Source organism: Lithobates pipiens, unplaced genomic scaffold, assembly GCF_037356315.1.
Source record: "Lithobates pipiens isolate NorthernLeopardFrog02 unplaced genomic scaffold, aLitPip1_a1.2 Scaffold_11, whole genome shotgun sequence".
Taxonomy (NCBI): Eukaryota; Metazoa; Chordata; class Amphibia; order Anura; family Ranidae; genus Lithobates; species Lithobates pipiens.
The window spans coordinates 27,116,217-27,260,395 of record NW_027507696.1 but is presented as its reverse complement, the minus strand read 5'-3'; the positions used below and the strand labels follow the sequence as shown (position 1 = coordinate 27,260,395).

General features: G+C 42.5%; 1 protein-coding gene across 1 annotated transcript; it reads right to left on the bottom strand.

Moving 5' to 3' along the window:
* Positions 1 to 33,140: 33,140 nt before the first annotated feature.
* On the bottom strand, positions 33,141 to 139,726 carry LOC143961017 (hippocampus abundant transcript 1 protein-like). Its single transcript, XM_077470131.1, has 12 exons — positions 139,211 to 139,726; positions 98,055 to 98,150; positions 91,261 to 91,323; positions 69,123 to 69,250; positions 66,661 to 66,775; positions 64,371 to 64,589; positions 62,151 to 62,264; positions 58,279 to 58,350; positions 55,865 to 55,977; positions 52,663 to 52,760; positions 47,362 to 47,522; positions 33,141 to 39,740 (listed from the first exon to the last, which is right to left on the bottom strand). Exons 1-12 carry the CDS (start codon positions 139,286 to 139,288, stop codon positions 39,528 to 39,530), a joined length of 1,470 nt encoding a protein of 489 aa, XP_077326257.1. The 5' UTR covers positions 139,289 to 139,726; the 3' UTR covers positions 33,141 to 39,527.
* Positions 139,727 to 144,179: the final 4,453 nt, after the last annotated feature.

The following is a 144,179-nucleotide window of genomic DNA, read 5'->3' as shown; positions in this document are numbered from 1 at the left end:
GTGGGAAAGGTGACGTCGATGATGACGTGTCTAGTGATGTCACGTGGGTGCCCACAAGAGAGGAAGAGGAGGGGAGTTCAGAGGGAGATATGGACCAGCAGATAGGGAGGAGAAGCAGGAAGAACTTACATTGTACAGGATGGACAAAGCACACTGCTAATGTATCAGTAGCGAGGCATCAACCATGTACGGTCACATCTGGCGCTCCCAGGACGCCGGCACATGGCCCTGCAGTGTGGGCTTTTTTTAGCGTGTCCGCTGCTAACAATAGTGTTGCCATCTGCAATGTTTGCAGTCAATGCATAAGTCGCAGTAAGCTCAACACTCACCTAGGGATGACCGCCTTAAGAAGGCACATGAGCTGCCATCACCGAGCCCAGTGGGAGCAACGGAACACACAAAGCCACACTCCAAGCTCTCACCATCCAGCCTCATCTTCTACTTCTCCTTCTCCTCTCAATTGTCCTCCACTCCACCTTCCATCACGCCATCCTCGCCTTTTTCTGCAAAAAGGCAGGCTTCCGTGGGCCAAACGTTTGAGCGTAAAAAAATTATGACGCCGGATAACTCTCTTGCCCAACGGTTGACGGCTGGCTTGTCAGAACTGATAGCCCGCCAACTACTGCCATATAAACTGGTGGACTCGGAGGCCTTTCGAAAATTTGTGCCCATTGGAACACTACAATGAAAGGTCCCAGGAAGGAAGTATTTCTCACAGAAGGGCATCCCAGAGCTATATGGCCATGTTCAGCGGCAAGTGAATGTATATCTGACACACAGTGTCAGTGCCAAGATACATCTGACCACAGACACGTGGTCTAGAAAACACAGGCAGGGAAGGTATATCACCTTTACTGCCCACTGGGTGAACCTTCTGACGGCCGTCAAGCATGTAACCCATGGCACCTGTGTAGATTTGGTTTTACCGCCACGGATTGCATGCAGGCCTGGCTCTTCTCCTCCTCCTACTCCATCCTCCTCCCTCTCCTCCTCGACTGACTCCTCCTTTTCTGCTGCTAGCGTCTCTTCCACTGCGCCGCCCAAGCTCCCCAGAACCTATTCGACATGCCAGGTGAGATGTTGCCATGCTGTGCTGCGTCTGTTGTGCCTGGAAGCCAAGAGCCACACTGGCCCTGCACTCCTTTCAGCTTTGCATTCACAGGCAGATCAGTGGCTAACACCGCTCAATTTGACAGTTGGTAAAGTGGTGTGTGACAACGGTGCCAATCTGCTTAGCGCATTGAAATAGGGCAAAATTACGCACGTGCCATGCATGGCGCACGTCTTAAACTTGGTCGTGCAGCGATTCGTTGCCAAATACCCTGGGGTCCAGGACATCTTGCGGCTGGCAAGGAAAATCTCGGCCCATTTCAGAAGATCTTACACGGCCATGACTCGCCTTGCTGACATTCAGCGGCGACACAATCTGCCGGTCAGACATCATATTTGCAATTGCCCGCGATGGAACTCAACCTTCTATATGCTTGATAGGCTGCTCCAGCAGAAACGTGCAGTTAACGTCTACCCGTACAAACTCTGCGGCAGAACAGGTTCTGGGGAGCTTGTTTTTTTTTCACCGTGCAAGTGGCTGCTCATGCGCGTCACATGCAGACTTCTGCGGCCATTTGATGAGATCACCAAACTGGTCAGTCGCAGCCATGGCGCCATCAGTGACATGGTACCTTATGCCTTCTTTATGGAGCGTGCATTGAGTCATGTCATTGATCAAGCCATGGAGGAGCAGGAGCAGGAAGATGCGGAAGTCGCAATGCTGGATGAATTCCCAGGGGGGGCTACTCTATCTGAGACAAGTCAACCACAGGAATCTGAAGAGGATTCAGAGGATAATAGTGACGGGGCGGATGAGGAGGAGCAAGACGAGTATGCTTTAAACCTTTCTGGAATCCCTGTTGTGCGTGGATGGGTAGAGGAGAACGAGGACGACGACATTATCCTGGATGATGAGCAGGAGCCAGGCCACCACACCGCTTCCAGTTTAGTGCAAATGGGGGTCTTCATGTTCCAGTGTTTTAATAGGGACCCCCGTATAAAAAGCATAAGGGTCAAGGACCAGTACTGGGTGGCAACGTACTTAGACCCCCGGTACAAACACAAAATGGCGGAAATGTTACCACTGTCACAGGGGGCTGTCAGAATGGAGCACTTCCAGGCCTTGCTTCCAGAAATGCTGCATTCTGCTTTTGCGTGCGCTGGCAGAGGAGGAATTCCCATTCCCAGAGAAAGAGTTGCGGGTACCAATCCAACAGCGCCTGCAAGAAGAGGCCGGTTTGAAGATGTGTTGGTGACTTCTGATATGAGGTCATTCTTTCAGCCGACCCATCGACAGGTCTCATCCGGATCCAGCATCAGGCTCACTTCCTTGTACAAAAAAAGTACACCGTACTACTATATGCCCGTACCCTCCTGTTTGAAGAGCGGTGTCATATTTTTGGTGCCCAGCAGCGAGTTGCTGGTATCAGTGCTGCTGTCAGTGCTCTCTATCTCGGTGCTGGTGTGGTCTCAGTGCTCTCTATCTCAGTGCTGGTGTCAGTGCTCTATATCACAGTGCTGGTGTCAGTGCACTCTATCTCGGTACTGGTGTCAGTGCTCTATATTACGGTGCTGGTGTCAGTGCTCTCTATCACGGTGCTGGTGTCAGTGCTCTCTATCTCGGTGCTGGTGTCAGTGCTCTCTATCTCGGTGCTGGTGTCAGTGCTCTCTATCTCGGTGCTGGTGTCAGTGCTCTATATCATGGTGCTGGTGTCAGTGCTATATATCTCGGTGCTGGTGTCAGTGCTCTATATCTCGGTGCTGGTGTCAGTGCTCTATATCACGGTGCTGGTGTCAGTGCTCTATATCTCGGTGCTGGTGTCAGTGCTCTATATCACAGTGCTAGTGTCAGTGCTCTATATCACGGTGCTGGTGTCAGTGCTCTATATCACGTTGCTGGTGTCAGTGCACTCTATCACAGTGTTGGTGATCATCTCCTGCACCCTCTTCATAGCCTACCCTGACCTTTCCTCTCCTCCATTGCCTTCATGCGCTCCTGAGTCCTGAATTGTCAAAATTTCACAGATAAAAAAAAGAATGCTTGTAGTTGTCAATCCCAGATTCACTTCATACATGTGTTATGTCAGTGGCCATGTGGTGGGACTGTGTGTGCACAGCTAGTAAGTATTTTGTGGCTGAAAATATGACCTGTAGGTTTTTAATGTTCGCCAGCCATTGAAGTCAATGGGGCCCGCCACGAACTTTGCGGTTCGCAAACTTTTGGCTGCGTTTGCAGGTCACGTTCACGAAACGTCCCGTCAGAAGTTCGGCCATCTCTATCTGTCACCACGGTATTCCACAGCGTCCAGTCCTTGAGTTGGATCTTGTATTTCACAGTTCATAAAAAACAAGCAGCTCCTACAGCTACAGATGCACAGCACCTCTCCTGGGGCAGAGCAGATGATCCTTACAACACTACTTGCTGGTTTTTATCTTCCTCTTGTGAGTGTAATGCCACGTACACACGATCAGACTTTCCGACAAACAAAAACATGATCGAAGGTTGTTGGCTCAAACTTGTCTTGCATACACATGGTCACACAAATGTTGGCCAACAATTACAAACGTGGGAAGACGTATGACGAGCCGAGAAAAGGAAGTTCAATAGCCAGTGCGGCTCCTTCGGCTTACTTCCAAGCATGCGTGAACTTTTGTGTGTCTGACTTGTGTACACACGATCAGAAATTCCGACAACAAAGTTTTGTTGGCGGAAAATTTGAGAGCCTGCTAGCCAACTTTGTTGGTGGAAAGTTCGACAACAAATGTTCTGTTAACAATCACTTGTTAATATTGACTATTTTACACATAACCACTGGATTGATATTAAAAAAAAAAAAAACAAAAAAAAAAATGTTTTCACTTATTTTCACTCTATATAATTTTGTATTTTTATGCATTTGGATTATTTATGCAGATTCATTTTTTGCACTATACATGCTGTATTTATACTTAGTGGGATAGTATCTCATTTGCACTTTATTTATTTTGGCTATTACTATTTATTTTATATGTATATGCACTTTTAGGTAGCGCCGCATTTATTTATATTATTTTATACACATATTTTTGGTGTTGAGATCACCGTTTTGTGCTGGCTGCTTCCTATGTATGAAATTTCTACTCATTTAGTCTTCCTATAAACCATTAGGTGGAGCGCATTAGTATCCCTTTATATAAATGTTCTATGGAGCATACACACGGTCGGACTTTCCAACAGCAACCTCACATCCAACATTTGTTGTCGGAAAATCCGATCGTGTGTACGGGGCATAACTCCTATGTTTTATTGATTAAAATGCCTTATTGCTACACTTAAATGGTGCTTTAAAATGTAATTTCCTGGTGTATAGACTTACAAAGCGATTATAGGAAAGCAGCACTTTTTCCCAGCCAACAATCTACAACCAAAGGTCTAAATTACTAGTTCCCTTGACACCAGTATCTATTAAAAACAACTTAATGTGTAAACTGATACTTAAACCACATAACCAAGGAAATCTCTCTGCTCAAACAGGAGCAACATCTCCCCACAGTCACATGATCCGCTAATTCCCTCTTCCATATAGTGTCTTGATTGGGTTCATAGAAAACTGCGAAGTAGCAAGAGCACAAAAGTGCAGATACTCCAAACAATTTAAATAAATAATTATTGCAGTCACAAAGGATAAGATATAAATTCTGCCCCTCACACCATTCAAACACACTTCAATCCATTATATACTACACACCACCCAAGTCTGTACACTTGCTGTATGCTATATTATCCAAAAAGTGCAGTGCTAAAAATGAACCATATTGAATGTGCAAAATAAGTAAAAAATTCAGTGTTCCCCTGACTGCTTTAACCTGGCTATATTAACCCCTGAAGCATCAGAAGATTGTGGCCATGGGGTATGGAGAGGGAGAGCAGTCAGCAGAACAAGGGACACATCTCACAAATTAAAGTGTTATCCCTTGTGCTGATTTTTTTTAAATACTAACTAAAGTTAGGCTTTAATTGTTCAGGTTGATTTAAAATGTTGCATATTTTAATAATATCTATAATCCACTTGATTGAAGTAGTCAATATTACATTTGGATCAATTTACAATAAGTTTTAGGGGCATCTTTGAGTTCAATATGAACTACTAATCTTGAGGTGGTAATTTACTGATGTCATTATGTAGCATGTTCTGCAGTTAATATAGTGGATCGCATTTTGTGTTCATTTTATTTATAATTGTTAATCTGTCATGATGATGTACACTTTTTGCAGCCATGCATGCCCGCTTTATGTTTGCGATTTATGTATATAATATCATCAGAAATAAAGATGTTATGATTATGGGGGCATGGATTTTATGAGGGGTAGTATGATTTAATGACATGAAACCACTCAGGCTGCAGCAGAAAAGATCAAGTGTTATGATATGCTTTAATACATTTTATCATTGCAAATATAATAAAATACGATGAAACATTGTATACTACACTACTGGAGATGTGACTCTTTTTCAGACTTGTTGCTAGTGCTTCTTCAAATGTGATACTGAGACTAGTGTGCAAACGGTCTTGTGAATGGCTCTGGTCTTTAACCACTTGCCTACTGGGCATATATAGCCCCTTCCTGGCCAGGCCGATTTTCAGCTTTCAGCGCTGTCGCACTTTCAATGTCAATTGCGCGGTCATGTAACACTGTACTAAAACAACATTTTAGCTTTCTTTTGGTGGTGCTGGGTTTTTTATTTTTGATAAAAAAAAAAAAAAAAAGATCAAACATTTTGAAAAAAAATAAATAAATAATTTTCGTAGTTTGTTATAAAATTTTGCAAATTTTTCTCCTTCACTGATGAAGCTACACTGATAGGTGGCACTGATAGGCAGCAGTCACAGGTGACACTGATGGTGAAGCACTGATGGACACTGATAGTTGGAACTGGTGGGCACTGATAAGCAGCACTGGTGGGCACCAAGGCAGGGACTGAAGCTGGTTACTGGCTTTCTGCTTCTCTTCTCACGCTGATCGTGAGAAGAAAAAAATCAGTTTGTTTACTTCTGTGATCAGCTGCCATTGTCTGACAGCTGATCACGTGGTAAAGGGCCCACTGTCATTGGCACTTTACCCTGTTCTGTGATCAGCCGAGTCAGAAGGACTCAGCGATCACAGAGCATGATTGTGGGAGGACATCTATTGACACCCTCCCGGCACTAGAGGCCCACGCTGTAGCCGTCATTTAGCTATAGCGCGAGCGGAAAGTGGTTAACCACTTACAGACCACCGCATGCTGATATATGTCCTAAATTTGAAGAGGAATATCATTGTTATGGCAGCAGCTAGCTGCTCCACTTTTTGATAATGGTGGTCTCTGTGATGGATTCGCCTTAAGATCACTTTTATCGGCGGTGGGACAGGGGGCCCCCCTCCCGCCACGCTCCAGTGCCTTATGCGGCTTACTGGAGCCGTCGGCAGCAGTGGAGGCAATTGGATGTTGTCACTTGCCGGGTATGGAGACGAGTGAGGGGAAGATGGCTTCACCCATCTCCATACCATTACAGGGCGGAAGCAATGTCACTTCCACCCATAGCTGTTAAAGGGCCTTTTTTTTTTTAAATGACAAAATTTGTTTTTGTTTTTTATTGCCTTTTAGTGTAAATATGAGATCTGAGGTCTTTTTGACGCCAGATCTCATATTTAACCACTTCCCGACCAGCGCACGACGATGTACGTCGACAGAATGGCACGGGCAGGCATATTGGCGTACATGTACGTCCAATATTCGTTGCCGCCGTGCCATCGGGAGCGCGCCGCCGGCGGCGCGCTCCCGCGTTGGTCGGGACCCCCGTGAGTCCGGTCGCGGGACCCGCGGACTCGATCGCCGCGGGCATCCCCGCGATCGTCTCACGGAGCGGCCGAATGGAGGAAATGCTGTATAAACAACATTTTTCCATTCTGCCTAGCAACTAGTGACGCTGATCTCTGCTCCATGTGATTGGAGCAGAGATCAGTGTACACTAAATGAAAGCCCAACCCCCCTACAGTTAGTAACACACCCCTATGAACACTTAACCCCTACACTGCCACCCACTGGTTAACCCTTTCACTGCCAGTGTCATTTACACAGGAATCACTGCATTTATATAGCAGTGATTACTGTATAAATGACAATGGTCCCAAAAATGTGTCAAAAATGTCCGATGGGTCCCCCACAATGTCGCAGTCACAATAAAAATCGCAGATTGCCGCCATTACTAGTAAAAAAAAAAATAATAAAAAATTATTAATAAAAATGCTATAAAACTATCCCTATTTTGTAAACGCTATCACTTTTGCGCAAACCAATCAATAATCGCTTATTGCGATTTTTTTTACCAAAAATATGTAGAAGAATACGTATCGGCCTAAACTGAGGGAAAAAAATGTTTTTTTATATATTTTTGGGGGATATTTATTATTACAAAAGTAAAAAATTATGCGTTTTTTTCAAAATTATCGCTCTATTTTTGTTTATAGCGCAAAAAATAAAAACCGCAGGGGTGATCAAATACCACCAAAAGAAAGCTCTATTTGTGGGAAAAAAAGGACGTTAATTTTGTTTGGGAGCCACGTCGCACGACCGCGCAATTGTCAGTTAAAGCGACGCAGTGCCGAATCGCAAAAAGTGGTCTGGTCTTTGACCAGCAAATTGGTCCGGTCTGAAAGTGGTTAAGAGGTCCTGTCATGCTTTTTTTCTATTACAAGGGATGTTTACATTCCTCATAATAGGAATAAAAATAACACATTTTTTTTAATTTTTAAATTTTTTAAACGCGCCCCATCCAGCCGAGCTTGCGTGCAGAAGCAAACGCATACGTGAGTAGAGCCCGCATATGAAAAGACCTCCTCTAACTCAAAACATGTAACCTGTAGAATTTTTTAAACATCGCCTATGGAGACTAAGGGTAAAAAGTTTGTTGCCATTCCACGAGCAGGCGCAATTTTGAAGCGTGACATGTTGGGTATCAATTTACTCCGCATAACATTATCTTTCATAATATACAAAAAAGTTGGGCTAACTTAATTGGTGTCTTATTTTTTTATTAAAAAAGTGTATTTTTTTTCCCCAAAAAATTGCGCTTGTAAGACTGCTGCGCAAATATGGTGTGACAGAAAGTATTGTAATGACCGTCATTTTATTCTCTAGGGTGTTACAAAAAACATAGCAAAAAAAAAAATGTTTTTAAGTGGTTAAAGAAAGCAATTCTAGGTAACAGATGGAGTTCTAGGCCGTTTTCTCCCTAAATCTCCTCAAGTCCCAGAGAGTTTTTTTTTTTTTGCAATGTCTCAGTTTCACACATTAGAACACATTACACATCATTTTTTTGGGACAGATGGAGCTTTCATTTGGAAGTAAAGTTAGACATTTATTTTTATGACTGTTTATTTTTCCATTTTTACACTTTTTAATCCACCTCAGCTCCAAAAAGGTTCACCCCATTCATGACCAGGCAATTTTTTTGCTATTCAGCACTGTGCGCCTTTAACTGGCCACTGCATTGTCATGAAACACTGTAAGCAAAATTAATTGTTATAATTTTCTTTGCACAAATACAGCTTTTTTTGTAGTATTTGATCACTACTGTTTAGTTTTTTTAAATAAATTTAGGCCAAAATGTATTCTGCTACATTTCTTTGGTGAAAATAACCCAAATATTTCGTTTTCTAGGAAAGTTATGGAGTCCACAATCTGTTGTATATATCTAAAAATCAATTAATCTTGATGTACTGACCTCATCTCAGGACAGGCCGTCAGTACAGGACAGTACAAATTCCCTACAAATTCCCCCTTTTTGGCAAGTAGACAGTCTAAGGTATTTAGTAAGAGGCATTTGATGTTTTTTTTAACATTCTATTTTCTATTATTTTTTTAATATTTATTTTTTTACATACTCTTATCAGAGTAGTTCAGTGTCACCATAGTAACACTGTACTACTCTGGCATAGCTCCCAACTGTCCCTGATTTGGAGCAATGTCCCTCTGTCCCTCTTTCTTCCTTATTTGTCCCTCATTTTGGTCTGATCTATATAGAGGTATATAAAATGAAGTTTTTATCAAAAAGTGTTTTCCAGCACTAAACCTTTCATCTGATTTCTAAATTGCTGCATCTGTAAATTCCAAAAGCCAATATAAAGGAATAGTAGTAGTAAAAAAAAGACCTTGTGGGTTTTTATAATTCTCCTACGCCTGCATACTTTTTTTGACAGGTGTCCCTCATTCCCATCTCAAAAAGTTGGGAGGTATGCTCTGGGAAGGGGGGGGGGGTGTGATCATGGATTTTTTTTAATTCATTCATAAGAGCTTTGTTGTACGTGATCTAGCCTGCCTCGTGCAAGTGGTTACATTTTTTTTTGCACTTTTGCATTTCTCATGGGGGATTTGAATCTTGTCAGTTTACACCAACCTGTTACTTAATTATACTTTGCATAGGATACACATAGAAAACTGTATAGGAAGGACTTCTAAATCTGACTCGTTCTGATTTGATATATGCTTGTTTCAGGTCTGTGACTCAGAATTACCGAACCTAGATACAAACAGGTAGCTAGCATTTTCAGACAGAGATTGACAAGGACAGTCATATATTTGTCATAGCAAGTGCACTTTGACCTTATACTTTCTAGAGCCCATATCACAATAGCAATCCTATTGTGACATGTCAGCAGAACACCTTAAGTCCTAAAAATTTGCATTAAAAAAAAAGTATAGCAAATTTGCACCATAGTGCACGTTTTGAAATCTGGCAGGACCCCTTATGGCATAAATGCCAACTAATCAGCATCAGGAACTCTAGGTGAGATAAGTAACTACTCACCTGCTTTTATGGGTAACCTCACTTGTTAGCGGGACCAGCAATGCCGTAGCTGTGAGTGTTCTAATAGTGATCCCATTGCTGGTCAGTTGCATCCAGTCACAAGACTAAGTCTGACATGGGACTGTTACAAATTTTAGCACTTATTCACACCTATCATTTCTTTTCTAGTGCGATGCGTTAAGTTGCATGTCATGCATTAACCACTACCCCCAGGGATATGTCATTTACTTGGATTGAAGATATTTGGATGATGCCTGCAGCTACAGGCATCATCCAGATATATTTTTTTTTTTTACAGCTGGCGATTCCCTACATTGTAAAAGCCATCATAGTTGCTGTTTAGCCACTTGATTGCTTTTACAGGGGCCTCTTCCACCTCACTCCAATTCTTCTCCGGGCCCTCCTGTTCGATCGGGAGTAGAAGAATTAATCTGCTACCGGCGGCGCTTTACCACATAGCTGGCTGGGGACCAGATGGTCTGTGGCCATCTCTATTGCCCTCGGAGGGCGAAGGCGATGTCCCTTCCAGCTTTGGCAGATGTAAACACTGCCATTTTTTTTTCTTTGCTGGAAAGCCTGAGATCATTTTTTTTTTTTTTTGATCTCAGGCTTTCCACCATAGAGGAGAGATGTGACCCCAGATCTCTCAATAAAGAGGACCTGTCATGCCCTATTCCTAATATAAGGGATGTTTACATTTCGTGAATTGGAATAAAAGTGATAAAAAAAAAAAAAGAAGAATTAAAAGGGAAAGTGTTAAAAAATAGAATAAACTCTACAAAAAAATAAAAAATTAAGCGCCCCATTCCCTCGTGCTTGCACTGGTAACCTGTAAAAAAAAAAAAAATGTAAAGCTTCGCCTATGGAGATTTTTAAGTACTGTAGTTTGGCACCATTCCACGAGTGTGCAAAATTTTTAAGCGTAACATGTTTGGCATCTACTTACTTAGCGTAACATCATCTTTCACATTATACAAAAACATGGGTGTAAATATTGTGTTTTTTTTTGTTTTTCTTCATTTGTCAAAAAAATCATGTTTGAAAAATTGCTGCACAAATACCGTGTGACAAAAAATTGCAACGATCCTTATTTTGTTCCCTAGGGTCTGCTAAAAAATATATATATATTTCTATACTTCTATTCTATACTCCCACAGTAGTAAAGCACTGATCAGGCACACATTTAACCCTTTGATCGTCCCCATTAACCCCTTCCTTGCTAGTCTCATTAGAACAGTGACAGTACATATTTTTTAGCAATGTGATTATCACTATGTCAGTTAGTGTCCCGACTGTCCGATGCAATATCACAAGCCCCTTAGAAGTTGCTGATCGCCGCCATTCATAGTGAAAAAAAAAAAAAAAAAAAGTTTAAAATAAAAATATCCCATAGTTTATAGGTGCTATAACTTTTGCGCAAAACCAATAAATATACCGTCATTAGGATTTATTTTTTACCAAAAATATGTAGCAGAATACATATTGGCCTAAATTTATTATTTAGAAATTTGACTTTTTAAATTTTTTTTATCGGATAGGTTTTATAGCAAAGTAAAAATATTTTTTTTTTTTCTTTTCAAAATTGTCGTTTTTTTATTTTGTTTATAGTGCAAAAACTAAAAACTGCAGAGGTGATCAAATACCACCAAAAAAAATAAAAAATAAATAAAGGACATACATTTTGTTTAGGTACAGCATTGCACAACAGCGCAATTGTCAGTTAACGTAATGCCGTATCCCAAAAAATAGCCTGGTCAGAGCTTGAGTGGTTAAGCAAGCGTGTGGTGCAACAAGGGGTGAGAATGAAATCAGATCATGTATATGTGGCGATGAAATAACCTTTAAGCCCAAGAGATTTGCAGCTTCAACGTGCTGCTTTTCATTCAGTGTTATTGGTATTTTTACTGTCCAATGAGTAATGTCTTTAGAGATAAATTAAAATAATTTTACATATTCAAGGTTTTAACTGCTTGGTTTTGCAACCAGGATTCTAAGTTATGGATAATAAATGTTACATAGTTTTAATAATAATAAGAGGACACTAGATGGCAGACATGAACCAAGAAGATATCTAAAAATGATAACCAAGTAAACCCCTATCCTTTACTTTTCATTGATCTCATTTTATTTTAGCCTCGTTTTCGCACTTTTAGTAATACTCTGCATTTATTTCTGGCTGCAAACGAAAAAGAAAATAGGAGCCTGTAGTCCTCATCAGCCAGTCACATGCTTTATTTGAGAAAACAAATGTTATTCAAGCCATACCTTCCAGTTCTCAATCTTTCAACATCAATACTACCATTTCAGATTTTAGACATGCCAATCAGCAACCTACTTTTCCAGAGTCACCACTTGCAGATGTGTGCAGAAAGAGGAATTTGATCTATTTTTTTTCAGCTAATCACGTGTAATCTTTTGATTTGTTTTTGTTTTTTCTTTATTTTGTATTTTCCATGAACAAAAGATGTAAGCTCTGGGGAACAGTCCTTCAAAAAAAAAAGACTGCTTCCGGAAAACTAGAGGAGGGGGTAGAGACAAGACCAGTCACCCTGCACAAAGAGAGGAGGCAGCATTGACTGGTCTTTATTACAGGAAGCTCCTACACAGACCCAAAGTCTCACACTGGATTACTGCACCGACCTAGAAGAAATACACAAAGCACACCATTCACGTACGCATTCGCATAACTCTTGTATTTACTTATCCTGGAGTTCAGCTTTAAACAGTAAAACAAAACCCATAATTTAATTTGTGACTTCCACAGTTGGGAGGGTCAGAAGTTCTCTACATTACGGTTACAAAATTGAAGCACTGGATACTGGGAGACTTTTCCATTGGTATTGGTTAATAAGACTATAGATTCATTTAAAAACACTAACAACTGTTAATTTTTAGAAGTTTCTCTCAAGATGAAAATCATCTGAAATCAAATGCCGTACTGCCATTTGATTATTCATTCTGGATTTAGATCCATCCAAGGATGCTTTATCACTGACTGAACCCAATACTGAGTTCTAGAGATTAACCACTTAAAGCGGTCCACCCTAAAAAAAAATGTTTTTTTACTTACCAGAAATGCCTGTTGCTAGGCAATCGTCCTAATCTGCCACGATACGAGGGATGGAACGGCCTCGGGGGACTGACATCGTGGGTGCCCTAGACAGGTAAGTGTCCTTATTAAAAGTCAGCAGCTACAGTGTTTGTAAAAAAATGATGGCTGGAACACCGCTTTAACCACTTGCCGACCGGCGCACACCGATATACGTTGGCAGAATGGCATGGACAGGCAGTTGTACAGGTATGTCCCTTTAAATTTTCCGCCATGTCATCGCATGTGCGCCGTGGACTCGATCGCCGCGGGGATACCCGCGATCATCTCATGGGGAGAAAGAACGGGAAGATGCTAATGTAAACAAGCATCTCCACGTTCTGACTAGTGACATTGTCGTGTGACATGTCATACACAGCCATGCCCCCCCACAGTTAGAAACACTCCCCAGGGCTCACTTAACCCCTACATTGCCACCTAGTGGTTAACCCCTTCACTGCCAGTATCATTTACACAGGAATAAGCGCATTTGTATAGCACTGATTGCTGTATAAATGTCAATGGTCCCAAAAATGTCTCAAAAATGTCCGATGTGTCCACCATAATGTCGCAGTCACAATAAAAAATCGCTGATCGCCGCCATTACTAGTAAAAAATTTTTATAAAAATGCCATAAAACTATCCCCTATTTTGTAGACGCTATAACTTTTGCGCAAACCAATCACTTATTGCGATTTTTTTTACCAAAAATATGTAGAAGAATACGTATTATAGCAAAATGTAAAAAGTAATGCTTTTTTTCAAAATTGTCGCTCTTTTTTTTGTTTATAAAAACCACAGGGGTGATCAAATACCACCAAAAAAAAGCTCTATTTGTGGGGGAAAAAGGACGTCAGTTTTGTTTGGGAGCCACGTTGCATGACCGTGCAATTGTCAGTTAAAGTGACGCAGTGCCGAATCGCAAAAAGTGCTCTGGTCTTTGGCCTCGGTGTTTACAAGTTAAAATCATTTATGTGTTTCACTAGAAAATTACTTAGAACCCCCAAACATTATACTTATTTTTTTTCTCGAACACCCTAAAGAATAAAATGTCTGCCGTTGCAATACTTTGTCACACCGTATTTGCGCAGCGGTCTTACAATGGCACTTTTTATGGAAAAAAAATTTTTTTTAATTAAAAACATAAGAGAACAGTAAAGTTAGCCCAATATTTTTTATATTGTGAAAGATAATGTTACTCAGAGTAAATTGATAGCCAACCTGTCACACTTCAAAATTGTGGTAGCTCGTTGAATGACGACAAACTTTTACTCTTTTACGGAGACCACCGGAGTGCAGCAGGAGGGGCTCTCTCCCGCCCCTGATAAAAGTGATCTTTCGGCGAATCTGCCGCAGAGACCACTTTTATCTGTAAAATCTCCATAGGCGACGTTTAAAAATACAGGTTACCAGTTTTGAGTTAGAGGAGGTCTAGGGATAGAATTATTGCTCTCATTCTAACGATCGTGGCGATACCTTACATGTGTGGTTTGAACACTGTTTTCCTATGCGGATGCTTTTTACGTCTGTGCACAAGCTCGTCGGGACAGAGTGCTCTAATTTTTATTTTTATTATTTATTTTACTTTTATTTTGACACTGTCCTTTTAAAAAAAAAAAATGTTTGGGTCACTTTTATTCTTTTTCTTTTATTGCTATTATAAGGAATGTAATCATCACTTGAAATAGTAAAAAAAAAAAAAAAAAAAAAAAAAAAAAAGCATGACAGGACCTCTTAAATATAAGATCTGGGGTCAAAAACATTGCAGATCTCATATTTAAACTGCAATTGAATAAAAAAATAAATAAGATAATAAAAAGGAAAAGAAAAAAAGTCATTTAAAAAAAAAAAAAAAAAAAAATTCTCCTTTAACCACTTTCAGACCAGACCACTTTTTGGGATTCGGCACAGCGTCGCTTTAGCTGACAATTGTGCGGTCGTGCGATGTGGCTCCCAAACACAATTGACGTTCTTTTTTCCCACAAATAGAGCTTTTTTTTGGTGGCATTTGATCACCCCTGCGGTTTTTATTTTTTGCGCTATAAACAAAAAAAAGAGCGACAATTTTGAAAACAACGGATTATTTTTTACTTTTTGCTATAATAAATATCCCCCAAAAATATATAAAAAAACGTTTTTTTTCTCTCAGTTTAGGCCAATACATATTCTTCTACATATTTTTGGTAAAAAATAAAAAATCGCAATAAGCGATTGGTTTGTGCAAAATTTATAGCGTTTACAAAATAGGGGATAGTTTTATGGCATTTTTATTAATTATTTATTTTTTTACTAGTAATGGCGGCGATCAGTGATTTTTATTGTGACTGTGACATTATGGCGGACACATCGGACGTTTTTGACACATTTTTGGGACCATTGTCATTTATACAGCAATCAGTGCTATACAAATGCACTGATTCCTGTGTAAATGATACTGGCAGTGAAGGGGTTAACCACTAGGTGGCAATGTAGGGGTTAAGTGAGCCCTGGGGAGTGTTTCTAACTGTGGGGGGGCATGGCTGTGTATGACATGTCACACGACAATGTCACTAGTCAGAACGTGGAGATGCTTGTTTACATTAGCATCTTCCCGTTCTTTCTCCCCATGAGATGATCGCGGGTATACTGGCAGTGAAGAGGTTAACCAGGGGGTGGCAGTATAGGGGTTAAGTGTGTCCTAGGGGCGTGTTACTAACTGTGGGGGGCTGGGCTGTGTGTTAGTGAACACTGATCTCTGCTCCAATCACATGGAGCAGAGATCAGTGTCACTTGTTGCTAGGCAGAACGGGGAGATGCTGTGTACATCTGCATCTCCCCGTTCAGCCTCCCCATGAGACAATCGCCGGTATCCCCATGGCGATCGAGTTCGGGGGACCCGCGACTGGACTCACGGGGGTCCCGACCGGCATGTGATGGCAGGGCGGCAAATACAAATAGACGTACCTGTATGCCAATTTGCCTGCCCATGCCATTCTGTCTATGTACATCGTCGTGTGCTGGTCGAGAAGTGATTAAAAGCATTGGCTGGACATGACGATTGACTTTGCTTCCGCCAGTCAATGGTATGGGGCCAAGTAAGGGCCACCTTCCCCCTCACTTGGCAGCCAGCCTGTGAAGGGAGAGGACGCAATTGTCTCTGCCGCCACCAGTGGCTCCGGTAAGCGGTAACCGATAAAAGTGATCTTGCGGTGAATCCACCGCAGAGACCACTTTTATCTGAAAGCGCCCGCTAAAGAAGAGGATACCAGGGTTATGACAGCTATCTGCTGCCATAACAATATTCCTCTACAAAGTGCCAACGTATAACGATGGTGGCGGTCCGCTTGTGGTCAGTCTGTATATGCAGTAAAGCATGCTCATTATACTCACTGTGGAAGTTAATCCTGTGCATTGATTAAACAGACTATTTGGTCCGGTCTTCATTGATCCTCCCCTTCTTCCACTATAACCAATCAATCTCCTGATAGTACAAAATCTTGGGGCCACTAGGCACATGCTCGATTTGGTGTGTATTACTAGAGGTTTTTTTTTTTCTTGGGAGGGTGCATGTGACCAGCACAGAGCCAATCAGCACGGTCCAGACAGATGGTCAGGGTTCATGAAGCCCCATAGAACAAGAAGGGGAGTATGAAAACTCCTCCTACAAGCTTTAACTAGTGCTCTGCTGGAAACTGATAGAAGTTACAAGAATGCTATATACTGCTAAGATTAGGTATTTAGCAATTTATATTTACTAAAATAATTACATGCCATGTCCTGTGTGAGACCAGATATAGTGAATGCAGGATCATGGATTTAGTAACACTTTAAGGTGTATGCTAGAGGTACTAAAGCTAAACTCCAGGAATCAACTTTAATTGCATACATGGTCCAGCTTGGCACAATGTAAGTTTACGTATCTCGTACCTGGGGCGCCCCTGGGGAAAGACAGAAATGACACTAGTGGTTGGCACAAGTACAATGATTGCCATGATCTTCTGGGTCCTATAAAGATTTTGTGCAATCGACTTGCTTAGTACACTAGCCAAAAGGGGTCACTCACTTAGGAACACTGGCATTTGTAGAACACATTCTATCTTTTTTTTTAAAGTGAATACAGGGCATTCTTTGATTGGATGAGGTGGACAGGAGGGGCGGTGATGTCAAGATCTCCACCTCGGCTAGAGAACTCCTTGTATCCTTTTTAGAAAAATAATACAAGGTGTTCTATGAAATGCAGCAGTGCGGAGCAAGCTGTAGCTTGTGGTTAAGTATGCAGAGGGAAAGCTGCTTGCACTAAACCCCAGCAGGACCCTGGAGCCTGTAGTAGCACAAACCACTACAATGATTTCTAGCTTTCTGATTTACATTGTTCCAAGCTGGACTAAGGCCTGGTTCACACCTATGTAATTTTTTTTTTTTTTTTTTTAGTGCGTTTTCAGTTTTGCAGAAACACACTACAGTCCATTTAACATGGTTTCTTATGGGTCATGTTCACATCTGTGCACGTTATTGGAAGGGCCAGAGACCAGCAGGTTGTGTTTTCGTGCCATATACTTCAATGAATCAAAAACGTGTATTGAAAAATGCAAAAGGCACCTGGAATTTGCATCAGTCTTTTTTTTTTTTTTTTTTTTTTCAGCCAATGTAACAATTTGTTTTATTTTCCGCATTTTGTCCCAACAGCAGGCAACATACAGTATGTCACAAAAGTGAGTACACCCCTCACATTTTTGTTAATATTGTATTATAGCTTTTCATGTGACAATACTGAAGAAATTACACTTTGCTACAATGTAAAGTAGTGAGTGTACAACTTGTATAAACAGTGTAAATTTGCTGTCCCCTCAAAATAACTCAACATACAACCATTAATGCCTAAACCGCTGGTAACAAAACGTGAGTACACCCCTAAGTGAAAATGTCCAAATTGGGCCCAATTAGCCATTTTCCCTCCCCAATGTCATGTGACTCAGTGTTACAAGGTCTTAGGTGTGAATGGGGAGCAGGTGTGAAATTTGGTGTTATCGCTCTCTCCTGCTGGTCACTGGAAGTTCAACATGGCACCTCATGACAAAGAACTCGGAAGATCTGAAAAAAAGAATTGTTGCTCTACATAAAGATGGCCTAGGCACTAGGCTATAACAAGATTGCCAAAACCCTGAAACTGAGCTTCAGCACAGTGGCCAAGACCATACAGCGGTTTAACAGGACAGGTTTCACTCAGAATAGGCCTCGCCATGGTCAACCAAAGAAGTTGAGCGCATATGCTCAACGTCATATCCAGAGATTGTCTTTGGGAAATAGACATACGAGAGTGCTTCCAGCACTGCTGCAGAGGTTGGGGGGAATCAGCCTGTCAGTGCTCAGACCATACGCCGCACACACTGCATCAAATTGGTCTGCATGGCTGTCATCCCAGAAGGAAGCCTCTTCTAAAGAAGACGTACAAGAAAGCCCACAGTTTGCTGAAGACAACAGACCAAGTACATGGATTACTGGAACCATGTCCTGTGGTCTGATGAGACCAAGATAAACTTATTTGGCTCAGATGGTGTCATGCATGTGTGGCGGCAACCAGGTGAAGAGTACAAAGACAAATGTGTCTTGCCTACAGTGAAGCATGGTGATGGGAGTGTCATGGTCTGGGGCTGCATGAGTCTGCTGGAACTGGGGAGCTACAGTTCATTGAAAGAACCATGAATGTCAACACGTACTGTCACATGCTGAAACAGAGCATGATCCTCTCCCTTCTGAGACTGGGCCACGTGGAAGTATTCCAACATGATAACGATCCCAAACACACATCCAAGATGACCACCGCCTTGCTAAAGAAACTGACGGTAAAAAGGTGATGGACTGACCAAGCATGTTTCCCGACCTAAACCCTATTTGGCATCCTCAAATGGAAGGTGGAAGAGTGCAAGGTCTCTAAGATCCACCAGCTCCGTGATGTCATCGTGGAGGAGTGGAAGAGGACTCCAGTGACAACCTGTGAAGCTCTGGAGAACTCCAAGCCCAAGAGGGTTAAGGAATTGCTGGAAAAGAACGGTGGCCACACAAAGTATTGACAGTTTGGGCCCAATTTGGACATTTTCACTTAGGGGTGTACTCACTTTTGTTGCCAGCGGTTTAGATATTAATGGCTGTGTGTTGAGTTATTTTGAGGGGACAGCAAATTTACACTGTTATACAAGCTGTACACTAACTACTTTACATTGTAGCAAAGTGCAATTTCTTCAGTGTTGTCACATGAAAAGATATAATACAATATTAACATAAATGTGAGGGGTGTACTCACTTTTGAGAGATACTGTAACCGTTTGGAAAACCTAAGTAAAGGGGTGGTGAGTGCGTTGGCGGTAAAACAGTGCTATTTTTAGCAACGCTTTACCGTCAATTTCGTGGTGCTTTTACCCCCGCCAATAACCGAGAAAGGGTTAAAACCACCAAAGCACTACTGCAGTTTTGCTATGCCAGCGGTATAGCCACACTGCCCCATTGATTTCAATGGGCAGGAGTGGTTTAGGAGTGGTGTATACACCGCTCCAAAGATGCTACTTGCAGGAGTTTTTTTTTTTTTTTTTTTTACGTCCTGCAAGCGCACTGCTCCAGTGTGAAAGCACTCGGGCTTTACAGTTGCTATTTTTAGCACTGTAGCACCTGTAAAGCACCTCAGCGTGAAAGGGATGAAAGTGCTGTACAGTAATCCACATATGCGAGTTCCTCTGTATCAGTGAACTGCTGCAAGGGAGTGGAGGGAGCTCTGATGGCAACTGAGCTATAGAAGCCAATGGGTGATGTCACAGCTCCAGGAAATTCACAGCCATTGTTGAGTGCTTTTTAATTTTTTTAAATAATAAAGATTATAGAATTAAAAAAAATATATTTAATAAATTGGTAACACTTAATTTCTACCTTTCTCCCTTAGGTAATAACCCCTCAGCATGCTACTGCAGCCTCAGTACGCCAACAAGCGGTATAACGTAAAGAAAAATATGAGGGGCAGGTGCTGTGTCAGTCGGTGTACAAAAAAATCCTATTTTCTCATATTCACCGACTGACACAGCTTCTTTTAGACCATTGGGACGTCCCCAAGCACTGCCAAAACAAGGGGTGGGAAAACAGCATAAAACTTCATCCACCATGGCATGTGGGAGATAGTACAAACTTTACCCACAAAAAAAAACTACAGTGTGTGGGAAAAACCACCACAAAAAAAAAAAAAAAAACAGAGAGAAGCACTACCCTCAAACTGCACCAAAAACTGCGGTAACAAATGCAACAGTGCATTAACTTAAAAAAGGTACTGCGTTTTTACCCCATAAAAACATGAAAAAGGGAAGGGGAAAAATTGCATATGCAATTGCAACTATATAGCCGCCTGCAAAACTTTGCGGACAAAAATAGGCATCATCCAATGCACTGACATCTACCTTGTAGAACTTTGTAAACGTGCGGACAGATGACCAGGTTGCCGCTTTACACACTTGAGCGACAGACGCTTGATGTTGGAAGGTCCAAGATGTTCCGATTGCCCTAGTGGAGTGGGCCGTGACCAGAAAGGGGGGGGGGGGGGGGTACTTGCCCGTTCAAGGCGTAGGCTTGTACTACAATCTGTCTGATCCACCTGGAAATGGTGGCCGACGAGACCGCCATGCCTTTCTTGGACCAGCCACAGAAACAAACAGTGAGTCTGTCTTCCGGAAGGGAACCGTGCCAGACAAATACACCTTCAGAGCCCGAACCACATCCAGAGCATGAAGGGCCACCTCCTTAGGATGTGCCGGCTTAGGACACAGAGATGGCAACACAATGTCCTCATTGATGTGAAACACCGAGACTACCTTGGGCAGAAAGGACGGTTGCAGACGCAACAACACCTTATCCTTGTTGGATAACCAAATAAGGCGACTTGCAGGACAAGGTTGCCAGTTCCGAAACCCTCCTGGCCCATGTGATGGCCATTAGAAAGACCACTTTCTGGGAAATTTTCAAATGGCGGTTACTGAAGCGCCGATAATACCAGGTTCAGATCCCACGGGGGTAACGGTGGATGCACCGGAGGGACTACATGTCGCACCCCTTGAGAAAAAGTACTCACTAGAGAGTGAGACGCCAGGGGTCGCTGAAAAAGGACAGCCAAAGTTGATATTTGTCCTTCAATGATGCTTAACGCCAATTTCTGGTCCATCCCTTGCTGAAGAAACAGCAGGATCCTGAATGTAGAATAGGAGCGCGGATGCCATCCTTTCTCCTCACACATGGAGATGTAGGCCTTCCGGGTACGAAGATACATCTTCCACGAAGATGATTTCTGTGCTCTCAACATAGTTGGGATCACCGAGTCCGACAGACCCCGGTTCCTCGACACCTGGCTCTCAATAGCCATGCCGTTAAAGCCAGCGAAGGTAAAGCAGAATGGAGAATCAGACCTTGAGACAGAAGATCGTCTCTCAATGGCAGTCGACAGGGAGCGCTAAGGCCAATCTGGGGCAACCAGTATTAATGGGATCCCCTTGGCTTCCACTCTGCAAAGGCATAGATCAGCTGGTACTGATCCCACGGAGCCACCAGAGCGTCTGACGTGTCTGCCCACGGATCTCTTGTCCTGGACACAAATCTCAGCACCTTCCGATTGAGACAGGAGGCCAGAAGATCCACGTCTGGTGTGCCCCACCACAGGCACAGTACCCTGAACACCTCCGGATGCAACGCCCATTCTCCTGGGTCCAGCATCCGATGACTTAGATAGTCCGCCTGCCAGTTCTCTACACCCGGGATGTAAATGGCCGACAGGGCCGGTACATGTCGCTCTGCCCACCGAAGTATGCGAGCGACCTCCCGAGCAGCGGCCAAGCTTCTTGTTCCTCCTTGGTGATTGACTTACGTCACAGCATTGGCGTTGTCTGACTGGATCCTGATCAGACGCCCATGCAGTCTCATTGACAATGTGGAGAGGCACAGCCTGATCGCTCAGTTCGAGCGGATTGATTGGCAACTTTGATTCCTCCGTCGACCAGAGGCCCCGAGTCGACTGAACTCCCATCACTCCACCCCAGCCGAATAGGCTGGTGTCCCTTGCTATCACCGTCCATTTCAGAGGTAGGAACGACTTCCCAGACTGAAGCACCAGGGACCTCAGCCACCAGATCAGGGAACCCCTGACTGACTGGCTCACCTGGATCTATCGATCCAGGGACAACGGAGATCTGTCCTGCTTTGTCAAGATCTCCTTCTGCAGTACTCTGGTGTGGAACTGGGCATATGGTACTGCCTTGAAGGAGTCCACCATGAGTCCCAGGACTCGCATGCAGAAGCGAAGTGACGGCCACTTGCGGTTCATCAGCAGTTTAACCATGACTCAGTCTGCAGCTTGTCTGACGGGAGAAACACTTGCTCTTCCCTTGAGTCCAGCAGCAAGCCTAGGTACTCCAAATGCTGAGTCGGTACTATCACCGACTTTTTTAGGTTCAACAGCCCCCTAAATTCTTGCAGGGTCTGCATGGTGATGGCCACATCCTCTGCTAACTCTGAGGTGTAAGAAGCTCTCAGGAGATCGTCTAGGTAACCCATGATCACAATCCCACGTTGCTGTAGCAACGCCAACACAGGGGTCAATACCTTGGTAAAGACTTGGGAGGCTGATACCAAACAAAAAGGGAGACCCACAAACTGGTAGTAGGCTTCCCCGACCGCAATCGCAGAAACTTTTGATGCCGGAGGCATATGGGTATGTGCAGGTACGCATCCTGGATGTCTAAGGACACCAGGGAGTCCCTTTGATGAGGGCGGCGACTACTGAGCGAACTGATTCCATTCTGAACCTCTGCCTTTTCACAAAGTGAGGAGAACGGGTATGCTGGAGGGGACAAATCTGTTTTGCGACCAAGAGAGGAAATCTATCTTGCAGCTGTAGGAAATCAGATTGCAGATCCATTGGTCAGACAGTCGAGAGGACCACCAGGCTGCAAACTCCCGAAGGCAACCCCCCACCCGAGTCATGGGTGAGGGCAAACCTTCATGCAGTAGCACTTTTGTTCGTAGGCTTGCGATTCCAGGGACGTTTCTTCCCTTCCGTGGTCGTCCTGCCGGGCTGGGGGTGTTTAGCCGAAGCTCAGAGCGGACAAAAAAACGCAGTTTGTGAGAGGAAAAAGAGGGCCCTTGCCTACGGTGTGGCTCCTTAGCCTTCCTGGCCTGTGGGAGTAGAGTACTCTTACCACCTGTGGCATTGTTAATGTCATACAAAGAGGCTCCAAAGAGCCAGATGCCAAAGAAGGGAAAATCCAGATAACAGGGGGCCTAGTCACAAAACGTACTTAAGGCCATGCACTAGTTGGTCTGCTAGTTCCACGCAGACAGGAGAAGCCTGCTGTTCTCACAAATTGGCGGTGCAACAGTTTTGTCCACTCGGTGTCTGCGACACAAGTGCGGATGCCAGTACTGGTCGCATGGTTGACCCCACAACCGTAAACAAGGAACGAGCCACTGCCTTGACCTTCCTGTCCGTGGGATCCTTAAATGCAGGAGTCCCCTCTACCGGGATCGTGGTTACTTTGTTTAACCTGGATACTGGGGGGTCCACGACCGGAGGAGCCACTTTTTGAGAAGGCTCTCCTCAAAGGGGCAACGCAGCGCCATGTATTTGGGGACCGGAAAGGTCCGTTGCGGTCGACCCCATTCCTTGTAAATTAACTTGTCAAAATAAGTCAGATACAGAAACACCTTAGGTGAATGGCTGGCTTACGGGACCCAAAAGGGATAGCTACATCAGCAGAGGGATCTGCTGGCTCCTGAATCTTCAGGGTATCACGCACAGCTGTGATAAGTGCTCCAACAAGCACTTTGTCACGCACGGTCCTGGACAGGGACTCATCCTCACTGTCCGAACCGTCCTGGTCAGCGTCATCCGAAACGACAGAGCAGGGGTCGTCAGCCTCAGCAGGGCCAGAGTCTGTGTCAGAGCTCTCCCCAGAGGACCGGGGGGGCGCTTTTTAGCACCTTGAGCCCACGCACCGCTTCCATCTTGGCAACGAATGAATTGAGGATCAACCGACATGGCGTCCAAGTGCACTGCGCATTCTGCAGGTGGACCGGTTGCAATTGCCTGGACTTTGGGGGAAGAAACACCAGTTTCTGACCCTACCATGTCTGCCACCCGAAGGGGACTTAGGAAAGTGACAGTCCCACCCTCCTTACTGCTGCTGGCTAAAGGGGCTCTTTCCCGCAGGACTCACCACCCTGAAGGGTTCTGCGCTATCCAGCAAGTAGTGCCTGTGGTCTCTGTTGGCTCCCAGGTGCAGAGGAATCCGCTCTGTGTCAGTGGAAGCTGCTGCTAATGGTGCTGAAACCGCTCTGCAATGTGCTCAGGCTCAAAAGGAAAGGGCCGCCCAGCGTCCAGTACAAGGACATAAAACAATGAGAAAATGGCCGCCAGAGAAAGGTGAAAAACGTGTTCAGGCTTATAGAAAATGGCCCGCCGGCGTCCAGTATAAGGACAAATCACAGGGAAAATGGCAGCCGAAGCACAGGAGAGCTTGCTTTCCCTTGCCCAAACCCAAGATGGCTGCTGATGCTGAAACCATGAGGGACAGAGCTGAACAAATGGCGGTGATCAGCGCTGCAAGGGACATAGGCACAGCCTCACAGGCACCTCCAGGGACATGAGAAACAGAACTCAGGACACAGCCAGCCAGCGCAGCCCCCCCACAGGTGAGAGCTCCCCCCCCGGAGAGCCCCTGTATAGGTACACACACACCCCTCAGCACCCACATGCAGCATCCCCCACCGGGAGGGGGGAGGAAAGATAGGGACAGGGAGAGAAGAGAGGGAGATGAAGGACCCCTGAATCGACCTCCCAGGGAATGCCCAGCTGCTCAGCCCCACCGAGGCAGGGAGAGCTGTACTTACCAGTTTTGAAGAGCTGGGAGACATTCCATTACAGACCCACTCTGATCAGTACAGGGTGGCTGCTGGCCTCGGCACACTGTGATGCAGACATCATTAGCCCGGTCATATATGTGCCCGGAGCATAAAAGCTCACCGACCACCTCTGGAGCTGAGGTTTTGTCGTGGCTAACCCAGCGTGGAGCTCTGGTCTGCACACGCTCGATGGCCAGGCTGGGGAGACTACAAGGATAAGGGTATCCAGCCTGTCACCCAGCCAGCTGTTGATGGTAGATCACAGGATCTACCATCTTGCGCAAAAAGCCAAGCTTTCGCAGAAAAAAAAAAAAAAGACGGACCGATAGGCCCGTCAGGGTTCCTAGGTCCTTCTCCTTCACTAGGCAACATAAAACTGAGGCTGCAGTAGCATGCTGAGGGGCTGTTACCTAAGGGAGCACCCCTTGGGCGGAACTAGAAAGTTGTAGTTTTATTATCACAGGTTAACATATAATGCCTAGTCCTCTCCTGAAGGTGGCATAACAACCCAATGGTCTAAAGAGAAGCTGCGTCAGTCGGTGAATATAAGAGAAAATTATTTGAGATATTAAACTGTCTCCACACCCAGATGTGGGTTCTGACACTTTCTTCTTAGGTATTGACCTATTAATGCAAATTTATTTTTATTTTTTTGGTATTCAGTCTTCTCTTGTACCTCAAAGAAGCAATTTTCTCTGTATACTGAGAAAAAATGCAGGCTGCTTTATGTAAAATCAGTAAATTTGCCATTCATTATGTATCTGTCAGAAACCATGAATCAGACCAAGACCGAATTACAGTTAAATCACACTTGTTTAATAATAAATGCAAATAGAACAAATGTAGTCAAAACAGCCAAAGTTTGGTAACCGGAACGGATAGTCAGACAAGCCAGAAAGTCAGGAAGCCAGGGAACAGCGTTGCAGAACAGCAAGCAGGATCTTGAGCCAGAAGGAATGTCAGCCAAGCAAGTCTTTAAGAGGAACGCAGGAGATGGTCAACATCACAGAGACTAAGGCGAAGGCAGAGATCATCTGCGCTGGAAAGCTTAAGTAGATGGGACTGACGAGCAGGATATCAACAAGCGAGTCACTGTGGAGAGATGGGAATTAGCCAACAGCTGAGCAGCCAGTTCAGAGAAGGAAGGGCTGAGCCCAGCCCTGACAGTATCGAGATTTGTTAACATAAAAACCAAACCACCATCAATACCATGTTACTGCTGCATTATAATGCAGGGTCTGGTGAGCGGGGTCATTACACTTAGAGATGGCCTTGCGTTTCGCCCGGCGGTCGGTTCGTGGCGAAGTTTGCTCATTCACGATTTGCCAAACCGGCGGACTTCTGTCGCTGTTCACGGCGGCCATATTTGTTAACATTGTGAAGAACTTTGACCCATGACACATCCATCATGGGGTACAGGACAGCCAATTGAGACATTTCAGCACATGGACAATTGGACATACCCCTACCTTATAAATAGACCTGATCTGGCTGCCATTTTACATTCTGTCTTTTGCCAGTGTAGGGTCAGGACGCTGTGTGGAGCAGGGACAGTTAGTTTAATCACTAGCTATTACTATTAGGTCCACAAAGGTCCTTTTAAGGCCTGGTATAGGTGTACAGTATATAGGGTTGTACACGTATAATATACTTTCTTTAAAATATAGAAAGCATATTATACTTCACTGCTGTGCTGCTGAGCTGATTGCTGACCGATTCTGCAGCTGTCTTATCAGCGTAGGGACTGAGGGACAGTTTGGTGTTTGGAGCAGGGACAGTCTGCAAGTCACTAGCTACTAGGTCCACAAAGGTCCTTTTATAGGTGTACAGTATATAGGGTTGTACACGTATAATATACTTTCTTTCAAATATAGAAAGCATATTATAGTGCACTGCTGCTGACCGATTCTGCAGCTGTCGTTTCTCAGTGTAGGGAGGGACAGTTTGGTTTTTGGAGCAGGAACAGTATGCAATTCACAAGCTACTAGCTAGCTATTAGGTCCACAAAGGTCTTTTTAAGGACTGGTATAGGTGTACTATTTGGTGTGCAGTATATAAGGGTGTAATACATGTATAAAATACTTGCACATATAGAAAGCATAATATAGTGCATTTCCACTGTGCAGCATTGTGACTGCTGAGTGTTTCTGCAGCAATAATACAAAGAGTGACAAACGCAATTTAAAAAAAAAGTATCATAACTGGTATGATAGACCAGTGGCCCCCAAAAACGACAGATTGAAGCAGGGTGTTATATACCTTCTTCCACATACATACTGCACTTCTCTAGAGACTTTTGTCACAGGGTCATTTAAAAAAAATGACAGGCAGAGGAAGAGGCAGGCCCCTCCGCAGGGGTGGTAGGGGTAGGGCAGGAGCAACAGACTTGAGCCAAAGTGGCAAATTGCAGAAGGTGCGTGCGATTACGTCAAAGGACGCACCAGACTTGGTTGAGTGGCTCACTCAGCCTCTCTGCTGTGTGCACCCCCAAAGACACTACCACCAACACCACCACCATATACCCTCCTCTTGAGTCACAGGAATTATTTTCTGATCCAGGACAGGACATTGCCGATGCGCAGCCACTCTTGGCATTGGATAAGGAAGAGGAGGTAGCAACAACCGCCACTCAGCAGTCTGACGACAGTACCCAGATCAGCCCAAGGAGGAGGTTGGTCCCCGGTGTTGCCGCCTACTCCGAGATCTCCAATTATAGCGGTGGGGAAGGTGACGATAATGACGTGTCTAGTGATGTCACGTGGGTGCCCACAAGAGAGGAAGAGGAGGGGAGTTCAGAGGGAGATATGGGCCAGCCGATAGGGAGGAGAAGCAGGCGGAACTTAGATTGCACAGGAGGGACAAAGCAGACTGCTAATGTATCAGAAGTGAGGCATCAACCATGTGCGGTCACATCTGTGCTTTTTTTAATGTGTCCGCTGCTGACAATAGTGTTGCCATCTGCAGCCTTTGCAGTCAACGCATAAGTCGCAGTAAGCCCAACACTCACCTAGGGACGACCGCCTTAAAGCGGGACTGTACTGGGGAAAAAAATATTAAAAGCCAGCAGCTATAAATACTACAGCTGCTGACTTTTAATAAATGGACACTCACCTGTAACGGGGTCCAGCGATGCCGGCAGCCGAGGCCGATCGATCGATCGCTCGGCTCTCGGCTGCTGCCGCCACCATTCTAGGTGAGGGAATCAGGAAGTGAAGCGAATCGGCTTCACTTCCCAGTTCCCTACTGCGCATGCGCGAGTCGTGCAGCGCAATAGGAATTGTCTGCGCTGTCTCTGGGACCCGTGTGTGTCCCAGCAGACAGCGCGGCAGGACAGGAAGAGGCATAGACTCCCACGTGAGTCTATGCCCGGAAGTGGGTGTAAATACCTGTCTTTGACAGGTATCACCATCCCCCTCCCCCCTGAAAGGTGCCAACTGTGACACCGCGGGGGGAGGGTTCCGATCAGCGGAAGTTCCACTTTAGGGTGGAACCCCACTTTAAGAAGGCACATGAGCTGCCATCACCGAGCCCAGTGGGAGCAACGGAACCCACAAAGCCATACTCCAGGCTCTCACTGTCCAGCCTCGTCTTCTACTTCTCTCTCCTCACAATTATCCTCCACTCCACCTTCCATCATGCCATCCTCACGTTTTTCTGGAAAAAGGCAGGCTTCCGTGGGCCAAATGTTCGAGCGTAAAAAAATGATGACGCCGGATAACCCTCTTGCCCAACGGTTGATGGCTGGCTTGTCAGAACTGATAGCCCGCCAACTACTGCCATATAAACTGGTGGACTCAGGCCTTTCGAAAATTTGTGGCCATTGGAAAACCACAATGGAAGGTCCCAGGAAGGAAGTATTTCTCACAGAAGGGCATCCCAGAGCTATATGGCCATGTTCAGCGGCAAGTGAATGTATCTCTGGCACACAGTGTCGGTGCCAAGATACATCTGACCACAGACACGTGGTCTAGCAAACAACGGGCAGGGAAGGTATACAAAACTTTTACTGCCCACTGGTTGAATCTTTTGATGGCCGTCAAGCATGTAACCCGTGGCACCCATGTAGATTTGGTTTTACCGCCATGGATTTCATGCAGGCCTGCCTCTTCTCCTCCTCCTACGCCATCCTCCTCGGCTGACTGCAGACGTTGCCATGCTGTGCTGCGTCTGTTGTGCCTGTAAGCCAAGAACCACACTGGCCCTGCACTCCTTTCAGCTTTGCGTTCACAGGCAGATGAGTTGGTAAAGTGGTGTGTGACAACGGTGCCAATCTGCTTAGCACATTGAAACAGGGCAAAATTACACACGTGCCATGCATGGCACACGTCTTAAACTTGGTCGTAAACTTGCTGTAGTGATTCCTTGTCAAATACCCTGGGGTCCAGGACATCTTGCGGCAGGCAAGGAAAATCTCGGCCCATTTCAGAAGATCTTACACGGCCATGGCTCGCCTTGCTGACATTCAGCGACGACACAATCTGCCGGTCAGACGTCTTATTTGCAATTGCCTGATGCAATGGAACTCAACCTTCTATATGCTTGATAACTGCACATTTCTGCTGGAGCAGCCCAACGACTACCTGTACGAACTCTGGGGCAGAACAGGTTCTGACGCAACGCATGCAGACTTCTGCAGCCATTTGATGAGATCACCAAACTGGTCAGTCGCAGCCATGGCGCCACCAGTGACATCGTACCTTATGCCTTCTTTATGGAGCGTGCATTGAGTCATGTCATTGATCAAGCTGTGGAGGAGCAGGAAGATGAGGAAGTCGCAACGCTGGATGAATTCCCAGGGGGGGCTACTCTGAGACAAGTCAACAACAGGAGTCTGAAGAGGAGTCAGAGGAGGATGGTGCTGGGGCGGATGAGGAGGAGCAAGAAGAGCATGCTTTAAACTTTTCTGGGATCCCAGTTGTTGTGCGTGGATGGGGAGAGGAGAACAAGGACGACGACATTATCCTGGAAGATGAGCAGGAGCCAGGCCACCACATCGCTTCCAGTTTAGTGCAAATGGGGGCCTTCATGCTCTAGTGTTTTAACAGGGACCCCCGTATAAAAAGCATAAAGGTCAAGGACCAGTATAGGGTGGAATCGTACTTAGACCCCCGATACAAACACAATATGGCAGAAATGTTAAAACCGTCACAGAGGGCTGTCAGAATGGAGCACTTCCAGGCCTTGCTTTGAGAAATGCTGCATTCTGCTTTTGCGTGCGCTGGCAGAGGAGGAATTCCCACTCCCAGAGAAAGAGTTGCAGGTACCAATTCAACAGCGCCTGCAAGAAGAGGGCGGTTTGAAGATGTGTTGGTGACTTCTGATATGAGGTCATTCTTTCAGCCAACCCATCGACAGATCTCATCCAAATCCAGCATCAGGCAACGCCTAGACCGACAGGTGTCCGACTACATCGGGTTAACGGGCGATGTGGACGCTCTGAGGAGTGATGAACCCCTGGACTACTGCGTGGGCAGGCTTGACCTCTGGCCAGAACTTGCCCAATTTGCAATGGAACTGTTGGCTTGCCACTCGTCCAGTGTCCTGTCCTGTCCGAAATGACGTTCAGCGCAAAAATGAATGAGGCATGGATCTCGGAGGAATTCAACACATGTGACCAGTAGACCATGTATATGCATATCTCTATAAACTATTTAATCGAGCACACAGACCTTTTTTCTACCTTTGGCTCACTTCCTTGTACAAAAAAAAAGCACACCGTACTATATGCCCGTACCCTCCTGTTTGAAGAGGTTGAGCGGTGTCATATTTTTGGGTCCCACAGCGAGTTGCTGGTATCAGTGCTGCTGTCAGTGCTATAGCTCGGTGCTGGTGTGGTGTCAGTGCTCTCTATCTCGGTGCTGGCGTCGGTGCTCAGTCTCTATCATAGTGCTGGTTTCAGACAGTGAGGGAGATAGCAGCGGAGAAGCCAATCAGCAGGCAGTGCCTGCACCATGGCTGAGGATAAGCACTGGACTGGCACCTCCACCGCAGTGGAGCCCTGCATAGGTGGGGGCTCAAGCACAGGTTGGCACACAGGCATAGGACTGCGCTGCCCTGACTGTGGCACTGATCATCTCCTGCACTCCCTTCATAGCCTGCTCTTACCTTGCCTCTCCTCCATGTGCTCCTGAATTGTCAAAATTTCACAGATTTAAAAAAAAAAAAAAAAAAAAAAAAAAAGAGTGCTTGTCGTTGTCGATCCCAGATTCACTTAATACTTTTGTTATGTCAGTGTCCATGTTGTGGGACTGTGTGTGCACAGCTAGTAAGCATTTTGTGGCTGAAAATATGACCTGGAGGTTTTTAAGGTTCGCCTGCCATTAAAGTCAATGGGGTCCGCCGCAAACTTTGCGGTTCGCAAACTTTTGGGGCCGCGTTCGTGGTTCCTGAAACGTCCCGTCGGAAGTTCGTCCATCACCAATTACACTCTGTTCTTTTTTTTCTTTATTTGAATCTCATTGAACTGTCATGCAGACATTTCATAAAGTTCAATTGGCTGCAATGCATTGCAAGGCAGTGTCTCGCTCCGCACCGAAAAAAAAAAGTAGTGTATGCACTACTTTTTTTCAGCACATTGTGCCCACACACAACTGTGAACCGGGCACATAGGAGACCAGGCATTTTGTCTGTTCATGCAGTGGGACTGCGCTGGAATAACCACCCAGCGCAGCCCCACCACATCTGGTGCGAATGGACCCTAAACCTGCATATATATATTTTTTTTTCATTAGCCTAGAGCTGCCCTTTAAGTGTTGTAGAATAAGGCTGGGTTCACACATACACAGCTATGGTTTTAGTGTGGTAGTTCAGAGCAATTACGTTCACCGGTTCAGGTGCAATTTACTGAAATCGCACCTTTACTGGACCCAAAATCACTGACAAGTCTTTTTAAAACCGACCTAGCCATTTGAGAAGGCTGCCGGTTCATGTTATGCAAATTGAACATTGTTCAAAATGCATCCAATTTGCATCTATAGGAACCAAGCCTTAAGAATGTAATGACGGGAACTTAAGAGAAACTGAAAGACTAAAAGCTTGCTCAAAGTGGAAGGAAAGCCTAACACTACTGTTAAAAATGTTTCCTTGTCCTCTAACCTATCTTACATACCATGTGTAAAATAGATCTCTGTATTTACCTATTTTTAATCTGGCAGTTTCAGATCCCCTCGGTGAGCAACTACAGCAGGGGTAAGGAGAGAGTGACAATGACTGAGCCATAGGAGCCCGTTGGCGAAGTCATGGCTCCAGGAATTCACACCCGCTTCGAAGAGCTCCCTTGCACAGGGTGGCCAGAGCTGCAGGATCATATGACTATCAATACAGTATATATATATATATATATATATATATATATATATATATATATATATATATATATATATATATATATATATATATATATATACACACACACACACGTCACTTTATTAGGTACATCTTGCCAGTACTGGTTGGACCCCTTTTGCCTTCAGAACTGCCCTAATTTGAGCATTATCCTGCTGGAAGTAGCCATCAGAAGATAGGTACACTGTAGTCAAAGGGATGGACATAGTCAGCAACAATACTCAGGTGGACCATGGCATCTAAACAATGCTTAATTGGTACTAAGGGGCCAAAAGTGTGCCAAGAAAATATCCCCCACAGCATTACACCACCAGCCTGAAGTGTTGATCCAAGGCAGGATGGATCCATGCTTTGTTAATGCCAAAGTCTTACATTTTTACAAAAGCAATATACCTTTGCCCATTGGTACCGACTAGTATTCTAACATTTTTGTTCTCCCCCAGTTCCTCTCCTTCACTCAACTAACGTAACCCCAGTGCTTAAAGAGGAGCAGGGAAGGGGCAAACAAGGACAATTTTCAAGCCAGCAGCTGGCTCACACGGTGCCCACGCTTGTAATATGCTACAGAATGAAACCCTGTGGCTTTGTGTAGTAAAAAAAAAAAAAAAAAAAAAAAAAAAAAAAAAAACGGGCAGGTGTGATCCATGCATCAGCTTGTTGTAAATTTTTGGGCATTTTGTAAAAGGCACCGCAAGGAATCCAGAAGGCATGGTAGGCTGGTTGAGAAAGGCTGCACTAGAGTACTGCAGTTAGAATTCACCTTCGTTAGTATACAGTTATAAGACAAAATTACAGACCGGCTACATTCACTTCACTCTGAGTTACTATGTTATAAAAAAAGAAAAGAAAACCTGAGCGTATGCGTGACCCACCAACACAATGTTACATAAATACAGGACTTAAAAAGTCTCCACACTTCAAATGCAAGTAAAATCAGTAAATACGCCCATTTATTATGCATCATGATCTTTGTTAACATAAAAACCAAACGCATATTACAAAAAAAAGGTACTGTATGTTACCGCTTTTGAAGAACATCTCAAAATATATATATATAAAGAAGAAAGAAAAACAAAACAAAAAAACAAACCTATTTCATTCATAGATAATCCTTTATATAAAAGCAGTATATTTTTTTTTCTGTCAAGAATCTTGTTACAGTTATAAATACAAGATATACACAGCCTCTCAGTAGGGAAAAGGTTTCTTACAAATATCTACATATAAAACATTAAAAGCAGTGCTCCGTTGATGTTCTTTTATTTTCATGGTTTATGTCTGTTTCAGAAAAATACATGTAGACTTTTATTCATTTAAACAGATGTGACAAAGTGCCCTAAGATTGACTTATAAAAAAAGAAAATAGTAATCTGCATATTCCTTTCAGCAAAGCAGTGTAGGAAGAGATTCAGTAATGACAGCTATGATTTGTGCCTGACACACACTACATAGCAGTTAAGGCTGGGGTGTAATAAATGAGGTGACCTTAATATTTGGACAGAGAACTAGAAACTAGGCAAGCTGAAATTAGCATTTACCTGTATTGTATTTGGAAGCCTCCTTAAATAAGGAATGTTGTCATTGTGTGATTAATATAGAACCCTAACACTAACAGGTAAAGTGCAATTAAAATAAAGCATAAGCAGTTATAGTACCTAGCATTGTATGCTTTAAACCATAAATACAAGGTATAGTGATGACATTCAAACATCAAGGTAGAAGTAACCCAAACCTGCGCAGAAACTGATATATCACTCTTTATATTGCATGTTTACTTTTTAGTAAACAAAAAAGATTTAAAAAAAAAAAAAAAAAAAAAAAAAAAAAAAAAGGAGAAAAGAAAAATAATTAAGAGAAAAAAAAAAAAAAAAAATACTAGTGGAAAGATCTGCCCCTACTTCTTTGCCTTGGTTCACACTATGAACCACATGTGATTCGCACAGGAACTGCACCGCAATCCCGTGCAATTCATTGCAATACTATTTGAACCTATTCATTTTGAATGGGCTCAAACTGCACCAAAGACACGCATGCACCTTTTTTTTGGAGCCGCACCACAACCAAATGGCATGGTAGTTTTGAACCATGCAATCTGGTGCAGGAAAACATGCTGCGTTTGGGGTGTTAACATTCTGACAACCGCAGCAGATTGCAAGTAGGGCAGTGCAGAAAACGCACACGGATCACAGAGTTTCTCACACCGCATTAGTGTGAACATAGGCTTATACAACAGGATAGGTTGGGGGGTGGTCAGACTATCCAAAAGAGGCCCACAGCAATAAAACCACAACGGAGATTCTAGCCCTCCCCCACTCTACCCAAAAATTAAGAAAAATATCTTCCATTCCAATTTAAGTGTCATCAGCTCTGATAAAGCTACTGAAACCTTTACATATTTATCCACAAATCTTAATGAAAGCTCTATAATATCATTAGATATATAGATGGAGATTATATATAATCACCAACTTAAAATGTATATTTACTGGCCCCAATATGGAGGATCCTTTTATTTTTTTAGAAGCAAGTTCAAAGATGTAGGTTTAAATCTCATAGTAATGAGCTGCTGCCATGTTTTTAAAGCCAAAGACTTGTGTACACGAGTGATTTGTTCAGCTAGAAACCACTTAGAAGGAACTCGGAATAATTTCAAGCATCTTGAATACAGTTGAATGGATGCTGCCTTTGCTCATGTACATAAGCCCTTACTCTACCACAAGCAACACTTTTGCTTCCATGTTTAGAAAATTCTGTCAGCAAAAATTTATTCCACCAAACATTCAAAATAAAAAGCTAGCCGGAAGTCAACATCAGTACCTACTGGCAGAACATCCGTGTTCTTATGTACATCGCTATTGCTAATGCACTGGGCTTTAAACTACGGCCACACATTTTTCATTTTGAATTTGGAGATGAGCTTGCCACTACCACTAAGGCAAGAGGTCGAAAGAGGGCCTAAGCCTTTAGAAATCAACATTTGTGAACTTAAAAAAAAAAAAAAAAAAAAAAAAACCTACAGGTCATACTTACCTCCACTGTGCAGTTTGTTTTGCACAGAGCGGCTCCGAACATCCTTTTATGGGGTCCCCCGGCAGCTCTTAAGGTTGCTCCCCACATCAGATAACCCTCTAGAAGCGCTCTCCTGAGGGGGTTACCTTGTGGGCGTGCTCCAAAGTCCAGCATTTGCACCCACAGACACGAATGCCGGACTAAGCCCCACGTCATTGGATTTGATTGAAAGCAGCAGGAGCCAATGGCTGTGCTGCTATCAATCTATCCAATGAAGAGCCGGGACCCCATGGAAAGAGGGAGAATGCACCCCCACTGAAGAGATGAAGGGGCTCAGGTAAGTAAAACAGGGGGCTGGGGGGCCCGGTGACTGCCAGGTGTTTTTTCACCTTAATGCATCCTTTAATTTACAACCCCTTTAAATGGCAAGTAGCACACACGGATGTTTGCTGACACATTACCTTCATCCAAATGCAGCACTTTGAAGTTAAAGCGCAATTAGGACTTGCTTAAATATCAAAGCTTGTGAGGGCTGTACTTTCATATGTCCAAAGCCTAAAAACATACATTCAAATGGAAACAGAGCAAGCATTTGAATGATTAATGATTAGAGGTGATTTTAAAGTGCTAAAATAGAGGCATGTCCTTTACTCTAGTAAATGTATATATATGCACTCCACGGGACTTGGCAACATTAAGATACCGCCGCTATATAAAGTTTACAGGAAGAATGTTTTGGACAGAAAAAAAGAAAAAATTGAAAATTGGGAGTTTGTTGCCTCCGACACCAAATTCCTTTGAATCTGTGCATGGTACCATGTAATCAAAAGGTTGTCAAGACATTCTAGAGTATAATTTCCAGTATTATAAACATGGCTCCGTCATAGTCCTCCACGAAAATGGCCAAAACAAAAGTGGCCCTTTGAATCTTGATATGAATTCAAAAGTACATTTTTACTGAAACTTACAGTTAGAAGAAGCTAAGCATTACACCTAAGACAACTGATGCAATATGCTGAAGAGTGGGACAAATTGCTAGAGCAAGAAAAAAAAAAAAAAAAAAAAAGGATCCAATTATTGCCTCAAATTTCTATAATACAAAATATTAGGCTAGGGAACCAAAATATTCTATCCATGCAAAATTTATTTTTTACAATAATCATTGCTTTTACATTAAGTGTCTGCTCTATGTCTTATGTCAGTGGTTCTCAACCTCAGTCCTCAAATACCCCTAACAGGCCATGTTTACAGGTTATCCTTCATGCTTTAAAATCAGCATTGGCATTTTGGACAGCTATTTTATCTAAGAAATTCCCAAAACATGGCTTGTTGGGGGTATTTGAGGACTGAGGTTGAGAACCACTGCCTTATATAATAAAGCATGGCAGGTGTCATATACTTTTGTTTGTTTTAACTTTTTTACAGCAAACTGTGCCGATTGTGAGGAAATCTTTGGGAAAATGTGGAGGGGTAGCAATGTTTTAGCCGGGACTGTATACTGCTGCACAGTAATTGTGCTTTACTGTTCCTCTTATTCTAGACTGGAATTCAGCTCAAACTGACTGAAAATACATTCTTCAGGTTTCATTCTTCTCTTATTAATTTTAATACAACAGGAGTTCAGGTGGGACCCAAACTTCAAGCTTTTGTCTTACAGGGAGAATTGCAAATTTGCTAAAGAAATACTATAATACTATAATGAAAATACGGTGCAACAACTATGTAAAAATTGAGTCATATAAAAAAATGTATTATGGTGATACAATTCAAATTGTGCACTAAAAACTGAAACTACACCACAGAAACCAATAAATCAAACTGATAATAGTGGCTTGTGAGCCAAAACACTACTGAGAATTTGATTTTGAAACCTGATGACAGCACACAGGACTATCAGTCTAAAACTGGGAATAGACTGGGCAGGAACTCGCTAAATTTCGATCCATCTGTGGGCAGGCTGGTTGCACTGAAGTTGCTCCATTAAAAGGACTTCAGTACAACCAATCTGTCATTTATTTTTTTTCACCAGATTACTGCCTGTGGCTATAGCAGCCAGCAGTGATCACTGTATTCTCCAGGTGGGGAAGACGCCTCACGCCCCCTGCTGGCAGAACACAATAGCGCTACATCAACACGAACTATTAATAGGGGAAATCAAGCAATTTTCTTTCCTTTAACCCATGTTGACAGAAAGAAAATTGCATAATATATGGCCTGCCTTAGCTGGTCCTGTGCACTTTTTGTTTTAGGAAAAAACCCTGTGCCCTTACAGACATCCCCCCACCTTTAGATTGCAGTGCAAAAAAGACTTGAATCAGGCCTTTTCTGCCTGGTATTCTATGTAAACAATGATATTTGGATGTTTCGGTTACAAACTCTTTACAGTGATTCTCTATAAACTCTTTACACTGGATTCTCTAAAAAAAATGGCAATCCCCCTGAAGAAACAGCTTTCTCAAGCAAATATAAAAAAATATAGTTTTCTCTTACTTCCTCCCACGCCACTGAAATATCGGTACTGTTAAAATGGTTTACATTTTTTAGGGAATTAACTAGTTTGTAGAAAGTATGAGAAAACCTCCATTTATTTTTTTTTACTGTAAATTAATACATTACTAATTCTTGTATATCAATAAAAGGTCTCTCTCTTCCTAGTAAACCAATATCCAGCTAACTTGTAAAAGGTTGGTTGCCAGAATAGTTTTCAGCTTCTTGATTAAATATACCTCTTCAAAATACCAATATTATGTTTTTAATTTGAGTTTATTTTATATGTTAAGATATTTTTTAAAGAGATTTGTTGCCTTATTTTAGCCAGTTTTGGGCTGATGCTGGAAAAAAATTTTTTCATAATACCTTAGCTGATTGAAACAATGTCATAATAAAATGCAATGGGCAATTGCATGTACTGTATCTAGATAAGTCAATGATCCAGTTCTCTGCTCTATTTTTTGTGTAATGTATGTGACAGCACAGTGGGGAAAGATGTATAAAAACTACCCATACCAGCTAATCAAATTATTTTGTTAAGCAGCTAGAAATTTCCATAAAGCACCTTATAGTAAAACACACCTTTGTCATCTTTTCATTACCACGTTTTGTTCTATACTGCTGCTAGATTTTTTGGTGACATTTTTAGATATATGTAATAATTTTCTGTGTAAACACTTGATAAGACTGAGAACATGGCAACATGCTAAACACAGATGAAATGGACAACATACTAAAGAATAAAGAAAATAGTTAAAGCTTGACTTCTTACTCTGACAAATTTGATATTCAAAAGGCAGCACATTGAATAATAAATCTTGTAAATTAAATAGACTACCTATCCATTCTTAAAGTAGGCCTTGATCTATCTATTTAGCCCAAAGGAATTGTTAAAAATGTGCTTGATGTATGGTGGTGAAACATCCTATAATATTTGCTATGACAAACATTCTGTAAAAGCAGCTGTACCTACACTTCCATCACACCAAGCCATTTTGGAATAGTCCCCAAGGACTCAAATGGAAAAATGTGTACAAACATAATGTAACAAAAAGTAATAAATACTATTTACAAAGCTGATGAAGTCACTTTCTTTGCCTTACAATATCAAGTTCAGCTGAAGTAGGTTTTAACGTAAAGGTTTAGCTACTGGGCAAATACAGCTGCAGTTTGATTGTTCTGACCTACCAAGAATTATCGAGATATGTCTGGTGGTTTGCTGGTTAAGAGAGAATGGTGGTTTGGGAATTCCTGCAGCAACGTATTCGTCATAAGACAAGTGTCTCCGTAAACAGATTATTGATAACTGCAGTCCAGAAGACAAGGCTAGTCAGAATATGCAGCAAGAAAGGCAAAACCAAGTCTTCTCCCACCTTTCTCCAACAAAGAAAAGAATGGAAATGTACTAGCAGGCACTGTAAGGTGTATCACAACACCAGCTCTCATTGCATATGGTACCTTTCAGAGGTCAATGCTTCGTCACCGCAATATCTATTTTTTTTCCCAACAGTCAATATAAAATGCAATGACAAGGTTCGAGGTAGCATAAACAAAAATAAATCACAATCTCAAACCTTTAGCTGCTTTACTGCTGGAGATTTCTGCTACACATGCAACCTCCCATGCAGTGAATAGGTAACATTGACCAATATTTTAGACAAGAAATAAAATAAAACAGTGACAGACTTCCTAGTGTCTGCATGGAGGTCCAATGTAGAAGAAATGTTTGTTTTTCTGTTCATTATTTTCAGCAGAGTTTGGTACATTCGCTTAGCTTTCTCCTTGAAGTGTCATCAAGGGGGAACTTGGAAAACAGTCACACACTGGTGTCTTGTAGCAGTGGTTCTATATCCTCGTCACTGCTGCGGTCTGGGTTATTTGTCTGTGGGTTGCTACTAATGGTGTGTTTTCCACCAGCATTATTTTTGGTGGAGTGACTGTTGTGTTCAGGTATGAACAAGGCCACCATGAAAGCAAGAAGAACAGCAACGGCTCCAAATAAAAATGGTGGTCCTGGGATGACTGCTCCCTGTGAATGAAAACAAAATGATCAAGACCTAAGAAATGTGTTACAACAAATGCATGCAGAATTTTGGAGGTGGTCAGTCCAGTCAAGGGAAAAGCAATTGAACTGAAGCACATATGTACTAAAAGTACAAATGCTCAGCCCAAGTAGCGGAATTTTCGCTCACATTTGGAAGTGTACAACTGCAGCCACTAGCAATAGCTGTGTGACAATTTCACCATGCATGAAGACTAACAAGTCTCAGCCGAAGCGATTCATTAAGTTCAGTAGTGTTTTTTTGCTGACTCAAAGATGCAGAAACAGTGGGATACATGACGTTTTGCTGCAGTACATCCAATGTAGGACTTTGCCTTGAAACACATTTTATTATTCTGTTAGTACTCTAAAAAATTACATTACAATTTAGTACATTAGGTGTCCCAGATATTGCTTGCTGGATTCATTAAGACTGACTTGGCCTCTATATAGTCTGAGCTCTCAAAAGGACTGGATAATCTCTGCTTATCCACACAAGTATAAGTAAATGTGGATACGAAGAACTAAATAGGTTCCTCTTTTGTAGAGGTCATATTATATATCTAACCAAGCTGGCTGTCGAGTTACTAGGTTTTTAATGTTGCCCTAGCATGCACGTGATTATACCCAAAGATAGGCAGACATTTTTCAGTGAATAATATTGAAAAAATATGTGCCTGAAAAGGGGTAGGAAGAGAAAATGCACAAATTAATAGCCTCAATGATTATTGCGTATTATAAAAAAAAAAATATGTTTTCAATTAAATACAACCCAAATTCCAAAAAAGTTGGAACGCTGTGTAAAAATTACATAAAACATAAGGCAAATGATCTGCAATGCTCATCAATCCATATTTTATTCACAATAGAAAGCATAAAAAGTTTAAACTGAGAAAATGTACCATTACAAGAAAAAAAGGTAATTTTAAAATGAATGGCAACAGCGCGTCTTAAAAAAGTTGAGACAGGGCCATGTTTACCGCGGTGTAGCATCCCCTCTTAACATCACTCTAAACATCTGTGAACTGCGGAGACCAGTTGCTGACGTTTTGGGAGAGGAATGCTGCCCTAGGCTTGCCCGATATAGGATTCTAATTGCTCAACAGTCCTGGGTCCTACTTTGTTGTATTTTTCATTTCAAGATGTGCCAAATATTTTCAACTGGTGAAAGGTGCGGACTGCAGGTAGGCAAGTTAAAATGATTATAACTTTTTTTTTTTTTTTTAAATAAACAAACATATCATACTTACCTCCAATGTGCAGTTCGTTTTGCACAGTGTGCAGAGAGGGAGAGCGTGTCTCCGCCGAGGGGATGAAGGGGCTCGGGTAAGCAAAACTGGTCACTGCCAGAATTTTCACCTTAATGCATAGGATGCATTAAGGTGAAAACGCACATGGGTTTACAACCCCTTTAAGCACCCAGACTATTCTACTATGAAGCCAAACTGATAAAGTATGCAGTTTAGCATTACCCTGCAGAAATATGCAAGGTCTTCCCTGAAAAGGACATCATCTGGATGGAACCATATGCTGCTCCAAAACGTGGACATATCTGAGCATTGATAGTGCCTTTCTAGGTGTGCATGCTGCCCATTCCATACGCACTAATGCGCCCACATACCATCAGAGATGTAGGCTTTTGAATGGAGCGCTGATAACACCTCTCTTTAGTCTGGAGGGCGTGGCACCCATGGTTGCCCAAAAAAAAAAAAGAAATGTCAAACTTCGATTCATCTGAGCACAGTACAGTTTTCCACTGTACAACAGAGCAATTTAAAGAGCTTTAGCCCAAAGAATAGAACAGAGTTTCTGGATCATGTTCAGATATGGCTTTTTCTTTGCATGATGGAGCTTTAACTTTTTTTGGATGGCATGGTGAACTGTGTTCACAGACTGATGATTGGTGGAAGTATTCCTGAGCCTATGCAGTGATGTCCATAACAGAATCATGCCAGTTTTTAACCACTTGCCGACCGCCGCACGACGATGTACGTCCTATTTTTGAAGAGGGATATCTCGGTAACAGCAGCAGCTGCTGCCACAACCGAGATATCCATCTCTTCAGGCGGCGGTCAGCTGTACGATAACGGTGGTCTCCGCGGTGGATTCGCCGCAAGATCACCGCTATCGGTGGCGGGAGAGGTGCCACCCCCCCTCCCGCCGCCCTCCCTCACCTTCCGCCACTTACCGGAGCCGTCGGTAGCGGCGGAGGCGATCGGGTCCTTTCGTCTGCTGGGCATAGAGACAAGTGAGGCTAAGATGGCCCCCACTCGTCTCTATACCATAGGAGGGCGGAAGCGACGTCAAAACGTCACTTCCGCCCATACCTCTTAAAGGTATATTTTTTTTAGATGTCAGATTTTCTTTTTTTCTTTTTTGTTTTTTTTGTTGCATTTTAGCCCAAATATGAGATCTGAGGACTTTTTGACCCCAGATCTCATATTTAAGAGGACCTGTCATGCTTTTTTCTATTACAAGGGATGTTTACATTCCTTGTAATAGGAATAAAAGTGATCCATTTTATTTTTTATTTTTTTTAAAACAGTGTAAAAATAAATAAAATCAATTAAAATAAATAAGAAAAAATTTTTTTTTTTTAAAACACCCCGTCACGACGAGCTTGCGCACAGAAGCGAGCGCATACGTGAGTAGCGCCCGCATATGAAAACGGTGGTCAAACCACACATGTGAGGTATCGCCGCGATCGGTAGAGCGAGAGCAATAATTCTAGCCCTAGACCTCCTCTGTAACGCAAAAAAATGCAACCTGTAGATTTTTTAAAATGTCGCTTATGGAGATTTTTGAGGCTAAAAGTTTGACGCCATTCCATGAGCGGGCGCAATTTTGAAGCGTGACATGTTGGGTATCAATTTACTCGGCGTACCATTATCTTTCACAATATAAAAAAAATTGGGCTAATTTTACTGTTGTCTTATTTTTTTTTATTTAAAAAAGTGATTTTTTTCCAAAAAAAGTGCGCTTCTAAGACCGCTGCGCAAATACGGTGTGAAAAAAAGTATTTCAATGACCGCCATTTTATTCTCTAGGATGTTAGAAAAAAAAACAATATAAAATGTTTGGGGGTTCTAAGTAATTTTCTAGCAAAAAAAACTGTTTTAAACATGTAAACACCAAGTCTGAAAAAGAGGCCTGGTCCTTAACCACTTCAGCTCCGGACCAATAAATACCTTAAGGACCAGAGGTCTTTTTGCAATTTCGCACTGCGCTGCTTTAACTGGTAATTGCGCGGTCATGCAATATTGCACCCAAACGAAATTTGCGTCCTTTTCTTCCCACAAATAGAGCTTTCTTTTGATGGTATTTGATTGCCTCTGCGATTTTTTTTTTTTTGCGATATAAATGGAAAAAGAGTGAAAATTTTTAAAAAAAAAGATATTTTCTTTTTTGTTATAAGAAAAATCGAATAAACTAAATTTTAGTCATACATTGAGGGCAAAATTTATTCAGCCACATGTCTTTAGTAAAAAAAATGTCAATAAGCGTATATTTTTTGGTTTGCGCAAAAGTTATAGCGTCTACAAACTAGAGTACATTTTCTGGAATTTACACAGCTTTTAATTTATGACTGCCGATCTCATTTCTTGAGGTGCTAAAATGGCAGGGCAGTACAAACCCCCCCCAAATGACCCCATTTTGGAAAGTAGACACCCCAAGGAAATTGCTGATGGGTATGTTGAGCCCATTGAATATTTATTTTTTTTGTCCTAAGGGATTGAATGACCAAAAAAAAATTTTTTTTTTACAAAAAGTTGTCACTAAATGATATATTGCTCACACATGCCATGGTTATATGTGGAATTGCACCCCAAAATATATTCCGCTACTTCTCCCGAGTATGGGGATACCACATGTGTGGGACTTTTTGGGAGTCTAATCGCGCACGGCACCCCGAAAACCAATCACCACCTTCAAGATTTCTAAGGGTGCAAATTTTTGATTTAACTCCTCACTACCTATCACAGTTTCGAAGGCCATAAAATGCCAAAATAGCACAAAACCCCCCAAAATGACCCCATTTTGGAAAGTAGACACCCCAAGCTATTTACTGAGAGGCATGTTGAGTCCATGGAATATTTTATATTTTGCCACAAGTTGCGGGAATATTACAAACTTTTTTTTTTTTGCACCAAGTTGTCACTAAATGATATATTGCTCACACATGCTATGGGCATATGTGAAATGACACCCCAAAATACATTCTGCTGCTTCTCCTGAGTACGGGGATACCACATGTGTGGGACTTTTTGGGAGTCTAGTCGCGCACGGCACCCCGAAAACCAATCACCACCTTCAGGATTTCTAAGGGTGCAAATTTTTGATTTAACTCCTCACTACCTATCACAGTTTCGAAGTCCATAAAATGCCAAAATAGCACAAAACCCCCCCAAATGACCCCATTTTGGAAAGTAGACACCCTAAGCTATTTACTGAGAGGCATGTTGAGTCCATGGAATATTTTATATTTTGCCAAAAGTTGCGGGAATATTACAAACTTTTTTTTTTTTGCACAAAGTTGTCACTAAATGATATATTGCTCACACATGCTATGGGCAGAAGTCAAATTACACCCCAAAATAAATTCTGCTGCTTCTCCCGAGTACGGGGATACCACATGCGGGGGAATTTTTGGGAGCCTAGCCACGTACGGGACCCCGAAAACCAAGCACTGCCTTCCGGATTTGAATATAAAATGCTACCAAAAAACCTGTTAGCGATGGCAGGGATCAGGCCTGACTCTGCGATCGCTGCAGTTATGTGTTTAGTGTTTTGTAAGTGACAGTGATCGATCGATACTGCACTTGGGTGGGCTGGGCAGAGGGGCAAAACGCAGGTGCCAGCAGGTATTTGGGCTGATCCCGCTAACAATGCGTTTTTTTGGAACCCTAAACTGCTGGGGACGCTAGTATAGATCTGATCAGATATTGATCTGTTCAGATTCTATACCACTACGGGAGGTGTATGCTTTGCGTGTGGGTGTTAGCGGTACTGGCACTAACCTAGCGCTGCCTGGGGCGACGCAGACCCTGACCCTAAAACCTAATTGATATCACCCGCCGGGTGATCAGGGGGTTAAACCTTTATTGGGTAATAAATGGTGGGTGCCCTGATGCTATAAAACACAAACTAACCAGAGTCACCCGTAACACTTATACGGTGATCAGTGGTGAAAGGGTTAACTAGGAGCAATCAGGGGGTTCAAATTTTTATTAGGTAGTATATGGGGGTCCCTGGCGCTATATAAAAACCTGACGGGGAACCTAAATAACTAACTGGCTAACCAGCGTCACCAGTGACACTTATACTGTGATCGCTGGTGAAAGGGGGTGAAAGGGTTAACTAGCAGCAATCAGGGGGTTAAAACCATTATTGGGTAGTATATCGGGGTACCTAGCGCTATAAAAACCTGGCGGTGAACCTAAAAAAATAACTAGCTACCTAGCGACACTGATGCAGCGTTCAGAAAAATTATCGCTTAGTGACACTGGCAAAAGGGGGTGAAAGGGTTAATCGGGGGGCGATCGGGGGGGGGTTTGTGTGCCTGTGTGTACCTACATGTCAGTGTAGTGTTGGTGCACACTTACTTTTACTCTTCTCCTCGTAGTCCGGTCAAAAAGACCGCCCCGAGGATAATGACATCACTTCCTCCTTCCTGTGTAAACAATACACAGGGGAGGAAGCTTCTCATTGGCCAGGAGCGATCCAGAGGGGGTGGCCGAAAACCAACGGCCATCCCCTCATCACGGAGCGCTCCTGGACCGAATCGGACCGCCGTAACCAGCGGGAGGGGGTCCGATCGGACCCCCCACCCGCTGGAAGGCAATCACGTAGATGTACGTGATTGTGCCTGCCTGTGCCATTGTGCTGACGTACATTGGCAATACGGCGGTCCTGAAGTGGTTAAGTGGTTAAATGCAGTGCTGTCTGAAGGTCCGAAGATTACAGGCATTCAGTATTGCATTTTGGCCTTGTTCCATGCACACACATTTCTCTAGCGTCTCTTAATCTTTTGATATTATGTACTCTACATGAAGATATAAAGTCATTGCAATTTTATGTTGAAGAACATTATTCTGAAATAGTTTAACAATTTTTAGATGCAGCTTTTAAAAGGTTTGTGAACCTCTGCCAGTCTTTACTTCTGAGACACTGACTCTCTAAGATGCCCTTTTTATAACCAATCAGGTTACTGATCTGTTGCCAACTAACCTAATTAGTTTCAAAATGTTCTGTCTTCCTTGTTAATACCACTTTGCAAGCTTTTTGTTGCCCTGTCCCAAACTTTGAGACGTGTTGCTGCCATCAACTTCATAATTACCTTATTTTTTTCTTAAAGACCTTGTAAACCCCAAAGTAAAAAAACAAACAAAACAAAAAAAAGCACGCAAGACAAAAAGGCACAATGAGCTAGTATGCATCGCATACTAGCTAATTATGAAATATTTACCTTAGAACGAAGTCCTGCAACGGTGCCCACACACCGCTGACATCTTTCCCAGTGTTTCTTCTGGTTTCACGGGCTCCGTCGCCGTGACTGGTCAGAGCCACGATGACGTCACTCCCACACACAGGAGCTGCCAGGCACGGGCCTGAAGAAATGGCACGGACGGACATTTCTTTAGCGCGCATGCGCCAATGACTTAATAGCCGGCCTTTACAGTAAATATCTCCTAAACAATGCAAGTTTAGGAGATATTTACAGTACCTATAGGCAAGCCTTATGATAGGCTTACCTACACGTAAAAAAGGACTTCCTCTTTAAAATGGTTAATTTCTCGGTTTAAAAGAAGTTTGGGAACTCTTTTTTTACATTTTTAAAGAAACCAATTATTTACTGAGGTGGATGCAGCACTGGTCTGATGCTACATCTGTCCCTCACTGGCTCAAAGACTGAGAACCGAGTGATCAAACACCACTGATCGCTCAGTTCTCAGTGAGCGGTTGACCATCAGTGACCAGCTCTTTGCTCTGCCTCCTACCCCACCCACTTACCCACCTTGATTGCTGGGCTATGGAGGGTGCGGGAGCCGCTGGCTCAGGTTCTCAGCAGCTCCTGGGTAGATCTCAAACCATACCCAACCTGAACTGGCTCAGTGACATCAGACAACAGAGGGCTTCAGCCCACTGCCTACTGAAAGCATGTCACAGTAGTGCAGAATAAATTGCACTCCTGTGATCCACAAAAAACGAGCTTTGGGTGGACTTCTTTAAAGCATCTGATGCGTTTTAGATTTTCTATTGTGAAAAAATATGGGTTGATGAGATTTGCAAAATCATTGCATTCTGTTTTTAATGTACATTTTACACAGCATCCCTCAGATCAAAACAGAGTGATATTATTTATACGGTAAGTGTGTACACAGATAAATGAGCTAAAAATATTCACCATCTCTTTAGAACATTTATCAAGCTGTGTTTAAGTATGGGCAACTTTAATGTGGCCTAACCATGTGTGGTTAAGACACTCAGAGTACAGTGGTCTTTTAGGTCCACAAACATGCTGCATGTACCTAACATGTATGGGCAACATAACAAGCTGGTTTGTAATACCTCAAAGAATAATTTAATTTGGAGACGTGCATTTACTTACTTCCTCAATGGGATCCTTACTGGTAGTCTTGTCTTCAGAGCTAGGTACTGGTACTAATCCTCCAAGCTCAACGTGGAAGAGAAAGAAAACAAAGCCATACAGTGCTGGTCCCAGGCCATTGCATAAACCTCGAATGCCAGTCACCATACCTTGTGCAGCACCTGCAGAAAAAAAAAAAATGGATTTTTGTACTCCCTATAAAATTACTTTCTTGGGGGTTCATTGAGGGACACAGAAAGTCTTTAATTTTTGGAGTTATACTGCTTCTTACAGGAGAGCTATCCAGAATAACCATCTTCACTTACAGAATGCCTATATTTTGTAGCAAAGCAGTACAGACAAGCATGGTCATAAAACAGAGAAATGTGCTTGCAGATCAAAGCCACAAGAAGGATCTTCTGCCAAAAACTGACATCAGCTGAAGCCTACAAAATCCACCTGGTACAACTTAGAGAATGTGTAAACAGAAGACCAGGTGGCAACCTTGCACATCAGTAAAACATTTGCTTTTTGACCAAATGCCAAGGAACTCCCAGATCTAGACGAGTGCGCTCCTTGGCAGGAAAGGATGTGGCCAGATCCTTCAGTCCATAAGTTTGAAAAACAGTCAGACCGAGCCACAGAGATGAAGGAATGAAGCTGTGAGTGAATCTACGGGGCCCATCATAGATTACAAAAACTGATTCTGTGGTTGAGAGATAGACTCTCACAAATCAAACCACATCCTGGCAATGCATAGAAATTTTCTTTTGGTGAGCTGAAGATAGACGGAAAGAAAAAAACATGTCCTGGTTAAGGTGAAAAACAAAACTATCTTAGGCAATAAGAAAATCCTGGATCTCCCCATCAACCCATCCTTATGCAATACCAGAAAAGATTATTTGCAGGATCTGCCAGCTGAGCCACTAATCTCAAAGAGGTGATGGCTACAAGGAACACCACCTTGTGGGTTAAAGAATATATCTAACGTGTTTCAAATAGCGGTTTCTGAAGCACAGAGAGAATCGTATTATAATCAGTGGAATCGCAGGAGAATAAAACAGGGGAAGCTACATAGGAAATTCCCTCTACACAGATCTTATTTAAGGAGTGAGAGGGGCCAACTGTCTCTGAAAACGGAAAGGCCAAAAACCTGACCCTATATAGTACCAAGGGACAATCACTTGTCTAGATTTAGCTGCAGGAACAAAATTTGTCTCACACAACTAGTAGGGTGGAAGCCCTGACACTCACACCAACGTCTTCTATGTCTGATGAAAAACCTTGAGTGTGAAGTAGCCTTCCTACCTTTTAGCAATGTAAGAATCATGGATTCAGAGATGTCCAGTGTCTCAACACAAGGGCTTCAACATCCATGTTGTTAAAGTCAACAACCCTGTAGCAGCATGGTAAATCTGAGACAAAATAACCTGAAAATCTGGTATAGTCCAAAGGGTGTCCAAAAGGAGTCTTATGAAGGAAAACCCCAACCACCTGGACTAGTCCAGAGCAATGCAGATCACTGGCATATCTTCCACCTCAATCCTGAAAAACAGATGAGGAAGACATTTTGAGGGTGTATTGGTCCCACACAATTAGCACTGTTTCCGCTAGAGGATCCCTCTAGCTAAAGACAAATCTGTCCAGTTTGTTGTTGAAGCTGGAAACCTAAAGGTCCACATCCAGCGTCCCACCACCTGCAACACAAGTCCTGACCACCACTGGATGTAGGGACCACTTCAGTGCATCTGAATAATGTTGGCTGAGGAAGTCTGCCTTCCAAATGTGTATGCTCGGAATGTACACAAAAGACCAAGCAAGAACAGGCCAAGGACAGGATCCAATCTACTTCCTTTGTTGTGGCAAAACTTCTGGTTTCTTCTCAATAATTGATGTGGCATGGCCTGACTAAATCCAGATAGAATATGCTTCCAACAGAATGGTCCCGTACTGCAGAGATGGCCAAACTGCCCAAAATTTGAGGATGTTAATCAGGAGAAAAGATCACCATGTCCCCTGCACCAGCAAGGTACCCAAGAATCTTCTCCAGATGAGAATAAAGGACTTGCCCAATTCCAAAGCTGGATTCCTGAGCCATCAAGGCAGAACCACCTGGTCATGGGTGCCAAACAAATCAGTCTTCTGTCCAAGGATTAGAATGACTTGTTCTAAAATGAAAGAATGTTGCGTTGCAAAAGATTGGAATAAAAAATAAAAAAAATTGTAAAAGCAACTGCCTTCACAGAGGCTTCAATCAGGCTCAATACTCTTACACAAAAGCAGAGAGTTGGACGACTCCTGGACTGGAGAGCCTGAAATTTCTCTGGTTTGATGTGCACATATTGATAGTCACATTTCTAGCAGCCGGTGACATCATGCTTTACAAACTCCTAACAAAAATAATAACTGGACATTTTTTACCTGCAAAATGATTATTTTTATTGTTTTTTTAAGGTGAACTTGGCCTTTAATGACTAATGGCCCATAAGTCGGCAACACTGCAAACGTACAAAATCTGTGGGAGAAGGCATGAGAGTATGCTTGTGGCCTCTGTGGTCAGAGTGTGCAAATAATTAGGTTGTTTGGGCTATAAAATCTTGCATTACTCTAACCAGAGACATCAGAGCAGTTAGTAGGGTTAGTTAGGGGCCATTAGAGCAGGCCTTATCCCCTGATTTTAAAAAATAGGCAAGTTGCAATTGCGTAGGGGTAAGGCAATGTAGGGCTCAGGGTAATAAGCAAGGCTTCAGGTACTCCAGAAACTGAGACAGCAGTAGCAGGTGAGGGTTGAATGATCAGAAGTCATAAAAGTCCCTGTAGGCAACTAGAAATTTTGAAGGTGCCCAAAGACCTATGTAACTGAGGTAGCTCCTGGTGTGCAGCCAGACTGCCTCACTCACAAAGTTAGTCTTCAGAGACAGGGCAAATGCTGAAGCAATAACTGCTGCTCTGATCACGTAAGGTGTTCTGCTGCTAATTTTTACCAGTGCAGAGTCTAAAAATCACCCTACACAGAACCCAGTGCCCGAAGGTCACTTCCAGGATATCCTCACAATATCATGTCTAGAAGGGTCTGGACGTGACATTCCAAAAACCAAGCCAAGGACAGTTGCCCCTGGATAACTGCAACTGCAGAGGCAAGCATGGTTTATTGAATAATAAAAATCCTTAAGACCCCTTTCACACCACACCGCACCTTGCGTCGGCGGTAAAACACCGCTATTTTTAGCGGCGTTTTACCGCCGGATTTGCGGCGCATTTTGGCCGATAGCGGGGCGTTTTTACCCCCGCTAGCGGCCGCGAAAGGGTTAAAACCGCCGGCAATACGCCGCAATAGCGGCGTTTTGCCAGCGGCATTACAGCGCTGCCCCATTGATTTCAATGGGCAGCAGCGGTGGAGGAGCGGTAAACACACCGCTCCTTCACCGCTCCAAAGAAGCTGCTGGCAGGACTTTTTTCTGACGTCCTGCCAGCGCACCGCTGTAGTGTGAAAGCCCTCGGGGCTTTCACACTACACACAATGGTGCAGCTTCTTTAGGGCGTTTTCCAGGCGCTATTTCTAACGCTATAGCGCCTGCAAAACGCCCTGGTGTGAAAGGGGTCTAAGAGAATTTAAAAAAAGGTGCTATCAAAAAATAGGTTCCATTTTCATGCAGCAGAGCTGAAGAAAAGATGTTCATCCTACTAGGCCACTGAGGAATGCTGGTAGGAGAGGTTATCCTGGGATGGCCAACATTTTTTTGTTTGCCTGGGTCCAACCCTTCTATAGGCGGCAGTATGAACTGAAGGTAAAAGACTTTGTGTACCCCATTGGATGAGAAAGAAAACATTATGCTAGATCATGGAATATGAGTAATGTGAACCTAAGGGCTTTAAAGTGTTACTAAACCCACACAGTAAAATCAGTCTGTATATGCAGTAAAGCATGCTTGTTATACTCACTGTGGAACCCAAGAGGTTAATCCTTGCACTGTGTATAAAGGCTAAGTGATCCCGTCTTCTCTGATCCTCTTCTTCATTAACTGACTCCAACCCATCTCCTGATAGAACAGAGCATTAGGAGTCAGGCTGCAAATGCTCAGTTTGGTGTGTATTGCTAGAGCGTTTTTTTTTTTATCTTGGGAGAGTGCATGTGATCAGCACAGGGTCAATTTGCACTCTCCAGACAGGGAATCAAGGGAGAATGAAAACTCCTCCTACAAGCTTAAGCAGACAGGGATAAAAGTCACAAGACTCCTATATACTGCTGATGAGATAAAGGTATTTAGCAGATTATATTTGCTAAAATAATAGCATTCCCATGTTGTGTACTGTGGGAGACTAGATATAGTGAATGCAGGTTCTGGGTTTAGTAACACTTTAAAGTTGATGTGCATGTTCAATCTACAATAGCATAATAAATGTGGCCACAGAGAGGAATACAAACAGAGAAGCGGCACAATACCAATTCTTTAGTAACTGATAAATCCAGGTAAAACACCACTAGTTATACATTCTTTCAAAGTAATTTAATACATCTAGTTAAGTACTGAAAGCTGTTCATATATTAGCTTTCTGTAGTCTCCTGAACAGCAGGCCTCAGACTGGGAGAGGGAAGTGTAGCCTTGGGCTACAACTCTACAGCTTAGTATAATGCTGTCAATCTTACACTGGGATCTTGCTGACAGGAAAATAAAAGGGAGTAAGCAGAGCAATGATCCTATCATTGTTCATATACTTTTATTTATTCATTCAGCATGCCGAGGGAAGCCCAGTTCCCACGTAAATCTGCTTAACTCCAGTAAAGAAAAGTCAGCAAACTCACTGTATGGTCTGGTAAGGATGCCTGAAAAACTATAAAGGAAAACTACAAATCTTACGGCAACTAATATAGTTCATATATTTGCATTTAGCCGTTACTCTAACGTTCTGATTCAGCTTTTGCAAAATGGAGTTCAAAAGGAGTTGTTGATGAATTTCTACTGCAAATCTTAAAAGAAAGTACAAGTTGGCTATTAACTCCCTGAGGCTTGGAAAATAGCAATATTTTAACAGTTGCTGCCAATTACAATAGTAGTTATTGTACTTATATGATGTCTGAAGAATATAATTGTGTTACAGTGACCCAAAAAAAGATTATGTAATGCCACATTATATCTATATCAGTAAGAAGAAAATTTGGGGACTCGGATCATGAATAATCATCAGTATACTATTTACATGTATGTGCTAGGAAAATGAACTCTTCTTCAGCAAATATGACAGTCTTAAGTAAAAATGCAGACAACTTCATTATCCTCACAATTTATGTAACAGAAACTGTGGCCTGACCATGAAACCTACCTTGCTGGTCTGATTCAGCGTTGCGGGAAATTAGAGCACTTATTGCAGGGAATGTGATACTAGACATTGCAGCTACAGCGCCAGCTGCCCACATCATCCTGAAAATAAGCAAACAAATCCAGCAAATTAATAGATGACCTTGTATTGACGAGTATACCAGCTCTAAACATCAGTTATTACATTTATAACGTTCATAATACAATAACTCATTCCATTCAATTGAGATTCGCTCCAATATTAGGTCCTTGCATTGGAAGAGGTAGCTATACAAAAATACAGAAATATCAGTGCTTGAAATTGGGTACAGGGCAATGAAGTTCAACTGTAAACCGAATTACAGGGGAATCAGAGGACGAACAGAAGCACCCTGCAATTACTTGTCAAAAATGTATCAGCTTCTTTTTGATCAGAAGTGTTACCAAGCTATCTGAAAAACACACCTCTAAAGCTGCATTCACAGCTGAGCGTTTTCAGCTTGTAAAACGCACCCAACAAGCAAAATCCCATTCATTTCAATGGCACCTGTTCACATCTGAGCGTTTTGTCACCTGAAGCAAAAACGCCTGAAAAACGTCCCTCTTTGGGGCAGATTACATGTGTTTTTCTGCCTTTTACATTGGTGACCTGTACAAAATTGCAGTAAAAGTGCACGACTTTGAAACAATCAGGTGTGAATGCAGCCCAAAGAACTGTTGAAAATACAAGCATACATTTGTTGCAAATGTATCCTTGTCACACAAGCTTCTGGATGAGCTGCTACAAGGGTTATGTTATCAAAGCAAACCCATTTATAAAATTAACACCTGTTATAAATGGGGCTCATGTGCACAGCCACAAGAAAATACAGCAACTAGTATGCTAGATCTTGCTAGAAACAGCTGGTAGTAACATCCTGCATAAAAAGTGCTCTGTATGCATGTACGTTTAAGCAACATTTACATGCACACAGCATTACAGAGAGGTTGGCCCTTTTGCTACGAGGCAAACTGCTTCCTAATGAAACCACCAGGCATCCTTAGGTTGATAGCATGCAGACAGCTTTCTGATGAAGCTGCCTAGCATTCTTCGATTGCTGGGATAAAAGAGGCTTCTCAATGAACCTGTCTAGTGCCCTTTGGTTGCTAAAATGCAGGTAGCTTCTCAGTCAAGTCGCCTAGTTTCCTCCTCTTGATTAGCGACACATTGGGGGTTATTTACTAAAGGCAAATTCACTTTGCACTACAAGTGCAAAGTGCACTTGAAATTGCACTGAACGTGCACTTGGAAGTGCAGCCTATATAAATGAATAGACACGCATCAGCTGTACAGATTTATCGGCACAGCAGTGTTTGACAGGCATGCAAGGAAGGGTGCAGAGACATGGAGGCTAAGCGTTCATGTGAATGGGCCCTAAACGTTTTCGCAAACATTTACATGTCAATATTCGTAAATTACTGACCATGGATGCAGATTTTTCTATTTCTTCTTATTTTTTATAGCTATGTATGCGGCAGAATTTTATTGGTCTTTACGCAGTTGTGTGTATGGGCCTTTGGAAAACAACATAGGAGGTGTTCAGATCCTTTGTTTGCAAAGACGCAGGAGACTTCTCAAAAAAAAAAAAAAAAAAAAACACCTAGCATCCTTATGCTGCTCAGACACACATGGTTTCACATCTAGTGTCCTTTCATTGCTAGTATGTGGGCAGCTTCTCAAAAAAGCTGGCTAGTGTCCTTTCATTGCTAAGATGCAAGGGCTTCTCAAGGAGGTCGCCTAGCACTCCTATTCCCGGATGGCAAGGGGCTCTCAAAGACACCTAGTGTCCCTCCGTTGCTAGGATGCAGATGGCTTCTCAAGGAAGCCACCTTGCCCTCTCGTTGCTAGGATGCGCCAATAAAGTGCATTTGTACTGTACACATGTAAACATTATCACAATCGTTTATGTGCATATACTTAATACTGAACATAACTTCATATACATTCACTGGCCACTTTATTAGGTAATCTTGCCAGTTCCAGGTTGGACCCCCGTTTGCCTTCAGAATTGCCTTAATTCTTCATGGCATAGATTCAACAGTGGTTTTGGTCCATATTGACATAACATCACGCAGTTGCTGCAGATTTGTCAGCTGCACATGCATGATGCGAATCTCCCTTTATACCGCATCCCAAAGGTGCTCTATTAGATTGAGATCTGGCGACTGCTGAGGCCACTGCAGCACAGTGAACTCATTGTCATGTTCAGAAAACCAGTTTGAGATGATGTAAGCTTTGTGATTCCTGGAAGTAGCCATCAGAAGATGGGTACACTGTAGTCATAAAGGGGTGGACATGGTCAGCAACAATACTCAGGTAGGCCTTGGCTTTAAAAATGGCTCAATTGGTACTAATGGGCCCAAAGTGTGCATAAACAAATCCCCCACAAAATTACACCACAAGGCTGAACCATTGACACAAGCAGGATAGATCCATGTTTTCATGTTTACACCAAATTCTGCCCCTTCCATCTGAAAGCTGCAGCTGAATTTGAGACTCATCAGAACAGGCAAAGTTTTTCCAGTATTCTATTGTTCAATTTTGGTGAGCCTGTGAGTATTGTAGCTCCCGTTTCCTGTCTTTAGCTGACAGGAGTGGCACCTGATGTGGTCTTCTGCTGCTGTATCCCATATGCTTCAAAGTGCAATGTGTTCAGAGATGGTATTCTGCATACCTTAGTTGTAACAAGTGATTATTTGAGTTACTGTTGCCTTTCTATCATCTCAAACCAGTCTGCCCATTTTCCTCTGACCTCTTACTAAAACAAGATATTTAAAAACCCCAATAGATCAGCAGTTTTTGAAATATTCAGACCAGCCCATCTGGCACTAACAACCATGCTACCTTCAAAGTCATCTAAATCTTCTTTCTTCCCCATTCTGATGCGAACTTCAGAAAATCATCTTCCCCATGTCTAGATGCCTAAAAGCATTAAGTTGCTGCCACGTGATTGACCGATTAGTAATTTGTGGTACCAAGAAATTGAACAAGTGTACTTAATAAAAGTGGTCAGTGAGTGTGAGAGTGTGTATCTATTTTATTTTTCATAGATACGTGAATGAGCCCCCCCCCCCCACAAAAAAGCACACGTGCGCACACATACACACAAATGCAGCTGCACCACTCAAATCAAGGCAGTTATTAGTAAACTTCAATATCTCTAAAGGCACAAGCTGTCATTACTTACCATGGCTGTGAGCCAAAGCCATACCAAGCCAGCTGGAACATCTGAAAGCCCAGGCCAAGTAGAACAGTATTTTTGTTTCCTATTGATCTCATCAGTATACTGAGAAATACAGTCTAGAAAAGAAAATATGTAACAGTATCTACTGTTATAAAGAAATATACTGTACATGTGATGCAGATATATGAAACCTGATTTTCAAAGAACAGATTAATCAATTTTTACAGGTATAGTTTTTTTTTTTTAAACAACCAACATTCTCAGCTAGGGCTCCCCAGATACCGCTAGGGGTTCATTGAGCGGTAGAATATTGACCCCTCATCCAACAGTGCCTGCATAGTTGTGGTTCTAATGCCACTTGGTGGGAGATGAAACCAATGATAAAAGGGGAGCATTCTTCCCAATGACCTCAAGTTAATTCAGAAAGAGTTCCCGGAGACCTAACTTTTGGGTGGAACTCCGCTTAAAAACTGATTTTTTTTTTTTTTTTGAGAAAATCGCCCAGCTCTACAGAAGGTTATCAGGAGGGGGAGTGGGTGGTTGGCACAAGAACAGCACATTATAATGTTCAGTGATCCCTAGATGTTCTCTACACATCCCATTCAGATAGGAAGATATCAGACACTTCTTTACATGTCTATCGGTTTGCGAACAAACAGCGAGATGTGTTCAATACATTGCAGTGTTGCAGGGGGATGGAAACAGGAGTCCCCATCTTCAGTGTTGTAATATGCATTATATTTTTAACAGGAATGTAGAATATGTATAAAGAGCACTTCAGTGATCTCTCTTTTACACAGTGACTGAACTGCTCCTGTGTGCTCAGGACCGTCTGTCAGCAGGGAGGGAGAGGAGGGAGAGGAGCTATGCAGTGTGAAGGAGTGAGCAGCATATGTCAATCACACAGAGGGGAAGGAAGAGGGATGGATCCAGAATGGGCTGGAATCACACTGGATCGTACCAAAAGTAGTGCATGCACTACTTTTAAAAACGCACTGAAACCAGATTGCATGGTACTGCGGTACCATGTCATTCAGTCAATGGACACACAGCAGGGCTCTGGAGCATACCATGCGTGTGCCTCCATAGCACACAGATTGCTATGGAGGAAGACACAAAAGAGGAGGAACAGAAAGCACCAGTGTGGGACACCAGAAGAGGAGGTTCGGAAACACAAGCAGGTAAAATATACCATGTTTATTATTTTAGGAAAAAATTAAGCCTTTACAACCACTTTAAGGAGTATTGCTCCATAAAACAACCCAAGGGACGGTATTTGTAGATGGACTGTTGGCATAAACTAATAAAGACAAAGACATTCAGAACAACAAGTGTGCAGTAAAAATTCAATGTTTCTGCCCATTTAAGACTTTAACCACTAGCCGACCAGCTCACACATATATACTGTGGCAGGTCGGCTCACCTTCGCAAATCGCGTACCCTCAGGTCGGGTGGACGCAATGTCCACTGGTGACCTGTGATCACCTAATAGAGGCAGAACGGAGATCAGCCTTTGTAAACACAGAGAATCTCTGTTCTGACAGGGGACATGTCAGATCTACTGTTCTCAGTGATCGGAAACTGTGATCTCGGTCATGTCCCAGTGAGCCCAACCCCCCTACAGTTAGAACAAACCTAGGGAACACACTTTTACCCCTTAATCGCCCCCTAGTGTTAACCCCATGCCTGCCAGTGTCATTTTTACATTGATCTGCATTTTTATAGCACTGATCAATGTAATAATGTCATTGGTCCCCAAAAAGTGTCATTTGGGGTCAGATTTGTCCTCTGCAATCCCACTAAAAATAGCAGATCGCCACCATTAATAGTGAAAACAATGAAAAAAAAAAAAAGTGTCCCTAAATCTATCCCATAGTTTGTAGAGGTGATAATTTTTTCGCAAACCAATCAATATACATCTAGTGCGATTTTTTTTTAAATCAAAAATATGGAAATATATATATATATATATATATATATATCTATATATCCTGAACTGATGAATAAATTATTTTTTTAATATTTTTTGCAATATGCATTATAGCAAAAAGTTTAATCTTTTTTTTTTATTGTTGCTTTGTTTATAGCACAAAAAATAAAAACCGCAGAAGTGATCAAATACCACCAAAAGAAAGCTGTATTTGTGTGTGGGTGGGGGGGTGGGGGGAGGATACAAATGTTGTTTGGGTACAGCGTCGCAACACAATTGTCAGTTAAAGCAACAGTACCGTAGCGCAAAAAAAATTGCCTGGTCATGAAGGGGGCAAATTCTTTTTCCGAGGCTGAAGTGGTTAAAGAATTAAAAAAAAACACAAAAAACAAACATCGCATGGTAATGAATATACTGAATACATTATAAACAGCGTCTATCATGAAATAACATTTATACATATATTACATAATTACTAGGAACATACCTGAGCCACAATGGACAAAATTCCCACCACCGCGATGAAAGCAGCAATACTACCCTGATTAAATCCTATAATCTGCAATGAAATTAAAAAGGGTGTCATTTCCATTACACACACAAAAAAAAAAAAAAAGAAAGGAGTATGAATAAAATGTTGCAGGCTTGTATCAAAATGTTACAATATTACTGGTTGCTCAAGTATGAATGAATTTACAGCCCCAAATGAGAGGGCTGAACTGCATTAACAAATTGTGATTTCAAGCACAGGAAAGTAGTTGTAAAGTAAAACACTGGGGACTGATGGTAAACCTGCAGTTGGCCTGTAATGTGTTAAAAAAAATTAATTGATGCAATTCGCGAGGAGATCTCTACTGTTCAGATACCCTCCACACTTTACACCTCATGCCCACTATTATTACTTCTCTCTTTCAACCCCACCGCTATAGACCAGGTTGCTAAAATACTTGCCAACGTCCCCCTTACCCACTACGTTTACCCTCTGGCTCTATTCTACACACACTAACCCACATCTTCAATCTCTCCCTCTCTTCTGGCATCTTCCCCAACTCTCTAAAACATGCATTTGTCAGACCCATACTTAAAATGCCCTCACTGGTCCCATCCAATCTTAACCTACACCCCATCTCTTTGCTCCCCCTTCTTATCCAAACTCCTTGAACGTCTGGTCTACAACCGACTGATCATCCACCTCAACGATAATAGCCTTCTTGATCCCCTTCAGTCTGGATTTCGTCCTCAACACTCCACAGAAACAGCTCTTTTAAAACTAACAAACGATCTACTAACGGCCAAAACCAATCAACACTATTCTGTACTCCTACTCCTGGAACTCTCTGCTGCCTTTGATACAGTTGACCACCCCCTCCTCCTCAAAAAAACGCCATGCCTTTGGTCTCTGTGACTGTACTCTTCGCTGGTTCTCTTCCTACTTAGCCAACCACACCTTTAGCATTTCTTATAACTCTACTTCCTCCTCTCATCTTCCTTCCTGTCAAGGCCCCCCAAGGTTCTGTTCTTGAACCTCTCCTATTTTCAATCTACACCGCCTCCCATGGCTTCCAATACCACCTCTACGCTGATGACACCCAGATCTATTTTTCTACCCCTCGGCTCACTCCCTCTGTCTCCTCACGTATCACTAATTTACTATCAGATATATCATTCTTGATGTCACACCACTTCCTCAAACTGAATCTATCCAAAACCGAACTTAATTTTTCCTCCCCCATATGCCCCTTCCCCTGATCTCCATCAAGATCAGTGGCAAAACTATAAGCCCATCCTCACATGCCAAGGTTCTAGGTGCAGGCCTGGACTCTGAACTCTCCTTTAAGTACCACATCCAATCTCTTTCCAAATCTTGCCGCCTCAACCTCCGCAAAAAACCCAAAATATGTCCCTTTCTATCCAATGACACAACAAAGCTCTTAATTCACTCGCTGGTCATCTCTCGCCTTGACTACTGCAACACCCTTCTCATTGGCTAACCTCTACATAGTCTATGACCTCTTCAATCCATCATGAATGCTGCTGCCAGACACATCCACCTTATCAGTCGCCCTATGTCTGCTACCCCTCTCCGTCAATCCCTCCACTGGCTTCCGCTCACACAACAAATTCAAAATACTAACAACTATGTACAAAGCTATCCACAATTTAGCCCCCAGCTACATCACTAGCCTACTCTTTCTCTTCATTCCTCTCAAGACCTCCTGCTCTCTAGCTCCCTTGTCACCTCCTCCCATGCTTGCCTCCAGGACTTTTCCAAAGCCTCTCCAATCCTATGGAACACCCTACCCCAATCTGTCCGCTTATCTCCTACTCTATTAGCTTTTAGACAATCCCTGAAAACCCTTCTCTTCAGAGAAGCCTACCCCACCCACACCTAACAACTGTATTTTTTTGTTTTCTCCATCAGCTCACCCCCCACAGTTATTACCTTTTGTTTCCACTTGACCCTCCCTTCTAGATTGTAAGCGCTAAAGAGCAGGGCCCTCTGATCCCTCCTGTATTGATTTGTATTGCAAATTTACTGTCTGTAAACTCTGCGCAAACTGTTAGTGCTATATAAATCCTGTATAATAATAATACTCCAGCAAGCTGCAACATCCAAGCATTGGCACCAAAAGCATAAAAAAAAAAAAAAGAACTTTTGCAAATAGTGATATATTGAAGCACTATGAAAACTATGAGCTGTTTATAAACTGCAGTTTAAAAATGAACCAGGCCTAAAACATTTCAGTCAAGCTCTGAGGCTTTTCAAGCAGTATGTGCATACTACATCAGGAATAAAATTCAGAACATGATCATTCAAATGGAAACCTGGTGCATTCCTTAGGGTCAGGACTCTATGCAGGCCAGTAAAGTTCCTCCATCTCGAACTGTCATCCATGTCTTTATTGATCTTGCTTTGTCCACTGGACCAAATCATTTGGTGGAGGGGAGGATTAGACCCCTTTCACACCAGGGTGTTTTGCAGGCGCTATAGTGTTAGAAATAGCGCCTGCAATCCGCCTTAAAGAAGCTGCACCATTGTGTGCAGTGTGAAAGCCCCGAGGGCTTTCACACTAGAGCGGTGCGCTGGCAGGACGTCAGAAAAAAGTCCTGCCAGCAGCTTCTTTGGAGCGGTGAAGAAGCGGTGTGTTTACCGCTCCTCCACCGCTGCTCCCCATTGAAATCAATGGGGCAGCGCTGTAATGCTATTGCGGCGTATTGCCGGCGGGTTTTAACCCTTTTGCGGCCGCTAGCGGGGGGTAAAAGCGCCCCGCTAGCGGCCGAAATGCGCCGCAAATCCGGCGCTAAAAATAGCGTCGGTGGTAAAACGCTGCAATCAGCTGTGTAGTGTGAAAGGGGTCTTATTGTGTGGGTTTTTCAGGGGTTGGGCTTAGCCCTTTAGTGCCAGTCAAGGGAACCATTAAGGTGTCAGCATACCAAGACATTTTGGACTATTTTATGCTCCCAACTTTGTGGGAACAGTTTGGGAATGGCCCCTTCCAGTTTCAACATGACTGTGCACCAGTGCACAAATCAAGGTCACCAATGCTCTTCTGGAAGAATGGTCAACCATTCCCATAGACACACTCCTACACCTTGTGGACAGCCTTCCCAGAAGGGTTGAAGCCATTATAGCTGCAAAAGGGTGAGCCACCTCAGTACTGAACCCTACGAACTAAGACTGGGATTAAAGTTCATGTGCGTGTTAAGGCAGGCATCCCAAAATTTGTGACAGTATAGTGCAGCCATTGTCAACTAGGGTTCCGTGGAACCCTGGGGTTCCTCCAGAGTTTGCTAGGGGTTCCTTGAGCTGTGCCTGATGAACCACTTTTTTGATGGTGCCTACAGAGTTCAAGGTTCAGCATCACTTGGCAAAGCCAGCAGCATGACACCAAATATCTTTTTAGCTGTCTTTAAGGGTGGCAATCTGAGCACCACTTTAAGGGGGACATTATTCCTATTGGTCACCAGTATCTGGGGCATTGTTCCTATTGACCCCTGATAAATTGGTTTAGTAAGGGTTCTTCGAGACCTGAAAATAATTTTTGGGGTTCATCTAGGGTTAAAAGGTTGAGAAAGCCTGGCATAGTGTGTGTGTGTGTGTGTGTGTGTGTGTGTGTGTGTGTGTGTGTGTGTGTATATACACACACACATATATATATATATATATATATATATATATATATATTACACATATACACACACTGTATAGCTCTCTAACCTTAAACTTATACAAAAGATACCTGAAAGAAAAAGTGGCACAGAGGACACTATCATTAAGTGAAGTCACATAACTGCAGTCACCTGAGCAGCTCATTTGAAAAGTTTATCATTATATATTTTAATCACTTTTCCACTCACCTGCTTGAGATAGAGGAAAAAGCTGGAATACTGTCCAGCTTCTGGAAGGTAGGAGAAGAATACTGTGATACAAATGAGAAGCACGGTGGTGTCCTTCCCAATCTTCTTCAGTGACTGAAAGAACAACTTAAAGTTAATACTTTTGCATATATTGAACAGTAATTGAGGATGTTGTCATTATAAAAATGTAAGCGAACAAAGCTAAGAATATATCCAGGTTGAAGATGACAGCCACATAATAGCTTGTACTTTCCTGGCATTACAGGTGAAGCAAATAGGTCCACAAATGTATCAAAAGCAGGTGGTGGAGATGTTTTAAATGTTAAAGTTCAGCTCTGTTTCGGTCAAGATCACATTATACAAAAAAAAAAAAGCATACGAACAGAACAGAGAAATATAAAAATATGATATTAATCTTGAGATAAATGAACTGAAAAATTATTTTCCATGTGATCACTCACAAATGAAAGTTTTCTGATCATCCCTTCCCAACAAGCTGAAGTCAACTCTTTGGAAAGCTTATGTCTGATCTACATTTTGTATATACTCCCTAAAAATTGGTAAATATGGTTTTGTTTTTATTTTCTTACATGTATTACATTTGTAATAAAACACATGTACTCTCTCTAGTAAAGACATATCTTGTTTTCTCATAACTTATTTTCTCACAAAATGCTATTTTACCACCTCTTCGATCATCATCAATGCCTGCTTAATGATACCTCACCGAAACTTTAAAATAGCACTGTTAGCCTGGTGAGAACTGAAAGTGTTTCTAAAGGATTTATTTTATTTTTTTAAACCTGTGTGCAACAGCTCCCCCCTTAACAATCTCGATCCAGCAATCTGCACGAGTGCAGCGGCTCTCCTGGGTCTCTTCCTCCTCATTGGTTGAGACAGCAGCAGGAGCCACTGGTAATCCTGACAGTCCCTCTGCTTTCCTATTAAAAACTGACCACATTAAGCAGGTGAACACATTGTGGTCAGTTCTCTAGCTATGCTGGAAGCCCAGTGTGCTCTCCTCCAGTGATCAGACTTGTCATTAAACCCCACCCCCCCATTTACTGAGAGCATCACTGCACTGCCGTTTCTCCTCCCCTAGCTCTCAGGGCTTATGCAGCTGAGAACGAGTATATGATCACTTATTTAAAAAAAAAAAAAAGTATTTATAATTTTGATATATATATATATATATATATATATATATATTATATATAGGCACAAATATTTTTATATTTCTATTTTAAACTGAATGTGTTGTATTACAAGGTGGGGATTTACATGTACTTTAAAGTGGAGCTCCACCCAAAAGGGGGCTCTCTGCTTACTTCCTCCCTCCCTCTGCTACCGCATTTGGCACCTTTCGGGGGGAGAGGGGAGCAGGTACCAGTTTTTGACCGCAGCGAGGTCCCCTGGAAGTTTGCCCCCCTCCTCCCTCCCCTGCGGCTGGGCCATTTACAAAGTGCAGCGTGCTTCACACATGAGCAGTAGGAAACCTTAGAAGGACTGGCGGCAGCAGCACCTGAGAGCCGACCGAAAAGTCGGCTGGGGTGCCAACATTGCGGGATCCCAGGACAGGTAAGTATACCAATATTAAAAGTAAGCAGCTACAGTATGTAAAACCGTTTTAAGGTTTTCTTCTAGAGGTATATAAACAAAATAGTTTATCACTGGAGATAAATGCGATCTCCTACTATATCCACCTTTAAGTAATCCCTGAAATCTCATCTCTTCAGGGAAACCTACAGCACCTCTGCTTACCGTGACTGTACTTTCTACATCAACTCATCCCCACACAATTATTACCTTTTTGCACCACTAGCCCCCTCTCTATTATATCATACGATCTCACAAGCAGGGTCCTCTTCACTCTCAAATCTTAAAATTTATTGTAACTGTACTCTCCTTTTCTATTGTAAAGTGCTGTGCAAACCGTTGGCGAGATATAAATCCATAATAATAATCACTGTAGGTAAATTACATTTTTGGCGCACCAAATCATTCTGCTTGTTAGCAGTGGGCCCCCTGTGCTGCTAAAGATAAGGTTTTCCCTTTGGAAAGCACAAGGTACTGCACATTTAGGCTGTTGGGGAGAACCAAGATGGTCTCTAATAGTTTATTTTGAAAGGAAATATTCAAAGAATCACAGTCCACTTCTGACATCCATAACCTATGTTGCATGACTTCTTACAAAAGTTACCAAAATGAGCATGAACTTACAGAAAAAGGGTCAGCTTGTTCCCAGGAAATTGGCGCTCCCCAGAAGCTAGGTCTCATTTTGTCACGTAGCGATTCTGGTACGACCAACAAGATAAAGCAAATGTCTAGCAGTGCCACTACAGTGGCAAGGAGAACTACTAAATTATCACCATAGAACGTAGATATGTAGGCTCCAATTGCTGGGCTGGTGACCAGACTTGCTGCAAATGTAGCGGACACCTTTGATAGGAAAACATACATTACATGTAACTGGTGTTGCTTACATCGCTGTTCAGTTAATTTAAACAAAACACAACATGTACAACAGTAGATCATGCAAGCCTAGCGAAGCACATCTAATGTTGAAAATATACTTTAAAAATGTCGTTTTAAATGGTACTCCAAAAATGACTGCCACCTGAAGGGTTTTCCAGAAAAGAACCAACACCACATGGAACATGAGGGGAGGGAAGAGGGAGGATGAAAAAGATATCTTTTTTTTGGATTAAAATCAGTTTTTTCTATATGGTCACAGCTATGACATCAAAGTGAGGCGTTGCTTATAGGACATGAAACCTGCACAGGGACAAGTAGTGACCACTGAATATTAATGCTGTGGAGGGATGGGTCTTTTATTACTCCAACTTACACCGTTGTTGTGGAAGCTTTTACTACTCCCCACTGACACCATTGCTTTATTACTCATTAACGTTGGGTTCTTTTTTACTCCCACTGAACTGTCCCCAAGGCATTTTTTACTTATACAGTGTGACAGACAGCGAACTGGCTTTTGGTTTAACAAGTTTGGGGACCCCTTTCCTAAATGAAAATCAAACCTTTTATCTCTCAATAACTGAAAACACAATAACTTTTTAAAAATGTTTTAATAAACTGATTAGCACATTCTTAACCACCTGAGCTTTGGAAGGTTTCACCCAGTTCATGACCGGGTCACTTTTTGCTATTCAGTACAGTGCTACTTTACCAAGCAATTGTGCGGTCATGCAACATTATCTGACAACAGCACCTGCCCCTCTATGGAGTTTTAATACTTCTGATACTGCTTGTTACATAACTGAAGGCCTATGGCAGCGAGGCGGTGTATATCACCTAGGACTGCCCGTGGGTGTGGCCAAGTCTTTTTTTTTCTGCTTAGTGTCCTACTCCTGTAGGGGACGATATAACCCTATGGTTCTCAATAAAGAAGGCTGTGTCTGAACAAATGAGAAAATCTAATTTCTTCAGAATTTTAGGCACAAATGTATTCTACTAGACGTCTTTGGTAAAAATAAAAATTCCAATAGGTGTATATTAATTGGTTTGGGTGAAAGTTACAGCGTCTGCAAACAATGGTTTATATATATATATATATATATATATATATATATATATATATATATATATATATATACATACATATATATATATACACACACTGGTATTTACACAGCTATATAAAAAATGGTGCACTAATCCTGAATAACTAGCTGTATATATTAATTTGTGCAATAAACATCAGCACAACAATTATAAAGTGTATGAATATTATAAAAATCCATAATATTCATCCACTTTATAATTGTTGCACTGATGTTTAGTGCACAAATATATCCAACTAGTTATTTAGGACTAGCGCACTATTATTTCCTATATAATTAATTTTGGTGCCAGATCACTATTGAATAGTTGCAGCTGCTCCTATTTCTTTAGCTATTTCTTTTACTCCATATCAGCACCTGGGTATTTTAATTTAACTATGACACTATACTGGTAATGGTGGTAATAAGCAACTTATAGTCAGACTATGATAGTGTAGCGGGCTAGCTGGCGCTGGCTGGGAGGTGTACTAACACTGACATCGATAGGGACACTAATCGAGTGATCAGTGATATTGTACATTGCCACTCTACTAATGACACTGGCTGGGAAGGGGGTTAACATCAAAAGGGTTAACTGTGTGCCTAACAATGTGTGCGTTTTTTACTATCTGTTTTTTCACCCTGTTTTGCATAGACAGATCCATGTTCCCTGTACACAGAGTTCTGTGTCTTTGTAAACAGAACTCTGTGCGATTGGCCACAGCCTATAAGCTGTCAAAATAATTGTCTGAAACCAGCTGCCAAACTCATGCTGTGTCCATTCAGAAGACCGACCGCAGCATACAGGTACGTTGATTGGCCAGGAGCTGCCGCCCGTTCGCAGTACAACCACTGTGGGCGGGTGGCAAGTGGTTAATTTCTAGTGCTTCTATCTTTTATTAACACATGCACAGTAATAGATTTGTCTGAAATATAGTTTTCATTAAACTTACCAGACCATATGCTGTACTTCGCTCATGTTCCTGTGTTATATCCGCAACATAGGCAAAAATAACAGAAAATGTCACAGAGAAAGCTCCAGAAACTGATATCATAGCAAAGTACCACCTGCAACCAAGAAAAAATAAATCGCTTACATCACTGACAAATTCCATCTTTCACTATTGTACAGACAGTATTTGTTCTGTAATCCTCATTTATTTTACATATAGGCTTAGCTTCACTAATATCACAGTTCCAATATGAATCTTGGATGGCATGCACCTGAACATATTATGCAGCTTTAATTTTGACCAAATTTCGTTTTAAAGGGGTTGCAAAGGCAGAAGGTTTTTTTTATCTTAATGCATTAAGATAAAAAGCCTTCTGTGTGCAGCAACTGCCCCCTAATACTTACCTGAGCCCCATCTCTGTCCACGAATGTCTCAGCCATCCGAGATTCTCCTTCCTAATACGGTGAGTGACAGCAGTGGCACCATTGGCTCCCACTACTGCCAATAAAAGTCAGCTAGCCAATCAGGGGAGAAAGGGGGCAGGGCTCCATGTCTAAATGGACACACAAAGCTGTGACTCAGCTCAGGTGCCCCATAGCAAGCTTCTAGCTGTGGGGGCACTGAAAAGGAGGGAGGAGCTAGGAGCAGCGAAGCGGCACCTGAGAAGAGGAGGCTGCTCTGTGCAAATACATTGCAACAGAGCAGGCAAGTATAACTTTTTATTTTTATAGGGGTAAAAAAAAAAAAACGAGCCTTTACAAATCACTTTAACTTCAGGCCTGTACAGTATATGGATTTTTTTAACATCTTGTTCCCTTGAAAATGGCATAAGATGTTTAAACATATACCGTATATTTAGACACCAGCCAGTGGGGGGGGGCATACAGCGGAGAAAATGCTACCCAACACACTTGGAAGTGTCAGGATAGCAGCAGAGCACAAAACTGATAAACACAGCGACAATATCACTTGCCACCCAACAGAGATGCACATTTTCAGCTTCTTGCACTGAAGGGAGCAGATGGCTGGATTTTCTTAGAAGAGAAAAAGGGTCACTTTAACTCCCAGGGTCTCAAACTGGCAGCCCTCCAGCTGTTGAAAAACTACAAGTGCCATCATGCCTCTGCCTGTGGGAGTCATGCTTGTAACTGTCATCCTTGCAATGCCTCATGGGACTTGTAGTTTGGCAACAGCTGGAGGGCCACCAATTTGAGACCCCTGCTTTAACCACTTAATGACCACTGCATATATACCGCGGCAGAGCAGCCCTATTGCGCGAAATGACGTATCTGTACGTAGTTTTGTGCATGAGACACTGCGGGCACATGCCCACTGTGCAGCAGGGGAGCCAACGTCCGCCAGCCACTCACGATCGCTCCTCAGAGGCAGAATCGGAATCTGCCTATGTAAACAAAGCAGATCCCCGTTCTGACAGGGGAGTACAGGGCGTTTATCTGTTCAAGTGATCAGGAACAGCAATCTTTCTGTACTCCCAGTCAGTGAATAGGCCAAGCTGCTGCTCTGAGCATACAGTCCCACGCGCATGTACAAAGCGCTGAGAAAGCATTTAGCATCTTTTCCGCAAGTCATGAAGACACCCGTCAGGGTGGAGTACTGAGCACAAAACAAAGTGGTAATAAACCCAGAACCAAAAATATTCTACTTGAATTGCAGCTTATCATTAGAAGCTGTGCCTGCATTATTTTGTTTTAGAATGTTTCCTCTGTTTTCACCTGGTGATCTAGCTAGTAACAGTTCCTGTCCTAGGGTGCCTCCACTCTGGATGAAGGAGCACCTTTGGGCAACAGAAATGTTAGTTTTCGGGGAGGGGGAGGCAGTGTTAAATGTATTAGCACGTTTAGATGAAGGGGGTGGGTGAGGTTTCATTTGACCAAGCTCCCCTCCTAAACATGAATAAATTAGAGGCTCCACATTGCAGCCTCTAATTTATAGAACACTTAAAAAATGAAGACACGGTATGAAGTAAAATGTGTGTCGAGTTCTAATGAAAATAGATACTGAAGTTTTAAAATAGGATCCTTACTAGTAGTTAGCTATATAGCTTTAAAAAAACATTAACAGACTTCAGCAGACATTAAGCCCACATTCACATTAAACCAATTTGTTATGTGATTTGACATGTCAAATCACATGCCAAAACGGAGCCTATTGTTGGAAATAGCACCGTCCGAATCGGTGCAATGCCAACTTTGTGGTGCTGTACTGATTCCCAAAAGTAGTTTATGCACTACTTTTGGTGACTTCATGGGTAATCTGAATAGACATCTGTGCATGAACCCGCACTGATGTCTGTAAAATCGCCCCTGAAGTCGGACAGAAATTGTGCGAGTTCAGCTGAATCAGCTGCACGATTTCAAACCCATTCTCCGTGTGAACGTGGGCTTAGCAATCTTCAGCTAATTAAGTGCAATAGTGCTCATAAAGTAAAGCTGGCTACTTACCATGGGCTTATCCTCATTAATGGGATAGGGACACATGTAAAGAAAACTGTTACAAGGAGGAAAGACTTTCTGCCATAAACATCAGATAAAGCACCAATGAGAGGAGCGCACATAAATGATAAGAAGCCCTGCAGGAAAGAAAAGACAGTATAAATATGAATTCATGAAAATATATTTTCATACATACACACACGTACACTGCATAACACATGTAATTTCTCAAGGTAGGGAAAACTTTAAAAATCAGGTATCTGCTCAATAACATGGACAGTACAACAAACCACCTTTTTAAGCCAAAAGCCATTTTCAAGTTTTTTTGTATGGTCTAGAATAAGGATGAGCTCTGGCGTGTTCGCACACTCCACATGCAGAGCCCACCAGGAAGTCAGCGCAGCGCTGCGCTAATCACAGGCAGTTAGACATTGCCCGATGCGTGTCTGAGAACAGGAAATGTCTCACTGCCTATGATTAGCACAGCGCTGCGCTGACTTCCTGGTGGGCTCTGCATGTGGAGTGTGCGAACACGCCGGAGTCATCCCTAGTCTAGAATAGGAGTTTTTTGTAATGTTCCCAGGAAAAAATTTGCTTCGCTTCATGTACTAATGACATCTGTCACGAGAGGAGAAAGTAAATGAAAATCTCAATGGGGATAAAGACAGCAATAATGAAAAAAAGTTATACCATTTCTGCCTTAAAAAAAAAAAAAAACGTAATCTGCAACCATACCACCAAGTGTCTCATAAAAATGCTGGTGCTGGATATCTGGATATGTTTTAAAAGAGGCACAGAACTACTTCAGACCATAAAGATGCTATTAGTTGAGTGAAGGCTAGACCCCCTGTATCAGGAACCATTCCCCAATTTACTAATAGCATCGTTTTAAGCCAATCCTACTCGGCTTTAATGCATTTCAGGTCACTTGCTTAAACCAGTATGCAAGTTGTATAGGATGGTGGTTTCAATCACAGATTTCTGAGACAAGTTGTTCGATTTATGACGCATTTCCTTTCACATGAACTCCAGAGTGAACAGTCAAAACAGGTTCTGCGGTTGTGGCACCTAGTAGTGTTCATGAACATCTAAATTACTCCCAGTAATGTCAGTACACATCAATGCATTCTTGTGCATCATGCTGACTGCTAGCCATCACACCCATCAATACAGCACGATTCTCCACCACTTTACAGGATTCATACAAACAAGCATAAGAAGCGGCAGCAGCAAGAACCAAAAATCAGAAATCTGACTTTTTTTAGGCTGCATTCACAACTGAGCGTCATGTTTCTTTGAGGGTTTGTATGCGCGTTTGAGCATTTGTGTACAGCATTATTAAAGTGTTTTTAAGCGTTGCCATTTTTTAATTAGCCAATAGAGAAAAAGTATAAAAAAAAAATCCAAATGCAAAAAAATCCAAAACTTTAAGCTTCAGGCGATTTGTAGTGGAGAAGTGAACCATTGCCATAGAGAATAATAGATTTTTTTTTCCTCCAGCATTTTGGAGCTTCAAGCTACAGTGTGAATGGGACCTTAAAGTGGAATTTGAATTTTTAAAAAGTAAATATATAAAAAAATAAAAAACAAACACACCTCCTTTAACCACTTTCCAACCGGCTCACATACATATTCGTCAGCAGGTTGGGAGCCCTGCGCAAAAAGACATACATGTTCGTCAGCTCCTTTAAGAGCCTAAGCAGGCACGTGCGCTGCATGGCAGGGGACCCGATGCGTGGCGGTCACCCGCGATCACAGGCAAGAGAGACAGATCGTGTTTTCCTATTAGTTGGAAACAGTGATATGTCTCCTTCCTCTCTTCCTCTAGTTGGAACACATTTAACCCCTTGATCACCCCCTAGTGTTAACCCCTTCCCTGCTAGTGACATTTATACAGTAATCTGAGGCTATTTTTAGTTCTGATCGCTGTATAAATGTCAACGGTCCCAAAAAAAAAAAAAAGTGTCAATAGTGTCCAATCTGTCCTCCGCAATGTTGAAGCCCTGATAAAAATCGCTTCTCGTCACCATTACTAGTAAACAAAAAAAAAAAAAAAAAAAAAAAAAAAAAAATCTATTCCCGTAGACGATACAACTTTTGCGCAAATCAATATATGCTTATTGCAATTTTTTTTACCAAAAATATGTAGAGTATATAACAGCCTAAACTGATGAATAAAAAAATTATAAAATATAATGAAAAACGAAAATATATATTTTTTGCTGCAATTTTTGTTTAGAACGCAAAAAATAAAAACCACAGAGGTGATACCACCAAAAGAAAGCTCTATTTGTGGGGGGGGGGGGGGAGGCAGGGGAAAGACTTAAAATTTGTTTGGGTACCATGTCGCATGACAGTGCAATTGTCAGTTAAAAGGTCGGGAAGGGAGAAAATCCTTCTGGGGCTGAAGTGGTTATTCCAGTCATATAATCACCAATTATTACATGTGTTTGAAAATAAGTTTGTGTAACTGCCTGAAATCTATGTTCACATTATCTTCCCATAATCCCCTACAGAACAGAATCAAAGGGGGTGGTTGTGGCATTACAAGGTCCAGCTCTACAGACATCCATGTTTTCATGCACTGATAGGTGGAGGTGTAGGGAGGAAAAAGAACCAAGGGAGGATCTTTGCAGAGAGATGCATACAAGAATCATTTAAGTGTTAAAAGGGTAAGTTCACCTTTTCATAAAAAAAAATAATGAATGTTTTTATTGCAAGTAAAAAAAAAAAAAAAAAAAAAAAAAAAACGTGCATTATTTTTTGTTGCAGGAGCCTGTAAAGCATTACAGATGGCTGATGCTATGCAGATCTCCTGCAGACCTTTCAGTGTATAGGCCTGCTTGTACCTTGTATAAGGAAGCTGATACATGCTGACATGAAGAATGAATGAACTATCACAGCGCTGTGGTAGTTCATTGAAAACTACAACCCGACAGCCGCAAAGGCTGTGGGACCTAGTAGTTTTCTATTCAGAGTGCTGTGAATGAGTGATGTGGCCGGTGCCATGCACTGCCACATTTTTATTTTTTTTGACAGCTAGCGGGTGGAGAAGAACCCCTACTAGCTGGCACAGTGGGGATCGGGGATGTGCGGGGGCCGGTACATTCATAACATGTTACACCCTGAATATGGGTGCAACATATAACATGTTATGAAAGGTTACTTATCCTTTAAATATTTTTCAAAAATGTTAAATTGGTGAAATGGTTTGCATTCTAGTTTACAGTACTGCATACACAAGCATATATACATCAGTAAAATTACACTTGAAACAAAATCCAGCCACAGCAAAGGGAGGAAAATGCAGATAGGACTGAAAGATCTCATTTTGAGAAGTATTCTGATAGCAGTACACAGAACAGACTGATTGGTTTCAGTTCTCACAAGAGATACTTGACTGGAAAACGGCCAACCGCACTAGACCAGATGTCTGTCTTAAAGATACACATTGCATGTTAGAATAGAATACTCAGACCAGACAGTCATAATCAGTGCTTAGCCTCTCCATCACATTCTAGAAATGTAAATGAATGGCAGAGTCAATCTCTAAGGCTGATGAAAACGGAAACAAACATATTCAATAAATGCTGTGTTGCTTACACACACACACACACACACACACACACACACAAAAAGAAAAACAGTACAGTGCAATACTGGGAGACAAAACCCATTCTAGTGCACAGGAAATTTGTTTGAGGATTCAATTTTTAACCTGCACAGGAAACAGCTTGAATCCAATTTAGCTAAAGACAACTACAGGCACTTTCCTGCTTTTTCTAAACATAAGCTTACATTACTTCTAGAACTGTCAGGCCAAGTAAACATTTAGGGCAAAAGGTAAAGTGGTTAAGCCACTCTAACATTTATGCACCATCAGGGCCGTCTCCTATTGCAATGTCCCCCTCTGTGAGCGATTTATAAAAAAAAAAATGCTCCAAATACCTCTGTAGCAGCCATAACCCATTGCAGGGTGGCCTTGACTTAATGGGCTTACCGGTTACCTTCTCCTGGCCTGCTCCTCCGCGTCTAGGGGTTCCCAGGGTTGATACCCAACGGCTTGTACACTGACACAGATAAAGTCCTTTCAGTAGAACTTTCACAAACACAGTCTCTTAGGGAACAGAGGGCACGGGTGAAGAACTCAGGCAGCTTGAACTGCAGGTTTAGCAAAGTCTCTATTTCCACTCGCAGCTGGGTACTTCAAGGCTGAACAGACTTCTAGCCAGAGATCATGGCAGTCAGCATGCTGACTTAAACTTGATCAACTGGGAGTATACAGGAACCTTTCTCCAACTGTACCTGGAACGTTTCCCCACTTCCTTTATGGTACTGGAAAATTGTGCATTTGTCAATGTCCTTCCCAACTCAGTAACCAGGCACTTCTCAGGATGCCACTTGCCGGCCCTCCTCGGGAGAGTCCTCCCCCAGTTACTTCCATGAGCTGTGGTGTCCCTCCAAGCCGAGAGCACACCCGGACACTCTGAATTCTCCCTTGGTTACTGCGCTTCGGACCAGCTGGTTCTGAGACTCAGGAACAGACGGATTCCTACCCCAGACCAGGCAGGTCTATCAGGGGCCACTGACAGGAACATTTTGCAAGGTGTCGAACACCCCGTGACCGGAACCCCTCACGGGGCTGGAACTAGAACAGATCACACGGGTCTCATGAAAAACTCCGGAACCCCGCACACGTGACCCACACTTGTTTAAGTACCCCCTCCCAGACTCCTCAGCAGGCCCCGGCACTCCCGCTAATTGGCTCAGAGAGGGCCGATACCAAGACATCCAACCAGACTTGGTTCTGGCCTGTCATGTGCACCTCACCGTTCACATGACCAGGCAGACCTATTAAACATAGCCTGGCCAGACTGGCGTTAGACCTACCTACAATAATTGAACCCAAATGTCATCCGCTACACCTCATTTCAGAGCCAAGATCCATGATCACATGACCGGCCAGCTCTCTCCTTTCGACCTCTGACAGATGCAGCAGGAGATGCCGAGATTCCCTTGCTGATGTCAGTCGGGAGGGGAGGAGGAGGAGAAAGCCGGCTGGCCATGTGATCACAGATCGTCGCTGTGAAAGGTATTTACAGCATGTTTTTTTTTAATCACACACAGAGGGGGACTCCTCAATAGGAGAGGGTGCTGATGGTGTATAAATGTGTTTTTCAATCAGCAGGAGGGGAGGCGGGCACTGTCGCTAGCTGACAGGCAGGGAGGGGGGGGGGGGACAAAGGAGACAGAGAACAGGGCTGCGGATGACGGAGGCATGTAAACTGACCACTGTGTCAGGGCTTAGCAGCCATGATACACTGTGGTCAGTTTACATAGGGGAGGATAGAAACGGGCAGAATCAGTTTTTTTTCTAGGTATTACAGGGTGAAAAATTACACAGCACAAGCACTGTGCTGTATAACATACTTTAAAGGAGCAGGATTCATTTTTTGGGGGGGGTTAAAAAATGCTTTAACATTCGTATAGGAACAGGTTGGGCAAATCCCAGTGATCAGGGCAGCCAGGAAGCACTGTTTGCCGGCATGGTAATGAAAATGGTCAGTCTTCTTGTCTGCCATTTCATCTAATACCACTAGGCTGCGTCTGGAAGGTAAATCGCCGATGAGCAACATGGCAAGTTTGCATACATGGTTCTCCTGGGAACAAACTAGCTGAGGGCTCTGCCTGGCAGAAAGATGGTACCAGCCTCACAGAGGGAGTAATTAAGAAGCCACAATCTTGGACCCCTTTCCCACTGGGGCGTTTTGCAGGCGCTATAGCGTTAAAAATGGCACTTGCAATCCGCCCTCAAACAGCTGCTCCACTGTCTCCAGTGTGAAAGCCCGAGGCCTTACACACTGTAGCGGTGCGCTGGCAGGGCATCAGGAAAAGTCCGGCCAGCAGCTTCTTTGGAGCGGTGAAGGAGCAGTGTGTTTACTGCGCCTGCCCATTGAAATTAATGGGGAAGCGCGGCTATACTGCCGGGAAAAACGTTGCTATGTGGGGGGTAAAAACACCCTGCTAGCAACTGAAATGCGCTGCACTGCTATTTTACCTCCGACACTATGGGCAGCACAGTGTGAAAGGGGTCTTAGAATTGATGGGAGAAGTCTGTACTGTACATGCAGGAAGCTGTAGTCATTTTAAGGCCCCTTTCAAACTGTGCCACCCATAGCGTCGGCGGTAACACACCGCTAAGATTTGCAGCACAAATCAGTCAGATTTGCGGCGCACTTCTCTCACTAGCGGGGTCGTTTTTAATCCCCGCTAGTGGCTGAGTTTTGCCGGCGGTATAGCCGCGCTGCCCCATTGATTTCAACGGGCAGGAGTAGTGTAGGAGCGGTAAATACACCACTCCAAAGAAGCTGCTGGCAGAACTTTTCCTGACGCCCTGCCAGCGCACCGCTCCAGTGTGAAAGCCCTCAGGCTTTCACACTGCAGACAATGGAGCAGCTGTTTGAGGGCGGATTGCAGGCGCTATTTTTAATGCTATAGCACTTGCAAAATGCCTCAGTGTGAAAGGGGTCTAAATCTCAGTCTCACAGGCATCCTAGATCCCAGTACTGCCAATGATCTCCACAGTATATCTGCATTTCCCTGCCGAACCATTATGCGCTTCACAATGCACTGACAACTAAATTGATATGGATTGACCTAATGCACTTGTTAGTGGCTTATTCTTTGCTAGAAACAGTGTAAAGGGCCCCTCGTGTAGATCTGTGAGATGTTTCAGCTTGTTAATATCCGATCTGATTAAGTATCGATATCTGGGCACCTTTAGGCTCCGTTCACACCTGAGCATGCTGGAATTATGCAATTCTGCCCACGATTCCAGAACCAGGGCAAAACATAGGGCACATTTGCGATGCCATTTTTTAATGGAACCCCAAACGTGGTGCAATCTACCTATGACTGTAGAGCGACAAAAAACGCTAAAATTGCGGCACAAAAAAACGCAACGCCAAACACTCCTGGCTCGGTGCCAAGATTTGATACATGAGCTTCTTCCGTGCGGAGAGGCCCACTGAAAATGAATGGTGCCACTCCAAAAACATGGCATTAAAAAAACAAAAATAATATGCAGTGCCACAGCTGTCGCTGTGCTATGATGATATGTGAATGGAGCCTGTCACAGTATAACCAGCTTAAAACAGAAGGTATTTACACCTCTCATTCTATGACATGACCTGTATGGTTATCCTGTCTGGTTGGGCCCCAAAGCCTTATTTCCATAAAAGCCATGGTATCAATACACTGCACTAATGATGTCCTGAAAGTACAGTATGTAATTTAGAATAAATGGCTCTATAATGATAAAGCATTACTAAAAAGGAAAAATATAATCCTTACCTATTCTGTGCAATACTATACAGAGCGCCCCCAAACCTCATCTTCTAGGGTCCCACCACAGGAGAGCCTCCTCATAGCAAGAGGCCTCCTTTGGGGGGCAGACATGCAGGCTCGCTAACGAGCTGGGCTGTGTGTGTCCAGAGACGGTCAGTATAGCTTTGCCCTGCCCCCCCCCCCCCACTCTCTGCTCACAAGATTTGACAATAGGATGGATTAAAGTCACAATTTCCTCTATAAGCCAATTTCCTGCTCTTGTGACTGCATTTTTCCCAGCTCATTCGAGCACTGGTCCCCTTACTGCCCCCATGAGTTCCTTGCCACTGGAGCTTATGAGAGAGTGGACTAAGTCGCTGGACGTACACTATTAAATTGACGGCGGATTCATAGCTGCAGCTTGTCCCAGCTGTGAACACTTTTCCAAGACGAGCAATGGCAAAAGGAATGCAGAGGCTGATACGTTTCTCCTCCCTCTGCATTCCTCTGGTCATTGCTTGTTCTGGGAAAGCGTTTGCACCTGTAACAAGTGGCAGCTATGAATCAGCTGTTTCCTTTCTAGTTATTGTCAAATCGGCTGTGGCAGGAGGGGAGAGGGGCAGGTTGGTACTTAAAACTAGGGTTAGAAAGCACTTAGAAATGTGGAACAAAAAGTACTACATATACTTTGTCCCATTGGAACACAACTTTAAATTAGTTATTATAATGATAGATCTTCTTTAAAGTGAACCATTACAGACCACTTTTACCTACAGGTAAGCCTAGATTAAGGCTTACCTGTAGGTGCAAGAAATAGCTCCTAAACCTACACGGTTTAGGAGACATTTGCAAAAGACAGGCACCTCTGTCTACGGCACATGTGCCGTAGACAGTGGCGCGCAGGCGCACTGAGCGTGCTGCTGCTAACGGCGATAAGTGACGTCGTCATGGCTTCGGCCAATCACAGCGCCACGATACCCAGAAGGAAGATGGATGCTTTGTGGAAGAGGGGACAGCGGTGACATCGCTGGCTCCTGTGTCAGGTAAGCGACACATAATGGGCTACGATGCAATGCATCGTAGACCATTATGCTTTACCTTTGCGGGGAAACAAAGAGGAAGTAAAACCCATCAGGGTTTACTTTCTCTTTAAAGCAAAATTAAACTCTCTCAATTAGCATTCGTCTTAGTAAAAAGATAAGTAGGAATATTAGATTTACTTGTTTTAAACTTTTTTTTTCCCAGTTGCTTCCTGGTTTCTGGCCTAGACCAAAATTATGTCATATGTCCCAGGAGTGTTCATTGGTACATTCTCAGCTAAGCACATGCTACATGAATCATCTGCCCGGACTCAAGATAACCGCCATTAGAAATGCTAGGGAGGAGTTTTTCAAGGTGACTTCTCAACAAAACAAAACATGGAGACATGGATGGATGGGGACGTTTACTTTGAATATTAAAAATGAATAGTGTTTTCAGGTTGTTGGGTGGTGTTGCTAGTGTTTAGTTCTGCTTTAAAGGAGAAGTTTGCCTTCGGGATCACGTTCCACCCGTATTTAGAGTATTTAACATGTAACATGTTCTCAATCCTGCAGCCTCTCCCTGCACTTCCTGTGACAGCAGGCTGAGGATCATCTCCTCGTACCTGCTGTCACTATCCGAAAAGTGTGGCCTTTGCGGCTGCCCGCTTGTATTTCTCAATGAACTATCAAAGTGCTGAGAGCTCTAGTAGATCATTGATTCTTCCAGTCTTTGAGAAACTGCCTGCCTGTACGATCTACAGAATGTCGGTTTTATTTTTTTGGTAGGAGACTGGAAAGCATTGCCATGCAGGACTCCTATGGGCAGACAGCTTCATAGGAGTCCTGCATGGCAATGCTTTCCAGTCTCCTACCAAAAAAATAAAACTTTTTTTTTTACCTGCAAAAAAACCCTACTTTTTTTAAAGTGAATTTATCCTTTAAGAAAGCAGATAATAAAGCAGCCCTGAAGGTGTACAGAGCTATTATGCTTCAGAAGAAAAGTGACCATTTAGTTTGATGTGTAGACTCCATCAAAACCCGATTGTTGAATTGTAAGAAATATAAGAATGAGAAAAGTAATCGCTCCACAATCCACTTATTACAATAAATATCTCCTATAGGAGTATTGATACAAGCATTAAAAGAGTTCTGTGACGCAAGGGCGGGGAGTGGACTTCAGCCGGCTCTCTGCTGAAAACGGGTCGCAGGAGTGCAAAACGAATTACACTCTTGTGATCCATAGGAGAAGTACAGCCAAACGAGCTTTGGTTGGGCTTCTCCTTTAAACATCTCCTGCTGATTAAGGCCTTCAGCAGACTAACGTAGTCCATCTGGTCACTATGGCAACTGAAGCAGGTAACATTTAAGGACAACTTCTGTATCGCTTTCCATCCAAAGACCAAACTACTTAAGCTTGGATTTAGAGTTAGAGTTAGTTATACATGTTAAAGTCTAGAGTTACTCACAATGGCACTGAATTACAAAGACAAGAATACAGACCATACCCATTTTGTGACCTGAGGAGCACTGCTCACAAAACACACACACCTCAATCATACCATATAAAATGTTATGATGAGAATTTGCATTATCTATTACCATCTCTCTATAAGTTTGCTTGCCTCTGGCCACCTGGCAGCACACCAATCTGACCTTTTTCCTTTTAGCACATATTTTACAACCAATTGGATCACGGTCAGTCATGCCTAAAAATAAAAACACCCATCTATGAATTGTAGAATTTATCTCAATACAGCCATTTTCAAGCTATTTTTCTTCATGAAATTCTCCCCCATCATTCCTTCACAGCCGACACAAACTTTGACCTCTCCAAATCATTTCACTAAAAGTCACTGCACCATAAATGTCAATAGCAATCACCTTCTTCTTGACCCTTCCACTCTCCTGACAAAAGATTGGTGAATTTATGGATACCTTTTATTCTCTCAAAGATGTTTCAACGGCTGCCGAATCACCCCGAAATGCCAACTCTGGAAAACTGTGCCAAGTCGTTTGTTGCAATCGGCTTCTGATGTTTTAATACATGTAACCCCAAACTGAATTACACTTTTAACGCCTCTTGCACACTGTACGGACGCTTTTGTTTGGACGCAGTGGCAGCCATTTGTTTTGCACGCATTTCTACGCATTTGCGCGCACAATACATTCCTAAGGAAAATTAATATTTATGCTCATATGTGCATATTTGCCCTATACCGGCAATGCAGATGTTTCTATATTTTTTTACGCAAGAATACACAGCGCTGGTTTACGTGCCTGTGTGTACAGGCACATTGTAAACAACGGGCTGCATATTAGATCAGAAAGAAAAGGAAAAAAAAAACCCCTGTACTGAGCTTTTTCAAGCTGCAGTGTGCAAGATGTCTAATAATGGGAATATTTGTACAAAAATATATAGCTAGGCTTTACGCCCACATTAAGGGGTTAACAGAACACAAATTCCCCACTGATGCAGTAATGAACTCTTAGCACATAGTTAAAATAATTCAAAGATACAGAAATTGTGTTTGCCAAAAACTAAGCAACAGATGTTCAGCACACACTTTATCTCATGTGATTTTCCCCAGATAGACAGAGCTAAGAAAAGGAATTTAATAGGTTCATATGAACAAATTCACTGCACACAGAAAAAATAATTACTAGCTTTAGGCCTCAGAATGGAAACTACTGGTGAAGTCGTAACTCTGAAAAAGTTCACTGTGATATAGCACAGACCATGGGCTCCATTTATAAGGACAGCTGTACGTTTTAAAAGCTATATAAAATATCAGACTGCATTTCAAAGGCAGACAAATCTGAGTTTATTTCATGGGAAAAAACAAATAAAACAAATCAAATGATAGAAAATCATACACATTTAGAAACTTGGATGCCAGTAGTTGTAGTCATGACTACCTGTCTGCAGGGACTTGTTCAGGTACAACTTAATAGGTTGCTATTTAACACGACTTTGTTATTGTGTTTATTCAGCATCAACAAGGAGGTTTTTATATATTTATTGTATGCAGCTCAGTGAGCATGAGCACTGTTAATTGCTCAGTAAGGAGGGGTATGTTGGACCACTGGAGACACAGAGCTGTGCACTCTTTTACAACAGGGTAATGCAGTACAGTTAAAGTGCTTTTAAAATATGCATTGAGGTTAAAAAAAAAAAACCTTCTCTGTGCAGCAGCCACCCAACCCCCCCCCCCCCTAAAACGTACCTGAGCCCCATCACGATCCAGCAATGTGCACAAGAGCTTCAGCTCTCTGTGGACTTTCCCTCACATTGGCTAAGACAGCAGCATTGTCAATCACAGCCAGTGAGCCCATGAGGAAGCACAGGCTCACCAGGAGCACCGGCAGGGGACCAGAAAATAGGAGGCTGCACAGAGCAGGCAAGCATGACATGCTTGTTATAATATTATTATTCAGGATTTATATAGCGCCAACAGTTTGCGCAGCGCTTTACAATATGAGGGCAGACAGTACACTTACAATACAAATCAATACAGGAGGGATCAGAGGGCCCTGCTCGTTAGAGCTTACAATCTAGAAATTATATATATATATATATATATATATATATATATATATACCCACACACTATAATGAAACAAAGATGCCACCTTCTTTACTCGGCAGCCTGACTGCAAAACAAAGAAAAAAGTAAAAAAGTGAGGCATTAAACTGGGCTTAAGGCCTCATGCACGTGAGACGCAGGTGAAAACTCTGCTCAAAAAAAGCTGAACCGCGCGTTTTGCCGCGTTTGCGTTTATAAGCGTTTCTAAACATATCATGTAGACCCTCCCCAAGCTCTCAAAGCATGTTTTTTTCACTATTTCTGCTATTTTGATCAGAGTGAGCAGCAGCAGCATAGAGAGCAGTTGTACACTTGCATTCGCCTCTCTTTCTGTGGTATATATTTTGAAATGGATCCCATACTGAATATATGTCAGGAAACGCGCCTGATGTTGCTCTTGATGAGACAGCAACGTTGTTGCAAATTTCGTGAGAGGTCCAGAGTCAGAGGTCGTCGATATTGGACCCATCCGTTGATGGGACAGCGAATGTTCGTTGGATATTTCCCAAACATGTATGTGCAGTTGCGTACCTACCCCGACAAGTTTTATTAATTTTAGCCGGATGTCCATTGTCACATTTGATCTGCTCTTAGAAAAAGTACGACCTGGTCTGACATTCATGGACACCAATATGAGAAACAGTGTGTCACCAGAGGAACGTCTGTTGGTAACGATCAGGTATGTGTATATATTTATAAAATCTATTTATCTATAGATGTACAGATACATTTTTTTCTCTGTCCTTTTTTTTTTTTTAATAATGTCTATTTATAGCAAATTATCCAATTTTTTATCTAAAATTTTCTTGTGGCAATTTTTAACATGTTTTCATTATTTCTAATATAAAACAATATTAAAATAGTTATTTATTTTTTAATCTTAATGTTTTTATTCAATTTTTCTAGTTTCAAATTGATTTAAAAGCAAATCTATGTTAATTAGATTTTTTATAATCGTTTTAAATTTGGCCAATTTTTTTATATATTTTTATTGTGAAATATGTACTGATTAATATATTTTAATTCTTTGCTGCTGTATATCAGGGCTCGACAAAACCCGGGCGCCCGGTCGCATTTGCGACTAGAATTCCAGACCTGGCGCCTGGGGCAGCACAGCTGGGGGTATGCTGTCTCCGTGGCCCCCCCCGGCGCGATCGCGTCGGGCCGCGCCGCCGCCGGCCGGTAATTTAGCCCCCGGCTTTGAGGCCTTCTACGATCCTATGGTTCCTTCTGTAATCTGGCGCCCTCTTGTGGTGGCCGTTGGAATTACAACCAGCAATGCTAATGGATGTAATGCTAATTTTCCCTGTCTGCCAGCCTATCTTTCTTCCCTTTACTCAGAACCCCTAAAAATTATATATATATTTTATTCTAACACCCTAGAGAATAAAATGGTGGTCGTTGCAATACTGTTTGTCACACCGTATTTGCACAGCGGACTTACAAGCGCACTTTTTTGGGGAAAATGTATTTAATAAAAAAAAAAAAAAATAAGACAGTAAAGTTAGCCCAATTTTTTTTAATATTGTGAAAGATAATGTTGCGTCGAGTAAATCGATACCAAACATGTCATGCTTCAAAATTGCGCCCGCTCATCGAATGGCGACAAACTTTTACCCTTCAAAATCTCCATAGGCGACATTTAAAAAATTCTACAGGTTGCACTTTTTAAGTTACAGAGGAGGTCTGGGGCTAGAATTATTGCTCTCACTCTACCGATCGCAGCGATACCTCACATGTGTGGTTTGAACACCGCTTTCATATATGCGTTCGCTTCTGCACGCAAGCTTGGCGGGACAGGGCGCGTTTAAAATATTTTTTTTTTATTTTAACTTTTATTTTTATTTTTTTCACTGTTCTTTAAAAAAAAAAAAAAAAAAATGTGTGTCACTTTTGTTCCTATTACAAGGAATGTAAAAATCCCTTGTAATAGAAAAAAGCATGACAGGTCCTCTTGTATATGAGATCTGGGGTCAGAGAGACCTCACATCTCATATTTACACTAAAATGCAATTTAAAAAAAAAAATTGTCATTTGAAAAAAAAAAAAAAAATGTCCCTCTAAGAGCTATGGGGGGCAATGACTTGGAGACAGGTGGGGGGCTTGGGGCTATCTTCCCCTCACTTGTCTCCATGTCAGGCCAGGGACAGGTCCGGATCGCCATCACGGACCCGGCTCCTAACTTTTTTAGCTGGCTCCTAGATTCCAAGCAAATTTGTCAACCCCTGCTGTATATGGTAGTATAATATTTTTTAATGCCTTATTAAAATATCCAGAATCCTAACCCTAACCATTCATCCTAACCCTAACAATAACCACTAACCCTAACCCCCAACACTAACCCTACCCCTAACAGCTAACCCTATCCCTTACACTAACCCTAAACAACCCTAATCCAACCCTTAATCCTAAACAATAACCCTAACAGATAACCACTTACCAGAACACCCAATCCTAATGACCAAATTACATTGCCGCAGATGGTCACAGTTGACTTTGAGGCCATGTATCTCTGATGCAGAAAAGTGCATGACATTTTGCGACCCGAATTTGGGGCCCCCTATCTCGGGGTCACTTGGTGATAGGTTCCTCAAATTTGGATATGTTGTAGTGCTAGATACACAGTGTCTGCATACCGAATTTGGGGTTCCTGGCAATAATTGGCCCCAAGATATGGGCCCCCAAATTCGGGTCGCAAAATGTCATTCTCTGATGCAGAAAAGTACATGACATTTTGCGACCCGACTTTGGGGCCCCCTATCTCGGGTCACTTGGTGATAGGAACCTCAAAGTCGGGTCACAAAACGTAATTCTCAGATCATATTTCTGAGTTTTCATGTCCAAAAAATTGGGTTCCTTTAAAAACGCATATAAACGCAAACACGGCTAAACGCGGGTGCCGCGTTCAGACGTGTTTAGCCGCGTTTTGCGTCTGAAACGTGGACATTTTTGCATCTGAACCCATTTTTTTGCTTCTGGAAAAACGAGGTTAAACGCAACTGCATAAAAACAGCAAAAAACGAGACTGTGTGCATGGACACATAGGATAACATTGAATGAGTTCAGGGGCAGTTGAAAAAAAGTGTCCAACTGCATCTGAACACGCCTTTAACTGTGTCTCGTGTGCATGAGGCCTAAACCTAGTAGTTGCTGTGGTACATCTTATTTTCCTCATTAGTTCCATATGTAATTTAGGCACATTTAAATTTCTACAGACAGATGGAAAAAAATCCAACTAATGTAGCCTTCCTGTATGTTTTGGGACCTACCTATGCCAGTGTTTTAAGTAATGAATTAGAAGGAGACATTCAATAACCAAGCCTCTGTTCAATGCCATTTTAGTAAAGGGCAAAGGAGTCTTACAATTAATCATGTTGGGTTATGAGGCTATAAGGACCTGGTATATTAGAAACCTTGTGCTCTAGAATGCCAAGAGACCTCTTTCTTTGAAAATGGGAATCTGTGTTGTTCAGTTTATTGGATACATTTGGTCTTGCATATATTAAGTAAAACTGAAAATTACATATCATGTGATGTTAACTGGGAAACTATAGTACTTAAAGTGGTTGTAAACCCATACAGACCACTTTTTGCTACAGTTAAGCCTATAATAAGACTAATAAGACTAATAAGACTTACCTGTAGCTATCCAGGTTATCTCTTAAACCTGCACGGTTTAGGAGATATCACCTGTAATTGTATGTGTTGATGTCATCGGCACTGAAGCAAAGGCACGTACATGACTGTGCTTCAGTTAGACTGTGCAGTTATCAGCGGTTCCCACGCACATGCACGGAAGCAACATCATTGCTGATCCGGCCAATCATAGAGCCGGAGCCGCGATACCTGGAAGTAACCCCCGGGAGTGATGTCGCCAGCCGATGCTGTGTACGGGCACTGCAGCAGGGGCTTTAAAGAGGAAGTAAACCCTAATGGGTTTACTTCCTCTTTCATTCCCTGCAAAGGCAAAGCATAATGGACTACTATGCATCTCATAGTAGCCCATTATGTGTCACTTACCTGACACAGGAGCCAGCGAAGTCGCCGCTGTCCCCTGTAGTCCACCGCATCCATCTTGCTGGTGGCGTCTTGCAGCTCCGCCGCTGTCATTCGGCGAAGCCGCGATGACGTCACTCCCGCGCATGCGCACGGGAGTCGACACGCGCGGCAGCTCCATTCTTGGAAATGCAGCGCTCAGTGCGCCTGCGCACCGCTGTCCACGGCGCATACGCCGTAGACAGCATTGCCCGTTTTCGGGCAAATATCTCCTAAACCATATAGGTTTAGGAGATATTGCTTGGACCTACAGGTAAGCCTTAATCTAGGCTTACCTGTAGGTCAAAGTGGTTTGTAATGGTTTACTATCCACTTTAATCTCAGGTGAGTATTACATAATGACCTAGTATGCTATATATATATATATATATATATATATATATATATATATATATATATATATATATATATATATATATATATATATATATATATATATATATATATATATACACACACATACACATATACACACACACGGACATAAATGCATTGTTTATATATGTGAAAATCTAAAAACATATGTATGTGCAGTCAACGTTTGCCAGGTGGTTCCCACAGGGGAATTCCACCTAAATGGGAGAACGAGGACAATGCAAGCGTGCACACACATGTGAACAGGAACCCTTAAACAGCTTAAAAAAGGCTACACACAAATACAGCAGACTATATTGGAATATAGCAGACTTGTCTCAACAGTATGTGTATATTCAACACACATACCGTCCATAAAATGATTACACTGTGCATACATATGACTCAACTTCCTCAATAAAATTCTAGTGTAATACAATGGAGGCAGAATAATGAAACTGAGTTAATATGTGGACTCAATGTGCAGGATATACAAGATCAAATTTATCGCGAAAGCCCCCAGACTGGTGAATAATTCAGTCAATCATAAGAATGGGACACATGCCACTCAAAGTTTAGTCCCCCCCGGCTCTCTGGTATTGAGGTGAAATATCCAGAACACTTCACTTTTACAGCGTGTTCTTGCTGATCCACGATTACCATGGTCAGTTTATGTGACTGTCATCCTGCTGCTCTCCTGTCTCCCCGGCCCGTCAGCTCCTGTGTGTGAGCCATCTCTGCCCCTCCCCCTCTTGCCACTATTAGAAGTTTTTTTTCTTCCTAGAGCGGAGAATCTACAATTCCCCCGAATCATGTCTGAACCAGCCAAGCCAGCCACTCACTGTTGGGCGATTTGATACTCTAGCGCTGCATTTTTTTGTTTATTATTTTGTACAATTGTATCATTGTTGATGCTGGCTGCTATTTTTGTATTTGAAAAATTATTTTTGGTAGCGCAATTATAATTTGATTTACTATTAGAAGTAAATCTATAAAAGAAAATCTATAAAGAAATATTACCATTAGCCCCTCTGTCCTATCAATCTATCCTACACTGGATAAATGTTTCTATAAAACAATGCCCGTTAATACCTTGTCATCTCTTTTATGGCCGGTCCCATGACCTCTGGCCGCTCTTCACTATCCAAGAGCTAAATACAGTGGGAGGGGTTGAGCAGCCAGCACAGTGGTCACATGACCTCCCTGGCTGACTTCAGAGGGGATCGCGGCCCTTCCCGCTGTAGCCCTTAGAACGGAGGAGAGCAGTTGGAGATCACGTGACTGGCTATAAAAGATATGAGACAAGGTATTTACAGGCAGTGTTTTATTAAAGCATTTACACAGTGTAGGATAGATTGATAGAATAGAGGGGCTGACATATTTCTTTACCTTTACCACCACTTTAAAGTGGATTCAGACCTTGGCACCCTGCTGCATCACATTACCGTACATGCACTAAGCAGGTATTTTTTGTTCATGAACATTTCTTGCTTTTTGGCAGCTCTTTCAAATGAATGAGCTAATATTGCAACAAAACATGCAAAAAATAAAAATAAAAAAAAAGCACATGCACCATCTTTAGCAACACAGCACACAACACCACAAAGCATTTTTGCTAGGGGATAATCATCAAGACAATTACATAATGTCATACCTTACAGCATAGAAAAAAAAATAACCATAGTCCCCAACAACAAAGTCTGGTTTTAATGGAAAATTATATCACCCATCATTACCCTCCACGTTCCCAGACTTCCCTAACAACATTGTCTGTGGAGAGGCCACCTAGAGAAGTCCCATGAGGCAGGGTGGGATACTCCCCTCTCTCCCTCTCGTCTCCTTAGGCTTGATTGACACCTATGCATTTTTTGTGCATTTTGCAGATTTGCTCTACAGAACGTGTTTCATAGGAAACCATGTTAAATGGACTGCAGTGCAAATCTGCAAAAAGCACTAAAACTGCATAGGTGTGAATCCAGTCTAACAGCCTTCTTTCTCCCTTCTCCATAATTTGCTACTATTCACATACCAATTACAACTGATTGTAGGTCTGACGATTTACATGGTTTACTGTTAAAAGGGGTTGTAAATACTCGTATTAAAAAACAAAACAAACATACCATGTATTAGTTCGCTTTGCACAGTATGGCCCCCGATCATCGTTTTCTGGGGTCCCCCAATGGCGCTCGTGGCTCCTCCTCACATCGGTGAACCCCCTAGGAGAAACGCTCTCCCTGGGGGTTACCTTACGGGTGTGCTCCCGAGTCCAGCATTGTGTCCATAGACACAAAATCCCAGACTCAGCCCCGCCCCCACATCATTGGGTTTGATTGACAGCAGCGGGAGCCAATGGCTGTGCTATCAATCCATCCAATCAAGGACAAACCAACAAGCAGACAACCCCGGGCAGAGAGAAAGAGCTGGTCTTCGCCGAGGTAACGAACGGGCACAGGTGAGTAAAATGGGGGGTGGCGGGGAGTGCCTGGGAGGCCGGGCAGTGTCAGAAGTTTTTTCATCATATGCATTAAGCTGAAAAAACACAAGGGTTTACAACCCCTTTAAACTCATCTTAAAGCGGAACTAAACCCTCCTATCGTTTTCAGTAAAGGAAGCTGCCATCTTGGCCTCCGTTTGACCTTCAACTGCCATGGTGCTGCACATGTGATTGGTCATTACACCAACCATTTGATGGTTTGACAGTTGAGAGTGCAACCAATGTGACAGTTACATTACTGGCATGTGTTGGCAATGTAATTTTTTTATTTTTAAATCAGTTATGACACCAGCTATTGGATGGTTGACAGCACAAGCAAATGTGACAGTTACATTCCCGGCATGCTGGAAATGCTATCGGTTTTCTGAAATCTTTAAATCAATGGGTTTACTTCTGCATTAAAGTAGAATTGTGCCTACATGAATGCTACTGCCCTATACCAACAGACTATAGAGAAGTCACGCTTCTATAAAAGTACAATAATGAAAATTGTCTTGTTCATTTCATTTATATATCCAGCTGTTATAATAATACATTACTTGTAGGCTGTTGTAATGCAATGTACAATATTACTGGATTTTATTATTTTCACTGCACAGAACATGTAAATAAAGAGAAACTTTACCCAAATAAAATAATAATGTTCTTTAGCAAGGAACATACAGTATATTCCACATTTAATAATACCAAAATTATAGTGTGCTGTATATTGCCTCCAGCATGGTTCCCATTTCTCCTTGCTGGAGGCTGCCATACCGAGAAAGCCCAGACCCCTGAACAGCAGTAAATCAAAAAGCGGAACTAAATACATAGATTTAACGTTTTCAAAAAAACAGTTACATTCCTGGAATGCCAAGATTGCTGTCACATTTGCTTGTGTCCTCAACCAAACTCAAACTGAAGATTAAACAGAAGCAGCTTCCTCGGCTGTAAAATGATAGGGGGGTTTAATTCCACTTTAAGGCTATGTCCGCAGATTGGCCTCTACAAACTCAGCAGTGCCAAAAAATCGGGATGCAACTGAGCATGTGCAGAGCATGGCGATACCGTGTATTACTGGATTTTAAACAGCATAGGCACTTATTTTTAATGTTCCACTTTAAATAAAAAGGAATTTTACAAATGAAAAATCTATAATTTCAACGAGATTACTGTGCAGTTGTAAAGTAGACGTGCGTCTCTGACACATTATATAACTGAAACCTTGTTCCCATAATGGGATTATGTGAAGAGACTTTTAAAGACATAATAATTTTTTTTTTTTTAAATGCCAGTAGAAGCATCTGTTGATCTAGTTTGATAGTGGTGGTTAGCAAAAAAAAAGGGATATACAATATAGTTGCTGCAAACCTGGAATTGTGCAAAAAGCATGTTGCACGTGGCCCCAAGTGATGCCAAATTTCCAGTCTAGAAACCAAGTACATTCCCCTTAAATCCATTAAAAACAGAAACACTTGAGCTGAAATCAAAGCACTAGCCAGATAATGATTAAACAGAGTAGCTAAACATAAAATGTGATATCAAATGTTTTATCCCATAAACAAAAAAGGAGTAGGTGTAAAAAAATGACTCAGTTTTACCAGCATAATACATTAAAATAGTAGTCTGTAGAGCAATTCATTTTATGGGTTTAAATCAAAATAATAATTACTTTTTGGCTGAATTAGGAGTTGTTATTTAAAATATAAATGTATATAGTCACACATTTCTATTAAACATTTATTTCTTGAGAAATTTCTTAAAGCCATAAGCATTATTAAAGCTCATTAACATTACATAGAGGATACTTGTCAGTAAAAAATAAATAAAATAAATAAGGCAGCTGCCAGACTGCACAGAGGCTTAGTGGCTAGCATATATGCCATGCTGCTGGGTGGCATAGTGGCTTTGTGATTAGCACTTACGCTGTGCAGTACTGGAACCTTGGTTCAAATCTTGGCCAGGACACTATCTGCATGAAGTTTAAATATTTTTCCTGTGTTCATGTGGGGTTCCCTCCCACACTCTAAAGACATCATTGGCTCTTGTCTAAATTGGCCCCAGTATGTGCACAAAACTTGGTTAGGCACACATGTCATCACATTCTGCAGACCAGACCCAGGCCAAGCAATTGGGGAGGGTTAAGGGAAAAAAAATATGGCAGCTGCCACTGCTAAGCTGTCATCCTAAATCTCTCTTTACAGTTTGGCATGTTGCTGACAGGCATACATTTAGTAAATCAATCACTAGCAATGCATTGCACTTATATTTCTATTAGAGCTGGGTGATTTTCTCAAAAAACACACCTCGATTCAGGATTCGGATCTAATTTTTATTTTATTTTTTGATGGACACCGCGCCGGTCCTGAGGAGCTGCAGGCAGGAGTTTTTAGGCGAGGCCAAAGCGTCGGCCTAGTCAACAGTGTCCAGCCGAGCCCTCGCGGACTAGGCCGAAGCCTAAAAACTCCTGTCCACAGCACCTCGATTTTTTTCTTCTCTTCACCAGGACCGGTGCAGACACCGCACCAGTCCTGGTGAAGAGCAGGGGAAAAAAAAAAAAAGAAAGAAATCGATTTGCTGAAATTTTGAATCGATTTGACCTTTCAACTCGATTCAAGATTTAAATCGTTTTTTCCCCAGCCCTAATTTCTATTCTTATTCTCATGTACCCTTTATGAACTGGCTGCTATATGAAGGGGAGCATGCACAGGAAGAATCACTAGACAGTATCATCTTGGAATCGGTGCAAAACAGAAGCTCTCAACTGCTCCCTTTGCCGTTCATTCTTTTAAGCCTAGTACACATGGGCCAAATGTCAGTAAAAATGACCCCACACTCAGGCTGTGTGTATGGCAGCCGGTCTGACAGAAGCAGGCCATTTGGCAGGCTTCTGTCGGACGATTATGCTGGAAAAACCAGCTTTCGTCTGGCTCCCGATCAGCGCTCTGATCCAATGGCTGAGAGCACTGACAGGAGTGTACTTGTGGGGGGCTGTCCTGTCAGAACACAACAGCTCAGCAAGGGAGAGCACTGTACGAACGTTGGATTGTTAGTACAACAGCTGCAACCCGAGACGTCAGTTTTTAGTGATAGTGTGTATTAGGCTTCAGAGACACGCTCAGCAAACGTAACCTTTAGTATAAAAGATATTCATGTTACATGCTCAGTCGCACAAACTTTAATATTTAAACCAGCACATGTGATAAAGACTCTGGTTACCTACTGAAAGAGACCTGGCTTCCTTTAATCCTACATACAACTGAAGCTCAACAGTGAACAGTTTAGCATTACATACAGATTGCTGAAACGTACAAAACTCTGAACATTTATTACCTTTACTCCTTGAATGAGACCATTCATTAGAAACGTGTGCTGAGGAAATGTTTCATGCAGCACCTAAGAAAATGGAGACCACACAAAATTTAGCAATCCCATCATTTAAGAAAATATAACATTGGATAAACAAGTTGTAAACATTACCTGTTAACCTAAGCTAAGGAACTGAGAATTTACTAGGAAAAAAAAACAAACAAAAAAAAAAAAAATTTAATAAATATGCTCTGAACGTTAAAATTGAAATGAAATGGTTCCTAAAAATGAGACTATTCCTTGAATAGGTTATTTGTAATGGTGACATTAAAATACTCCAAATTTGGAATTTTCACCAATTAAAACTTGTCATGCATGTTAAAAAAATCTAAGATCCTGTTTGACCTCCCTAGCAGTATGATTATTTCAGATTTTAGGTGCTGAAAGCGGTACAATTATTTTGCATGGAAATTTGGCATTTTATTTTGTAGTCCTGTAATTCTTAGGAATAACTCTCTTAAATCTGTTCAAACCAGAGTCTAGCAGACATCCCGGGTATGATAAAGTTTGAAAAATGAAATCATAAAATATAATAACTATAATTATAACAAATAATATAACAATAAAAATTATTCAATAATGTAATCAAAAAACACTGAAATTTGCTCAGTTGCAGAATTGTCGCTGTCATTACTTTTCAATATTTGATGACGATCTTCCCACAAATCGCTATCGCTCAATTCTGCAAGTGATTCCAATTATCGCCGTTTTCTAGCTGGTCTAAAACCTCTTGATGTAAAAGGGACAGTTTTGGTTGCTATGGACAATCTCCAGTTTCCAGGCATAAAGAACAGTTTTTATAATATAAAACTGCATGCAGGGCACTGGGCAGACCACTAGGGACAAAGGGGATGTGAAATTATTACATACAGCAATGTAATCTGTAAGATTACATTATACTGTATGTAATGTGTGCGTTTTACTTTTTGAATTTGGCACCGTTCTCTGTCCCCGTGCGTCGCAATGCTCACAGGGAAGCGATGGGATACATCGAGCGGAGGACGGCTCGCTCGTACAGTGGGGGGACATTGCTGGATCCAGGGGATAAGGTAAGTAACCTCTTCCTGGATTCAGCGATGCGGTCCCAAGTCTGGCTTGGGGTTACCGGTAATGGCACTTAATTTTTACCCCGAGCCAGGGGGTTTAAACAATTTGATTCATTTTTCTACAGTTTAAATTGACTTTATTAGATTATCCAATCACATTGTAGGGTGTGTGGCAAGCTTAACACATCTTCAACTTAAATAGAATAACATCCAGATTTGTTAAGCAACTGCCAGAAAAAGTTTAGAAAAAGAAACATTTAACAGTATGAGGCCTCTCGTTGGTGGCATGGATACCGACGAGTCAGCTGTGACTGCTGGAATGTAGATTTCACTGGCAAGATGGATACCGTGCAGAAAGCAGTGTGTACTAGAGTGCAGATCGTAGGGGTGATAAGGATACTGGGGAGTAAGTTGAGTGTATTGAAAAGCAAATCTCAGTGGTGACCTGGATACTGGTGAGTTATGTTCTCACTGGTATTCCGTATCCTTTAGAGCAGGAATCTCCAAACTACGGCCCTCCAGCTGTTGCAGAACTACACGTCCCATGAGGCATTGTAAAACTCTGAAATTCACAGACATGACTAGGCATGATAGGAATTGTAGTTCCTGAACAACTGGAGGGCAATCGTTTGGAGACCCCTGCTTTAGAGAAAAGGCAAATAAAGCAAAATGGCTGAAATGTACATGAAACCCAGCAACACTTTTATGCTGTTCCTGATTCAGTCCCATGGCTTTACTACAAAATTGACAAGAAGAATCTGCACTGTAGCTGGAACTATAATGTTCCACTAATAGATAAGCAAGAGACCACCCAGTACCACAGTCATATACTCATCCCAAACTGAGCCCCAATTTACATTCAGACTACACATGTACCTAGCTCTCCACTAGAATAGGAACGTACAAGCATTATCATTGGGTTCAGCTCGAGTCAGGAGGCAGTAGAAATGACAGATTGAATGAATGTGCTACCCCTCAACACTACAGGCCTGCTGCTAAAGTCTGAAAAGATACATTACGTTTGTATTGTGCTTTTACTGGAAACCTGTGCTGAAAGAAATACAAGAGCTGTCAATTTCTAGTGTCAATGCTGAAAAGTTATTGACTTAGAGCAGGCATGCTGGATGGGGTTCAAACTTGCAAGACTTTACTGGCTGCATATTTGTTTTGCATCCCTGACTGTAAACCATCAAAATTACAGCTCCTTGAGATTTTACCTTCAAAAATATTTCATATACTTCTGTTATCATGAATACTGCGCATGCAGATAAGAGTCTGAATCTACACCCTCCTGTGGATCTGACAATTATGCAGTGTGTGGCCAAACATGACTGGATAAATACAGAGTGAATTTCATGCATAGATCCCAATACTACATCAATTTGATAAATTGTACGAGCAGATGATAATGTGTATGGCCAGCTTAAGTCCTTGTATAGTGAAAATATTTTCTTGTTAAGGTTTAAACATTTTGCAACAGTAGAGCACACCCGCTAAACCTTTTTTTTTTTTTTTAAAACCCTTAGGTCTCTTTCACACTAGCAGACTGATCGGGTCCGGCTGTCAGTTTTTCAGGTGGTCATGTACAGACCCTCCAGTCTCCTCTGTGGATCAACATCCAATCCCACCTGCTAAAAACAGACAGATGGGGAGTGTTCCCCATCCATCTGGAGGACTGGATCGAATGGCATTCGGGTGTAAATAGACAAGCAGATAAAGAGCAAGCTCTGTCTGTGTCTGCTCTGCATAAGGGGATCAGACATATTTCCCACTGAGCAGGCCCACCCCGTGTGAAAGGAGGACAATTGCAACACTGTCCCCAAACAAAACTTTTATCGTTTTTTCTCACAAATAGAGGCTTCTTTTGGTGGTATCTTGGCAGCCTCTCTGACCAGTTTTCTTCTCGTCTTTTCATCAATGTTGGAGGAACGTCCAGTTCTTGGTAATGTCACTGTTGTGCCATATTTTCTCCACTTCATGATGATTGTCTTCACTGTGTTCCATCCTTCTCCTGACTGATACTTTTTAACAATGAGATCTCTCTGATGCTTTGGAGGCTCTCTGCAGCAGACCATGGCTTTTGCAGTAGGATGCGACTAAGAAAATGCCAGGAAAGACCTACTAGAACAGCTGAACTTTACTTGGGGTTAATCAGAGGCACTTGATGGAAGGTGAGGGCTCACTCCTATTTACCATGAGTTTGAATGTGATTGCTTAATTCTGAACACAGCTACATTCCCAGTTATAAGGCTGGATTCACACCTATGCATTTTTAGTGCTTTTTCCATTTTGCACTACAGAACGTGTTCCATAGGAAACCATGTTGAATGGACTGTAGTGCAAATCTGCAAAATGCAAAAAGCACTAAAACTGCATAGGTGTGAATCCAGCCTAAGAGGGTGTTGCGCACTTATGGAACTGCATTATTTCATTTTTATTTTTTTATTTTTTTATTTTTTATTTATTTATTTTTTTTACTCCCCCCCCCCCCCCGCCTCCTAAAAGACTTTAGTTTGTTTTTCAACTGAGTTGTAAAGTTTATTGGTCACATTAAAAGGTGGCAAAAATTCTGAAATGATTTCTTTGACTCATTATTGTATATAACAGAAACCTGACATTTTAACAGGGGTGCGTAGACTTACCGTATTTTTCGGACGATAAGGCGCACCGGATTATAAGGCGCACTAGCAACGACCGGCTAATATAATGGATATTTCCATATATAAGGCGCATCGGACTATAAGGCGCACTGGATTATAAGGCGCATTTAATGAAACACAACTCGGATGCGGTACTGTAAGTCAAATTTTATTCAACTCTTTAGCAATAACCATAAAATGGTCTATAACAATAACTCTTAACACTGTTCAATTAAATACAAAACCAGACAATTATTTTTTCACTTTATTCTTCAATAACTATTAACACTGTTCAGTTACCGGTGAATACCGTACAAAACCAGACACTCACTTTTTCACTTTATTCTTCTCCCGCAAATCCATCAAATTCTTCATCTTCAGTGTCTGAGTTTAACAATTGGGCGATTTCGGCATCAAGCACGCCCGTATCCCTCTCATCATTCTCATCAGTATCCGAGTCAGGCTCGTTGCTGTCATCGGTACCGGTACTTAGCTGTTCAGTGATAATTCCGGACTTCTTGAAAGCTCGGATTACACTGGTGACTGATACCTTCGCCCAGGCATCCACGATCCACTGGCAGATAGTGGCGTAACTCGCCCGGCGTTGCCTCCCTGTGTTGGTGAATGTGTGTTCGCCTTCTGTCATCCAATGCTCCCACGCAGCTCGCAGTTTAACTTTAAACGACCTGTTGACACCTATATCTAGTGGCTGCAGTTCTTTGGTTAATCCACCTGGAATGATGGCAAGCACCGAATTAGTTTTCTTCACTTGGGCTTTGACAGTATCTGTCAGATGGGCGCGCATGGAGTCACAGACCAATAGGGATGGAGATTCGTGGAAAAAGCCGCCCGGTCTCTTGACGTAAACCTCTCTCAGCCACTCACTCATCTTCTCCTCGTCCATCCAGCCCTTCGGGTTAGCCTTGATGATGATGCCAACCGGAAACTTTTCTTTTGGCAGAGTCTTCCTCTTGAAAATTACCATGGGTGGTAGTTTCTGGCCATTAGCCTGGCAACCGAGAACTACAGTGAAGGATGACTTTTCGTTTCCTGTAGTGCGTATAGATACCGTACTGGTCCCTGTTCTCTCGACAGTACGGTTTACAGGGATATCAAAGGTAAGGGGGACCTCGTCCATGTTGGTGATGTGCTCTGGTCGGATTTTCTGTTCATTGATCTTGTTCTTGCAGTAGGTATGGAAAATGGCCAGCTTTTCTTCGTAATCCTTTGGCAGTTGCTGTGACATAGTGGTTCTTGTGCGGATAGAGAGATTCCGCCTTTTCATGAAACGGAAGCACCAAGAGGGACCTCCTCGAAAGTCGTTGATCTCCATGTCGCGTGCGATCGCTGTTGCTTTGAGTCGAATAGAGACAGTAGAGACGCTTCTACCTGCGGTTCTCTGTTCAATAACCCACTGTTCAATTTTGTCCTCCAACCGTGGCCATCTTGCTTTGTTTCCTCGGAAACTCAGTTTGGTCTTCTTTACCTGGCGCAGGGCATCTTCTTGCTTCCTCCACTTTCGTACCATTGATTCATTAATGTTGAATTCTCTCGCAGCTACTCTATTTCCATGCTCTACTGCATGACTGATAGCCTTCAGTTTGAAATCCGCTTCGTAAGCATGTCTCTTAACAGGAGCCATTTTTGGGGCAGCGGGTATACCGTAGAAAATGAACGAATGAATGCGCACACCTCCTGACTAAGATGGCCGTAATGCTCACGAAGCTGCACTGCTTGGATTGGGCATTACGGCCATCTTAGTCAGGAGGTGTGCGCATTCATTCGTTCATTTTCTACAGTATACCCGCTGCCCCAAAAATGGCTCCTGTTAAGAGACATGCTTACGAAGCGGATTTCAAACTCATCGCTATCAGTCACGCAGTAGAACAACCTAAGAGAGGTTTACGGTACGTCAGTTTACGGTAAGAGACCGGGTGGCTTTTTCCACGAAGGTCATATATAAGGCGCACCGGATTATAAGGCGCACGGTCGATTTTATGAGAAAATTTAGGCTTTTACGTGCGCCTTATAGTCCGAAAAATACGGTAATATCCACTGTGTGTATGTGTGAGTGTGTATATATATTTATTTAGTGTATGTATGATATATAGAGATAATTATATATAATAAATGTAACTTAACTTTACTGCTATCACAAGGGGGCCGATAAGTGACAACATAGTGCAGGTAATAGGTTCTCTTTGAGGAAAGATCAGGGGGCCCCTAATGTAACCTCTGCTAAAGCTGGTCAAGCACAGCTTGTGCCTAATCAGCTTCTTTCCCAGCCAGAGTGGCAAGGTTTTACAGCTCTGAACCCGAAAGTGCACAGAGCAGAGTACTTCCTGGTTTAGGCTTCATTGACATGGGGTATTTTAATCCATACCCCATGCAGGGTCATGTTTGACTGGCACAGGGTTGCATTCATCTCTCTATCAGCAAGACCATTGCTGTCTATTGGGATGCAGAGGCCAAGGTGTGTTTGGGGCAGTGTACCTACACGGAAGTCACATTGCGAGCAGCAGCAGTGTCCAAGCTGCCACTTCATCTCAATGGACAGCTATGTGACTGCGAGCACAGGGATGTAGGTAACACCAATAGACACACCTCTGCACAGATTAAAACACTCCCATGAGAACGAGACCTTATACTATCCTTGGAAGATCAACAAATGGATGTTCACGGATTTCTCGCCATTCTTCATCCTGACATGGAGGTCCTGAGCTTCCAGCAGGTACAGCTAAGCTTGGGACACATGGCAAGAGAATGAGGCTTCGGAGAATGAACGCCATGTTCCCAGCAGTGTAGAAGTAATTAGGGGGGGCTTTCAGCATGGACACTTATCATTGGCCCATTATAATGATAAGCAGTCCCACTGGCTAAAAAATGTCAAGTAGGTAGGGAGGGGTTGGCAAGTTCCAGCAATCAGAAATCAGAAAATGCTGAGCTTTACCTGTCAGAACAGCCTGAAATTTGGCAGTGACAGGAAGATTTGGAAGTCTGCACTTCATACCTGCAGCAATTTAATAATTGAAACAACATGAGAAGAATAAACCTCATTAATCATTATACTCACAACAAGCATTGGTGTTGTCAAGAGACCCCAGGCAAAAAATTCAAGAAAGATGACCACCACAGCATGATACACACTTGGTCTTCCGAATCCTTGTTGCTGTTGAGAAAAACAAACAATATACATTTTTAAACTTTGTATATCTATAATAAGTAGCACTTCTCAAATTATGTTAGGGAGGAGAGAAATAATTTTATATTGCAAGTTCACATTTAGTACAAAAAAAAAAAAATCCTTTGGCTATTATGCCCAAATAAAATGTCAATCCCGAGTTCTGGCATTTTCTGAGTCATTTTTAAAAAATGCATTTACAGCTTCTTCTCCTGCTTCCTTCTGGGAATGTCATCTGGGACTGTAGTTTACTGAGCTAATAAGAAACTACAAGTCCGATAACACCCCCCCCCCCCCATGATCTCCACATTGCTGTGACTGGGAGAGGAAGAACTTGAGAAGACACACATTCTGAAGCCAGGATTACTAGATAGGAAAGTAGATGACATTTAGTTGTTTACATTTCTTTTTTTTTTTTTTTTTTTTTTTTTTTTTTTTAACATTTCTTCAGTTACTTTCTGGTTTCTTGCTTCTTGCTGACCTACATCCCAGGAGTCTTCAGGAGAGGAGGAGGAGTTTTCTCAGCTAAGCACACCCTCATGCCTGAGCTCAGGGCACATGGATTCCAAGAACATGATACATGCATAATTTTCCCTTACTCAAGATGGCTACGGCCAGAAATGCTAGAGGGTGGGGTTTTTTTGGATGGGGGCTTTGCTATGACTATTAAAATTAATTATATAGTGTTTGTGGTGCTCAGATGCAGTGAAGATCTGCTTTAAAAAGAACAAATTAAAAACATGCACAATTAAAATTACAACCCGATACACATTTTGATACTCCTGAGTATGTTGATGCCACAAGCGCAAGACAGTCTAAACATAGATGCTCTAAGAGGCAGCTTCAAGTTTTTCAAGGTTAAAAAAAAAAAAAAAACCCACACACACAACATATCTGATTTCCCAATTACTGAAGGCACATGATGGTACAAATACCTATAAAATGACCACATGTTGTAAAGCCGACACCATGGAGTTTATTCATAAAAATGATCTTTAAACACTTAACGACCACTGTAGGCAAAGTGAAGTACTGGCACGTTGCTGCCTACTTCTGGGTTTAGAGCCCGAAAATGTGCTCTACCCAGCCGACTCCTGCTTTGATTGCACACAGCGAGTGCCCGTTAGTAAGTCCCAACACCAATGATTCACACCTGGAACGTGCTCATCGGCTGTGTACATTCACAGCCAAGAGATTTGTATTGACATTCAACACGGAACTCTGTACACAGGGAGCGATCTGTCGGTTTCTCATCCCTGCAAATCTTCCAGAGCTGAAGTGAAGTTAAGAATGTCTCAACACTTGTGCAAGCCTAATGAATAATACAGATGATGTTTGCGATGTGTGTGTAATACTATTGTTTCTTTATTACTTTATGCCAGGAGAATATTCAATCCTACTAGAAGAAAAGCCATAAGAACATTCGACCATGGGAGTGAACATTCACCAATCCCAATATTAGCTAGTGTTATTAGGACTGCTAAATGTGACAACTTCCTCTCGGTTGTCAGGTTGCTGGAACCCTCCAGAGTCCTAACAGTCACTCATCCCTGCTGAGCACATTCAGCTGTCAGCTGAGGAATCCAAACTGACAGGCAAATGTAATAAAAACAGCGGTGGAACAGTGATCAGCTAAATTGTCGTGGGTTTGGTTCAAGCAGGGTTCGGTTAAATTCAAATAATTTCCCATGTGGAACCTGAACCCTATCAAATCAATGGGTGCTAAATTTGTCAAATTAAAATCAGTTTATTTTCTAGACTAATAGGCAAGGTGGCTGGTAATGTCCCGGGGAATATCAATCAATGCAAAATAAAAAAAATCTATTTGGCCAGGAGCAGTGATTTTTTTATAGCACTGACATTTACAAAAGGACAGTTTTAAATTGCTGGCAAATGTCCACTCCCTCCTGACCTCAAAAGATCCCCCAAAATACATAGTAGACCCAAGTGTCTAATATATTGTGGATGAACACTGGAGTGTTTTTTTTGTGTTTCTTTTTGTTTTAAAGAAGTGAGCAATGTAGTTTAATTTGCCGGCAATTAAAACTATATCAATATTTTTCCTTTGTAAATGTCACTTTTTTCTTTAGCACATCCTACAGCAACAAAATAAATGCCATAGAGTTCCGCAAAAAATCCATACCTGACCTTTAAGGTCAGGTATGGATTTTAAGGGGGAAGACACACACACACACACACACACACACACCAAAAAACAAACAAAATGCATGAGGTTTGGCCCTCATGACAGGGGAGACCCCCTAGCAAAGCACCTCGTTCCCATGTTGATGCATTGAAAATGCAGCAAGAATGCATCAAAGATACACTTGTGTTGTGTTTGATACATTTGAGTCACATGACCTATGAAAAACACCATAAGCACAACAAAATCACAGTAAAATCATGGCAAAATCTTGTGCGTTTTTGAGTCATCTTGGCACTTTTTTTTTTTTAATCTGATAATTTTCGGCGCAACACTAGAGGTACCCATTGTAAAATTCATGGCAGGCTTTAAAAGCACGGCAAAAATTTCACTTAAAACACAGGGAATTGACAAATGTTACCAAGCCCTAAACAGCTGGCAGGTCACCAAGAACTGGGAAGATTTTTTCTCCACAATACCTAGAGCTACAGAGATGAATGAATGCATGCTTTAAAATGCTTTTACTGCTTGTTTAGAACATGGGTTCTAAACTATTTTCAGTCAAGGCACCCTTTAAAATTACATACAGTCTTGAGGTACCACATTCTAAAATGTAAAAAACAAAAAACTAAGTTTTACATGCTGCAGGAGCATCCATACTTATGAGCCACGCAACAGAGAGGATTTGTTCCTCCACCTTTGCAATCTAGTACCGAGTACTATTCTAATGTTCATCTTCTCCATCAGTTTCTCCCCCTCTCTCTGCTAACGTGATCCTAGTGCTGACCAAGTGAGGTAGGGGAGGGGCAAACAAGGATGCTATGCAGGCGCCCAACGACCTCCTTATCAATTCGATGATGTAATTGGTTGTTTGGATGCCAGTGGCTTGCCTGCACGGTGCCCCAAGTTTTAATGCTGCACAATAAAGGCAGGCAAGGCTTCATACACACTTGCTGGCTTGTTGACAATTTTTGAGCCATTTTGCCACAGCGCCTCTGAAGAACCTTGAAGGGACCCTGGTTGAAAGAGGCTGGTTTAGAACATGTTATAGTCTGGACACAGATTCACTTTATATATATTTCAATGTTTTTATTGAAAAAAAAAAAAAAAAAAAACTAGGACTGCAACTATTATTTTCATAATCAGTTACTTGCCCGATTGTTTTGATTAATCAATTCAAACAGAACTATTATATGGTGGCCATACAAAAACAAACGTCTTCCTTCAAAAAAAAAAAAAAAAAAAAAAATTATTTTAAGAATGTTAGTTCGATTTTCTAATCGTTAGTGGGGGTCAAATCGACGTTTGTTTTCAACCACAGTGACGGGAAAAAAAAGAAATTATAGAAAACTTCTTGGTCAAATGAATTTTTAGACAGTGTATGTGGTTTTCATTCATAAAATTACATTAGTTTTAAAATAGAATGTTGAAAGCAAGTGAAAAATTTCAAACATTCTTTCATTCGGCGAATGTACAAAGATTTTTCAGAAGAATATTCCCATCTGAAAATTGATCTGTGTGGCCAGGATAAGGCTCGGTACACACCTATGCAGTTTGCTTTTGATCCGTTTCTGCAGTGCTTTTTGTGCTTTTTTTTATTTTTTGCACACGTGATTTTGCTGCGATTTGCGCTTTCGCTTTTTTTTGTATGCCTTTTTGGCTAATTTTTTGTTGGGAAGATAAAAAAAAAAAAAAAAAACACCACACAAATTGCTGCAAAAATGCATTACATGCTTTTCTGCGGCTTCTCCATTGAAATATATTGAACCAAAAAAAGCACTGTTTTTGCATTGAAAAAAGCCCCTGACCCTTTCCAAATATGCAGCAGCTGAAAAAAAGCATAGATGTGATCGTTAAAACGAACTGTGGTGCATTTTTGCCAAAACAACCAGGCCTAAGACATTTAGTAACCAAATGGGGTTAAAAATAGAAAAAAATAGCCCTTTATAGAACAAAAAGAGCAAATAATCGCTACTGCAAGGGGATCATTTTTTTTACTGTGCACAGCGGAAGTAATGTTTACAGTAGCGATTTGCTCTTTTTTACGATAAAGGGCTAATTTTAGTTTTTTTTTTAACCCCATGATGTTACTGGCCGATTAATCGATTATAAAAATAGTAATTCATTTCATAATCAATAAGTTGTTTCGGCCCTAGAAAAAAACTAGCAATAACAAAAGTAGCAGTTAAACAGAGGCCAATTCTCGAATTGTCACGAATATGGTTTGACCAGCGTAATTTCTTCTGAGCTTTCATGGCGAGACAAATGTTAAGTTCTAAGTGAGCTTGTTCAAGTTCAATTGCTAGATCAGGGGATGGGGTTTTTAGGTTGGGTGGCTAGAGCCTCACATTCCTTGGTTTTAGCAGAAATCAACTCGTCGCAAGCTTTCTTAAGCCTGGAAGACAATTGGATGAGGAACCCCGACAGACGCTTTGTGTGCTGCCCAATTGATTGTGGGGGTATCATCTGCTTAATTAATTTCAAAATAAGATTTCAGATGGGTAGAAATATCAAGATATTAAGATTCATTTAGATGCCAAAGCGACTTAGCTATCTTAGTTGTCAAGTCTGAGAACTGCAATGTTATAGGATCATGGTCTGACCACTGAGTAGAAATTATTTTAGCTGAACGTAATTTAGGTAGGAGTCCCGAGAGGGGAAAAACACTATCAGTACAAGAGTAACGGTTATGGGCCCTCAAAAAATGGTACTAGTCCCTAGAAGTGGGGTTAGCCTCCCTCCAAGCATCTAATAGATGATCGTAATGATATAGCAACTGGGCAAATATACGGCTTTGTTTAGAAGGTGACCTAAAGAAACCGTGTGCAATTTGTCCATTATAATGTCTAAGGCCAAGTTGGAATCACCTGCTAGAATGACATCCCCCTAAAATCCAGGAGCAAAAAAAAAAAAAAAAACTCAGCTTGGTTAGCTTGGGCGGAAGGGACGTCAAAATGTCACTTCCGCCACAGCTCTTAAAGGGCCATTTTTTTTGTTTTTATATATATATATATATATATATATATATATCTCATCGTAGTGTATGAGATCGGAGGTATTTTTTATATATTTAAGAGGTCCTGTCAGGCTTTTTTTCTATTACAAGGGATGTTTACATTCCTTGTAATAGGAATAAAAGTGGCACTTTTTATTTTTAAAAACAGTGTAAAAATAAAAAGGCAAGATAAATAAGAAAAAAATAAATAAATAAAAAAAAAACGTTTTTTTTAAACGGACCCCGTCCCGACAAGCTCGCATGCAGAAACAAACGCATACGTGAGTAGCTCCCGCATATGAAAAAAGGAGGTTCAAAACCACACGTGAGGTATCGCCGCAATTGGTAGAGCGAGAGCAATAATTCTAGCCCTAGACCTCCTCTGTAACCTGTAGAATTTTTTTTTAAACTTCGCCTATGGAGATTTTTAAAGATAAAGGTTTGTCACCATTCCACGAGCGGGCGCAATTTTGAAGCGTGACATGTTGGGTATCAACTTACTAGGCGTAACATGATCTTTCACAATGTAAAATTAAAAAAATTGGGCTAACTTTACTGTTGTCTTATTTTTTTAAATTTAATATATATTGTTTTCCAAAAAAGTGCACTTGTAAGCCCTTGTACACACGGTCGGAGAATCAGTCAGAATGTGTCCTATCGGACCGTGTCATCGGATAATCCGACTGTGTGTGGTATGCATCGGACTGATTCCGTCGGAATATCCGTCGGACCCAATTTTCCAACATGTTGGAAATATTTCCAGACCAACTGGTTCGATCGGACATACTCCGATCATGTGTAGAGAATTTTGATCGGACCAAGTGCCACGCATGCTCATATCAAATTCCTACATCAAAGCTATTGGCTACTAGCCTGAATGTAGTCCCATCGTAACAAAATTACGTCATCACGTTCTGAATGATTGGATTTTTCGACAACTTAGTCCGACCGTGTGTATGCAACAGTTTTGGACAAGATCCGATGGATTTGGTTGTCGAAATCTCCGACCGTGTGTACAGGGGCTAAGACGCTGCGCAAATATGGTATGACAAAGTATTGCAAGGACCGCCATTTTATTCTCAAGGGTGTTAGAAAAAAACATGTATAAAATTTGGGGGGTCTAAGTAAATTTCTACCAAAAAAACAAAACAAAAAAAAAAAAAAAAACACGTTTTTAACTTCTAATCAACACATCTCAGAAAAAGACTCAGTCCTTAAGTGGTTAATGACTTTAGTTTCAGTAAAAGAAAGCTGCCTAGATAGACAGACACACCTTTGTTTTTTTGCTAATGCCTAAAAAAAAATAAAAATAAATAAAAAATTGTATAATCTTTATAAATATATTGAGGAGTAAATGAAGGGGGCGAAGTGCGTCTCCTGCAAGAATACATCAGCGCCTAAGGATGGGGAATATGTGAATGTCTTAACTTGTTTGGAAGGCGACCCTAAGACCCCATTCACACCTGAGCATTTTGTAGCTTGAAGCCTGAAGCTGCAAAACGCTAGAGGGGAAAAATCTATTATTCTCAATGGAGATGGTTCACATCTCCACTCCATGTTGCCTGAAGCCAAACGCCTGAAGCTCAAACAAGTTCCGGACCCTTTTTTGTCGCTCGAATCGAGCAGATTTTGGCGTTTTTCTTCTTTTAACATTGGTGACCTTTTGCCCTGCACAAAATAGCGGCAAAAAAACGCTGCAAAATCGCGGTAAATTTGCGCGATTTTCTGCTTGAAACCGCTACACTCAGGTGTGAATGCAGCCTAAGCCCTCAGATTCACTTTAATTTGTATTAAAGGAGAAATATGGCCAAAGTTAATTTACTTCGCCTAAGGGCTAAAGTCGGCTGACATCACTCAGCTGGTCCAGGCTCTAGATCAATCCCACCTTTACAGATGCCTGGACCAGCAGCTGGCTCAGCCTCTCAGAGAGCCACTGGGAAACTGAGCCAGCTGCTCCCGACCCCTCCACAACCCATCGTTCCAGTGCGTGGGGCAGGGCAGGGAGCCCGTGACTGACAGTGGAGGGGGTGAACTGAGTAGTCAGTGGTCTTTGATCACTGTGCAGAGCCAGCGGTGGGGGTGGGGGGGTTGGTCAGGAGCAACATCGATTCAATCGGATTCTAGATGGATGTCATGTGTTGTGTATTTGCATTATATTTTCGGACGACAACTGAACAGACTAAACAAAAACCCTACGAGGAAAATTTTCATGCATGTCCGATCGCATAATATCTGAGGAACTGTCCTGATCGGCTCTGGAGAGCTCTGTACCAACGATCCGATTACGGTATTTTTGTCTGATTTTCGGACTGTGTGTACGGGCCATTGGCCTCCCAAAAAATGTCCCTTCTCCATTCTGTTGTGGCGAAGAAAGATTTAACTGCACACTAACACACACGAGACAAGTCAGCAATATCCGTCTTTCTATCTGGAATAGTCTCTATTGATTCATAAGGCCAAATGCTATGGTACGATTACAGTATGCATTAAAAACTTTATGCACATTGAAATAAAAAACACAAAAAAGGTTCTCATAACTATGAAGGTATCTAAAAGGAGTTTCTCTTTATTAAGGGATGGCTGCTACTTGGTGACGTGAATTGTTGCTAAGCAGCAACAGTGACCTACAAGACTGTCAGACTGTATTAGCTCTGTCAACACAATTGATATGGGAAAGATATATGCAGGTCACCCTGGGTTCTTTTTTCACAATTAAAACTGTATTATAAATCTGTGGATAGCTGCTAAATGCAGTTGTGCGGTTTTAATTTTCATCACTTTTAGTCTGTATATTAATGAGCAAGATCCAGCTTGCCAACTCTCTAACACAATTAAAACAAATTCCCTGCTGCTTTGCACTGCAAGTACACAGGGTAATGTAAAAGCAAGGTGTGAGCATAGAAACCATAACAAACGCCATCTAATTTAAAAGCAGGATGTTGGCATGACCTCAAAAACCAAACAAAAAAACAGCCACATAAGCAGAGTTTTACTTTTTTTTGGGAAGTAATGCGCTATAGATACAAACAAATGCTCTATAAAAGGCTGCATTCATACCTGAGCGTACCATTTTCAGGCGGAAAGCCATGCGTTTTTTGCCGCGAGTTTGTACAGGTCAAAAAAATCAGCAATGTAAGACCCCTTTCCGCTCAGCGGAATACACCAGGTCTGTCTCTACCCGCTGAATCCTATGGAGGGATGGGACAAAAACAAACAGCATGGCCGTTTTCATCAGATCTCATCCGATCCACCAGACGGGTGGCTGAACGTATCGCCATACGTCTGTCTTGAGTGGATCAGATGGTGGATGTCAGCGGACACATCTCTGCCAACACCCCCCTGCCCATAGAAGTCAATAGGTGGCCTGCTCGGATCCGCCTGAAAAATGGACACGCGGATCTGAGCAGGCTTATCGTGTGAAAGGGCCTAAAAAGCAGAAAACCGCCTGTAATCTGCCAAAAAAGAAGCTCATATACTTTGAGCTTCAGGCAACAGAACACTTGGATGTGAACAAGGGCTATTTAAATTAATGGGATTTTGCTTGTTGAGAGTTTTTGAAATGGGAATTTTACGAGCTGAAAACGGTCAGGTATGAATGCATCCTAAAAATCAAAGCCTATAAACAATATATTTGCTCAAGGCTGGCCATACATTATACAAATGTTCTTATTTAATTTCATTTAGATTAAGGCCTCTTTCACACTGACGTCCCGTTCAGGCCCGCCTGTCAGTTTTTCAGGTGGACCTGAACGGGTGCTCCATAGAGGTCTATGGAGCGTCGGATGTCAGCGGTGACATGTCCGCTGACATCCGACCCGCTCCGATCCGAAAAAGTGTAACGGAGGAAAAAGCTATTTTTCCATCCGTCTGCGGATCGGATCGGGTGACTATGGGCACTGCGGTCCGTCGTCATCCGATCTCCCATAGGGGAGAGCGGCGCTGTGACAGATCCGTCCCTGCGCAGTGTGCAGAGACGGACCGGTCATCTCCCTGCTCAGCGGGGATCGACGGAGTGATCCCCGCTGAGCAAACGAATATCCACGGGGCGGATCAGAACTGATCCGCCCCGTGTGAAAAGACCCTTACTTTCAACTATGTAGTGCAAGGGCCTCCCTGATTGTATAGCAATTGAAAGTGTTTAGGTTTGACCTCATATATGGTTTTGGTAAATCAAAAAGGAAAAAATTGTACAAAAAAGAACATTGTAAAATGTATGACCAGCCAATGTGTGCCACTGCCCCCAGAAACAAAAAAGCAAGAAATGGTTTCAAACTCAGGTGCTCTTTGCAGGAGATGCATTCTTCCACCCATCAAAAAAAAGCACTACAATCCTTGCAATGCTAATAGGGAATTATAACTATACCTACTGCTAGGTCCTATACAGACAGTGATGAACACCACACACCAGCTGTGATAAGTATGAATCATTGTCACTGTCTAACGATGCCCAGCATTAATGCAGATGAAATGGAATAGCAGGTATCCAATGTAGTTGGAAACCTTGCAATGCAATTCAGAAGCCTCCCCCAGCACCTTTATACGACCATTGGCTTGAATGTTATAGCCACAGTAAGATAAAAAGTAGTGTTACTGTAACATTATCATAATTACTAAGACTGACTGCACAAAAGCTACCATTCTGCCTACTTTTATTTGGGTCTCTGGCCCAAGAAATCAATTCACCTTTTAAATGTACAGACAGCAAGAATGGCAAAAGTAATGAGTTTGGCTTGGAGAAGCAGACCTTCTGGTCTCGTGTGTGAATCATGTGAGCTTGTCAGTGTGGCTGGCTACAGACGTCCATGGTACCATTACAGAAGCAGTACTAAGGAGATTACAGCAGTAAATCAGGTCTCACAACACAGCAGGCTCTGTCTGCAGCAAGCAGCACACACATCTCAAAATTATTTACTTGGTGTGCTTTTTGTATAAAAAAAAACAAGATGAGAGCAAGCCAAATGAAACAGATAAACAGTATAGTTAGATGTACTACTGTAGAAGAAACAAAACTATACACAATATTTTATTTGACAACCAAAAGGAAAGAAGAAGCGAATAGCAAAATACGACTTGGAATGCATGTATTTATAGCAAGTAGGAGTAAAAACAATGACTTCCTCCCACACAAATATTCTGCTACACCCTTCCGCTTTTCTTTTCCTCCTGTGTGGCTGCTTGTTGGAACGATAAAAATCCTCCAACATCTCAAATTCCAATTCCGTGGCCGAAAACTTAAACCTATGCAATTTCACTTGTTTCATTTATTACAGGTATTTATATAGCGCTGTTAATTTACGCCACATTTTGCACGGGCGTTAATTGTTCACGAGTGTTAACTCGTCTGCTGTTAATACATTCTATTGGCCAGAATTCTGACCATTAGAATGTATTAACGCAGATACACACCTTGCGTTAAAACTAGTTAAGGAGCATTTTTTATGCTCGAAAACTTCTCTCCAAAATGCCCATGTGATGTTATTTTTTGCCTGTAAACTCCCCAGCCACTAAACTACTAAAAACGCCTATAGTGTGCAAGGACACACAGGCTAACATGGAGTGAAGTTAAAAGAGAAGTATGGCCACAGCTTTTTTGGCTATACTTCTATGGATCACAGGAGTGCAGCTCGTTCTGCACTCCTGTGACCCGTTTTCAGCCAACATCCAGTTCAGGCTAGGGAAAGTTGACTTTACAGTTGGGATCCATTCAGATCCCTGGATTGGCATATAGATCAGCCTCTCAGCTCCCCCGCTGGGGGAAAGAGCCAGCCACTCCCTCCCCCTCTACAGCCCAATGTTCCAGTGAGTGCTGGAGGGGTAGAGCAGAGAGCTGGTGACTCACAGTCACGTCTCTCTGCTCAGTGTGGAGGGGTAGGACTGAGTGATGTTTGATTAGCAGCATTTGATCGCTCAATTCTCACTGCAGACGTGGCAGTGGATCGATGCTACATCCACCTAGGTGAGTATAAGCCTTTTTTTTTTATAGACCCCATACTACGCTTTTAAACAGTCATAGGAAAAAAAAAAAGCTCAAAAACCTGAAGAAGCAGCTTTTTTGAGCTGCAACGTGCCTGAGGCCTTACAGGTGTTTGCTTTTTTTCTGCCTCTAAACACAGACGTTTACAGGTGCCAGAGAAAAAAAATAAAATAGAATAAAATCAGTTGTGTATTCAGGAGAGGAGAGTTTGAGCAAGAAAAAAAAAAAAAAAAAAAAAAAAAAAACACACACTTGGCACTTCTAAACACCTGTAAATGCACAATGCTAGGCGCATTTAGTGCTTGAGCATTCCAATGACCAGAATAAATTAATATTCTGGAAAATGGAATGAAAGAATGAATGATCAAATGCTTGACGTGCCTGAATGCATTTTCAAAACGTGGCTTTAGGCTCACTTTTTAAGCTGCTTTTCTCCTGCCAGGAGCAAGGGCTTTCAGAGGAGCTGAGCAAACGCCCAGTATGCAGAGAAGCCCAGAGGGCAGCTGACAAGTCACAGCATATCACCTTCTATCTGATTTTCATGCAAAGATTTTGCTTTGTCTGCGGCTACCTGAGCAACGTAATACGTCTTTGTTCTACAATACCAACTATGAAACTATGTTTGCATTAAGACAAAACATAAAATGTGTACTTCAAACTTGAATCATGTTATTTTCTATTAAACGTGTGCTGTAAAACGCACAACCGCTTTATTAGATTCCTATCTGCCAGACAGGAAGGGTGGGATACTCTATAGTCTTTACAGCATGAAATGGATATAAAAAAAAAAAGTAACAATATACAGGAAGAAAGAGAATCACCACATCATAATTAACTCCTTCACTTACAAGTAAAGTGAACCCTGGACACACTAGAACTTGGACAACCTGCCTTGAAAACGATCACAGCACAAGCTGCTAGAGCCGTTAGTTACGGCATTATATCGCCCCTAAATGCTTAATATTTACAAGCTTCCGTGACTGGACTAAAAGTAAAAAACATGTTAGGCACCATTCACATAAGGGCATTTGAAGTCCAGGCTGGCGATTCTGCCAGAGATTCCAAATTGTGGCAGAATGTGCAACACGCAATTCTTTTGGGTGAAAAACAAGCATAGGACATCCATGGAAGCGGACGCCTACCCTACGCGTGACATACGTTTCTGCATCTAAATCGCACTTTAAAAATCATGACTAGGCACAGTCTTTACCACAACACAAGGTCTGAATGGGGTCTTACAAATGATTTCCAATCTCATTACCAGCAAAACAAACATCGTAACAAGTCACAGAAAGAAGCAGCTGTTCCCCCATTACTTTCCCATGTATATTTGCCATCTCTCAGGTTTAGGTCCAGCCTATAAATAGGAGGAAAAGCCTAGAGGAGCGAGGATGACCATTGTCAGTGGTACGGAAAGGGTAGGAGAACTCCCAAACGATTAGTTGTAATCCGAACAGAAATAAATAAAGAGGAAATCTTCCAATGAAGACACTTGTTCCAGATGCCCACTGTAAATTAAGAAACACTGCTCTAATACAAGGTACTGCAGCACCTTGGGGTGTACCCTGGGTTCCCCCAGAGTGCCATGAGCACAGGACCATGTTTGCCCTGAACCAGCATCATAAGTTACCATGGTGTGGGAAACCAGCTGCCAGCACCATAACATCCAATGACATTTTAGGGCCAAAAAGCACAGCTTCATTGGTTGCATTGGTAATGCTGGCCACTTACCCACACTAAGACAATGCATGACTCTGTCCAGGTCAGGAGGCATGCAGGGCTGCTCCCAACAAGCAAAAGATAGAAGTTCACCTTCTTTAGTTATCTGTGTCACCTCATGCCCTATGCCACACTGCTGGAGCCAAATGATAAGGCTCTGACGTGAAGAGGGGAATATGTAAATGGGGGCGCACTGAAGTAGGGGGGACTGAGTGATGGGGAGTGTGACTAGGGGTTCTGTGGGGGGACTCTGTGTCGATAGGGCGACTCTAATGTATTAGAGTGCTCTCATGTATAGGGGAGCTTCTGATATGCTAATCTCACTAACATGTGCATAGGCTCACGTTTCCCATTGTTAAAGAGGTTGTAAACCCTTACAACCAACTTCGACCTACAGGTAAGGCTAGATTAAGGCTTACCTGTAGGTCCAAGAAATATCTCCTAAACCTACACGTTTTAGGAGATATTTACCCGAAGACAGCCACCGCTGTCTCCGGCGCATGCGCCAAAGACAGTGGCACGCAGGTGCACTGGGCAGGCCACAGATCGCGGCGATAAGCCGCGAGTGTCGGCTCCCGTGCGCATGCACGGGAGTGAGGTCATCGCGGCTCCGGCAAATCACAGCGCCAGAGCAGCGAGACCCGGAAGTCGCCACAGGATACATGGCAGTGGCGAAGAGGAAGACGGAGGACCGCTTCGAGGGCTTCTTTCTCAGGTCTCATGCATACTAGCTCATTATGCCTTTGCCTTACAGGGTGTGTTTTTCTTTAAAAAAAAAAAAATGTTGCCTTTGCTTCCTCTTTAAGGCAGAACCTTTTCCTGTGTTTAGATTCTCTGACTTTAAAGAAGGTTTAAACGTATTTATTTGCTACTGCGAATGCTAATTTTTCCCAATATGGTAAACATATCCAAATGTTGAGCTTGTAAATGTTTCTAGTGTCAAGTGTACAAATGTATAATGTAAATAGACCAAAAGGTGTGGTTAAAGCGGGAGACCGCCGGGGAGTTCTGCCATTTTTTTTTTTTTTTTTTTTTTTTTAAAACCAGCAGCTACAAATACTGCAGCTGCTGACTTTTAAAATAAGGACACTTACCCGCCCAGCGCCCGCGATGTCGGCACCCGAAGCCAATCTCTCGATCGTCTCTCGGGTGCTGCCGCCGCCATCTTGGGTATGGGAATCAGGAAGTGGAGCCTTGCGGCTTCATTTCCCAGTTCCCTACTGCGCATGCGCGAGTCGCGCTGCGCAAGAAGGATGGTCCCGCTGTCTCTGGGATCCGTGTGTTTCCCAGCAGGCATCGGGGGACTTTCGGAAAGGGGCGTAGATTCTGCAGAATCTACGCCCCTTTCCGCAGATAGCTATGCCAGAAGTGGGTGCAGATACCTGTACTGTACAGGTACCTGCACCCCCCTCCCCCCTGAAAGGTGCCAATTGTGGCGCCAGAGGGGGGGGAGGATTCCAATGAGCGGAAGGTCCACTTTAGGGTGGACCTCCGCTTTAAGAATGTTTATGTGGACTGAATGGTTTTTAAAGGATAGTGTGCATGAGGTCAAAGTTTTTTCTACCATAACCTTGCAGGTTCTGGGACACAATGACTGCACATTTTCATTTCTTAGATTAGCTCATGTCGAACAAGAACTGTGGTAAGAACAAGGTGAAATCTAAATGCAATCCCTTTTTCTACTATGAATTCATATACACAGTTGTAAATGCACAAGGTTTTTTTTTTACCTTTATGCATAAAAGGTAAAAACCCTCTGCACAGCAGCAGCGCCCACCCCCCCCCCCCCCTCTCGATTCAGCAATGTCCACAAGAGCCTTTACTATCCAGGGACTCACACTCCTGGTTGGCTTTTGGCAGCAACGGAAGCCATTGGCTTCCGTTGCTGTCAATTACAACCAGTGAGCCAATCAGAAGGAGTGGCGGGGCCAATCCGCGGCTCCTTGTGTGAATGGAGACACAGAGCTACGGCTCGGGAGTGCACCTCCTTGGTTGCCGCTTGCTGCAGGGGCACCCAGCAGGAGGGAGGAGGGAGGAGCCAGAAGGGCTGGCATGGGACCATAGAAAAGGAAGATATGGGCTGCTCTGTGTAAAACCATTGCACAGAGCAGGCAAGTAGAAAAAAAATGTTCCCCTAAAACAACAAACAAGACTAATATCACTTTCATGATGCCAGAACTCTGCCTACATCAGCCAGAGCTACCCCATACCCACTGCCTATAAAGCTGAGACTTCACTCAAATGGGCATATAGAACAAGCATTTATTTTACATTTTAAAGCCAATGTGCCAAAAGTGAATGGTGAAGTTCACACACCAAAATCATATACTGTTATTACTTTCTCATTCTTTTTGGCTTTCAACAATTGAAAAGCTTTGCAAGTAGTCAATGCCTATGTATAAAATATAGCACTACCCTATAAACAAAAACCTATGGCAAACAATCATAGGAAACAGTGATAATATGTGAAGTACAATCTCTTTGATAAATAAGTCCCAGCAAACAATACTGCAGATCAATGCTCAGCTTTACTCCTTGTCATCCCCAATAGAAGCTCACAAGATGAGCAGACATCCAAGCTATGGATAGGTCAAAACAGGCTCAAGTATTTTCTAAGAGTAACCAAGTTTTCGCTTTAACGCACAGCGCACTGCTGAGTCCATACAACATGTACATGTCAACTTAAATAAAAGAAAGGGACTTTTAAAGAATTTTATTGAATTTAGGTCAAGTAGGTACATAAATGTAGCCCCATCTACCTAAAGGTAGGTGCTAGAATAGGATTTTTGCTAAGTTTAGGAAGTACAGGTAAATTTACGCAGGGTAACTGAGATTTTGGGACTGGGAGTGTACAGTGCAGTCAGTGGTGGATGTGATCACCTGTGCTCCGATTCAGAGATGCCTCCCCTGTTTCCAGAGAGATGGTTCTGGAATAGGGGTTGGACCTGAAGTCAGTGGCAGGCAGCTCATTTGAGGAGATCTGACCAATTGCCTCTTGGTGTTGGCAGAGGGACAGGCCTTTCATATAAGCTGAGGTCAAATGCTGCCAGGGAGGAGTTCTGAAGTGCAGGAAAAGACAGCATGGAGTATGGAGTTGCTGTTACAGGCATCTCCACGCGGGTATGCGTCGAGCATGGAGGGGGGATGGAGAAACTGCTAGGAGGGAGCCTAGATAAAGATCTTTGTCTCTGAAAGGGTAGAAGTAGTAGTAAAACGGAAGAGAGTAGATCAGCATTCTGTGAACAGGGACACAGAACTGCCAAATAGCCAAAGGTCAGTGTGAACGGAACAGGAGAGAAAAAAAGTTATCAAAAGTAGTGCAGAATGCTGTGGCCGAGGAACGCAGCATTGACAAAGGACTGGCTAGGAACAGTAGTCTGCCTATTACCATGTGTCAGGCCTTTGGGGGGGGGGGGGGGGGGGGGGGGGGAGGTATCTCTGGTCTGGTTAGCACATTGGTAATACCTTCCAAAAGACTGTATGGCTGTCTGTTTCATTGAGCCATTGGAAGAGGCTGTGTAGGCTTTTGGTTCTTTGATTCTGAGGCAATACCATTATAGTCTGCAAGGTGGAATTATTCAGAGTGATCCTTTCTTGTCACAATGGAAGTGAAGAAATTGTGTTTCAGTAGTAGGAAACTTGGAATACTAGATGTGCATCAATTTTCAAGCCAAGGCTGCCAAGTAGCGTTTTGCAATACACCAAATGCTATGGGCATCTCATATCACCCCTTGTTCCACCCAAGTTGTATCCTGCAATAAACTTAACAAAACTGTGCAAACGACTGTTCATTGTCTTCACTGATAGATGAGGGTCTGGCGGCAGGGTGATTGGCGGATTTGCTAATTAACCAAGTGGTGAGGCCACTGCTATGAGAACCGTTGCGAATCGCATACATGGGGCAACAAACATATGAACAATCACATCATGATACTGGATGAGTAAAAACATGGGTTTGCACAAGATATACGTACGAGTAACTACAAGTATAGATTACAAACAACAGTAAAGGAGCAATTAATCATCGCTGGTGAATTTGATAGAAAGGGACTTTTTACAGTGCAAACCAGTATATAAAGTCAGTATGCTAATTCCAATCAAACTCAAGTTTTGTAAATGCAAAAGGCAAAAGAAAAAACACAGGCACTGACATAAGAGGGTTATGCAACCAAATATGCTAAAAGTTCAAAATTCTTTCAGAATTTTTACAGCCCTGTATCTGATATGTTATCCTGTTAGGTTAAAAAATGTCAATTTTTAACCTGTTCATTTCCAAAGCAATACTGCTAAGCCAGTGGTCTCTGAGGTCTAATATGCTTCCATAAACGGCTCCCATTTTGGAACATACAAGGATGCCCATAAACCTTAATATGAAAAATACTGCTTTGGAGGACAAATGTAAAAACAAGCATAACACTACAAAAATAAATAAATAAATGTACTCAGGCACATTTTTGGGGTCAGTCGTGGTGCAAGTCAAAGGATAAAAGCCGCAAGCGGGTCATGTGCATGGCCATTGGTGGGAAGAATTCAAGGCATGTCAGATTATCAGGAAATCTCTGAAAAAAGTAAGGATTTCAGACAACAGTGATCACCAAAAGAACCCTATATACAGGATAGGCCATAGCAAATAGTGCCTGTAATTTGTATATGCCTGAATATGTGATCTTCAAAGAACTAGGTTTCAAAAGTCTAATAAAAACAGACTATGAATCAGGTCATTTCTCAACCCTTTGGCTCCATGCACACTGAAGCTCAAAAAAGCTTTTTCTGGATGCCAGATTGCTGGCAGAAAACGCTGGTTGAAAAACTTGCTTTTAACAGCGTTTTGTACTAGCGTTTATTAGCGTTTATGGGCGTTTTCAATAAAAATACACAGAGGACACTCCAAAAATCCCACAGTACATTCCAAACTCCCACAATGCATTGAAAAAATAGAATGCCGAACACTAATTAACGCGCGTTTATCAGCGTTTGACATTTTTTGGCGGTGAAAAACGGCACTTTGAATGCAAATTTCTGGCGTTCAGAAAAAAGCCCATAAACTCCACTGCTCATTAAAGCGGAAAAACTTCCATGTGTGCATGGACACATAGGCTAACAGAGTGGAGTTTATGGGCTTTTAAAAAAAACGCCCAAACTCCAATAAACTGCAGTTGATCAGCTCCAGTGTGCATGGAGCCTTTGGCTCCATGAAACCATCTGTTCTCTCAAGAGTAAAAAAACGCTCATATAGAGCATTTTTTGTAAAAAGTTTAGACACGTTTAGGAGAGTTTTACATTTTTCTGCCAGTAAGCTCCAATCAAACACAAACCAGAAGGTTTTTTTTTCTGCCACTAAACGAACTCAAAATTTGCCTCTTAACATCCTAATGTACATGGACACATAGGAAAACATTGAGCTGCTTCTACAGGCACAACATAAAACTCCTGTAGAAGCAGCAACTTTTAAGCCAATGTGCATGGATCCTGTGGGTAATATTTATAGGGCCCCTCTATTCCCCAGTCAGACATGTAAAAGAAATCAAAACTAAAGCTGAAATGAAACTGCAAGCAGGCAGCTCTTTATTGTAGAAGAGACATGCTTTGTCTCCTCTGCAATAAGACAATAACTTGCCTGCTCACAGTCTTCTAATGAAGGTCTATGGAGCCGTGTAGGTGCAACTCAGCAGGCGTTCCTGGAGCACTCATTGTATCATAATGTAACAGAATAAACAAGGAGGTGAGGGTGCACTTTATAGAGTGGTGCGGAGTCTCCATGAAGCATGTTGGATTAGAACATTTATTTTTTGCATATATATATATACATACATACATACATACATATACACACACATATATATTCATATATACATACATACACATATACATACAAATGGACTAGAATTTTGTGCATGTGGATTTAGTTTCTATATTTGGTTCGCCAGCAGCGATATCACATTTTATTACTTGACTGTGTCATAATGTCCCCCATTTGCAAGCACGGGATGGGATGATGCCATCCTCTGCTGGCCAATTAAAAGACTAAAAACTCAGTACCCATGGGTGCAATGCATCACTGGGAGGGGACTATTTTGTGGGGTTCAGTTCCACTTTAACCACTTCAGGACCGCCGTATTGCCATTGTACGTCAGCACAATGGCACAGGCAGGCACAATCACGTAGATTTACGTGATTGCCTTCCAGCGGGTGGGGGGTCCGATCGGACCCCCTCCCGCTGTTTACGGCGGTCCGATTCGGTCCAGGAGCGCTCCGTGATGAGGGGATGGCCGTTGGTTTTCGGCCACCCCCTCTGGATCGCTCCTGGCCAATGAGAAGCTTCCTCCCCTGTGTATTGTTTACACAGGAAGGAGGAAGTGATGTCATTCTCCTCGGGGCGGTCTTTTTGACCGGACTACGAGGAGAAGACTAATAGTAAGTGTGCACCAACACTACACTGACATGTAGGTACACACAGGCACACAAACCACCCCCCCCCCCCGATCCCCCCCCGCCCCCCCTCCCCCCCCAGTCACAGTGTCACTGATTGCATTGATCATTTCTTTACTGATCAATGCATTCAGTGTCAGTTGTGACAGTAAAAACTGTCAGGACAGTTAGTGTTAGGTCCAGGGTAGCCCCCTATCACCCCCCAATAAAAATTTAACCCCCTGATTTCCCCTAGAGTTAACCCTTTCACCCCCTTTTGCCAGTGTCACTAAGCGATCATTTTTCTGATCGCTGCATGTGTCGCTAGGTAGCTAGTTATTTTTTTAGGTTCACCGCCAGGTTTTTATATCGCTAGGTACCCCGATATACTACCCAATAATGGTTTTAACCCCCTGATTGCCGCTAGTTAACCCTTTCACCCCCTTTTGCCAGTGTCACTAAGCGATCATTTTTCTGATCGCTGCATTAGTGTCGCTACAGTCGCTAGGTAGCTAGTTATTTTTTTAGGTTCACCGCCAGGTTTTTATAGCGCTAGGTACCCCGATATACTACCCAATAATGGTTTTAACCCCCTGATTGCCGCTAGTTAACCCTTTCACCCCCTTTTGCCAGTGTCACTAAGCGATCATTTTTTTGATCGCTGCATGTGTCGCTAGGTAGCTAGTTATTTTTTTAGGTTCACCGCCAGGTTTTTATATCGCTAGGTACCCCGATATACTACCCAATAATGGTTTTAACCCCCTGATTTCCGCTAGTTAACCCTTTCACCCCCTTTTGCCAGTGTCACTAAGCGATAATTTTTCTGAACGCTGCATCAGTGTCGCTAGGTAGCTAGTTATTTTTTTAGGTTCACCGCCAGGTTTTTATAGCGCTAGGTACCCCGATATACTACCCAATAATGGTTTTAACCCCCTGATTGCTGCTAGTTAACCCTTTCACCCCCTTTCACCAGCGATCACAGTATAAGTGTCACTGGTGACGCTGGTTAGCCAGTTAGTTATTTAGGTTCCCCGTCAGGTTTTTATATAGCGCCAGGGACCCCCATATACTACCTAATAAAAATGTAAACCCCCTGATTGCCCCTAGTTAACCCTTTCACCACTGATCACCGTATAAGTGTTACGGGTGACTCTGGTTAGTTTGTTTTTTATATATAATCCGGAAGGCAGTGCTTGGTTTTCGGGGTCCCGTACGTGGCTAGGCTCCCAAAAAGTCCCCCACATGTGGTATCCCCGTACTCGGGAGAAGCAGCAGAATTTATTTTGGGGTGTAATTTGACTTCTGCCCATAGCATGTGTGAGCAATATATCATTTAGTGACAACTTTGTGCAAAAAAAAAAAAAAAAGTTTGTAATATTCCCGCAACTTTTGGCAAAATATAAAATATTCCATGGACTCAACATGCCTCTCAGTAAATAGCTTGGGGTGTCTACTTTCCAAAATGGGGTCATTTGGGGGGGTTTTGTGCTATTTTGGCATTTTATGGCCTTCGAAACTGTGATAGGTAGTGAGGAGTTAAATCAAAAATTTGCACCCTTAGAAATCCTGAAGGTGGCGATTGGTTTTCGGGGTGCCGTGCGCGACTAGACTCCCAAAAAGTCCCACACATGTGGTATCCCCGTACTCAGGAGAAGCAGCAGAATGTATTTTGGGGTGTCATTTCACATATGCCCATAGCATGTGTGAGCAATATATCATTTAGTGACAACTTGGTACAAAAAAAAAAAAAGTTTGTAATATTCCCGCAACTTTTGGCAAAATATAAAATATTCCATGGACTCAACATGCCTCTCAGTAAATAGCTTGGGGTGTCTACTTTCCAAAATGGGGTCATTTGGGGGGGTTTTGTGCTATTTTGGCATTTTATGGCGTTCGAAACTGTGATAGGTAGTGAGGAGTTAAATCAAAAATTTGCACCCTTAGAAATCCTGAAGGTGGTGATTGGTTTTCGGGGTGCCGTGCGCGACTAGACTCCCAAAAAGTCCCACACATGTGGTATCCCCATACTCGGGAGAAGTAGCGGAATATATTCCACATATAACCATGGCATGTGTGAGCAATATATCATTTAGTGACAACTTTTTGTAAAAAAATTTTTTTTTTTTTTTTTTGTCATTATTTAATCCCTTAGGACAAAAAAAAATAAATATTCAATGGGCTCAACATACCCATCAGCAATTTCCTTGGGGTGTCTACTTTCCAAAATGGGGTCATTTGGGGGGGATTTGTACTGCCCTGCCATTTTAGCACCTCAAGAAATGAGATCGGCAGTCATAAATTAAAAGCTGTGTAAATTCCAGAAAATGTACTCTAGTTTGTAGACGCTATAACTTTTGCGCAAACCAAAAAATATACGCTTATTGACATTTTTTTTACTAAAGACATGTGGCTGAATAAATTTTGCCCTCAATGTATGACTAAAATTTAGTTTATTCGATTTTTCTTATAACAAAAAGAAGAAAATATTTTTTTTCAAAATTTTCGCTCTTTTTCCATTTATATCGCAAAAAAAAAAAAATCGCAGAGGCAATCAAATACCATCAAAAGAAAGCTCTATTTGTGGGAAGAAAAGGACGCAAATTTCGTTTGGGTGCAATATTGCATGACCGCGCAATTACCAGTTAAAGCAGCGCAGTGCAAAATTGCAAAAAGACCTCTGGTCCTTAAGGTGTTTATTGGTCCGGAGCTGAAGTGGTTAAAAGAAATAAAAATAATAAATACACATGTATTGCAAGTAAAAATAAGTTTGTTTTTTTTTGTTTGTTTTTTTTGGAGCCTGCAAAGCATTGCACACATGATCAGCAGACCACGGGTGTAATATCAGGCTAAAGCAGACTGTCAGTGTAGCCGCCTGCCCATACCTCCAATATAGGCAGTTACTTAATGACAGGACTAGTTCATTATGAACTACAAGCCGCTGACGGTAGTTGTTTATCGATTCACAAACTGAATTAATGATGTGACCGAGTGGGTGGAGCTCTGCATGGCTGCGCTCGCTTTCACAATTCAAAAAGCTGTCCCAGGGAGAGGGGGATGGGCAGGCACATGCCCCAAATATGGTTGTAACATGTTCACAGAAAGGTAAACGTATCCTTCATGCTCACATTCATACTTCTGCTTCATGGTAGGGCACACTAACACACATTACCACAATTGCACAAGAGTGTACTGTGTGATGTCATTCATTTTTAAAGGCACTTCAATGCATATATATCGTAGCAACAAACAAGTACTGCCCCACACCACACAGACGTAAACGCTCACTGGATGGTCAGAGTGAACGTGTATTGAGGCTCATTCAACTGAATAGGCTGCCTTAATGTAACATGCATCAGCACACAAAAACGTGTGCAGTAATGATACACAGACGTGTAAACGGGTCCAAATCTAACAGCACTATACCTACTACTACTACTCCCCAGCACTCAATAGCTCTCAATGTTGAGAGGACACCAAAGAATCAGTTATAAAGACATTTCAGAAAAACTTCTCTTTAGACTAGAGATAAGAACACAAGGCTTAGGCTACTTTCACACTGCGGCGTTGCGGGCGCTGGCGGTAAAGTGGCGCTTTACTGTTTTAGCGGTGCTATGCGGCTGCTAGTGGGGCAGTTTTAACCCCCGCTAGCGACCGAAAAAGGGTTAAAAACCGCCCTCAAAGCGCTGCTGCAGTGTCACTTTGTAGACGGGTTTGCAGCACTGCCCCATTGTTTTCTATGAGAAACGGTGCTTTAGGAGCGCTCCAAAGATGCGGCTTGCAAGAATTTTGTTAACAGCCCTACAAGTGCACCGCTCCAGTGTGAAAGCCCTCATGCTGTCACTGGAGAGACAGAAGCGGATGTTTCAGGGCGCTTTGCAGGCGCTATTTTTAGCGCTGTAGCGCCTGCAAAGCGCCCCAGTGTGAAAGGGGCCTTAGTCATATGGTATAGCCAATAATATCTTACGTAAACTGCTGAATTGCGTGTTTATTTTTCAACTTGATGTACCAAACTGAAAAAAAAAAGCTGGGAGAAGAAAGAGCCCTAAATGTACACGAAGGAAGTGATAACTAAATTGTAAGCTCTAACGAGCAGGGCCCTCCGATTCCCCTTGTCTTGAATTGTATTGTAATGTCTACCCCAATGTTGTAAAGCGCTGCGTAAACTGTCGGCGCTATATAAATCCTGTATTATAATAATAATAATTATAAAGGATAAGCTTATCTAAAGATCAAGCACGTTACAAACTGGAAGACAGAAAAAAAAAATGTATAAGTGCCTCTGCAAGTTGTAAATTTGTAATTCTGTGAATTAAATTTATTTAACATATTGCCACAAGTAGTTCTCCCTAAAAAAATAAATAAAAAAATAGCAATATGAAGCTAGTCATATTTAATATTTTTACCTCTCCGTAATGATGCATTAGTTGGGATTAAATGAGATTAACCTGTGATTATCAAATGACTTCCAGTTCTATTTTTATTTCAGGATTAGAGAACAATTCCTACACACTAGTGTATATAATAGATTGCATATCATTTGGAAAAAATTAAACTAGATTTTAGAAAGAATAAAATGTATTTGACTATGTGCTGTTCTACCCATATGATGAACAGATGGCTGACTAGTAAAAACAATAAAATAGTCATAAAAGCATCACCTCAATGAAAACATCAGAGTGCCACTAATAAGCAAATATTTGCCATTTTTTGCAGGATGAAAAAGGAGAGCCAAATAACACATTCATTTTTCTATTTTACACCAAGATTAGAAGGCAACCTACATTTTTAAATAGCACAAGTTGTTAATCATGTGTGTGTAGACTAAGCTTCGATGACAACAATTTCCTTTAATGATGCAACTGAATATTTATATCCAAGCCCCATCAGTAGAAAAAAGGTGCAACTCAGTTTATGGCACCAATCCCAGCTCATGTGAATTCTCGCATCGATGTGTAACAAAAGGATGGCAAGTATGAACTGCCAGGGTCTTTTAAAAAAACAAGTATTGTGAAAAGCATGGTACCCTGATAATGAAAGGCAATCAATAGTATTCAGTATTTGGATTTCCCAATGCCTCTCTTTATAGATGCAGGCCAATCCAGCATAAGAAACAAGCATGAATAAACCTCTAACACTGTAGAGGGGTGTGAGTAGTTTCTTTTAAATGAGGGATTCAAATGACCAGGTCATGGCTTCTCACACATAAAAGGCACAGCTGTAAAATATGATTATGTCAGAATTGCATGAAATTTAATGGAGACACACATTAATGCTGGCCATACACGGTTTGAATTTCGAAAGAATTTTCTTTCGAAAATCGCATCTAAGAATTTTCGTATGAATTTCGCATCATTAGTGGGCTGCAGCAACAGCCGATTTTCGTGCGGAAATCAAATTTGAGGAATCGGACATGTTGGAAATTTTTTGAAAAACGAATGATATTCTAATCAATGATGGAAGAATTGTGCAAGAAATGTAAAAAGAAAAGAAAATTTATGGAGCGAAAAGAAGATTCCTGGTCACGAAAATTCTTTTCTGTAGCAACATGAGGTGAAATTGAAGGCTTGGTCGGCCGAATTTCGAAAATCAATGGTGGCACCATCGAATCACAAAAAAAAAAAAAAAAAAACGAACTTTCTGATTTTGAAAAGAAAATTTGTTCGAAATTCGACCGTGTATGGCCTGCATTAGGGGGTGTCACTCTCCCGAGTCCCCTGCGAATCTCACTGGATCCTCCCAATTCATGTTATTACAGAATACAGCAATGACATGAAGGTCAGTATGGAGCCCAGGAGATCGACACTCCCGGAAGGCTTGGTTTCATTGGAGACTTTGGAAGAAGATTTCTATTTATTAGAACAGTATTCTGGTGGCATGGCCAGAGAGGGAAAGGTAATTACAAGCTTATTTCACAGGTATGTCTCTTAGGGGAACTCATCTTTTTATGTGACATGGTCACTTTAAACCACTGGAGGACTTAAACCCCTTTCACACTGATGGGCGGCAAAAACTGCAGATAAAATGCTGGTCGTTTTTGTGGCACTTTTAAGTGCTAGGCGATGTACCATTTTAAAGTTGCATTACAGTGGGACCTTAAAAAAATAAAAAAAATAAAAAAAAAGGGGGGGGGGGGGAGCTGTTTTGCAGCGCTTTTGAAGCTCTTAAGGCGCTTTGCAAGCACTGCCTATTCATTTCAATGGGCAGGGGCGTTTTTAATCACTTGCCAACCGCTGTCAGCAAATATACGTCGGCCAAATAGCATGGCTGGGCAAAGTAATGTATCCCGTACATTCATTTGAATTTCTCACAGTGATCAAATACCACCAAAAAAAAGCTCCATTTGTGGGGGGGAGGATGTCAATTTTGTTTGGGAGCCACGTGGTGCGACCGCGCAATTGTCAGTTAAAGCGACGCAGTGCCGAATCGCAAAAAGTGCTCTGGTCAGGAAGGGGGTAAATCCTTCCAGGGCTGAAGTAGATAAAGTGCTCCAAACTTGCCCCAAAGATGCTGCTTGCAAGACTTTCTTCACCGTGCCACAAGCGCACTGACGCAGCATGAAAGCATCCATTGAAACTAATTGAAGGAAGTTTTCAGGCGCTATTTTTAGTGTGAAAGTGCCTGAAAACCACCTCAGTGTGGAAGGTGTCTTAAAGTAAACTTAGACTAGCCATACACAGTGTGAATCCTGCAGCATCAGCTGAGATTCAGCCTGCCTATTAATGGTTTGAATGTACCAAGTTGATGGTTCGATCAGCTTGGTTACAACCAGCCTGCCCTGAATTCTTATGATTATTGCTAGCGGCTATAGCAGCCGCTAGACATCACTGGCTGTCTTCTCCCAGCGGGGATGGCTCCCACCCCCCGACGGGAGAAGATAATTGCCAAATCCCCTGTCAGCACTGGCCGTGGTTGCAGGAAAGAAATTCGCACCGTGTATGGCAGCCTTAAGCAAACTAATCATGAAAAAGAATATATCTACAACACAAAACCTTGTTATATCATTCTGCCTTATAATCAATCCCCCTTGGTTCCTTCTTACTTTCTTGTGGCAATGGCCAAAATGTCACGCATATACATTGAGTGATAAGTGTAAGTCTAATGTTGATTTTAGCAAGTACACCTCTTGTCTCTGCAAGTCCCATGATTAGAGCTGCTGTTTACACTCCCTTGTGAGCAAGTCACGTGGGGTATTTCAGGATGCTGTGCCCGGGGATGTGCCCTTGTAGGATTGCAATGCTGCAGAGAGTTGATGACGGAGGCACAGCATTGGCTGGAACTGACTGATGGCACAAAGAACATGCTGCAAATAGCCACAGACATGCATGTACGGCAGTGACATCATGAAAGTAATCATTGCCTCAATTGCAACAGAATGGCAAAGGCTAGAAACAATGTAAAAAGAGCACCATATACATTGAATATAAAGGACTTAAATGCAGAAAAGTCGTGTTTACTACCGCTTTAATGAAGACCAGTATAACTGTTTTTTTGTCCAATATTTTAAACTGCCCCCAAGTGTTTAGCACAAGCACATGGAGACTGGGTTCACTGCAGAGGTCTGCGAGTCCCTGTTCTCCGTTTCAGGGATGAATCGGGACAGAACTTTTGCCTGAATTCCGACCTGAAACAGAGCCAAAGACGCACAGGACTCATTTGCAATTCGCTCCGCAGCTGTGTGAGCCGGATCCATCGAGAGACTATCACAATCTCCTGTCATGCGAAGAAACTCACATCCAATTCACATAAGTGAGAACCCAGCCTCAAAGTATGTGCTGTAAGCTTCTATGGCTTCATATTAAATAGAATTGCATGGTAGCATTTTTGATCTATTTTTAGTGCAATTTTCTCTATTTGTATCAGTCAGTTGACACTACATTAACAAACCTAAGATGTAGAAATTTAATTTGCCCATACGCGGCTTGAATTGTGACCAAAATCGGCCAACGTTTTAGCTGTGAGTGGCCATGTGGGCACCACCTGGCTAGACTGTTGTCATAGGAGCTGGGTGGAAAAGTATCAGCTGAACAGTAACTGCATCCAATTAGATGCATTCACTGTTCAGTTATTGAGCAGATGGTAGTCTTACCGGGAGCTGAAAACAATATCCGGCATAAAAGTTAACTTTATCCACACCATTTAGCATGGATGGAAAAAACGTTACATGTATAGCTAGCCTTAGGCCTGTAGGCAGCTGCAAGGGCGGAGGTCTGGGATCATGTGAGCATTTTTAGCACACAATTAAAGATGATCTATAAAAAAAGAATTAACTATTAAAAGGAATAAGCATGAAGGCCAATGCTAACCAAGGAGAACATAAAGAGGTCCTTCATGCTTACCTGTGTGTAGGTGTAAACATTTTTCACAGTAAATTTTAATGGTCTGAACATTAAAATTAGTTGTAAACCTTTCCATATAACCAGTTAAATGACTGTCCTCAGGTGATACACAGATGAAACAAAATCTTCCTACATAAGTTGTAGCTGTTTATCTGCAGTCTTTTCTACTTTACAGCCGTTCAAAATACTGAGAGGAACAGCAGAGAAACAAGACAACAAACAGAAATGACAATTGGTGCTCTGGCCTGAGATAAGTACACTCATTATAAGGATATGCTTTATTCATATTTTTAACGTCTGAAGTTTACAACCACTTTAAGACCTCACAAACGTGTGGTTTGAACCATCATTTTTAAATCCCAGCATCTTCTGGCGCCCAAGAGGCACAGGTGTACATCCAGCCCCACTGCTAGCAGCCTGTTAAAGTCTGCTACCAGGTTAAAAGATGCAGCAGCTGGATCCAGTATTAAGTGATCCTCTTGCTGTACATCTCTGAGATTCAGAGGACATTTCTTTCTCAATATAAGTGGAGTTACATTTTAAAGGGTTGTTCCAGCTTTAAAAAAAAAAAAAAAAAGTCAGCAGCTACAAACTGTAGCTGACTTTTAATAAGGACACTTACCTGTCCAGGGCGCCCACGACCTTGCGGCTTCACTGCCCATTTCCTACTGCGCATGCGCGAGTCGTGCAACGCTTTGTGAACGGCCACATTGTGTCCATTCCCAGAAGGTAACGGGGCTACTTGCCAAGGAGGAGGAAGCGCCGCAGAATAGGAAGAAGAGGCAGATTAGGAAGACTGCTTAGCAACAGGGGTTTCTGGTAAATTTAAAAAAAAAAAAAAAGTAAAAAAAATAATTTTAAGAATATTAATGCCACTTATTTTTAGGGTGGCCCTCCACTTTAAATGAGACATTTTGTCTTTTTTAACTGGTAATATTGATCCCAGTTGCCAATTTATGCTATTGTGAGCAGTTTCAGTTTCTCCACTCATTTTTGCTACATTTTGTCAAAACTAAAAATTCTTCCAACAAAACATTTCTGCACATTGATTTGGACAATAAAGGCTTTCCATAAGACATGACCTACTATTTTCAATTAGGGAAGCTAAAAGGTGAGGGCCATTTTCTCTTTCCGCCATTGTCACATTTAAACTTCAAAAGTGCTATGTTATAATGCAAACATTAGGCAAACTTTAGCTGCAAAAAATAAAAATAAAATGTTTTCTCCATCTTTAGAAATAGACCCTTAGGTGTTATTTCAGATACATTTTGCCACTGACAGTTTTGCTCCACACAGACCTAAGATTTGATAGCTGTGGAACCCAAGAGCTTGAAAAAAAAATTTAAAAAAATTCACAATATCTTTGAAATGGAATAACTGATTATACAGAAAAAAAATGTAAACACACATTACAGTCAAATATAGTATATAACATAAAAGCAGTTGTACAGTGTTTTTTTTACTTTTGCCTACAGGTAAGGCTTACCTGTAGGTAAAAAAAAAAAGAAAAAAAATCTCCTAAACCTGTATGGTTTAGGAGATATTCCCCTCGCAATGAGCCGCTGACTGCAGCATGCACACAGGTGTTTTTCGGCTGAAGGCCCGGCAGACGCCAGACCCTGCCGGAAAGAAATCTACCGCGCGCATGTGCAGGAGTGATGATATCACAGCGCCGGAGCTCCCTCGGCGTGGATCAGGTGAGATGTCGGGGCCTCGTTCTAAGGTAAGTATTTCATAATGATGCAGTGCATACTAGCTCATTATGCCTTTTCCCTTGCAGGTCTAAATAAATAACTGTCAGGAGGTTTACTCCTGCTTTAAAGGAGAAGTGTGGGAAATAAGCTTATATATGCACCTATATGGCTGCAGCATTGGACTGATGATGCAGCTGTACCTTGCTGGCCCTACACCGAAGAACTAAGCAATCCCATGACCGCTAATCACTAAGTTCTATTCACTGAGCAGAGAGCCTTGAATGTCAGTCACCAGCTCACTGTTGTGCCCGCCTCCAGCGCTCACAGGAGCACTAGGTTGTGGAGGGGGTGCCGAGAGGCTGTGCCAGCTGCCGGTCAGGCATCTGAGTGGTTTTTGACCTTAAAGTTGGGATCCTTGCAGAGCATGGACCAACTCTGAGTAAGCCAACAGCAGGCTTTAGCCTGTCAACTGAACCTGAGTCACAGGAATGTAGAGGTAAGTGCACTCCACTCCTGGGACCCAGATGAGAAGTATGGCCAAAAGAAGCTTTTAACATAAATATGCAAATTTAGGCTATACATAAACATTCCACACTGCATGGAACCCAACACCTATTAATGACAAAAAAAAAAAATGTTGAATCTCTATTTTCTATTCTAAAATGCTAACACAACTGCACCTTTAAAATGTGCAAGAGACAGTGTTAATTGCTAGTGGCTATGACAGCCACTAGCAATGATCGCATGTAATATCTGGCAGGCTGGTTTTATGCAAGTAGACTGATCAACTTGGTGCATTCAGCCTGCCCACATATGGTTCAAATCTTGCCCAGTTCCATGCCGAGAATTGAACCATCTATGGCCAGCTTTACAGCACCAGCAGCTGTTGAGGAGAGCTTTATCAGCATTAGCTGTGCTCATGTCCGGGGTGTGTCGTTCATTGTGGAGCAGCATGAAGGTGAGTGGAGATTGGAACAAGGGATCTGCAGATATCACACATGGTGTACAGCATGGGAGAGATTATGTGTAGAACTCCCAGTTGTCAAGTCCATAGGACATACGGACCTGGCAGCAAAAGCGATAGATATATTTAAAATGTGTGCACCTTAAAATGGCATATAAATGGAAATAACGTTAATACTGCAAAGCAACACCAGACCCAAAAGCAAATACCTTCTTGGGACCTGTATGTAGCATGCCTGGTCTGCCCAAGCTTGCTAAAGGCTCGGTTACCCTGGTTGCCTATTACACAAATACCAACTTGAGGAAGGAGCAGTATGGGCTTTAAACCCCCCACTTCCTGGGCTTCACTGTGGGGCCATACACAGGAAATAGGCAGTCAGAGAAGCTAACAGGTACAGAAACATGTTTTTTTTTTTTTTTTTTTTTTATTTGTTTGTTTTTAGGCAGAGAACATTAAAGGCAAGGTGACCAGTAGGGATGAGCTTTTGTTTGTTCTGAACCTGGAAGTCAGCTGCCATTTTATGGCCAATGTGGCCAATTAGGTAAATGTTGCTGCAAGCATCCTTGTCAGTTTCTGTACATCAGCTGCGAGATGGGGAATCCTCCACTTAAAACTCTTATCCCAGGTTTGCATGAAAGTTAAACAGTATAGAAGCTCCGATTACCAGTAGATTGTGAATTGGTAATATGAGTTTCAAAATAATATACGGTCGGCGTCTTGCCCCACATCACATTAAGGCCAGCTGTACACGGATGTAATAATTTACTTGTGTTATATGCTCAGGATCTAGTTGAATGTTAAAATGTTCTGTAAAGACTGCATATACATGTGTAAAATTCTTCTTCATTGCCAGTGTTGCAATATAAATGTGTATGTAAAATCTTCTATTTTGGATTTACGGCTCTGTACTCATCGCTGTATTACTAAGCTTTTTACAATTGTGTGCAAAGTTCCATAGACAACAATGCATCTATATCCAGATCAGTGCAAGAAGCCCAAGTCCCTAACTAATGTTGCTCAATATCGCTATACCTCATTTAAAAGCAGAAAACGAGGAAGTGAGAAGGTTGGTCAGAATGTGCAATCCATGAGCAGCTTTTCATGTAGGTTATGAAGTTGAAACAAGCATGTAGATAGTTGCTAAGGAAATGTCCACATTTCCGTTGCTGGTTTGCACACTTCTGTTTTCTGTGAAGCAATCAGCTCAGCACGGAACACACCCAGCTTTCTGCTAAAACAAAACTATTTTGGATTTCCATGCCTTGCAGGGAATAAAGAGGCAAAAGGCCATAGAAGATACTGGGAACTGTGTGAAGGAATTCCCAGCGCTATTCTGTTTTAGGAAGGGAGCCATTCCACTTTATGTGGAACATGTAATTATTTACCAAGGAAACCTCTGCGACGAAGGTTTAAAACTACTTTGGTTATCACATGAAATTACAGTGTGTATTATATTATGAATGAAATGAGTCAGGGAATAAAGTGTCAGGATCTGTGTATAAGGGGTCCTCACCACCCACCAAAGCTGGCACAGACACCCTGTGCTTTTGTGTATGTGGGACCATGTGACTGCTTCCCATGTGGCGATGCTCAAGTCTACCAACCAATCACTATGCATGATCTTGATTGTCATCTTAACAGGAATAGAGTGTGCAATGACAACTATGAGAATTGCCCTCACTCAATACATTTCCTCCATATTCCTGGACAGGAAGTAATGGAATCCTCCACATGGTACACATGGCAAATAACGATATCTAAAGTCTTGGCTGTAGATAAATGTTTACATTTTATAAGCATTCGCATCATCAAGGCTTGCACTTTACAATTATGGTCTTAAAATGTAAATATATCTTTGGTTACTGCTAACCTCTAATCACACTGGTTTTCTTTGCATTTGTTTACAGAGTGTCATACTGTAGGACAGTAAAACTATGACAAATGCATACCATAGGTTTATACATCTTGCCAAGAGACAATGGGGTTGATTTACTAAAACTGGAGCGCGCAAAATCAGGCTCACTTCTGCATAGAGACCATTAAGCTTTCAGGTCTTATTGCCAAAACTCAATTAAACCAGCTGAGGTTACAAGTTGGTGATTGGTTTCTATGTAGAAATTAGCCTGATTTTGCATGCTCCAGCTTTAGTAAAGAAACCCCATTGTCTTCATTAGATGTAACCACCTATGAAGTGTCAACATATTTTGCAGCAATTAATGTTTGCTGTATATATGTGGGTTTCCAGACCAGCCTTTCAAAACCAGGTACCTTCCAGAGGTTGCTAGGGGTTCCTAAAGGGTATATGAACACTGGGTTTAAAAAAAATAAAAAATAAATAAAAAAAAAAGAAGTTTTTAGCAGAAAGAAAAAGAAAAAAAAAAAACCACTCATATAAAAGAGTTTTTATAGAGGTGTTAAAGTGGCTCCCGGGGGCAATCGCGGGAGTGACGTCATCGCGGCTTCGCCGAATGACAGCAGCGGAGCGGCGAGACCCACCGAGAAGATGGATGCACCAGACTACAGGGGACAGCGGTGACTTCGCTGGCTCCTGTGTCAGGTAAGTGACACATAATGGACTACTATGCGATGCATAGTAGTCCATTATGCTTTACATTTGCAGGGAATGAAAGAGGAAGTAAACCCATCAGGGTTTACTTCCTCTTTAAGGAGCATTTATAAGCATTCAGGGTCACTAACACCCCTTTCACACCAGGGCGTTTTGCAGGCGCTATAGCGTTAGAAATAGCGCCTGCAAGCCGCCCTAAAGAAGCTGCACCATTGTATGTAGTGTGAAAGCCCCGAGGCTTTCCTGCCAGCAGCTTGTTTGGAGCGGTGAAGGAGCGGTGTGTTTACCGCTCCTCCACCGCTGCTCCCCATTGAAATCAATGGGGCAGCGCGCTAGCGGGGGTAAAAGCGCCCCGCTAGCGGCCAAAATGCCCTGTAAATCCGGCGGTAAAACGCCGCTAAAAATAGCGGCGTTTTACCGCCGACGCAAAGGGCGGTGTGGTGTGAAAGGGGTCTTAGAATTTTGTTCTGCCAGAAAACTCCTCTAAAAAACATCAAACAGAATTTTTTTTTTGCATCTAAACCGTAAAATATGCCTCTAAAACTTCCTAATGTGCATAGACACTAGAGCTGCGCACTTCTGGCCAAAATGAGAATCACGATTTTTTTGCTTGAATAAAAAAGTAATAGAGGGCAAATCTTTCAATGGGGACACAAGTTCTGGTGACCTGGGAGTCCCCAAGGAATTCTCTCAATTCGCAAGGATTTCCTCTCACTTAGCGGTTTGGTTATGGGGTAGGAAATGAAGGGAAATCTCCGCAATGGGGCACAGATGTCAAAAAATAACCTGACTCAGGGTTATGACCCTGTCTTATTCTATCCAAAATGAAAAAAAAAAAATAAAAAAGAAGGTTTGCCTGTAGTTATACTTATATATATATCTATATAATGCAGTAAGGAAAAAAAAACTTTTGGGTGCAACTCCCTGCCCCCCCCCCCCAAATACTTACCTGACCCAATCTCAGTCCAGCACTGCTGGTTCTTAGTGGACTGAGAGCCATTGGCTCCCGCTGCTATTAATGACAAGGGCGTGTGGGGAGGGCCAAGTTGCACAGTGGCTTAGGATCGAGTGGCATGCTGGGAAGAGGGTACTCGGAGGAGGGAGGAGCCAGGAGCGCCAGCAGGGAACCCAAGAAGAGAATATATAAAATGCTCTTTTAACATTACTAAGATGATTACTAAAAACATAGTTGTACAGATCAGGGGTGTAAAACGGATCTGTGCAAGATAGTAAATAAGCTGGGCATGCCATATTATTTACCTTATAAATGTTTAAATGTTTTACAATTTAGAGATCACACAAATAAACAGCAAACTGTACGTATAATTGTTTTTGAAGACGTTCTCCCAAATGTGACAAATATTTTAAGAGTTTCACTGAGGTAAAAAGATTTAAGAAAGGATGCTCGAGAGACTATTAAATCAGCTCAATTTCATATACAGTAAGTATTCTCTTCCTCCAAGGCACGACGGACATTAGAACAAATAATGTCCAACTCATCATGGCAGTGCTTCATTTCTCACAGAGATGGCAAATGTCACAGGGATGCTTCTGATTACTATACCCTGAAAGAGAAATGAAAACAGGCCTTGTGGCTCATTCAAACTCCTGATAAAAAAGTTGTGTTGAAAGTGAATTGTACGACTGCAGAGTGTGAGGAGTATAATTAATGTGTGCTGCCAATATGTGATGTGCTGGCTCATCAGTGGACGCAGGTACAGTAACTGTTGCGTTTGTATTATGCTCTAGGCAGGCAGCCAGTGGACTTCTATGCTGGACTTTTCTAAGTAAAAAGTACATTGAAGACTATACAGCGGAGCAGAATTCACATTATTCTCCCCCTCCTCACTCTGTTCACAACTGTACAGTTATAACTCAATTTAACCAGTTTAGCTTCACCTATAGACTAGAGCAATTGTAACATTTCTGCTAGGGACCTGTATATCTGACAATAACTTTGCTAGTAAGATAACAATAACACATATACAGTAAAACCTTGGCTTGTGAGCATAATTCATTCAAACATGCTTGTAATCCAAAGCATTCGTATATCAAAGTGAATTTACCCATAAGAAAAAAAAATGGTAACTCAGATGATTTGTTCCACAACCATTTATTCAGAAGTCCTTCAGTTTATAGTCCATATAAAAAGCTGTGTAACCATAAAATGTCCATTCACAAATGGAAGCCTCCACAAGGGGATTAGAAGAAAAATCCAGCAGGAGCTCCAGAGTATAAAAGAGAAGAGAGGCGCCTCTAAGTGTAGCAATATGGTTACATTTAATGAAGGAGCAACATCAAGACCCCTTTCACGCTGGAGGCGTTTTTCAGGGCTAAAAATAACGCCTGTAAAATGCCTGAAAAAGGCCTCCCTTGCAGCCCCAGTGTGAGAGCCCAAAAGCTTGCAGGGCGTTAGAAAAAGTCCTGCAAGCAGCATTTTTGGGGTGGTGTATACAACGCTTCTCCACCGCCCCTGCCCATTGAAATGAATGGGCACCACTGCCGAAGCGCCTGCAAAGAGCTTCAGCAGTGGCGGATTTAACCGTATTTTCAGGGGTTAAAAGCACCCAACTAGTGGCCAAAAAGCACCGAAGTCCACCCTCTGCTGACGTCACAGATATCAGTCCAAGCACTGTGTCATCCCAACAAAGTCTGGATCCGCCAGGTGCCTGGACTCAAGCTGAGAGCCTGAGAAGGCAGCTCCCTGTCCCTCCACAGCCCTTGTGCTCCAATGAGCATGGAAGAGCAGAGCTGAGAGCTACTGATTGAAAGCCAGCAGCTCTCTGCTCGGGGTGCTGTGAGAACCAAGCCATCAGCGATGTTCGATCGCTCGGTTCTCTGTGTAGAGGCGCCAGGGGACCGATGCTGCATCCACCTAGGCAAGTATGAAACTGAAAAAAAAAAAACCTTCACTTTTCTTTTAACCGGTTCCCGACCGGCTTGCGTACATATAAAAAAAAAAAAAAAAAAAAAAAAAAAAAAAGAAGTGACGCGTGTCCGATCTGTCCGCCGCAATAGTGCTAAATCTCACAGATCACCGGCCTTACTAGTAAAAAATAAATAAAATAATAATAATAAAAATGGCATAAATCATTCCCATAGTTTGTAGACGCTATAACTTTTGCGCAAACCAATATACGATTATTGCAATTTACCAAAAATATGAAGAACAATATATATTGGCCTAAACTGATGAAGAAATTTGTTTTTTCAAAATTGATGCTTTTTTTGTGTATAGCGCAAAAAATAAAAAACAGAGGTGATTAAATACCACCAAAAGGAAGCAAATGTTGTTTGGGTACAGCATTGCAAGACCACACAATTAGCTGTTAAAGCGACGCAGTGCCAAATTGTAAAAAGTGCTCTGGTCAGGAAGGGGGTAAAACCTTCCGGAGCTGGAATGGTTAAGGACTTGTTGCACTACCTGCTTTTTCTGCACTGGATAAACCCTGAACACTGCTTAGGCAATAATTGTTTTCTATGTGTCCCGTTCACACCACAATGCTGGTGTGCTGTGTAGTGCAGCAAATCATTGCAGCGCACTGTGCTTGAATCTGGAACAATGCATTGCAAAGTTACTTACACATGAAATAAAAGATTTTTTTTTCTGCCTCACAAAAAAAAACAAAAAAAAACAAAAAACAAAGCTCTATTGGCCATACTTTTCCTGGGTGTTGTGATGGGGATCAAATAATTGCACTTAGTTCTCCACTCCTGTGACCCATATCCCTCCAACAGCAAGCTCACTGTTGGCTGACGTCACTCAGCTGATCCAGACTCTGGGGAGATTTTGAATTTAATGTCAGGATCCACCCAGATGCCTGGACCAGCAGCTGGCTCGGCCTCTCAGCGCGTTACTAAGATCCTGAGCCAGCACTTCCTGCCCCCTCTACAGTCTGGAGCCCAAGTTAGCACTGGAGAAACAGAGCTGCTCGTACTCTTAGATTTTTTTTTCTTCATTCAGCCTGTAAGCAGCACTAGATTACAGCAACCATGCAAAATAAAGTGGATGGACAAATCTGCTGCTGAGGCTATTGTATTCTGACAGTCAGTGCTGACAGCTGTCTGAATACAGTGAGTGCTGCCAAACAGTGACTTTAGCTGATTAAATGCAGTTACTGGTCAGCCGAGCATTAGCCACACGTCTCCTTTGGTTTTGAGATTGAAGGATATTAGGCCGTAGGGTGCCAACAGGGACACCCACTGCTCGAATATCAGCCGATTCATCAGAAACCATCTGAAATTCCATGTGTGTGACCAGCACTTACCAGTCCATGCTCCTTGGAGATTCATGCTCTGCTCACTGAGGAGCTGCACAACCACCAACTGGCAATGTAGACTCTCTGGCAGTCCCATCACTTCTCCCCTGTGCAGAGGCCACCTATTTGTGTATTTCCATAAGAATAAATGAGACTCAATGCCTGCCAGAGGGGACTGGACGAACAATTGCTACAGCGGCTATGTGGTCTCCAGTTGGACGCACAACATGGATCAAACACAAATGTGGACAAGTTAGTATAAGGTCCACTTCACAGTTTTGCGCTGCAGTAGCACAATATATGTGCTAGTTCACTTGGGTGCCATTCATTTGAAATGGCACCCCAACACACCTGCACTGTAGTAGATCACAATGGGGTTTATTTACTAATGGATGCGAGGGGGAAAGTGGGGTAAACTGTGGGCTTGTTAACACCAGCAGGATGGAATATAGCAGTGCCACTGGTACGCAATGTGAAGGCAGCAAGTGAGTCGATCCGGAGATCGGCTGTGGGTGCCGACATCGCAGGCTCCCTGGACAGGTAAGTGTCCATATATTAAAAGTCAGCGGCTACAGTATTTTTTTTTTTTCCCCCACCGGTGGAACTCCGCTTTAAATTGAACAAGCTGAAGTTAGAAGCCGATTGGCTGCCAGATTCTGCATGCACTAGCTTAAGGCCCCTTTCATACTTGTGCGACTTTTACTACAACTTTGGACATCAGGGTCGCATGACAAGTCGTACCCCATCATTCCTAATGATAACCATTCATATCTGTGCAACTTCAAGTCGCACTGACTTCAAAGTAGTTCCTGTACTACTTTTGCCTTACTTTGATGCGAGTTGAGATCAATAGATCTCAAGTTTACACAGGCATTCCCTGAAATCGCAGCAGAATCGTGGCTGCCAAATCACGGCAGTGTGAAAGGGGTCTTAGTAAGTCTACCCCAAACTGACATTAAATTAGTACTATCAGCTGCAGAATAGTGTGATGTGGTGGCTTTCGTTGGACCATGCTGTGCTGAAAAAAAAAAAAAAAAAACGTCCTCAGGTCGTACATTTTTCCAGTGCAGTGGTGTGAAATACCAGAGAAAAGGGCTTTTTACGTTGTCTATGCATTAAGCAGAACTGCCCAACACATCTGCTGTGCAAGGGTCCTAAAGAATAAAGGTTGAGGGTTCAGGCACCCAAATATTTTACAGGCATTTTATAAACTTAGAATGATTTCTTTCCACTTTCCTATGCCCTAGGAGCCAGCGGTGCAGTGTACAGCCTGCCATACAATTGAATAGTTGCACTCGGCTGTGCTCTTTATCTGCAAATGTTTGTCCGACGTATATCCCAAACCTATACATATTTGGGAAGATGTACTAAAACTGAAGCACACCGAATCTCGTGCAATTCTGTAACCAGTTTCTAACTTCAGCTTGTTCAATTCAGGCTCCTTTCACACTTGTGCAACCCCAAGTCGCAGCTCACATGGAATGCGATGTATGTCTAGGAGAGCCGTTCCAATTGATACTGCTGAAGTTTCTGCAACTTCGGAAAAGGTTTCTGCACTACTTTGATTTGACTTCAATGCCAGAGTGTGTAAAAGTCTTATCAAAGTGGGACGCCAAAGTTGCACTGCAAATCACACAACTTTGGAGTCAGTTAAAAAAAAAAGAGCCCAAAACCTACAAGCTGATTGGTTACTATGCACAGCTGCACCAGTTTTAGTAAAGCCCCATACACACAGGGCAAATATCGGCCAAAATTGGCTGGTATCTACTGTACCAGCTAACATTCACCCTGTGTGTACAGGTCTTTGTTTGACACAAACCGATTTCACAACTAGCTTCTATTGAATGAGCATGCTGGAACACCAGAAGCACATCGGCATCTGCTCAGCGCTCTCAGCCAATGGCTGCAAGCACAGTGGGGAGATTGTCGTACAAACATTGCATATTTAGTACAGACACTTCCTCACGAGCTGAACAAAAAAAAAAAAAAAAAAAAAGGTGTGTATCAGGCTTTAAACCTTCCCCAGCCATTCACCTGTAAGCCCACGTACACACGGTCGGAGATTTTGCCAACCAAATCCACCGGATTTTGCCCGTCGGATTTAGTCCGAAACTGTTGCATACACACGGTCGGGCCAAGTTGTGGAAAAATCCGATCTTCCAGAACGTGATGACGTAATTTCGTTACGATGGCACTACATTCAGGCTAGTAGCCAATAGCTTTGATGTAGGAATTTGATCTGAGCATGCGTGGCACTTGGTCCGATGAAAATGCTCTACACATGATCGGATTAGGTCCGTCCGGCCCAGTTGGTCGGGAAATATTTCCAACATGTTGGAAAATTGGGTCGGACGGAGATTCGGACGGAATCAGTCCGATGCATACCACACACAGTCGGATTATCTGATGACACGGTCCAATAAGACTCATTCCGACAGATTCTCCGACCGTGTGTACAGGGGCTTAGGCAGGCTGTACACTGCAGCTCCCTGGGCGCAGAAGAGTGCCAGGAAATTCTACTGGGTTGAGATGTATCAATGTCGTATCAATACAAAGTCTTTTCACAAGTGCTCGTGAAAACGCTCCTGATATGGAAACCGATAATTTGCGGTGTGATTTGAGCCCATACAAAATGAATTGCTGCAAATCGCACCGCAAACAATCACATGTGATTTGAACAGGAATGTGGTGTGATTCCTGCCTGAATCGCATGCAGTTTCACGCATTGCTTCTATGTGAACCCAGGCTGAAGTCACTAGAAGCCTGGGTTCACACAGGAGCATTGAAATTGCATGCGATTCAGACAGGAAATGAATCGCATCAAATTGCATGCCATTCTTTGCAGTGCAATTTGCGCGCATTCCTTTTGTACGCCAACATACATGTTCCTGTAAAAGTAGCTATATGTCTAAGTGCTAAAGTGACCACCTGCTGGAACCGTCACCTAGCACACCATGGGCCTCCAACGAAAGTGGGTCCAAAGCTGTATTCAGAAATGTTTCAGAAACCTCGCAGGACCCGTTCATCGTCACACGCCTTGTGTTGCCGATTGCTGTAATGGTGCGATAGCTGAATAAAGCTACGGACCCAGTTTTTGGAGACACAGTTTTTTTTTTTTTTTACTAAAGCTGGAAAGTGCAAAACCAGTCTCACTTCTGCATAAAAACCAATGAGCTTCCAGGTTTTATTTCCAAAGCTTAATTGAACAAGCTGATTGGTTTCTATGCAGAAGTGAGACTTACTTTGCACTTTCCAGCTTTAGTAAATGAACCCCATTGGTGACATTCATTATGTATGGACACAAATCGCACCGCAAAGCATCGGTACTCAGTATTGGCGAGTACTTGACCAAAAATATCAGTACTAGTCGATAAAAAAAAAAAAAAAAACACAACAATCAGTGCATCTCTACCACTAGGCATAGAAATCTCCAAGTGAATCCCTACAGCCTATCATATAGGGGAATGGCTGTACTCTTATAAACGCAGATGCTGCTGTGTGTCAGCGTTTACCCACACATGTACGCCAGACATAAATGCCACGTTTAGGAAATAAGTCAGACGCACATGTGTGGGTGAGGAGTACGGCCGCTTACAGCCTTTCCCTTGTACAGCGGGCTGTCTGCAGCACCTGTGACTCCATGGACATGGAAAAGCGGCATCAATTTGCGCCAGGCATATAAGCAGCCTGTGAAATCTGTGTCTGAACCCCAAGGCTACGTTCACATCAACGTGCGTCTTAGGTGTGACAGCCCATTGACTTGAATGAGCTTCCTTGACACGCCAAAGTAGCTTACGCACCTAAGCATGTTTTTTAATGTGCCAAATGTGTTTGGGGTGCCATAAAAAAAACAAAACAAATGCGTGCTGTGTTATTTTGGCCCGCTTCTGCGACACTTCGGTGTGAATGCAACCTAAGAGAAGGGCAATCCGAGGGAAGGTAGGTAGGTAAGTCCCCCTCCCCCCTTGGAATGAAGGGTCCACAACTCACCGTGCCCCCATCTTTCATCAGAATCTTCTTAACAAACATAATCCGGTTGGCGCTCCTCTTCTTCTTGTCTTGGCTCATCTTGCCCTCTTCATCGTGCCCAGCGCCTGCTGACCCCACCGAGGCTCTGGTGACTATGATGGGGGCTGGCAGTGCCAGGGGCTCGGCGGTGTCCAGGGCTGGCGGCCTGCTGAGCTCTATGGTGGCCACCAGGAGGGCGCTGTTGTCTGCGGGAGCCGGGTGCAGGGAGAGCGGGTACAGGCTGCAGTAGTCTGCCTCTATTAGAGGGAGCTGTGCGGCTTCCAGCAGGATAGGGTACTGGGCAGGCGCTATACACTCCGGTCCGGAGGGAGGCTCGGGCCGCTCAGCTCCGGTGCCCTCTCCCGGACTTCTCTTGTCTCTTGAGGGATCCAGACTCCAAGTCCGGTCCGGCTGGACCTGCCTGCTAACACACTCACTGACCGGCAAAGTGCGGCCTCCGGCTTCTCTTCTCCAGGAACGTCTGCGCACTCCCACCACTCACCGGATACGCGTCACGCTCCACACCGCCCAGACAACCTGACACTTGCCAGTGTCTCGTCAGATTCGGTGACCTGTCAGAATGTGTAACGAAAGTGACGTCCCGTCGTCGCCATCTTCCTACACCCCGCACTCCTCCACAGTAAGGATACAGTGAGAAGGGGAAAGCGAATATCTTGTTACACCCACCAAAGTTTTGCATTCTACACTTATTTTTAACAGTAAACTGAGTTTATATAGTGAAATGCAGTAGTTAGAATTCTGTCTGGCTGGTTAGATGTTAAATTTTAAAAGCAGCGGCAAGCCTGCTTATCTCACAGGTTTGCTAATCGGACAGAAGTTCGGTGTTTTAAAAAATTAAACATATAAACAGTCAGACGGAGTTCTAAGTACTACACTTCACTATATATACTCCCATTACTGTAAAAAATAAGCGTAAAATGCAAAACTCCGGTGGGTGTAACAAAATGTCCGCTTTCCCCTTCTCAGTGTATCCTTACGGGTGTTGCAAGATGGCGGCGACGAAACATCACTTCCGTTACACATTCTGATGGGTCGCCTAATCTGATGAAACACAGCGGGGAGACGAGTGACAGGAGGGCTGCTGAGCGCACTGTGACCGACAGGGGGAGCCCGTCACACCAAAACAAAGCACCTGGCGGGAGAGAGCACACAGCGCCTTCTAGTGGTGACCTTCCATGGCTGCAAACATTCCATAGCCTCTGGTCACTTCTCAACTGCTGATCTGTATGGTCTATGGGCTGGGCCAGTTAGAACCAAAGCACCACAGGTTGTATTAGGGCTCATTCATATCATAATGTATCCATTAACGAGCGCGTGTTGCCACGTGCAAAAAATAGAACGAATTTCCTGTGGGGTTTTGTATTGCAGCGAAAGAGTCCAAGGTGATTATAAAAAATGTTTATTACAAAAATAGATACAATTACAGAAGCATAACTATCTGCTAAAACATCAGCTCTGTGATGGAGGCTGACAAACATACATAATGTGCATAGTGATACAGCTGTAAAATTATTATTATTAACGATCTATATAGCACCAACAGTTTACGCAGCGCTTTACAATGTAGAGGGGGGACAGCACAATTACAGTACAGTTCAATACAGATGGGTCAGAAGGTACAATGAAAATTAAAACATAGCATGATATGTACAAAGAATCATACTGGGAAAACCTCAACACGTTTCAACCGTACATAGTAGAGGTCTTCTTCAGGGGGAAAAATTTACAGATTTCTAGAAAATACACTATATAAATAAGTACATTGAAAACCAGGAAAAATAAATAGCTGGATAGCTGCACTCCAAAAAGAGGAGAAAATGTGAAAAAATGAAGAAAAACAAAATAAACAAAAGTGAAGGTGAGAGTGCATTCTGAAGGTGCTTCAGAGTCGCAAACCAACGCGGTAGATTACTGAAGCACAGGTGTGTTGCCATGTGCTTTTTGTAATTGGTGTGCATTTTACACGCATTGCATTTGTTTCTGGGTATATTTGCTTTGCATTGCGTTGCATTTTTACACAAAAAAGTAGCACATTTTTGTTTTCTTTGATAAAACTCAATAAGGGCCAGTTCACACCACATGCAGTCCTGTGCGTTTTTTTCTGCATCAAAAATGCATTGGAAAGTAGGTTATATGGTCTTTAACCACTTCAGCCCCAGAAGGATTTAACCCCTTCCTCGCCGGGCCATTTTTTTTGCAATTCGGCACTGCGTCGCTTTAACCGACAATTGCGCAGTCATGCGATGTTGTACCCAAACAAAATTTGATGTCCTTTTTCCCCACAAATAGAGCTTTCTTTTGGTGGTATTTGATCACCTCTGCGGTTTTTATTTTTTGCGCTATAAAAAGTGCGGCAAGTTTGAAAAAAAACACAATTGGGGTTATTTACTAAAGGAAAATCCACTTTGCACTGGAAGTGCACTTGGAAGTGCAGTCGCTGTAGATCCGAGGGGGACATGCAAGGAAAATAAAAAACAGCATTTTAGCTTGCACATGTTTGGATGATAAAATCAGCAGAGCTTCCACTCATTTCAGATCTACACCTTAGATTTAGGGTGACTGCACTTGCAAGTGCACTTGCAGTGCAAAGTGGATTTGCCTTTTGTAAATAACCCCCAATATTTTTAACTTTTTGCTATAATAAATACCCCCAATTTTTTTCCTCAGTTTAGGCCTATATGTAATCTTCTACATATTTTTGGTAAAAAAAAAATGCAATAAGCGTATATTGATTGGTTTCCCAAAAAGTAAAGTTAGATCATCTTCAAGATAGGGGATATATTTATGCCATTTTTTATTCCGAGTAATGGTAACAATCTGCAATTTTCTTATTAGGACTGCGATATTGCAGCGGACAAATCGAACACTTTGGACACCTTTTTGGGACCATCAACATTTATACAGCGATACACAGAGCTAACAATAGCCACGGATTACTGTATAAATGTCACTGCAGGGAAGTGTTAACACTGGGGGGGGATCAAGGAGTTAACTGGTTTCCCTCAGTGTGTTCTAACTATGGGGGAGATTGGACTGGCTAGGGGAGGAGACAGATCAGTGTTCCTATATACTAGGAACACACAATCTGTCTCCTCTCCTCTGTTAGAACGTGGATTTGTGTAAACATACAGATCATCGTTCTGGCTCTGTAAGGAGCGATCGCATGTGCCTTGTGGACATTGCGGCTGCCGGGCATGTGCATCGGCTCCTCAGTCCTGCAACATGCGCGCGCCCCCTATATGCCCCCCCCAGAATGGGGAGCCATTCTGGCGATGTCAAACGGCTGGCTGTCAGCAAGCGGTTAGTAGCATAGTTCACACCAATGCTTGCAGTTCCAGTGTGTTCCAGGTCCAGAAAAAAAGTAGAACACACTGCATTTTTCTGGGTTACTTGTGTAAATCCGAGACCCCCCAGTTAACCGTTTCACCCCCTGTCACAGTGGCATTAGTATAGTGTACAGATCTCTTTTCTGATCACCGTTTTCGTGTCACTTGTGACTCTAAACAGCATTAGGGCAGTTTGCGGAAGTCCCAGGTAGGTTTAAAGGTACCTGCCATATAGTCCCTAATAAAAGGTTTAACCCCTTGATCACCCCCAGTTAACCTTTTCACTCCCTGTCACTGTGGCATTAGTAAAGTGTAGAGATCTATCTTCTGATCATACACCTCCCTTACTAGCATAGTGTTTGAACGGCTCAATATCTTTGATCTGATCAGATCTATACTAGCATTCCCAGTAGTATAGTGTTCCCAAAAATGCGGCATTAGCAGGATCAGCCCAGACACCTGCCAGCATTTGCGTTTAGCCCCTCTGCCCAGCAAGTGCAGTATCAATAAATCACTGTCACTTACAAAACACATCACACAAAACTGCAGCATTAACAGAGTCACGCCTGATTCCTGCTAGCACCAACATTTAATTTTTTTGTAGCAATTCAAGCAGTTGCTGAAAACCAGTTGCTCTTTTATTTGTGAGTCGCACTAGGTGTACCTATAATTGTAGTGGCCAAAATGTCCATACAGAGGTACACTAGTGCAGAGGCCTAAATATTGCTGAGCATGACCGATGAGAGCGAAGGGGTAGCCTCACTGTCAGATTCAGGCTCAGTATACAAACCCATAGAGGGCAGTGGCACCCTGACAGATAGCTCTGACGACGGAGTGAAGATCATAGACACAGAGATTACTGCTCCAACCTCCCAGATCCACAATAAAGTGCTCACCCTGATAAAACTCACAGGTGCTGGCTCTGCTCAAGATTGAGGAGAAAAAAAATTTCTGGATGGCCACACATCAAAAAAGGCATCTACAGTATATTGGCAAACAATTAAAATCCAATTACAGTCACCTCATAAAAGTAGGGAAAACAGGATTGTGCATGAAACTTCTTTGGTGCGAGAGGTCGCATCTCCGCTGAGCTCCGCCAGCCGAGAACTAATCCTCAGCCATCCGCCGCTATTAGGCAGGATTCTGGCCGGCGGGCACCTTAGCCTGTTCCCCGTGAGACCTCGGAACACATCTGGTGCCGTTTTGCGGCCCCGGGCGGCCGCGCGATCCCGCGATCGGGCCCGAGGCCTACAGCACTCAGTGCACGCCGGCCGCCATCTTGCGGCCTACAACGACACAGAGGCCTCCGCGCTCGCGTACCGCATGCCGCGCGGATAGCGGCGACACACACGCATCCATCGTGTGTCGGAGGTGCCCCCCTGAGGCCTGGGACAGGATCCAACAGAGGAGACCGGAGTTTACAGGCCATGCGCTGCAGTAAAGGACTAACTAAATGCTAAGGTAAGCGGTGGCCATCTTGGTACACCCGGTCCACATTTGCAGGCCCCTCGCACTCCCAAAGGCTGATCCTGTTCCCCCCCTATACTACATACCACCCACCCTGTATACAGTGGCCCTGGAGGGCCAAAAGATGGACATGTAAT

What these genes read in the sequence shown, in the direction of transcription:
- LOC143961017 (XM_077470131.1), bottom strand. Translation starts at nt 139,288, where the DNA reads ATGAGCCAAGACAAGAAGAAGAGGAGCGCCAACCGGATTATGTTTGTT. An exon ending in GAAGTACAGCATATGGTCTG is followed by an intron (nt 64,590 to 66,660) that starts GTAAGTTTAATG and finishes TTCCTATCAAAG; the next exon opens with GTGTCCGCTACATTTGCAGC. An exon ending in AACAAGCTGACCCTTTTTCT is followed by an intron (nt 62,265 to 64,370) that starts GTAAGTTCATGC and finishes TTGTTCTTTCAG; the next exon opens with TCACTGAAGAAGATTGGGAA.